Raw genomic sequence first — 144,179 nt, forward strand, 5'->3', positions numbered from 1 at the left:
TAAAGGCTAATTAACTCAAATAAATTTGTTAAAATAGGAAAGTATCCCATACTGAGCTGGTGTGAACTCCTCTTCCACCCTTTCCCACCCAGAGATTCATACCAATGTCCTGGAGTCTCTTACTACCATCATCAAATTGTAGGCATGCTTGTTCCCTTGCATCCTTGCCACTATTTCTGGTTAAGGATAGAGTTGTGACACTAAAGATTTTGTCAGAGGAGAAATGCTTCTATGATCAATCAATAAGTCAATCAAGAAACATTTATTAAGGTTCAACTATGTGTCAGTCACTGTACTAACTGCTGGGGATTCAAAATGAAGCCAAAAACATTTCCTACTCTCAAGGAACCTACAATCTAATGGGGGAGAGAATACACAAACAAATATACTCAAAGCAAGCTATATACGGCAATTAAGTGGGGTTAAGGAAAGCTTCCTATAAAAGGTGGGATTTTAATTAGAAATTAAAGGAAACTGGGGAAGTCATAGACAAGGTGGAGAAAGGAGGAGTGTTGGAGGAATGAAGGACAGTCACAGAAAATGCCTGGAACTGAGAGAGAATCTTGTTCATGGAAAAGCCAGGTGGCTAGTGGAGCCAGATGGAAGAGTAGGTGTTGGGAAGAAAGCTATTAGAAGATGCAAAAGGTAGTAGGAGGCAAGGTTATGAAGAGTTGAATACTAAACTGCATTTTATATTAGCTTCTGGAGGCAATAGGAAGCTGCTGGAATTTATTGAGTAGAGGCAGTGGGATGGTTTGACATAAACAGACCTGTGCTTTCAGAAAATCATTTAGTGATTGAATGGAGAATGGATTGGGGGAGGGAGAGATTTGAGATTGGCAGACCTATCAGCAGGACACTACAATAATCCAGACATGAGATGATGAGGCCCTGCACTAGAGTAGTGGCAATAATAGAGAATCGAAAGGGGAGTATTAGAGAAATATTACAATGATTAAATCAGCAGGCCTTAGCAACATCTTGTATATGAGGGGTGAGAGATAGTGAGGAATCCAGGATGGCTCCTAAGTTGTGAGCCTGAGGGACTGGGAGAATGGTGTTGTCCTCTATAGTAATAGGGAAGGCAAGAAGGGAAGAGGGTTTAGGAGGAAAATAATGAATTCTGGCTGGGACTTATTGAATTTAAGATGTCTAATGGATTTCCCCCCCCCCCCCCCAACCCTCTGACCTGGACTTGAAAGCTGCTAGGAGAAAGGACAATCAGAAACGTCCGTAGGTTTCTCTAATGGAAACCAAGCTACTTTGCTTTACTATGTGAGGATATGCTAGGGCATACATGATATGACCTCTTTGCTTTAAGCTTCTGAACAAATCTAGTTCAACACTGACTGAGGTTCAGAATGTCACCTTAGGTCTCTCCAGGAAACATGGACCTCATTGCCTTCTAGTACGTACCATGTGCACACAGTTTCATTTTGTTCATTTCATACCTCATGCTATATGTCGCATTTCTTTTTTAAATGTATATATGTCCATCACAAAGTGATATTTAAGAAAAAAAATGATAAAAAATTCAATGAAAAAAGATGTTTACTGAACATCCAATTTGAAATATCTGAAAGGCAGTTAGTGAGGCAAAAAAGGTAGATTTGAGTTAAGTATCATCAGAATAGAGATGCTAATTAAATCCATAGGAGCTGATGAGATCACCAAGTGAAGTAATATAGAGGAAAAAGAGAAAAGAGCATAGGAAATAATCCTGAGGGATATTTACAGGGAAAGGAGAGGACATGATCTGGGGGAAGATCCAGCAAAGGATACAGAGAAGAAAGTAGGAGAACAACCAGGAGACAGTGATGTCCCATAAACCTAGAGAGAAGAGAATATCAAGGAGGAGAAAGTGAACAGCAGTGTTGAAAGCCGCAGAGAAGTCAAGGAGAATGAGGATTGAGAAAAGGCCATTGGATATGGCAACTAAGATATCATTAGTAACTTTGGAGAGAGAAGTTTCAGTAGAATAAAATTAGCAACCTTACTATCTACAAGGCAAGAGCGGCCTATGAAATTAAGGGGAATTGCAGCCTCCTATATAGTAGAATCCTACCTGTGAACCCAGGAACCTATATGAATCACCTTTAAACAAGTTACTTAGCCATCTTACATTTCAGTTTCCTCATTTGCAGAATGAGCAAGTTGGGCTGAAGGATATGAAAGATTCCATCCAACTTTTAAGAGGTTATTTATATAAAAACAATATATTGTGAGATGTCATTTATCCTAAAGTTCATAATGCTTCTGGAAGTCATTTCATTCAAACAGTGTGCAAGGTGAGCACAGTATTGCACTGTCAGAGACTGTTTGTATTATATTATTTGATCATGATGAAAGCTAATTGTGTGATGACATTAATGCATACTCATTCTTCTGTTTTTAACCTTTTTTTTTTTTTGGCTGGGGAGGGGATTGGTGAGGAGGAACATATGAGAATATGGACTAATGATTCCATGACATATAGAACTCCAGCTTCCTGTTCCAATGCAAGCTAGCAACTGCTCTACAACTTGTCCTTTCATATGGTTGTGTGGGGGGCAGTGAAAGTTTAAGTATCTTGCCCAGAGTCACAAGCCAGCGTGTATTTGAGCTGAGCTTTGAATCTGGGTCATCCTAACTCTAAATGCAGCTCTCCGTTCATCTCTTACACCTTTCTGTCTCTCTTGGAATTAAGAAAACATCAACTAAACAAACATTTAAATGACAAGTTTCACCAAAATATCCTAAACACTAAATAACTGTCCTAATTACTAGATATTTGTTTGACACTTCATTCTTTACAAAGACCTACTCAGATGCTCGATTTGTTCCTCACACAAATACTTTATGAAGCAGATAGGATATGGATTATTCCCATTTTTAAGATGAGGAACCTGAAGCACAGTTGGTTATAGCATCCAGGTTTGCAAAGCTAACACTCCCATACATACAGAATTCAGCAATCTTTCCACTATCACATGATGCTTCCCTATACAGGTACCTAGTGTTCAATATAAGAATCCAGAATAAAAGTGCTTCTCAGTGCCATTTGTCATAGAAATGAACTTTTTTCTGAAAAGAAAAAAAGATTTAAAATCTAGCTTCTATGGTTCACATCCCGTGAACTGCCAGAGATGACTTAATGATTGACCACTTGCTTAATCTGTAGAATATATTCTAGTTTCAGTGTTTCAAGCCTACTGGTATAAATTGCTATAAAAGAAAATTTGGCCAAACTCAACATACAGCAACTTCTAATGTAGGATGTCTGTCTCTAAGATAGATGGATTTGGTTCCATTTGCAGAAATTCAACTATTTTCTAAATGTTATGTTTAGAGTCCCATTTCCATGTTGAACAGCTCCCAGGTACATTGGCAGGGGAGTCTTTTACTGCTTATGGTATTATAACCTAATTCAAAACCTTTTACCGTGAAAAATAACATACCGGAGTGTAATAGGCAAAGGCCTTGAATCTCAATTCACTAATCCATTTTGGATCCAATAGTATATTTTGCTAAGAGAGAGACATTTTCTTTCCATTTATTTCAAAATGTGTCAGAGTTTCTTACTTTTCATTATTTCTCATGCCAAGTTCAAAACAACCCTGAAACAGTTATGGAAACAGCCAATTAAGTAGCATGCTACTCAAGGTAAAATAAGCTCAGTCCCTCTAGGAAGTCAAAGTAAATGGGGGTGCGTTCACTTCATAATTTTTAACAATTTGGTGTGATTAGGTGCCACAATCACAAGCTAATACATCTGTCCTTCTAGCAAAGAACTCTGGAGTACAAAGGTAAAGAAAAATGTACTTCATTTTTAATGAAACCTCATTAGTATTTCTCATTGTTCCATTTTTCTCACCAGCATCCTGTTTCCTACCCCTCATTTCCATTATCAGTGCCCTTCAGTTGGTCCCAAATATTCCTAGATAAATTCATCTCCCATTGCTTCAATCACTTTGCTCGTCTTCTGAGGCACTTTGTAAACTATCACTTGGTCTCAACTGAGCTGTAATATAATGTTATAAATCTGATAATACTCTAAAGTTTTCATGCTATTTGCGAAAATCTACACTTTTTTTCAGTCTTCACTTGCAAAATGTGTCAGTCAGTTAGATAATTACAAAATCTGAGTTTACAGGTGATTATGAGGTCATTAAATCCCACCTGTGAACAGGAATTCCCTTCTACACCATCCTTTACAAATGATAATCCTAACCCCACTGGAAGGCCTTCAGTGATAGTGCAAGTGGGTTATGAGATGTGCTGGTCCTCCCTGCACCAGAGAATTTCACTGAGACTAAAGCTTCCTTCCCATAGGAGTTGCACAAATGGTAATATGTGCTATGTTCCTATTTCACTTTGAGAGGGAACCTCTGAAACTTCCCATTCCACTTTGGAACAGTGCTTACTGTTAGAATTTTTCTTGTTCTTCCTTACTTGAAGCCTAAATCTGCCTTTCTGAATTTTCTACCTTTTGCTCCCAGTTCTCTCCTATGGGGCCAAGTGTAACAAGTCTAATCTATCTTCCAGGAGACAGCCGTTCAAATGCTTAAAAATGGAGCCCACATCTCCCCAGGCTTCTTTTCCTGGCTAAATACCTCCAATTCATTCAATTAATCATGGTATGTCTTGATTTTTAGCTCTCTCATTATCCTAATTGCCCCTTTGCTGACACTCTTCAGCATATCAACAACTTTTCTAACCTTTTGGCCCCAGAATTGAATGGGATATTCAAAATGTGGTCTGACCAGGGCAGAACACAGCAGGAGTATCTCCTTATTCTATGAATTAGTTTTGGAATGATGTGATACTGCTAAAAATAGCTATCATTTATATAATGATTTAATGTTTGCAGAGTACTTAACAGATGTTTTTGTCATCACTGATGATTTAAAACTGCATTAAAGGAGACATCAACATTTAGTGCCATGGAAAGTGCACTAGATTTGGAAATTGAAGACCTTACTTCCTATCTGATTTTGAGCAAATCATTTAATCTTTCTGGGTCTTAGTTTCATCATCTGTAAAAATGAGAGGATTGCATTAGATGACTTCTGAGGGTCTTCTAACTGAATCAATGATCCTATGAACTTTATTAGAAGGGGGAAAAATCAGTACCTCACTAACCACTTTCACATCATCATCATTATTTAATTAAGATTAATTAAATTTAATATGAAATGCTTAAGAGCTTATGCACTTTAATTCCTGAATCTATTTTACTAATGCTTGTATATTCCCTAATAAAGTATGCAATAAAATGAATAAAGTACAGACTTGTTTGAGGCATACTGGACAATTTATAAATAATGTGTAATTATTAGCCACTTTGAATATCAGGATTCTTTCTTTAAATATTCTATATTATCTCTCACTTATATTTTGACTCTACAATGAAAGTAGAAGCTAGGGCCAAAAACCTTTGAAGGATCTCTGAGTTTTCAGGTTCTTCAGTAGGTAGGTGATGCAGTGCTAAATATGTAATCAGGGCAATCTGAGTTTAAATCTGGCCTCAGACATTTACTAGCTGTGTGACCCTAGGTAACTCACTTAACCCTGTTTGCCTCAGTTTCCTCATCTGTAAATGAACTGGAGAAGGAAATTGAAAACTACTCCAGTATCTTTGCCAAAAAAAACATTAAAGGGTTCATAAAGAGTTGTACTCAACTGAAATTAGTAAACAACAACAATGTCTATCTGTAGCTAAAAAACAAATTCCAATCTGTGGAATAATGTGAGTGGGAAAGCAGGAGGGTAGTATGAGAGGTAGAGAGAAACATGAACTAAATTCAATTCAACTTCACAAAAAAAGGTTTGTTTGTGCACTTGGGAAAATAGATGGGCTATTTACTCAGCAAGAAATTCTTGTTATAAGAACTCAAAGAAACGAGTCAGGAGGAAAAACTCAACGTATTTTATTTTATCTAACTTTAAAATAAGTAAGTTTCTTTATCTCCCCCTCTACATAAAGCATAATAGTTGCTTTTGTTCATTGCTACAGAAGAAAATGTTCCCAGTCCTCAACAATTACCATAAAAAGTAGCTTTCACAGAGAATTTCAAATAATAGTAGTCTGATACCAAGGTAGAAAGTGCAGCATTTAATAGAGATTTTGCCCAAACAAAAGTTTATTTTTTTTAAGTCACATATAATAAGATACAGTGCTTAGGTGATAGATATCTCATATGTTCAATTTTCAAAGCCAAGTGTTCCAGGAGAAGGCTTCAGGGACCTATAGATAATCATAATAATTTATTGTTATTATGTACTTGCTATGTGCCAGGCACTGTGCTATATGCTTTGGAATTACAGGTACCTAGTGTGGTCAATTTATTTAAAGTAAATAGCAAAAGAGTTGTGAAGGATAGACAGAAATGATTAAGTTGCAATATGCATCACCGGAGATCGTGCCTATATAAATGAGATAATTGATTTGTAAAGATAGTCAATGCGTGTATTTTCTAAAAGTAAAAACAAAAGCAAAAAAATCACAACATATAGCTGTACCCAGTAAAGTCAGTGTTGCAGAGCAGAAAGGACACTGTCTCTGAGATCAGAAACTCATGTTTGAAGTCTGTCTTTGCCACACAGTGACTTCAACTTTAGACAGGTCATTTTTCCTCTCTGTGCCGTGGTTTATAGCCTTTTAATCCCTGAGTTGATCATTTTCACCATTTTTAATCTGATACCTCTGTTGACAGTGTTTAATTACTACTATTGAATATTTTTACTCCAACTGCTCGTTGAGGGTATAGTGATCTGAAAAAATAGCTGGGATGGAGATGGAGAAGGAGAGGTTTCCTGAAGGAAACTAGGTGTTGTGAGTCAAAATCTGATCACATAAATCCATAATTGGCTAAATTCATGCCAAACCTGAAGTATGAGAATTTGGACCACTATCCACAACAGGCAGAGATAGAGGCAAATCTCTACAGATATACAACTGCCTTGGAGCCTGAGAGAAGACCATGAGCTGCAGTTAAACCCCTGACTGACCTCTGGCATTGGGTGGTGTGCATGACAACTGGGACCAAAGCTTGATTTATACCATATATCCTGGGATTTGTGAATGAATGGAATTTTCCAGTTCTCAGAGCAGCCTTTGATGTCACATTAAATTGGATTGAATTTATCAGATTAGCTTTTTATCTTGTTAGTATTTATGTTATCTTCAGCATCTTTCCCTGAATACCTGTTGTAGAGTGAACCTAATTCAGCCCAGGCTGGTGCTTTAGGTTTGTAAATGCAATGAAATGAGACAATCATAAGCCATCTAACAGTAAACAAAAAGGTTTTCTTAGCTGTAGCAGGGAAAAGATCATTATCAAGGATACAGCAATGATTCAGATGGGTGGCACCTCCCTAACTCAGCGTTGGCCATGCTTGCCCAAAAGATAAGCCCAAAGGAGGCAAATCTGCCTCCTTGTGCTCTGGGTTCTATACTTTCACCCCTTGCTTCAAAGCTATGTCAAAAGCACTTTGAGACATTAAGTTTTAAGGAAGGTTGCAAAATATTATAAGGAAAAATTAGCCTAGCTGACTCGGCAGAAATTGCTCCTAATAACAGCTATCATTTATATAGTATATTCAGTTTTGCAAAGCACTTAGAATATACTCTCACTTGATCTTTACAACAACACTGTGAAGTAGATGCTATTATTATTCTCATTTTGCAGATGAGGAAACTGAGGATGAGAGAGGGTAATAGACTTGACCAGGATCACACAGTTAGGAAATATTTTCTGGATTCAAACTCAGGTCTTCTGAGTCCGAATCTAATACGATCCAAGGTATGACCTACCTGCCAATCCTGTCACCTTTCTTGTACTGTACTTTGCTGGAAAAAGAGATAGGAATGCAAGGATTTATAAATCCATAGTGTATTTTAATTTCAAAGAATCTTAGGCACCATCTAGTCCAATCCTTTTATTATACATAAGAGAAAATTACTAATAATCATATTGTAGAACCTGTTTGAAAAATATATTATGTTAGAATATTACGGAATCTAGAGTAGGATAATAAGAGAAGAATGAATGGATATAGTTGAGGAAACTGTGGGAGTCAACTTTAAAATCTGATCCAACAGTTGGACTTATTTGGTTACTACATCATAAGACTGAGCTTTAAGTGACTTATTAGGATCCAGGTTTTCAGGATTGAATTCTAATCTTCCTATTGTGAACCCCCCAAAAATGAACCCCAATTTTGAAACAGAGTCAGCTCTAAGAAAGAAACAAATGAAATTGGGGTACATGTGTTCATAGTTTAATTTTCTCTCAAGGTGACTTGACATGCATTGCATGGGAGTTCAGTCCAAAACTAGCCCCCCCGCCCAAGAGGTCCAGTTCAGAACTGGCTCAAATTGGTATTTGGAGGGTACAGCTTTATATGCCCTTTAAAGAGTAAATGCTCCCAAGGGATGCCAATCAACTCTGGGAGGTGGCCCATATTAAAATGAGAGTCTTTCAGTAAATGACCCCAGTCTCTCAATCCTGTTCAAAGAGACATCAATTTCCACATCCCCTGTCTCGACAATAGGAAGGAACCAACACTCTCCCAGAGTCTAAGCAACATAATGATCAGGAATAGATTCATTTGGATTACATCCTGATGTCCTTCTGAAGAAGGGCAGAACTTAGAAAGAAAGGGGGATGGGGAAGCTCTGAGTTTCCAAGATAATGATTACTAAGAAAAATCTTTTTCATACTACTATGAGACACGTGTCCACAGAGTAAGATCATAGAGAAAATGTTAAAAAGGTATTTATTAGTGACCCCTTCACTCACAACATTACTTATACCAGGATCTTTCTAGGCAATTGAACAAGTCAGCAGGACTGGGCTGGTACAAATATAGAGGCTGATACAGAGATGGGATGTGTGGCACTTATTTTTAGCAAGGGAGAGACTTTATTTGAAAGACAAGTCTGGTCAGAGGTAATGAGCTGAGGCAGTGGTTAGAGGGGAAAAAATACACCCAAGGGGAAGAACAGCCTGGCAAATACACAAGGGGAGATGAGTAAGAGATAAAGACAATTGAAGACAAGTTCAGTGGCCTAGAGGTATCCTGGTCTAAGTAATCTCTCTGTTCTGTGAAGTTACAAAAGAACAACAACAATAATCAATAGTTTTATATCATAGCTCTGAGCAGAAAACTAGAAATAGTGTTCTGGCAAAATAACTCCTTTTTTGAGGCTTAACTCCATCTTCGATAGATGTCTCCAATTCCTTTCCTCTCCTTGTTTTCTTAATTCTCTATTGAATGGCTTCCAGACTTATCATTCAACCAAGACTGCCTTCTCTAAATTACTAGTGATTTCTTAATTGCCAAATCTAATGACTTTTTCTCAATTTGCATTCTTTTTGACTTCTCTCTAGCTTTGACAATGTCAATCACCCTCTTCTCCTTGATACACACTTTTCTCTCTAGGTTTCTAGGATACTACTCAATCCTCCTACCAGTGTGACAGCTCCTTCTTAGACTCCTAGGCTGAATTTGGTCAGCCTACTAACTAAAGCAGTCCTCTAGGGCTCTGTCTGGGGCTCTCTTCTCTTTTTTTTTTTCCCTAGACTATTTCACTTGGTGATCTAGTCATGTCCCATGGGTTCAGTTATTATCTCTATACTGATGATTCTCAGGTCTATTTATGCAGTCTTAACTTCTGTTGTAAATTCCAGACTCACATATCCAACTGATATTTTGAACTTGATAACATCTTAAATTCACTATGTCCAGAACTGAACTTATAATCTTACCCTTCATATATTTTGTTTTTTTCAAAGCTCCCTAGAACTGTCACCAAATATCAAGTCTTACAATCTTAGTGTCATCTTTGACACTTCAATCTCTTACCCCTCCCCCTGCTCCCATATCCAATTATTTACCAAGTCTTGTCATTTGCATATCTTTTGAATGTGCCCCCCTTTGGTGCAGCTCCTCATCACCTCAGGCCTAGACTATTGTAACAACTTTCTGAATGGTTCAAGCCTCTCTTCACTCGAATCCATTCTCCACTCAACTGCAAAATGATCTTTCTAAAATATAGATAGGTATAACCATTTTGCCTATATGCAAAAAAATTTTAATTGCTCCTAATTGCCCCCAGAACCAAATACAAAATCCTATTTTACTTTTAAAACTCTTCATAACCTGGCCTATTCCTTCCTTTCCTTTAATTATATAGCTTACTTGTTCCCATCTAGTCACACTGGCCTTGTTGGTCTTTGCAAAAGACAATCCATTTATAGACTAGGCATTTTCAATGGTTGCCCCATAACTTTGAATTCTCTTTCCACTTGACTTCATTTCTTCCCCTCTCTGGACTCCTTCAAGTCCCTGCGATATTCCTACCTTCTATTGAAAGTTCACGTCAATCTCCATTAATATTAGTGCCTTCCCTCCATTGATTATCTACAATTTATCCCACATATACTTTTTACAAAGTTGTCTGAATGTTGTCTTCCCCATTAACCTGCATTCCTTGAGATCAAGGATTACTTTTTTTGTCTTGTCTTTCTTTGAATCCCCAGGGTTTAGCAAAGTGTCTGCCACATTGTCAGTGCTTTATTAGGGCTTGCCAACTGACTGATCAGCTCCATTCTCAAGATTCCTGAATATTTCCAGGAACGATGTACCTTATTCCTGCTTCTCATATATAATCACACTATCAACCTCAGGAGTATGACTCTGATGAACTCATGGACCCTACCTCCCTAAATATACTCCACAGGTTCTACATTTTTGTGTCCAACATTGACTTCCTCTTCTTACTATCTTTGCTCACAATTCCTTAGGCTAAAAAGGGCTAATTTATCATTTAAAGGAATTTATTTCTATGGGTACCATCAATACTGTCAGAAGTATTGAAGGGAATTAGTTTCTGGTGATTAGAGTGATACCTGACATTCAGGGTAAATACTTTCCTGAGCAAAGAGGTGAAGGATCAAAGTTTACAGCATAAAAAAATAAATTCAGGCCTAGTCAGGACCCAAGAAATTGAAAGGTAGGAGCTAGGAAAGACTATAGTTTGGCAAGGGGTATTTATAAATTAAGAAAGTCTGGACAGAGATGTGGGTGCATGGCACCATGAATACTCAAAAAGTGTTGCAACCTATCTCTTAAAAGCTTTTTATTACTGTTACCTTTGGATGCTGAAGACAAGTTTTACTGCTGTCATGCACTACTGCTCATTCACCAAGATGACTCTTTCATTACAGCCTGAGGGAAGAGAAAGTTTTTGCTGTCACTATTGAAAATAGCTTCCCTTTGGAACTTTATTGAAATCTGAAAAGATCCAATAACATTTCATCACTTCTGAACTTTTAACAAATATTTTCTTTTATAATACCAAACTCTAAACAATAAGCATGTTGAATTTTTGGACAAGGAAAATTAGAAGTAGAACCAGTTTGACTAACCAAATGAAGATCTTGTCAAGTTTTTGGGCAATTTATGTTATAGTTTTGAAATTGCATGTGTCAGTCCACTACTTCTAATTATGTATATTAATCATAAACACTTTAAACCTTCCATAGATTTATGTTCTTATAAATACAGTAGAGGCACAGTATTTGTTCAAGACTGGCCAAATATTGTTCTTAAGAAGAGGGTTTGTTACAGGGAGAAGTTGGTAGAATTTTGCAATTGAAAGCAGAGGATTATTTTGTCCTTGACAGTTTCTTCTTCAACATTGATCTTGATAAATAATTTTGTTTGCAAATTCTATCATTGAAATTACCCTATAATATTTTTGGTAGGCAAGAAGTGAAGAGGTTTACCTTTGCTCCTTTTCCCTTTTGCCTCTTTTCAAAAGGAATTTGGCTCATTTGTTTATAATTCCCAGAAAAACCTTAAAACTTTTAGATTCTCTCTTTGAAATCTTATTCAAATGCGCTTTCCTTCCTGGCGCCAAAAGGAACCTGGCTTCAGTTTGTCTACCAGTCCCAGGAAAACCTTAAAGTTTTAGAAATGCCTTATTTCCCTTTAAAAGCCCTTTGAAAGCAAACTTCCCCTGCTTCCAGTTCCTATTCTCATTGTCTGTTCAAATCTCTCAGACATTCCAAATGGAAATTCTCACCTGGACCCTTTTCTTTATCACCTCCCCCTTCAACTGGCTTCTCATTCCATTGTTTTGCCTTCCTGGCCATTTCCCACCCTTAATCCTAGCTAGGTGCCAAAAGGTCCAGGACCCAGGAGCTCTGTTAACCCAGCTTGCTGGCCACTCCCATCCAGATCTTCCTAGGCCCTGCCTCCCGTCACTCCAAACTGCTTGGCCACTCCTAGACCCCTCCCACAGTCTTTCTCTACTTAAGACTCACCTTTCCCCCATTCTGATGCTGGGGTTTTCTCAAGCCTAGAGGCTGAGACTCCCAAGCCTGCTTGTCCTCAGGGGCATGACCTGGCCTATATGTGATTTATCTTTAATAAACTTTTTCTCTGGCTGGAAGAAGATCTAGGTTGAATTCCTTCAGGCAGATCCGCGCCACTATCTGGGGCTTTTCCCTAGCACTCCAAAACCTCCCATGATCTTGGGGTGCCTCTATGCAACTAGGAGCACCCCAAAACTCCCCACCTCTTCAGAAGGATTAGAGGAAAGTCTGACTTGGAAAGAACTTTCAATAAAATGGCAACCTTTGCTTCAATTAGTCTCATACAAATGCTACCCTATCTAGAAAGTTTTAGAAATAACTTTGGTTTAGAGAGAAGACAGACATACTTTCCAAATTTCAGCAAGTAAAAGGGGAGTCAAAGTCAATGAGACACAGAAGTACGCTGGCTTTGAAAGTAAAACAAAATGCACTGAAGTCAAGTCAGTCCTTTGAAAGAAGACAAGAAAGTGCATTGACTTCCTAATTAACAGGTTTTGCCAAGGCCTGATTTATTCAAATCAGGTGTAGAATATTGATAACAGAAAAAAGAGGAATGAAGTATTCCATTCTGAAATGTGGCTTTTTAATCTGCACAGGTGGTAGCATAAGTGAGACAAAATTGTATAATTTAAAATCAGAAGGACTTTTAAATTAATATTTATTCATTTCAAATATTTGATCTACATTCTAAGCAGAAAAGATGTGTATATATTTGTTTAAAAAAAGAATTTAAGAACTACCCTCTGTCCTCAAGTACTCTACAATCTAGTCATTTCTCTTCAAAAGTAAACTAAGACCAGGCAAATTATGGTCGTCCAGTATCATAAAGTCATTTAATTAGCAGAAGCAAATTTTTCCATTCCATCATTCACTTAATAGAAAATGTTTTTGAAATGTCTATTGTTCACAGATAACTGTGGCAGGCATATATTTAAAATAAAAAATATTTTTTTTTCTTCCACAGCAGCTATAAGGCCCTGAACTAAGATGATTGGTGACTACTAGGGAAGAGAGAAAGGAATATATATGAAATGTTATTGACTTACAACACAAAAGACTTGACAAATGGTTAGACATTGGACATGAGTAAAAAGAATATCATGATTCCAAAGTTGGAAATCTGAGTAATTACACGAATACTAACATTCTCAATAGAAATGGAAAAGTTCAGAATTATATGGGTTTGGGGAGGGTGAATTCAGTTTTGGAGGATAATGATGTGCAGTCTTAGATGTCTAGGGCATTTCCAGATCAAAGACTAACTGAGAAGATCATCTGTACTTAGCAGTGGCTTTCCAGGGGAAGGAGTAGTCGATGGTTCTAAGCTGTTTATTCATCAATGTAGAGGCAAGGAACATCTGTGTGCCTAAAATCTCAGGAACAGAGCAGAATATGGATCTAAGTTTCAAACCACTTCCCAGTCTGAAGTCTGTATAGAAATAATCAGGGCAGGAACCACAGATGAAAGGGGAGCCTGAAGTTCCATCACTCTGACCTTGTAGAATTTTCCAGCTATCTAAAAGTGACTGATTACAACAGTAGTATACTGAAATTCCAATGAGGGCAAGCCCCAAGTTATATTGCTCAGACCCAAACTAAGGTCAGGAACTTGAAAAGCACAGAGTAGGACAAAAGGGCTCTGACTTTTTTCCCAGAGAACACTTTGCTAGGGCAGATATCTTGCAGGTCCTCAGCCTGAGTTGCCACCAAGATCTTGGAATAACACAGCATTCAGTATCTGGAGAAAGCAGAAGCAAGATCCAAGAGAGTTTCACAGTTATAGTTCAAACATTCCAGCCACAAATGTTCAGTGCCTGAACCTAACATAAAGTCTGAAGTAAGGAATGTAGTCAGGAAGAACGAACAAACAAAATAAGACTTCCATCATAATGAGTTATTATAATGGTGGGGATGCTAAAAAAAATAAAAATAAAAGCAAATAAACAAAAACAGAAAAGAATAATAATGATATTTTAAAAATTACAAGCAAATTCTCAAATTAAAATATATCTTGTGCACATATTGCCCACAGGAACTCTAATACCTCTGACGTAGAATGAACAATCTAAGCACCAAATACATGCAGAATACAGCCATTGTAAGATCCCCATCTCTGTTTATAGATTCTCTCTCTTCCCCCTTGGGAATATTCATTACTTGTATCTTCTTTTTCCCCTTTCCCCCCTTTCATACCATCCCCCTTGCCCTTCTCACCCATTCTCTCATGTATTCTTTCAATTGGCATTTTGTTTTCTGTATTCAGAAATTCTGGGTGGTTTTCTCATAATATTTCTTGCATGATGATCATGGTTTTTGATGTCCCTTGTTATTTGGGGAACCTTATAATGCTTAAGCTTTCTCTATGTGTCCTCTTTCACTAATACCATGTTTTGCTTATATAAAGATCATGGTTTCTTTCAATATTTTTGCTTCTTGGTTTCTCTTCTTTCAGATTGTCCTTCACTTCCATGTAATTGGATTCCTAATAAATTGCCCTCTCTTTTGTTTCCTTGCTGAGTTTTGCCACCATGTATTTGTTTTTCTATTTTTCCAATTATATCTGTTTATAAATTCTGCTTTCATAATCCTTATTTCTTATGTCTCTTTAAAACCCTTTGGGAATACCCACAGGCTTCTCTGTCTCCTCAGTTATCAATTTCTTTTTTTTTTCTTCCAATATTTATTCTCAGATGTTTGTATACATTTAACTGATTCATAGGCCCTTTCCTTCTGTTATTACTACCTTCCCTGTTAGTTACCTACTTGTTCTAAAGGTCTTTACATGAGTTTTCTTTGATAATTTTGCTCTTTTTCCCCTTCATGTTTCCCTCTTAGTCACTTTCTGACTGCTATCCTTTTGCATTTTTCCTGGGGGATAAACCTCAGAATTGTCTCCTTCTCTTCCCACACTGGGCAATTCAAATTTTACCTGATTTTTACCTGGTAATTTCCACCACTAGTCACTTCTGGACAAATTTTCAAAAGAACTAGACCCAGCTGGATGGCAATACGAGTTTTCCTCAGATTTAGTAGAGTACCACATGGACATGTCTTGTCCAAGTTCTCTCCCTTCTTTATTTCTCTATCTGAGTTTTGTATCACACAGCCCTGCCACACCATAGTCCTAGCCAGAATAATCATCTGCTTTCTAAAATTTTTCTACCACACAGGAGTGTGGGGGCAGAATTGAGATCTTTGCAAGCTATGGGTCATCTGGATGCCAGAGCTTGGTGGATAGTGGAGGATAAGGCTCTAAATCTGTTAGAGATTAGGAATTAGGATTCTTACTTCTTTTGTCTATAGGGACAGCTGAAATTGTTTTATGTCTTGAGAATAATTATTATTTTGGAGAGGTTTGAAAGGTTGTCACAGTGTTATAACATTTCTAATCATTTATCTTATCCCTCTTAAGACTGATTTTACCTAGAAAATTCTAGTGTATGGGAATATTGCTACTCTTTGTGGTTATCCCCCATGCCTGGACTTGTTCTATTTCATCTCTGGCATCAGAGCTTCCTTCAAATCTCAACTAAAGTCTCACTGTCTAAATGAAGCCTTTCCTAGGTCTCCTTAAATTTGGGTCTTTCTCTCTGAGACTGTCCCCAATTTATCCTGTATATGTCTTCTTGTTTATTGCCATTTCCATGTTGCCTCCGAAAGTAGACTGTGAGATTCTTAGAAGAGAGACCTTCCTTCCTTTTTTCTTTTTCTTTCTTTCTTTCTTTCTTTCTTTCTTTCCTCCTTCCTTCCTTCCTTCCTTCCTTCCTTCCTTCCTTCCTTCCTTCCTTTCTTTCTTTCTTTCTTTCTTTCTTTCTTTCCTCCCTCCCTTCCCTTCTCTTTCTTTTCCTCACTCATCCTTTGTTTCTCTAGCCTTCCTTTCCTTATTCTCTTCTTCCTTTCCCTTCCCTTCCCTTTCCCATTCTTCTTTTCTTCATCCTTCCCTTCCTTTTATTTCTCTACCCTTCCATTGTCTTCCCCTTTCTTTGTATCTTTAGTGCCTAGCATGTATGTGACACATAATAGCCACCAAATAAATGCTTGTTGACATGATGTGGCTTTCTCTGAACCATCTGAAATCAACTCTTCTGAAACATAGGTTAGGCATCAGATCCTACCTCAGCTTTTCTCTTCTACAACATCGTCTATGTTAGAATGAAGACTTCACACAAAGGGTTCTGTCACTTCTCCTACTGCAACCAGGCTTCCTTGCTTCCCTACATCTTCCAGATGCAGAGAAAAAGAATGAAATGATAATGGCCCAACATTCTGAATTAATCTCAGTTATTGTTTTTCAGAACATGATATTTAGCAGATTTCCAGATGATTAAAGTTCCCATAACAGCTAATCCATCCTTCCATGCAAAGCTTGTGCTGTGACTCGAACTTTTCTTCTTCTTTCTCCTTCTGCACACTCTCATGACAATAGCCCTTCTTTTTCTCCCCCCATTTCTCCTTAACTAAATGTTCTCTGCTATTCTCCTACCTTTAGTTCTGAGTTTTGTTCATGAGACAGCTTGTTAGAGTAAATAGAATGCTGAGCTTGGAGTCAGGAAGAACTAAATTCAAGTCCTGGCAGATATTTACTAGCTGGGTGACATTGGTAAATTCACTGATTTCTCACTCTCAAGGGCTTTAGCTGTGAAGTGGGGATATTTACAACACTATCTCATAGGATTGTTGTGAAGATCTAAGTCTGTAATATGTAGAATACTTTACAAACATTAAAGCACTGTATACATGTCCTTTAATTTTGGTTCCTTTTTAAATAAATCCTCTCTACTAAAGTTCTTTTCTAATGTTTCATCATTACACAACAATGACTCTGAACTCACAAAGGATATCTACTGAATTGCAACCTGTGGAAAATCCAATAAAGCTTGAAATGTTTTAAATTTCAGCTTGGTGATAGAATATCATCTAAGGACTAACTGAGCTAAGTTGGAGAGGTTCATTGCTACATTGACTACAGTGATGGGATTTTTGGTGACTGAAGCTATTGAAGAAGATATACTGGGTTTCAGTAATCTATACCAGTCTAGAGAGTGTCCCTACAAGTAAAATAACCCATCCTTTAAGAATTCATTTGAACTATGTAGCTTGCCATTTTCATATTTCTATTATGATTCTGATCCCATCAAATCTTAGTTAAACTCTTGAGGGACAATTTGCCTTGTTTCATCTGGCTATCTACACACACACACAAACATACATACACAAGTATGTGTGTGTATGTGTGTGTGTATATACATGTGTGTATATATGTATGTATTTGTACATAAATGTATATGTGTATACACACACACATATATAATATGTATATGTGCATATGCACGTACATATTTCTTCCCTTCTTCCTCTTTCAGACTAAAGTCATCTTTATTAGATTCCTGAGACCCAAGAAAGATTTATTTTTACTAGCTTCAATTAGGTTGATTCCATATTTCTTTAGGATGGGGTGTTATACAGATAATGAAACAGAAACTCAGGAAAGTTAAATGAGTTGAGCAAGATTGTCACTACTACTAACTACTGGATCCAGAACTTAACCTCTATCTTTTGACTTCAGATTCTAACTCATTGGTCATTCCCTTTTTATCCATATAAAATACATAACATATACAAAAGTAGTCTAATAGTAATTACTATTATTTTACAGCAGTATTTTTAAGAACAAAATCTTTGAGATTACAGTTACCATGGCAACAGAATAGTGCAAAGTAAAGCTGAAGAAAAGTATGAAAATTATAAATATATGTATATGTATATATATTATATATTTAATAACAATTTTATATGTATATTTACAGACATAAAATGTAAAAGTATACACAGGTAATGTATATATAGAATGTATATTGTATAAGTGTATCATATATAGAGAGAGAAACAGAGAGACAGAGACAGAGAGAATATTTAACTAAAGTCCTGAAAACAGTATGAAATCAATGAAGTTTAAATCCAAGAAAGTTTCAAAAAAAGTCAATTTTAATGCTTTTAGAGGAAGAAAGGCATGTTTGATGTGGATATTTTTATAGTTTAATTTTTTCACTAACATTAAAATAATAGTTGTGGAAACAAAAAAAAAGAAAATGTGTCGCATTGTCAGGAATGAGGAACTTGGGAAGATCATCTCTTATATCACATGCAAAAATATAAAAATGACCTTTTTTCTGTCATTCAGGTATGGAGAAAAGAAACTCAACAAAAAAAATCAAAATATATCAAACTTAACATGTGTTAATTATTTACTTGGAACTACTGTTTAGTTTTTGTTTGTTTTCCTAGAGGAAAGGAAAATAAGATGAGAAAGAGAAACAGTGTTATATAGGTGGTAATGACAAGACAGAAACAGAAAGCGATGTATGAAAACGTTGAAAAATGGAAATCAGTACCTTGAAACTTGCAGAAAAAAATGATTCTGAAAATTGCATTATTAAGTTGTCATCTGATTTCTAAGAACTGAAGTGAACTGAAATTAGTCACTTCCTCAAGGTTAGAACCCTACATTGGTAATGTTCTCTGAGAAATGAATACCTTTCAAAAAGATGGATAGTAGACAGTTTCTCAGACTTTTCATTTTTGTATAAATTGCTAAAAATGGCATTTAACTTTGCCTTAGAAAGATGTTTATGACTATGAGCCTGAAGCCAACTCTCTTCTTAAAAGAAAACGGGACAACTGGGGTTGATACATACTCAACTTGGCATTTCTCCCAATATTCACAACCAGCTCTATTGATGAATCTATATCTGAACAAGTAACATGGATTTAGTTGAGAAAATTTAGAAATTTTCCTTATATCATCCATATAATTACTTAAAATGTTGAAATTGTTTTCCCTTTAAAACACTGTCAGGTGTTCTAGGCAGCAGGATATGTACTAAGCACGCAAAGGAAACAAAAAAGGAATTCTGGCATCAAGGAGATATCATTCTAACAGGTGAAACAAAATGTATATAAAAACATATTCATCTGGTGCATACAGAATAGATGTAAGGTTCCCTTAAAAAGGAAGGCACTATGGGGCAGGGGTCTGAAGGGATATAGAAAACGACCTTCTACAGATAATAGTCATTGAGCAGAATATTGAAGAAAGCCAAGAATTCTAAGAGGCAAAAATGAGGAAAACGAACACTCCAATAATGGCTAAAAGTTAGTGCAAATGCACAGAAATGGGAGATAAAGCATCGTATATGAGGAATATAACAAGTAGGCATTATGAACAGACTACAGAGTATATGAGTGTATAAGAAAATGTAAAAGATAAGACCAAGATATTTTAAAATAATTTTTCATTTTTTGTAATTTTTTTAAATTTTAAACTTAAATACAAAGTGAGAAAATAAAAAAATTGTCATGTAAATAGCAAACCATAAGACAGGATTAAATATAAAGCAATAAAATTCCATTTCAAGAAAACCTAGACAATAAACATTACACATTGTTTTTAAAGCTGTCCAGCTTTTATTTGCTTTCTTGTTTTGTTAGTTTTCTTTTGTTCTCCACTGCGCACTTTTTACTTTATTCTTTTCCCCTCCTTCGTCCCACCACCTTAAAGGAGGCTTTAATTAAGCATGCAAATATACACATATACATAGATATCTATAAACACACACACACACACATACACACACACACACACACACATAAATGTAAGACTGTACCATGCTTATTTCCTCCTATCATCTGTTTCTCTAAAGACAGATAGCATCTTCCTTCATAAGTCCAAGTCTTTCCATGTTTTTCAAAATCAAGCAACTCATCATTTCCTACACTATAGCAACATTCCAATCCAATCATATCCTATCAGAAAGCTTGTCTCTGAAAGTTTTTTCCCCCAATTTTCTGCATTCCTTCTATTCTTGGCTATATAGGTTTTATTTATACAAAAAATTTAATTTAAAATATTTAAAATTAATTTAAAATAATCAAAATTATCCTTTTTACACTTCAACTTTATAATATAGTTTAAGGTCTGATACTACTGATTCTACTTCCTTTGCATCTTTTTTCCCTTGTTTCTTTGAAGTTCCTGAACTTTTGTTCTTCCAAATGAACTTTGCTATTATTTTTCCTTCTAACTAGAAAAAAAAAAAAAGAATTCAACAATATGTTGAAGTTACCCTTGGTTGTAATCTCAGCTCTTTTGCGCTATGGAATATGGTTTTCCAAGACCTATCCTCCCTGAATGTAGTAGCTGCAATGTGGTAATCCTTATTGTAGCTCCATGATATTTAAATTGTTCTTTTTTTTTTCTTGGTGCTTCCAATATTTTCTCCTTACCTGAAAGCTTTGAAACTTGGCTATGATATTCCTGTATGATATTCCTGGGATATCTTTCAGTTAGTGATCAGTGGATTTTTTTCTATTTCTACTTTGCCTTCTTGTTCTAGAACTTCAGGGCAATTTTTGTGGATAATTTCTTTTAATATTGCATGAAGATTTTTTTATCATAATTTTCAGGTAGCTCAACTATTCTTACATTATTTCTCCTTGATCTGTTCTCCAGATCGGTTGTTTTTCTGATGAGATGTTTCACTTTCTCTTCTACTTTTTTTCATTCTTTGCATTTTATTTTATGATTTCTTGCTGTCTTAAAACATCATTAGTTTCCCCTTGCCCAATTCTAGTTTTCAAGGAATTCTTTTTTTTCTTTAAGTTTTTGATTCTCTATTTCCAGTTTGACTTTCTTTTCATAATTTTCTTGACTTTTTTTGGATTGCTCGTATTTTTTTCTATTTTTTTCCTTGATTTTCCTTCTTTGATTTTTTAAAGTCCTTTTAAGTTCTTCCAAGAACTCTTTTTGTGTTGGGGACCATTTGATGTTTCTCACTGAAAAAGAAGTGTATTTTTTTTAGCTCCATTATCTTCCTCTTAAGATGAATACAGATGTCTCTCCCCACAGTAACTATCTATGGTTGGGTTCTTTCTTCTTTGCTTACTCATTTTTATTTTTTTAAAATTTTGTTTTTAACAGCTGTAAGGAATAAGGAATGATACCCCACAGCTTAAGATAACCTATTGCAAGGAACAGGGTATCATGCTCCTATGATTTAAGATAACCTTTGACATCTTACAACATCAGCAAAGAATTTGTTAATAACAAGTTACATTGTTTTAATTAGCTTTCAAAACCTTGAAAGGACAAATGCAAACCCATGAGAAGAGCCCTAATCTTTTAATAGACCCCCAAAGTTCTAGAGGGCAGAACCGGTCTTAACCAGCCCTAAGTAGAACAAAAGGCACCGGCTTTTGGATGAAGAGGTATGGGGCCGGGGGGGGGGGGGGGGGGAGGCATGTTAAAGGGACTTCGGATGGGGGGATATGTAAGATTGTAACCAGGAAAGGAACAGACAAATCTGGTGCTGGAAGAGAGGAGTCGAGGCGTTCTAACAGTATAAAACTCTTTCTCACCTCAGTACTCAGCGCACTCTCACTTGGAGTTGTGCCCGCTCTTGCAGGACCGTAATAAAACAATTCTTCACTCACTCTGAGCTTATTTTTATTTTATTTTATTTTATTTTTACGAGGAGGCCTGAGTCTCAGAGTCATACAATGGAGGGGCAGTTAGCTGAGGTAGCTTGCCAGGGCTGAAGCCTCCACTTTGCTCTGGGGGTCTTCAAGGACTCATTTCTAACAATTAGGAATCGTCCCCGATATCTAAAAGACCCCCTACCCCTACCCCGGCCCCGACCCCCACCCCAGTGAGTGAATTCAGGGAAGAGCGCTGCTGCCCTTAATTCGGTGGTCCCTGATTTATTCTTTGGAACAGGTTGTGTGTCACCTGGATCCCGAGAATTTTGGTTAAGGCTGAAAGGTATAAGTGAATGATCGGAGGGGAGATATCCGTGGTGGCCAAGGAACTATGAAAGTCAAGATATCTTGAGCAAGGTAAGAGATCCTTGTTAGTTCCGAATCCTAGGTTAGGACCAGTCCTGGGAAGTAAAAGGGGACCCTCGGAGAAGAAAACCTAGAGACGGGAGGCCAGGTCTCGAAACAAAAGGTACCTAGAAAAAGGAGTAAGGAAGAAACACCCCCCCCCTCCTCAGGACGGTCCTTTAGGAAGAATGTTGAACAAATGGGGTGAAGGAAAGACAGAAGGAAAAGATAGGAGCAAAATGATTAAATACTGTTGTTTAGAATAGCCAAAGACCCCATACTGGGCAATCGGTATGGTGGCCCAAATTGGGTCTGATGAAGACTGGGTATGTCAAAATTTAAATGTTTTTGTAAATTCAAAAGTCCCCTTTAGTCAGGAAGAATTGGACTATGCTAACTCCTGGATTATTGATAGCGCCAGAATTCTGGCAGCAAGAGGAGAGTCAGACAAGAAAAAGGAATGGGACCCTTTAGAAAGCTTACCTCCACCCTATAATCCCACCCACTACTTCCTCCATCCCCTCCCACCCCTACTGATCCTGGAGAGACACCTGTTGTAGACCACCCCTCAGAAAGGCCAAGACATCCGGGACTTAAGAAAGAAATAGTTCAGTGTGTCAAGGACATAGAAAATTTCCCCTTTCCTGAGTTAACAACCAGGGCTTCCAATATGTTCCCTTTAAGAGAAATTCCCATGGGAGGTCTGGGTAGTGGGATTGGTTTGTAAGTGTTCCCCTTAGCACCACTGAGATAAGAACACTAAAAAAAATAATTAAAATCATTAATAGAAGACTCTGTGGGATTGTCTGAACAGCTTGACCAATTCTTGGGACCCAACCTGTATACTTGGGGTGAGCTCATGTCAATCCTTAATATCCTATTCATGGGAGAAGAGAGGGGCATGATCAGGAGAGCTGCTCTGCAAGGGTGGGAAAGAGGCACCCTCCAGCTCCCGGGGTGGTCCCTTCAGAAGCAAAATTCCCCAATGTAGATCCAAATTGGAACCATAACGTTCCTGGACATCGGATCCAGATGCAGGATCTCAGAGAATTGATAATAACAGTTATTAAAGAGGCAGTCCCCAAGTCCCAGAATTTAAATAAAGCATTTGCCATAGAGCAAAAGAAGGATGAATTCCCCTCAGAGTTCTTAGAAAGACTGAGGGATAATTTCAGAAAGTACTCAGGATTAAACCCTACAGACTCATTATCCGAGGGATTACTGAAGGTTAACTTTGTAGGGCATGCCTGGCCTGACATTAACAAAAGGCTTCAGAAAATTGAGGGGTGGAGTAATAAACCTTTGGAAGAATTGCTTAGGGAATCACAGAAGGTATATGTGAGAAGGGACGATGAAAAACAGAAGCAGAAAACCAAGATAATAGCCACAGTGAGAGAGGCATTAAAAAAAAGAGGGCTACCACACCAGAGAAAGGAGGTGGAATAGGAGGGGGTTTGATAGCAGAACAGAGAGAAATAGTACATGTTTGCATTGTGGGAAAAAAGGACATTTCAAGAGGGAATAACCAGAAATGAGAAGGGAAGAGAGAGTAGCTTCTCTCATGACATTCGACGAGGACTAGGACAGTGAGGGGTTCTTTCTTCTCAGGCCCAATTGAGAACCCTTTATAAACTTGAAGGATGGGGACACCAAAGAATCAGTTACACTTCTAGTTGATACTGGAGCAGAGAGGTCATCACTAGCGACCATGATACCCGGCTTAAAATTAGGTTATAAAATTTTAAAGGTGTCTGGGGTAAAAGGAGAGACTTCCCTAGTGCCAATATTTCAGGAAATCAGAATAAGATGGGAAGACAGGGAAGGGAGAGTATAAGAGGAATATCGGAGCAACCCCTGCTGACAATTAAGAAGAAATTAAGGAAGTCCCTGGGGCTGACTGGATATTGTAGATTGTGGTTTGACTCATATGGGCAATTTACAAAAGGATTGTAGAGGAAGTTGTTAAGAGGAAGAACTGGATAGATTAGATTGGACTAAAGAGGAAGTGGAGTTAGTAAACAGAGGAAAGCCCTTTCCTCCGCCCTGCCCCTTGGACAAACCCTTCCATTTGTTCGTTAAGGTAGATAAGGGGGCAGCTCTGGGAGTCTTGATTCAATCATGGGCCTGCCAGAAACAACCAATGGCCTATCTATCTAAATTACTGGACCAGGTCTCACAGGGATAGCCTGAATGTGTTCAAACTGTAGCAGCAACTGCTTTACTGGTGGAGGAAAGTCAGAAACTGACCTTCGGTGGGGCTCTAGTGGTTAGCACTCCCCACTAGGCTAGGACTATCCTCAACCAGAAGGTAGGATGCTGGCTAACAGACTCCAGGAACTTGAAATATGAGGCCATCCTATTAGAAAGGGATGATTTAATATTAACAACTAATGACAATGTTAATCCTGCTTCATTCCTGCAGAAGGGAGACGAGACTGGCAGCCAGATTGAACGTGATTGCTTAGAATTAGTGGAATTACAAACAAAGGTCAGGCCAGACTTAAGGGATATACCTTTTGAGGGAGAGAGAAAACTCTTTATCAATGGTTTCTTCCGGGTGGTAGAAGGAAAAAGGAAGAATGGGTATGCAATCATAGATCCCTCTGGATGGGTGGTGGCAGAATCAGGACCCCTACCAACTCCTGTGAACCGTCTGCTTTAAATCAAGCCTTAAAGACATTGAAAGGACAAGAAGGTACTATATATACTGATTCCAAATATGCGTATGGTATGGTTCATACTTTGGAAAAATATGAGAGGAAAGAGGACTTATTAATAGTAAAGGGAGAGAATTGATACATTCTGAATTAATTCAACAAACTTTGAAAAGTTTACTCTTACCTCTCGAAATTGCAGTGGTGCATGTATGGGGACATCAAAAAGGTTGTTCGTTTGAAGTCAGAGGGAATAGATTGATTTATCAGAAAGCCAGAGAGGCATCTGAAGAGGACAAAGGAACCCCTATAATGGCTCTGATTCCCCAACTAGGCGAACCTAAGACAGCTCTCCTATTTCACGAAAAAGAAATAAATGAAATCCAAAAGTTGGGAGCAGTAACAGACCGAGAGGGATGGTGGATATTACCAGATGGGAGAAAAATGATAAACAAGCAGATAACTCAGGAACTATTGGTGCCCTGCATGAGAGAAGTCATTGCGGTGCTCAAGCCTTAAGTGACAGTCTTCTCAGAAGATATGGGTTCATGGGGATCTGTTCTGTGGCAAACAAATTACTGCCATATGTAGTGTATGTCAAAGAATAAACAAAAAGGGCCTCCAAAAACCAATGGTAAGGGGTAGGGAAGTTAGTTTGAGACCATTCCAAAGTATCCAGATTGATTTCACTGAGATGCCTTTGGTTGGTTAACTAAAATATCTTTTAGTATTGATGGATCATTTGACAGGATGGGTGGAAGCCTACCTCTTGAACTCTGCCACAGCCTCAGCAGTCAGTAAAATAATCCTGGAACAAATAATCCCATGATTCAGATTGGTAGAAAGAATTGATTCAGACAATGGTACTCATTTCACTTCCAGGGTGTTACAAAACATCATGGAAAGCCTAGAGATGAAATGGAATTTTCACACCCCCTGGCACCCACCCTCTTCTGGGAAGATTGAAAGAATGAAACAGACTCTAAAGAGACAATTGACAAAGCTAATACTGGAAACCAAATTACCTTGGACAAAGCGTCTGCCCCTTGCAGTCTTGAGAATAAGGACAGCCCCTCGAAATGACATAGGAGTATCCCCATGTGAAATGTTATATGGCCTACTCTTTTTAGGAAAACCAGGTAATTTACCCACCTTTGAAACAAAAGATAGATTTTTGCTGGCGGTGTCATCCTCCCTTTCAGAACTAAAGAAGGGCCTTCTAGCCCAGACTCCTCCTCTTCAGTTTGCTATACATCCCTACAAACCTGGAGACTGCATCCTAGTGAGGACCTGGAAGGAGGAAAAACTGCCCCCTAACTGGGAGGGAACTTACCTGGTTCTACTAACTACTGAGACTGCTGTGCTGACTGCTGAAAAGGGCTGGACTCATTATACCGTGGAGAATCCGGAGAATTGGACGTCTAAAATGGGCCCTGAATATATATATATATATATATATACACACACACACACACACACACACATATACACATATATATACACATATATATGTATATATATGTATATATATATACACATATATACACACATAATGGTGGAGGGGAGTGGACTTCATATGAAACTTGTTCTTTTTATTTTAGGGGGAAACTTACTCTGTCAGGGGGTCTTAGGGAGATTAACCTTAGCTAATCCTAACACTGTAGGCCAAGGTGAGGGATTATATAAAAATGATGATGCTATGTTTGCAAGGGGAGGATATCCAGTTAAAATGTGTATATGTGTTCCTCGATCCTCCACACCCCAGACTATCCAAATTGATGCCTGCCAAATAATAGTATGTGGTGATATCGAGACCCAAAGAAGGTACAGTAGAATGGATACGTACTTATGCCCTGACATAAGATGGGATGGATTCTCTTACGGCGCATCTTGTCAGGCATGGGATAATGTGTGGTGGAACACCGACCCTGGGATTGGACTAACTCCAGACACACAGTAGAATGGAAAATAAAGAATTCCATAAGTATCATAAAGGGAGAAATTAGAAATGACTGTCAGGACTGTCAATGTAACCTGGTGTTCATCACCTTTAAAACTACGGGTGTGGACATTGTACTATCAGGGACCTATGGAATTTAAATAGCAACGAAGGGATATCCCACTGGCAGGTTCAGAATAAGCATCAAAGAATCTACCCTAGAGCCTATTATAACCACTCAGGAAAGCACAGGTTTAACACCCACACCCTCTTTAGAAATCATTGAAAGTCCTACTCTCCCACTGGTTAAAGTAATTTAAGTTAAAGACTTAAGAAAAACCTTGGAAATACAAACAGGATAGGGAGAAGCCAATGCCTGGGTGGATTGGGTTAGGTATACTGTGAAAAGCTTAAATAAAGAAAACTGCTATGCTTGTGCAGAAGGGAGGCCTGAGCTCTTAAACCTTAAGAACAGATCGGAGGACTTCAAATATATGCTGGAGCTATTTCAGGATCGACAAATAAGAGAAAACTGCAGTACGTTTTCCCATCTGTTCCCACGAATCTCAAAAACATTGCCCAAATTAATCCCTACTAAAATAACCGGGAAGTTTCCTACTTGTATCTGAAGACAGGTGAGTGAACCTCCTGGACAAGACTTGGGGAATGCAACATGTTCTGAGGTTTTGATGGAGACTAAAGGTATTAGCAGTTTCTCTGACATGATTATGCCTAGAGCATATCTCTGGTGGTGGTGTGGGGGAAAGAAATTCAAACAAAAGCTCCCTAATAATTGGTTTGGAACCTGTGCCCTAGTCCAGTTAGCCATACCTTTCACTCTGGCATTTCTTCATGAATCCGAATCGGTTACAGGAGTGAGAAGTAAAAGAGCATTTCCATTAGGATCCTTTGATTAAACTATTTAACTAGATGAAATCAGAGTCCCTAGAGGGGTACCCAATGAATTTAAAGCTAGGAATCAGATTGTTACTGTATTTGAATCCCTTTTCTGGTGGGTTATGATTAATAAGAATGATGACTGGATAAATTATATTTACTATACCCAACAAAGGTTTATTAACTATACTAGAAATGCAGTAGAAGGAATAGCAGAGCAACTAGATGCCACCAGTCAAATGAGTTGGGAAAACAGAATGGCACTAGATATGATACTAGCCAAGGAGGGTGGGGTTTGCCAGATGGTAGGAGGGTCTTACTGTACATTCATACCAAACAACACTGCTCCCGATGGGTCAATCACCCAAGCCTTACAAGGATTAAAGAAATTATCCCAAAATTGGCCCAAAATGTAAGGGTTGAGAATCCCATCACTAACTGACTGGTGAGATGGTTTGGAAAATGGAAAGGGGTAGCAATGTATCTAATAACCTCTCTGCTTGTAATTATAGTGATTATGACCATTGTGGGGTGCTGTTTAATTCCTTGTATGAGGGGACTAATTCAAAGATTAATAGAAACTGCATTAACCAAGGGATCACCAGAAGAAGATTTATAGGTCACAGGGCCAGGGAATGTAAGGATTATGATAGAAAAGACTGAGATAACTAGTAGGGATCAAAAATGTGAACTCATGCTAAAGAAGTTTGAAAAAGACCAAAAGGAAGTGTGGGAGTATGATTTTTGTAAAGAAAAAGAGATGGGATTGCAAGGAATGGGGTATCATGCCCCCACAGTTTAAAATAACCTATTGCAAGGAGAGAGTATCATGCTCCTGCAATTTAAATAATTTTACAACGTCAGCAAAGAATTTGTTAATAACAAGTTACTTGTTTTAACAAGCTTGCAAAACCTTGAAAGGGCAAATGCAAACCTATGAGAAGGGCCCTAATCTTTTAATGGACCCCCAAAGTTCTAGAGGGCAGAACCAATCTTAACCAGCCCTAAGCAGAACAAAGGGCATGGGGTTTTGGGTGATGAGGTATGGGGCAGGGCATGTCAAGGGGACATGGGATAGGTGAACATGTAAGATTGTAACTCTGAAAGGAACGGACCAATCCGGGCCTGGAAGGGAGGAGTCGAGGCGTTCTAACAGCATAAAACTCTTTCTTGCCTCTGCATTCAGCGCACTGTCACTTGGAATTGTGTCAGCTCTTGCAAGAATGCAATAGAATGACTCTTCACTCACTCCGAGCTTAGTTTCATCTTTTTGTTTGTTTGTTTGGTTGGGTTTTTTTTTTTGTTTTTTTTGTTTTTTTACGGGGAGGCCTAACCTCTGAGAGTCAGAGTGATACAGTGGAGGGGCAATTGGCTGTGGCAGCTTGCCAGGGCTTAAGCCTCCACTCTGCTCTGGGGGTCTTCAAGGACTCCTTTCTAACACAACTATTAGTGAAAGTTTTAGTGCCAAGGTATGGGGAATGATGTCCCAAGTCTTAGGTCCTTTTTACTGTTATTTTCTGATGTCTATCTCAGGGCCCTCCTGTTCACTTATAAGCCACAGCTAGAGTCCCCAGTCATATTGTCCCACAAATAATCTTACTCCTTATGGTCCCTCTGGTGGCTGCTAACTACAGCTGCCCTCTCTTTCCTGGAACTAAAACCAGGGGTTCTGCTCTCCTGCAAGTGCCCAGAGTCAGCAGGGTCCTGGCCCTCACTACTACACTCACCAGGTGTGTGCTAGCTCCTTCTCCTTGAAGACACAGCCTAGGATGCCTCTGGTCAACATTGCAGACCCTGAAGAAATAAAGAAAGTCAAAAGACAATCTTTGCCTTCAAGGAGTTCACAATCTAAGGGGGAGATAACATGCAAATAACTATGTTTAAAGGAGCTAAACACAGCACAAATGGGAAATAATCAACAGAGGAAAGGCACTAGAATTTTGAGGGATTAGGCAGCAGCTGCAGCAGCAGGAAAGAGTTGTGAAATTTTATCTGGGAATTGAAGAAAGTCAGGGAATCCAGGAAATTAGAAGGGAGGCATATGTGAGAGGTGTTGCAAAGATAAAATCAACAGACTTTGGCAACAAACTGGATAGAGGAAATGAAAGGGAGTGAGAAGTTAAAGATGTAAGCCTGGAGTACTGGGAGGATGGTGGTACCCTCAGCAATAATAGGGAAATTAGTAAATTGGGAGGGTTTCTGAGGAAATATAAAGAGTTCACTTTTGAACATGGTGAATTTGTTGAAGATGACTTGGGCAATGAGAGCCTGATGATCAGCAGAAAGGTAAGGACTAGAAAAAGTCATTTTGAGCATCATTAGCATAGAGATGATCATTGAATCAGTGAGAGGTGTTGAGGTTGCCAAAATAAATAGTATAGAGGGAGAAGAGGGCCCAGGACAGATCCTGTGGGACACTGCATTTAGTAGGCTTGACCTGGATGAAGGTCCAGGAAAGGAGAATGAGAAGGAGTGATCAGAGAAGTATGAGGATAGCCAAGAAAGATTAATGTTCTGAAAACCTAGAGAGAAGAGAGTATCAAGAAGAAGTTAATTGATAGTGTCAAAAGCTTCAAAGAGGTCAAGAAAGATGAAGATTGAAAAGTGACCATTAGATTTGGCATCTGAAAGATCATCGGTAACTTTGAAGAGAACAGGTTTTTTTTGTTTTTTGGGGTTTTTTTTTTGCTAAAAGATGAGGTCAACAGCAAAACTGTAAGTAAGATGACAGAGGAGGGGAAGCTGAGGCACCTATTATAGATAGACTTTGCCTGGAGTTTAGATACTAAAGTCAGGGAATATATGGCATGATTGTTAACACAGTTGAATGGATGAAGTATGGGGTATTTTATGATGGTGTGACTTTGGGCATACGTAAAAGCATCAGAGGAGCAGCTAGTAGATGGAGAAATTGAACATAAGCAAGAGAATACAGATAATAAAAGAGTCCATCTGTTGGAGAAGATAGGCTGAATGGGATCACTTTTATATGTGGTCCATTGATAGCTTTAGCAAGAGGTACAACTTTATCACATGAGATGGAATGGAAGAAATATGGCACAAGGCATTTAGGTGATGTGAAATGAGGAGGAGGGGAGAAGAGGGAGCTTTTGACAAATGGCTTCAATTTTTTCAGAAAATTATCAGCTGATAGTAGTGTGTGGCGGGTACATAGGGAGCCATGTGATGTTTGAGGAAAGAAAAAAAAATGATTCAAATGCCAAACCAACCCTAGAAACAGGGGGATATTGAAGTTTATTGAGTAGTGATCAGAGCTACAGTAGAGGAAAATGTGTCAAAAATTACTAGAAATATGGAGAGACAGGAGGTATGGAGATAAAATCGAATGCTATTTTAACAGTCCAGGTGAGAGGTCACAAGGACTTCAACTAGATTGGTAGCTAAAGCGAAAGTGTAAAATAACAGTTTGTAACCTTGAATGAATTGGAAGGTGGCATTTGTATAATTCTTTAAGATTTGCAAAGTACTTTATGAATATTATCTCATTTAATTTTCAAAACAATCCTGAAAGATAGACACTATTATTATCTCCATTTTACAGATGAGGAAAACAAGGGAGACAGAAGTTAAATGACTCACATAGCTCATAAGTGTCTGAAACAGGTCCACTTGACTGTAGGTTCAGGGATCTATCCACCATGGCACTTAAATGTTTCTGAAGCATATTTTAGTACTTCAAAGACCAATAGTGTGTGAGTGTGTTTGATTCCTTAGTGAGCAAATTGCAATCCCTTTGTAGCTTGATACATGGTAGCCCAAATAATTCAGCACTCTAAAGCCAACCTGATACTGTGCAGCTGTGAAGCAATGAGAACACTGCCTGTTAGACAAGTTTACAATTTTTTACTGGACCTGCACTATTATCCTAATTCATTAAATAATAATACTCAAAGAAACACACCCAGATAAGAATTGGGTGAAGACCTGGACAAAAAAAAAGTAAAAGACAAAGAAAATGATAAGTCTGAGTGTGATTACTAAAGCTGAATGACAGTAAATACTGACAGCTTTTATTTATCTCTTCCTTCCTTTCTTTTTCTTTCTTTTTTCTTTCATTCTTTCTTTTTTTCTTTCTTTCTCTCTTTCTCTCTTTATATGGAGGTGGGTAGGAGAATCCAAATCTGTGTAGGGGAATCTCAGTGAGAAAATTTATTATCTCTATGCATATTTGCAACTGTCTTCAACTTCCTTTAGTCTTAGAGAGTTGCCTGGGGCATTAAGATATTCAGTGGTTTAGCTAAGGTCACACAACCAGCATAGGTTGGAGATAATGACTTGAACCCAGGTTTTCTTGATTCCATATTTCTAAGCACTGTACCATGTTGCTCTCACTTGATAAAGATCTATAGAGATAAAAAAAAGAAAAAAGGGGGTGAAAACAATTTGAAATAATTGAAAATAGCTGTGCCTAATACATACCATATTAATTGAATTGACTCAATAGAAACAGTGGCATGGACCATACATTAATCCTTTATTGGGTAAGAACCTGAGGCTTCTTCTTCTAATTGACTAGTTATCTCTCACAACTTCCATTCAAAAAAAATTTCTTGGCTGGCTGTTTTCATTCTTCTCCAGGGTTCATTTCTGATTTTCTGAACTGCTTCAACATGGATACTTTCTTTTCTTCCTTTCCACTTTTCAGCTTTCCTTTATGTGGGTCAAGGGACTTGAGTTCATAGTTAGGTGCCTTCTTACTATCTCTTAATTAATTTATTTCTAACCTCCTGTTAGTTATTTTTGTTCTTCCATTTCCAGGATAATTGTCTTCTTTGCAGAGAAACAAAATAAAATTTCAGCAGGTCTGTCTTCTTTGTGCTATTAGTTATTGGCATTCCATGCACCCATAGCAAAAGTCTTCTCCCTCCTTTGTTCCTCTGTTTTTCTCCCAACAGTGCTAAATAATTCATTTTTGTATGTTAGTTCATTCTTAATATTATTTTTATAGTATCTAGCCTAGATAGAATAGTATCTATTCTATTCATTCTCTGTTACTTTGCCTTGTTCCCATCTTCTGTATTCCCTTTTTACATTGAAGTAGACTGGTGACATCCCTGTGTGTTCATATTAGCTTCTTCAGACAAATTCAATATTTCCTCCTCATTTAAATTGTTTCACTCCTTTGAGACTCAGCACCAATAGTAGGTGTGAGATCATGAATAAGTTGTTTTATTTCTCTGTTCCTTGTTTTTCTTAGGTATAAGATGAGCAACATACATTACCAACATTTAACTCACAAGAAACTTGTGAGGCAAATGCTCTACAAATCATGAAACACTATCTATATAATACTTAGCCTGCATACCTTCAAATTAGTATCTTTGGCTAACATGGGGAAGTGACTTATAACATGCCAAGGTGACTATCTATTACATTATAAACTCTTGGAGTATTGTTGAAGGGCCAAATGTGCGCTGATTTCATCATTTCCTAGAAAGGTATCCAAAGACAGTAATATTGAATCTCATACTTATGTCTGTTAACACAAAAATGATCCAGCCCTATTTAGGTAAGATCCAAGCAATGGACATATTTTTTTAAGCATACAGCTGTAATGCACAGCTGTACAGGTTGAAATGTCTACAGTCCCTATCCTTCTAGCTCTATCTAAAATCCAATAAGAAACTGTAAAGAAAATATTAACGTTTAGTTCACCTCTTAGCTAGCCCATTCACCAGCCATTTTAGATTTTCTCCAGTGAATGGCCAGCCTTATAAGCACATTTCTTATGCTCTGCTGAAAACTCTGCGGAATACATGGAAAATTGGCTTTTTGAAACTATTTTTTTCTGTTTCTCCTTAGAAATTCTAAATGGTTTCTTATTTTTTGTGACCTTATTTAGGTCCTGATCCTATCACTTTTCCAGCAACCTCCCAGTCTGTAGAAAGTAGATCATTAATCACCTTAGCAGGAGGTCTCCCCCATGTCATCAATGATTCATATGGGCCATATCTCTAAGAGACCAGTGTGTCCAACCACACTGTATCATTTGGCAGCAAAGGTCCCATTTTGCACTCTAATCTAGCTTGTCTGCTTCCTCTAAAAAGAAAGGAATTAGAGAAGATTTTCATGGTAGTTGTAACTAGAACCAGGATCAGAGCTTTGCCCTCTCCCTGATATAATTTAGGGCAATTGTAGGCAGGTATCCATGACCTGCATCCTTCAGAAGCTACTGAAAGCACTAATTGTCACTGAGAATAATGGTAACTGGACTAGATAGGCAGTGTGAGGGGAATATAGAATCACCAGAGCTACTATCAAATGATCTGCTTTTTCTTGGCCTGACTTGTCCCTTTATTTTCTGTGACACTAGACAAGTCTGTTCATATCCTGGGGTCAGAGTCCCTCTGCTCTGAAACCTGATAGCTCCTGCTAGCTGGGAAAGAAAAGCGAGGAGTAATTTCAAGTTTCAAACACAAAGTATTGGGATAATGGTGATGTTATTGATATTGATGGAGAAACTGTAAAGGAAAGCATATTGGAAGGAAAGAGGAAATTTCCTGAGAAACTTATTCTTAAACTACCCCAAGTCTATTACATTATACCTCACTAGCATCGGTTCCATCAAAAATTTGCCAAAAAATAGTATATCCACTTACATTAAAATGCTTTCCTTAACACCACAGAATACTATTAGACTTTGGGTGACCAGAAAATAGTTTTTAATTGCATATATGTACCCTATGGGTGCCTATCTTTACTTCTCTGTTAAACACCTCAGTCTTGTTTTAAAAAATATATTTCCCAGTCCTCACCAAGAATTCTCAGAAGAGAACCCCATACTTCACTCCCTCAAATAGTTACTACTGTCTAATATTGTCCAGAAAGCCACTTGAACATGGAACATACAGTAAAGTGTTGCGCTTCTTATAGTTCCCATCACCACTTTTTGCCTATCTGAATAAAGGAAACTGCATGATCCCAAGGGGGCATTTATCCATTCCTTTGACAGTTTTAAGATTTTTCTTAATCATTAAATCTGTTAGCAATTGGTACAAAAACTTAAGTGTGTGTACTCATATTATACCTTTAACTTCTAATTGACAACTTTCCAGAATTTTCAAGTTTTGTGTATCTATGGCTGTAATTTCCCTAATAGCTTTTGACCACTAGAATGCATCTAACCTTTTGCCCATTAGCCCAGTCGCAACTCAGTTGAATTTGATAGGGTTTTTTTGTTTTTTTGTTTCAATTGTCTTTTGACTTTGTAAGTGGTTATTGATTTAGTTAAACTTAGTTTCTTGTTCTCCATTTTCTGTTCAATGCCAGTTTCTATTGATGCTTCCCCACTCAGTCTTTTCCTAATGTCAGAAGACTGATCCCAACAAGCCTTAGGTCAATTATTTAAAATGCCACTATGCTCACTTCTATATCATAATAGTGTTATAACTTACCTTCATTCTACTCTACCAGGTACCATCATATCCAAGAATCATTCCCATTTCTCTCTATTCCATCTTGGCAAACACATGTGCTAACACACACACACACACACACACACACACACACACACACACACACACGGACATCCTGGGAGGGGTCACTCAGGAAATGATCTACAACCTGACTCCACTCAAAATCCAAAATATTGACTTTTTCTTAAGTTAAACAATATTGTTTAAGGCAGATCTGGCTACTTGGTGAATAACCATTTTACAAAAATGAATATTTTTTCCCTACAAAAATAAATTGTAACATTGCTATAACTTGGTTTTAGGGATCTTTATCTTACAGGTTGGAGGTAAGGTCCTCTTAAGAGCTCAATAATTTCAACTCTATGAACATGGTTTCCAGGCTGAAGTCTGAATCAATTCTATTAGTCAAATATAGGGTTTCAAGGTACATGTTCAATTGATTTAAGTACAGTTTAAAGACTGACATGCATTGAACACACAGAATGAGAGAAGTATACGTGTACCCACTCTGTCCTATTGCCACCTAGGTCATAATTCCAATTTTTGTTGGATTTAAGAATACACACAGATGATAGCAGGAAGAAAGTAATTGTAAACAGAATTGAAGACTGATTAGGAATGGCTAAAAGTAGTAGGTCTGGATAAAGGATTTAATTTTATGAAGAAAGACAAAGGGAACCTTTTAAAAATAAATGTTTTCTTAGATAAACAAACTAACAACTTTTGAAACCACCAAACAATGAACAAGTTCCTTAGGCAGCGATATCTCAATACTTAATGAAACCAACCATTCTAGCTTTTTTTTTTCCATCTAGATGCCCTCCTACTTTCTTTTTTGTGGAAAGGCCCTAATTCAATCAGACTGCCCCACTTCTCTAGACTCTAGAGCATTGATCTACACTAGAGTGAATAGTGTTATGATGAATTTCCTTGTTTGACTGGTTGATTAATTGCATTTTATAAAAACACAATCATTAGAAATTTTCTGTATTTTTCTTTCAATTTTATTTTCAGTTCCAGCTTCTTCCCTTATCTCCTCCCCTACCCCACCTATTGAGAAGTCAAGAAATATGGTACCCATTATGCATATGAAGTCATGCATAACGTATTTTTGCCTTAGCCATGTTCTAACAAAAAAAAAAACCAGGAAAACAAAGAAAAGGGGGAAAATTCCTCTCTCTGCACTCTGAGGCCATCATTTCAGTAACTGGAGGTATATCAAGAGCTCATTGGAATTTTGATGAATCATTGTACTATTGACAAGATGTCCTAAGTCTTCCATAGATGATTATCTTTAAAATGTCTCAGTTACTGTATAGATTGTTCTCCAGAATTTTGTTATTATTTTTCAAGCCCCATAAAGTAATTCTGTAGTAGTTTGATTAATATGGAACTGAATAGCTAAAATAATTTAGGCAGTATTATGTTTTTTATTATATTAACTTGGTCTACCCATGAATACTTAATATTTCTCCAATTATTTAGATTTGTTTTAATTTGCGTGGAAGAGCATTTTGTAATTTTGTTCATATAATTCCTGTGTGTGTCTAGGCAAGTAGACTCTCAAATATTGTATACTATTTGCAGTTATTTTAAATGGAATTTCTCTTTCTTCCTCTTCCTGCTGGGTTTTGTTAAAAATAAATAGAAATGCTGATATTTTTGTGGGTTTATTTTACATCCTGCAAATTTGTTGAAGTTGTTCATTTTTTCAACTAGTTGTTTTACTTAATTTTCTAGGATTTTCTATGTATTCCATCATATCATCTGTTAAAAAAGTAATCGTTTTACTTCCCCAATGTCTGTATTTATTCCTTCAGCTACTTTTTCTTGTCTCACTCTTTTAGCTAGCATTTCTATCTTTTCTTCAACTCTGCTCTTATTGGGAAGGCTTCTAGTTTATCCCCATTACAAATAACATTTTCTCTGGTTTTAGGTACATGCTTCCAAGTCACTTTGGCTCTCTGGTTGGCCAATAATAGGTCCCAGTCCAAGCATCACTTGGTCATTGTTTGGGTTTTGATGACTCAGAGTGAGTGTGTATAGCAATTGTTTCTGCTCTGGCCAGAAATCCTGAGGGTCTTCCCCTCCCTGTTTGATTTTTTTTTTTTGTTTGAGCAGGCAAACTAGGCCACCTTTTGTCTCACTTTTTGCCTAGACATAAATCACTGAATGAGTGTTGCCACAGACAAACTGAGATCTAGGAAAGACCTTAGCCCAGAAAGGGCCAAGGTCTCACAGTGCATTGAGGTCATCTCCAGTCATCCTGACCTATGTCTTGCCACTGGACTCAGATGACCCTGGAGGAGAGAGTGAGGTTGATGACTTTGCACAGCTCTGCCTCACTTAAATCTAATTTACTTGCAAGTCAAGACATTACCCTCCTGATGTCATTGGTCCTCTTCAAGAACAAAGGACAAACAATAATATTATCCTTTCTAAGAAAAGTTTGATTTAATTCTATATTTTCTAGTATTCTTAATTGAGAATGGATATTTTATTTTGTTAAAAGCTTTCTCTGCATCTATTGAAATAATTATATATTTTTTCTTGTTGATATTACAATTTTCCTAATTTCCTAAATTCATCTATAGTTTTTTTCTGTGTTTTTACTCTCCTGATTTAGGTATCAAAACCATATTTGTTTCATAGGAGGAATTTGGTAGGATTCCTTTACCTACTTTGTTGAAGAGTTTGAATAATATTGGAATTAATTGTTCTTTAAGTATTTGATAGAATCTGCTTATAAATCATTCCATTCTTTTTTTCCTCTTCGATTGCTCATTTATATTTTATTTCTCAGATAGGTTAAGTATTCCATTTCCTCTTCTATTAACCTGGATAGTATGTATTTTGTAAATATCCATCCATTTCATTTAGATTGTCAATTTTGTTGCCATATAGTCGGGCAAAATATCTCCAAATAATTGCTTTGATTTCATCCTCATTGCTTATGAGTTTGGCCTTTTCATTTTGATACTGGAAATTCAGTTTGCTTCTTTATTTTTAAAACTAAAATTAGCAATTATTTACCTCTTTATGGTTTTCTTTTTCATTAAAAGAGTATCAAGTTTTATTTATTAGTTCAATGCAAATTTTAATTTCAATTTCGCTAATTTTGCCTTTAATTTTCAGGATTTATATTTTCCGTTTGGGTGTTTTTGATTTGTTCTTCTTTTAGCTTTTTTTTTTAGTTGCATGCCCAATTCATTGATCTGCTCTTTCTCTCTTTTACTGACATGTCTAGAGACAGAAATTTTTGCCTAAGAACTACTTTTACTGCATCCTATAAATTTTGGTATGTTGCCCCGTCACTGTCCTTATTTTTAATGAAATTATTGATTATTTCTATGATTTGTTCTTTGAGTTACTCATTCTTTAGGATTAGATTAGTTTCTAATTATTTCTAATTTATGTTCCAAAGGCCCTTTATTGAATATAATTATTATATCAAATGTTGAATTTAAAATTTTTGCTTTTTTGCATTTGTTTGCAAGTTTTTTTTTTTCTTCAATATGTAGTCAATAATTCTGTGAAGGTGCCATATACAGCTGAGAAAAATGTATACTGATTTGTATTCCCATTCCACATTCTCCAGAAGTCTGTCATATCTAACTTTTCTAAAATTCTATTTGTCTCCTTAACTTATTGATTTTATGATTAGACATCTTTGTCTGAGGGGATAAAATAGGATTGCCCCCTAGTATAGTTTTATGGTCTATTTCTCCCTTAAACTCAGTTAACTATTCCTTCACGAATTGGGATGCTATGTTATTTAGTGCATGTATATGTTCAGCATTGATATTAATTTGTCTATTGTAACTTAAAGCAAAATGTAGTTTCCCTGACTTTCTGTTTTAATCAGTCTCTTTTTGCTTTTGTTTTGTCTGAGATCATTTTACTCTTGATTTTTTTTTAACTTTAGCTGAAGTATTCTGCTCCAGTCCCTTATTTTAACTGAGTGTATCTTTCTATTTCAAATGGATCTCTTGTAAACAACATATTGTTGAATTCTGGTTTCTCTTCAGTTTCCTATTGGCTACCATTTTATGAATAAATTAATTCCATTCGGATTCACAGTTATGATTGATAACTATTTATTTCCTTCCATTCTATTCTCTTCTATTTTATCCTTCTCTTTTTGGTTTTTTTTTTATGCTGTCTCTTCCTCAAAAGTTTGTTTTGCTTCTTACCATGGCCTCCCTTAATCTACTCTCCTTCTTCCTCCCATTTCTCTTATCCCCTTACCTTCCTTTGAATCAATACATAGATAAATACATATGTATATATGTGTGTGCACACACACATATGTACACATACATACACACATATATATTCTTTCTTTTTTGGATCAATACAAAGAAATTAAGGTTCAAATGTTACTGCTTCACCCCCCATTTTTGCTTCCATTATAAAATATCTGCTTTTGTACCTCTTTTACGTGAAATCATTTCCCCCATTCATCCTCTCCTTTCCCCTTTCTCATCTTCCATTTTGTTTTGTGAGCCTTCCATTTTGCTTTTGAGATCATTCCAACAGCTCACACCTATGCCCTCTAAGTAGACTTCTTCTAATAGCTTCAAAATGATAAAGTTGTTGAGGGTTACATGTATCATCTTCCTATATGGGGATGTAAATAGTTCAAACTTATCAAATTCATCATAATTTCTCAATCAAGTTTGCCCGTTTATGCCTTTCTCTTGTCTTGTGTTTGAATGTCAAATTCTCTATTCAGCTCTGGTCTTTTCATCAGGAGTACTTGAAAATCTCCTTTTTAATTAAATGTCAATTTTCCCACCCTTAGTATTATATTTAGGGTTATTCTGTTTGTTTTTGTTTTTGTTTTCTGGGCAGGTTATTCATGGTTGCAATCCTGGCTCCTGTGTTTTCCAGAATATCATTTTCCTGAACTTCTTTAACATGGAGGCTGTTAGGAGAAGGAGAAGAAGAAATAACTTACATGATGCTTACTATATGACAGGAGTTGTGCTAAGTCCTAGGGATATAAAGTCAAAAGCATGGCACTTGTCATTAAGGAGCTTACATTTTTTACTGGAGGAGATAACATGTCCTCCATTGATTATCTTTTCTCCCTCATTTGCCACAAATCTTCTTTTTGAACCCATGATCTCCTACTCTGCCAGATACTAGTTGTCCCCAGTAGTTCCTACTCTCTCCCCCAGTGAGGCTGAATGAGTGAACTTTTAAAGTGTTAAACATCTACACTACATGCAGTATAAAATTCCATCTCTCTTCCTATGCCATCTGTTCTCACCCATAAACATTTATGTCCACTCCAATTTCTGCCTCTTTTCCTGTCTCCTTATGAACATTTAAAAATTAATCTTTTACTTGTCTTTCTGGTAAGATTCTGCTGTTGTCCTTGACTGCTGGATTTGTTCATATCTCCTTCTTTTCTGTTGTTTTGCGTGTTTGGGAAGTAAATAATCTTTTTAGTTCTGGTTTTCTTTCTAAAAAATATTTCATATTTCTCTTTATAATTTAATATTCCACTTCTCTCTTTTTGTTTTTGCTTCTCTTCCTTTAGATTTATCTTTACTTCTGTAAATTTGCACTACTAATCTATTGTTCCTTTTGTTTCTTTGGTGAGACTTGCCTTTACAGATTGCCATTTACAGCTTTCTTATTCTTTCCATTATTTTTGCTGTTTTTTTATTTTATTTGTATTTTTTTTTACTTTTTTAAAATTTAATTGTTGTTTTGCTATTTAGACCATAAATTGTGCTGTTATGATTCTCATTCCTCTTTTGAACCATTTAGGAATAGCATGTTGTGGTTCCATTTCTCCTTACATTCCATAGGTTCTTCTGTCTCATCAAGTTCTGGATCAATTTCCTTTGTTTTACAGTATTTATTTATATTTTCCTGAACTTGTTTATTAGATCTAGAGACTATATTTTCTCCTGTTGTTAATGTTTTCCCTATGGATTTATCTGCTTATATTCAAGATCTTTGACTTTTCTCCTCCCTGAGATCTTTGGTAATTTCCGTTTCCTGACTTTCCACCATTCTTCATTTTCTAATTCTGTCTTCTTTGATGGCGTTTTCTGTGAGAGCTGGATTTCAAGTATCTCAGAATCCTCAGACACTGAGCAATTCATGTTTCACCAGCATAAATGCCCCATAGGACATTTGGATATTCAGAACTGGCCCTAATGAACTGAACTGAATACTGAGCTCTTCTCAGGCTTAGTGCAGTGCTTCCCAGCACTCTAAACACATAATCTTTTGTCCTAGCTCCTCCATTCAACAGTTCTTTGGTCTGGCATCAGCAATCTGGAGAACTACATTGCAATTTTCAGAATAGGTGTTGAAGCATGCAATCTGACTTTTCTTCTCTTTTACTGTTTTGCTAATATGTTTTGAGAAATATAAGTTTCCCTGCTTTAACTGTATTCTATTTTTTCACATGGTATTATTATTTTTATTTTACCACTGAAGCAAATGAAGCTTAGAGAGGTTATATAGCATCCCTATGGTCATACAGCTAGAAATTGTCTGAGGGAATATTTGAACTCAGTCACTTGATTGCTTGTGGATTGTTTTGACTTAGGAGTTGTTGAGTATATTTTTATTTAGAAGAATTGTTTATCTCAACCCTTAAGCTTTGAGTGGTCCATTTAACCAGATGTGGAAACACAATTTGGACCTGTTGTCTAAATATTAGAAGGAAGGAAATATGCATTTATTAAGTGTCTCCTATGTGCCTGGCACTGTGCTACATGTTTCACAAACATCTCATTTTATCCTCATAACAACACTAGGAGGTAGATATTATTATTTTCAACTTAGAGTTGAAGAAACCTAAACTGATCTCAGTTGGGTGACTTGCCCAGAGTCACAAAGTTGGAAGTGTCTGACAGAATGACCAGGTTGAGAACTTCCAGTTAAAACACAAAACAAAACAAACAAACAAACAAAACCACAAACTACCTTGATGATATTACATAATCTGTTTCCTCTGGCTCAAGGCCCTACTGAGTTTCCTATGAACCCAAGGTCATTTAAATTCAGTTTTCACCTCGCTAACAGACCGAATAGGAACCACATGTTGAATTAACAAAATATTTAATCAGGGCAAAATTGAAAACTTGAGTAATAGAATGACTAATTTCAAGACATTGCTGAATAAATATGCTTTTGCCCTTGTTCCCACCAGAATATTCTGGGGAAACAACATCTCTGAGATCAACACCTCTGAAGTCGTAATGGAAGGAAGTGAATATAGTTCAATATTTGGTGGAGTCAGATCAACGGTTGGCCAGCTTCACCCCTATAATGTGTGGATCTCCTCAGTGTCCACTGGTCTTAATTCCTTTAAATAAATAAATGCTTTTAGTCTCTGTCTTTCCCCTCATGGGATCTCAGGAACATATCAAACTACTAGAGTCTTGGCCTTAACCACTTGAGACTTCAAATGATAGTTTTTCTACTTATTCCCCGAGTCCTTCTCATTATGCAGTCACTCAGTCCAAGAGAAATTGATGGGAAATAGAATGCTGGGAACTTCTTCCAAATAACATTTATTCTCTTTGCTCTTGAAAAATTCAGTCGTTCCTGAGACTTGGACCCATGGGAAATGCGACCATCTTCCTATTGGATGTACTCTGCTACATGTCATGGGCATGAAAAACAAAAACTGTCAGTGGAAGAGAAAAGAAATGAAAATTCATAAAACATTTGAAACTTTGGATATGTTACCAGAAGATTTTTTTTTCAGGGTAAAGGAAGATTAAAAAAAAAAACAGAATTAAAGTATAAACTACAAATAGTCAGTGGGAATCTTTAGCTTTGCTTGAACAAATCAACATCAATTCAATTCCATAATCATTTTCTCCTTGAAATTTCCTTATTTGCCTATTTCTTTAGCATAGGTTGCTAATTACCTAAATTAGGATATAAAGTTTTAGAAATATGTTAACTAGAATAATCCTTCCTCAGACATACAAGTCAAAATATAAAGAAACTAGTCAACTATTCTTTAAATGTGTCCATCTGGAGGGAAAAAAAATTGGAAAATAGTTTCAAAAATACTTTTCTTGTACTAAAAGTAATTGATATTCATAATGTGTACTTTTTCTCAAAACCAATTTTCCAAATGGGTTTCAGGATTGAATAAGATCATTCTCAGTTTCAGATAAGCTTTAAATAAAAGCAAAGTTAAAACAATGAAAAATTTTGTTACAAAGCTTACACTTGACTTTGAAAAAATTATTTTACTCCCACATGCTTAAAAAGAAATCTCAAATTACATAGTTATCACATTACCTATTAATTGTAAGCAACTTCATATTCTCCTTTGTTCTTAATTTATAACTCCAAGATACAGGGTTATTAGCAAATAAAATGAAATAAAATAACAACAATAATATTGCATATATACCTTACCCCTCACCAGTGGTGTAATATACTAAATATATGAGGATGACAGCAGATACCTAGAGCTAACCAGGGCATGAACAAAAACTGTTTTCCATTCATAGGATGATAGATTAATAATTATAAGGACCTCTGAAACCACCCAGTTTAACTGCATCACTTCATAGAAATAATGACTATTATTATCAGTATTAATTATTCACTTAGCAAGTTGCCTGGCACATTGTAAGCACTGTATAAATGTTAGCTATAATGATAGATGGAGAAAATGAAGTTAAGTGATTTGCCTAATGACTTGTATGATGTCATTTAGGTAGTAAATGTCCTAGGTGGAATATGACACCAAATCGTCTTACCTTAGAGTTAGTGTTCCTTCTACTGTGCTACCTAATTCTAGACTACTATCTCAATTACTCTAGACTACTATCTCAAAAAACATGTAGCTGTTTCTGTAGAGACCAGTTAATCAAATATGTATTCCACAGAATCATTCCTAGAAGGGAAAACAAAACAAAACAAAACAAACAAACAAACCAAAACAAATTATACCCCACTGAGGGAAAGAGTGCTTTTAAATATTTTCACATTTTTATAGTATGAGGACTATTGGCTATCACTTTGTCTTTGTGACAGTGCCTGCCCAGGTAGGTAAAAATGAAAATACTCCTCATGATAATATACTCACACACATAAACAAGAGAAATCCAGAAATTTGCAAATCTCAATTTGCCCAAGAAATCTGTATAAATCATAGGAAAAATAATATTTAGAGATCATTGAACCCAATCCCTTCATTTTACAGAGGAGAAAACTGAAGCCCAGAAGTCTTAAATGACCCCAAATATCAAATTGATATTAAATAACTGAAGCAGGAACCAAACTTTAGTCCTCTACCTGTAGACCCAGTATTATTTAAGCTACAATCCTGAAAGGCGCATTAGAATATTCAAAACATTAAAGTATATTCAATCCATTAATAAGCATATGGTAATTGAAGTAACTCTTGACTTGGAGGGAGAAAACAAACACAAAAATAAACAAAATACCACAACTAGGTAATTTTATTTGGAGTGAGAAAACAAACAAAGAAAAAATAAATAAACAACATTGGTAATAACCTCCTCAGTATTTTCTAGCAGAATGACTTTAAACTAATCCTTTAGTTTATCTGAATCTCATTTTTCTGACTTGTAAAATAAGGATTAAAAATACATGCTCTATCCAACTTACTGGGTTGCTGTGAGGATCAAATTAAATAATCATATAATAAAAGACTTTATAATCTTTCCTCAAACCCTGTTCCTTTTTCTGACTTCACTCAAAAAGTTAGGGGTACTGTCATTCACCTAGTTCTCCATTTTCAAACTGTTGGCATTATTTTTTTCATTATTATCTTCTTTTCACTTTATATCAAATTAGTTTCCAAATACTATTAATGCTATTTAAGCAATAAATATATATCTTTGTCATGAGTCCTTAGAGAAATGATTATTAATAAATAACCCATAATTTATGGAGATCCAGAGTTTTCCCCTTCTTCTAAAGTTCTGATTTCAAAAAGTTCAGTCTTTTGAAGAACATTATTGATAATGAGATTGGACTAACTTCCTTGTTTAAGACTCCACCCTCATGGAATAGCCTTTATGTTCTTTTCAGGCTTGGGTGGGGCATTTTTCTTTGAATAGATGACCCAAGGCTGGGGATGGTCTGGTTTATATAGAGATAGCTTCTCTGTCTGAGGGTGACATGATGTCACTCTCAGCTGCTCATTTTAATATAGTCTACCTTCCATTGTGTTAACCAATCAGAGTTGGCAGCTTCTCTTTTACCAAAAGAATGCCCTGAGCCTGGCCCCATGATTGTCTTTGGTCTAAGAGAGAAAGTCAAATGACCATCCTTTATTAATAAGGTACTGGCCTTATTGATAAAATTATTAAATTATCCAGTAACTATGTCTCTCAAACCTTGTTAATTGCCACAGTCCCCCCTTTCTGTTTGTCTATTTCTGTTGCCACTGCTCCCCTAGTTTAAAACTGCTTTACTGACTATATGGATTATTGTAATAGCCTACCCTTGAACCAAACAAAAAAAAATCTTTTAAACATCTCTAATATCTAAATTCCTTATATATTGAATTACAGAACCTCAGATGAAATCAGTGACACCTTCTATAATATTAAGGAATCATAAACCTAGTCATATGATTCTTCCCCAAAATCTTAGTGACTCTCCATTGCTTCATTTTATTAATGAAATCCATTCTCCTTTGCATGGTATCAAAGGTCCTTCAAAATCTGCTACCTGTCAGCTTTTCCAATTTTATTTCAACCAATTGCTTCCTTGTTAATTAGTTAATTTGGACTACTTCTCATCTGCTATATACTCTCTACATTTTCCCAGCACTAAACCTTTATTCATATTTTTTTTCCTATGCTTGGAAAGTTTTCCCCTAATATCTATTTTCTGAATGTCCCCTAAAGTATAATTCAAATGCTACCTCATGACTTTTTCTTTTATTGCACTTTTATTGCTTTTCTTTTATACATTAGCATGTGCTATTTTGAATGAAAATTTTTGTGCATCATAGCCACCACTAGATTGTTAAGTTCCAGGTTTTTTCTAAAATTTGCATGTCTTCTGGTGTCTAGCACAGAGTTTTGTATCCTGGACATTGTTATTAGATGTGAATTAAGAATGTATTGGTTTAAACAGTAATTAAGGTCTGTTCCAAAGGAAATTTCTTCAATGCTGTGTTGTTCATGGAAATGTGTTTGCAATTAAAACTACAATAAAATATGGAATAATAATAGTTATGATGTTCTTGTTCCTTATTCAACTGGAAATTTATAATTCCACAGTTGTCTAGCCCAGATTTCAGCATCTTCTCAATAAGAACTCCAGAAAACTAGAGTGACCTGATCAATATTATTGGAGTTTTAACAAATGTCTGCTAATATCAGACTCATTTCTGTCTATGGTGTTTATTTTGATCTATTCATCTAGTAATTCTATCTAAAAACAACATGAAGTTAATTTGGTATGACATATAGTAAAGGTTTTGTTTTTTTATGGTTTTTTTTTTTTCAGGAAAATACACAAGTAGAAGAAGAGTGAAGCATTTTAAGGGGAGCTGTGTTTCCCTTTAATGGGTACTAAAATGTAATACATACAAGGAGGTAATCAGTCTGAGCAAAATCATTAGTAGAAAGTACAATTCTAGGCAATAGGTACAAGGAGCAGCCTCATTTCCAAGGAGAATGAGCAATACAAATAGGATGGCCACTGGCCTTATAAGATAAGGTCTTTTGCCGTACACCTCCCCATGTACCCTTCTATCTAACAACACTGGTCTCCTTTTTGTTTCTTAAACAAGATACTCCATCTACTAACTCAGTGCATTTTTCCCTTACTGCCCCCCAAGCATGGAATGCTCTCTTTCCTCATCTAGACACCTTGACTTCTCTGGCTTCCTTCAGGTCCCAATTAAATTTCCACTTTCTCCAGGAAACCTTTCTCAATCCCTATAGTGCCATTTCTCTATTGAGTATTCCCAATTTATAGTTATTTCCATGCTTTCTCCACCAATTAGACTGTGAACTCCTCAAGAATAAGGACTGTCTTTTACATTTCCTAGTATCCTTCGAACTTAGTACAATTCCTGGCACACAATTGATGTTTAATAAATGTTTATTGACTGTCTGCCTAACTGGAAGGAACCCTCATGTGTTTTGAATGAGAGAATATATTCAGATTTGGGCATTAGGAATATCTCTTTGACAGCTGATTAGAGGATGGATTACAGTCAGGCAGGGGGAGACGAGGCAGGGAGACCAGCAAGCAGGGTATTTTAATAGTACAGGCATGAAGTGAGGAAATCCTGAACCAGGGTTGTTGTAGTAAAGGAAGAGGATATACAAGACTTTCAATGATGCCCTGTGAACCAAAGAGTGACCTCCAGGAATGTCTTTCTGGACCCAGGCCAAAGGAGATTGTCATGCAGCAGGCAGACATGCCACCTCTGGGAAGGAACTTGATCCTATGAGCCTTTTCTTCTGCCCTACCCCCACTGGAGGTGATCTAGGAAAGACTAAGCCCATGAGGTGTTGAGGGATATATCAGTATGTTTATTCTTGTGGTACTTTTGAAATAAATATCCCTTTGTAAAAGCTAATTGAATTTAAGAGATGTATCACAGTAAGGAGCTATAGACAATATGAGAATACAAGTGCCATCATATGTGATGTAGGGGTTGGGAACTTTTTTCATGACCATACGGAAATCTGAGTAGGTAAGATTTTTGTAAGGAAGCAGAATATATTGAAAATGATTTTCATAATGAATACACAAATAATTTTCATAGGAGTGTGGACTAGATGACTTTCTAAGCACCTTTCCAAATAGAAGATAATATGATTCTATGACACTCAAGCCAACTCTATTGAGGTGCACTTTGTTTTCTTTTTAAAGCTGGACTGATTTGCATTTGAAAAGGATGAATTAAAAGCACTATTGAGCTATTCATGGCTAGCACAGGTGTTCTTCATAATTCCTTTGCATGGTGTCTGGATTTGGCTTACAGTAAATCACTTACAGCTCTGTTATACACCGCCCTAATCCCCTTTGGAGCAAAGGATGATAATCTTACTAGATTGTGGCCAACCATGTTGTCTTTTTTATGATCCATTTAGCTGGGCATTAAGGGATGGGATGAATACTACCATTAGGAACAATTAGCATTGAATGTCAAATCTGTAGAAAACAAAGAATGTATATTGATACTGTCTTCCAATGGCGTAAGCTTTACAGCTCTCCAGTCACTTTCATGGCCATTATCTCACTTGATACTTACCTATGAAGGAGGGCAGGTATTATCACTCCCGTTTCTTAACTAATGCTCAGTTGCCTAAGGTCACAGAATTACTCTAATGCTCTTTCTGCTGAGCCACGTTGTTCCTTATTTTGTGTATTAACAAGAACAACAATTTCATTTAGCTATGATAATTGACTAGAATTTCACAGCGCTTCTAGTTTCTCTACCAAAGAGTCTATCTACATGGTCTATATACTCTTTATAGCCACAATCCCAAAAATATTTTTCTAAGCAATTTTTTTGTATTTCATATTTCTTCTTGAGAATAGCTGGGGAGAGGGGAAGGGATGAAGGAAAATATCCAAGGGGAGGAGGGAAAGGGGATTCAATACAGAGGCATAGTGAATAATCTAAATCTCTAAATTGTCATCCCCAGGCATCAGGCAGCATTGAAGTTGATATATGATGATAAGAAGTTTTGCAGAGTACGTTTTGGTTAGCTAGTCCTCCCCATTAGCAGGGGAAGCTGTGCTGTATAGCCTAAAGTCCCCAAGGAGGGGAAGATTTTGAAGATGTTGAGTCATGTCCATTTCCCTATCATTGTTTTTGTAATCTCTTTTCCATTGAGTTGAACAGAAGCTCTATTATAGGAGTAATAATAGTAATAATATCAAACATGAGGTTACTTCCTACACCACTCACTCATGGCCAATTATTTTTATGTGTTTTTTTTTTCTGAAAGCCATACAGAGAGGTAGGATGGTTTATATTCATTTCTAGAAGATGAAAGGAGGTTCCAAAATGGATTTAAATAACTATACATTTAATTCAGGTAAGTTCTGGTTATTATCAAAATAGTACAAACATTTGTAACTCTTAGTTATTGAAATCTACAAGTCACAAAATCACTTGAAAACACTTGAAAAGGTAGAAATATTTGGTTTTCTCTCAGCCTATGGTCACAACATAACTCTGAAAGGGATTATGAAGTATTGATTGTCATAAAGTCCCGTGTTCATCTGTGTTTGATAAAGTATTTATTATTAATAAATTTTCTGAATGGTTAGCTAACACGAAAACATATGGTAGAAGTTCTTATAAATGTATATACTATATGAAACAGTGTATGAGAATATGAAAAGCAGAGTGGTGTAGTGACCAGAGCACAGATCTTCAAATCAGAAAGACATGAATTCAAACATTGCCCCTGACACATGTTGTCCTGCTTTTGTGTCCCTGGGCAGTCACTTAAATACTGAAAGTTCTGGGTGATCTTCCAAGCCTATCAGTAGCAGCTCAGGTGCAGGTAAGCAATTGTAAAAGGAGTTTTATACCAAAAAAAATCACACACACTCCCTTCTAAGCTGCACATATGTTTATTTAATTTCTCTAAAATGAAATGTATAGGCTATCTGTTTCAGTATTTTTATTAAATTTATTGAATTATTGATGTGAAAAGTTTTCTTTATAATTCTGTTTTGCAACTTGAATTTTAATAGAATTATGAGTGTTAAACTTTTATCATGATTTTCTATAACATCAAGTATTTCTAGTTATTGTCATTTGAGCAGAAAATATCTGCCTTCTGTCACTATTACCACTAATTACCCTGCTACACTGATAGGGCCTTGAAGCATTTCAGAAAATAATGATTTGTTCTTTTAATAGAAAATAGAACTAGTTATTAGGTATTGATTTTTATGTTTTTAATTATAAATTAGTGGTAAATAGTCACCTGTGTTCTTAATGACCAACTTTTTTTTTATCCACATAATACAGGAGAAATATATTATATGCATATGCTTTCATTAATAACTTCTAAAGAAAAATACAAGAAATGAAGCATAACTATGTAATGAACAGGGATCTTTGTAAATAGGTTTTGTTTATATAAAAATGAATTATCACATGCTCAACTTGTTTCATTTCACATAATGATTCAAATAATGATTCATTGTAGAAGGATTTTGTATCCAATTAGTTTGCTAATGAAAAAATGCCAGTTGTTAAAGACTGAAACTCCTGCATAATTATCTGATAAAAAGTACAGAAAGATATAAACTAATAGAAAACAATCTTTTCTGAGAATTATAAATGGCATTAGAAAAAAAGATACATATACCTATAAATACATTTGTACATTTATTCATTTATTTGTTTGTTTGCTTTTTTATTTACATAAGAATCATGAGTTTTTTTCAGGTTAGCTTCCTTTTACTGTGGGTAGTGGTAGGTAATATAATATAGTAGAATGATCAGAGGATTAAGTTATAAAAGAGGTGAGTTCAAAGCTTGTCTCTGCTACTAAATGATAAGGACAATACTTTCTGAACCTTAGTTTGCTGTTCTAAAATATGGGAACATTACCAGTAGCAATACATCTCTGATTTGGTTGTAGAGAAGAACATGGTATGTATATGAGCATTTTAAAATTATACTAGGAAAAATTAGGTATTTCCTCCAGCCCCAATTACTAACTATTCTTCCTCTTGCTGCACTACCCCAGACCTGTATTATCACAGTCTTACAGTGACATCCTAATTAGCCTTTTATCAGGTGAGTATAGAGTCTGGCCCTTCTTTTAGCTGATCAGGATCCCCTAGAATTGATAATGGTCATGAACATCCAGGTGTAAAGGTGAGACATCTATTTAGTGGGAAATCTCCAGAGCCCATAGGCCCAGCTGTGGCTTATATTGTTGTATTTATGATTCTTTATGTTGTCATCGTATTGATATTGGGAGCCAAGAAGCTAGAGAAATATAAGGAAATATGAGGAAATATCTGGAACTGGTGAAGAGATGTAAGGTGGCTAGGACTTGTGGTCAGGAAGATGTGGGTTTAAACACTTTCAAACAGTTACCAGCTGTGTAATATGAGGAAAGTCACTTAAACACCCTGTCCCTCAGTTTCCTCATCTGTAAAATCAATGATTGAATTTAGGGACAGCTAAAATTCTTTTCAACTATGACACAATGATCTATCTAGAAAATTGAATTTTCACTTGACACTTATTTACTAGCTGTGTGACCCTGGGCAAGTCACTTAACCCCAATTGCCTCACCAAAAAAAAAAAAAGAAAAGAAAAGAAGAGAAAAGAAAAGAAAATTGACTGTCTTTTGATGAGATGGCTTTTGTTTGCTTCTATTTGTTATGTTGTGGTTAGAATGTGTTAACTGCAAATTAGGGGCAGCTCAGTAGATTACATTTATTATTTTACAAGAGGACAAGAGATAGGGATCGGATCTGTGATTTGATTGGTACAGGGAATTTCCAAAGAGTAAAACTCTTTCCTTCCATGTTTTTAACATAGGAAAAACAAACAAACAGCTAAAGGAGCAGATTTTTTTAAATAAAATTATTTCATTGAATTAAAGATTCTTTCTTTTATAATAATGATTAAACATTAGATTATTAAAAGTGAGGGAGCTAATACAATAATAGTATAGTAATGCTACATTTTAGATTATTGCTAGTGTTCTACTGTGAGAAAAATCAAAACCAACTTTACCTAAAATATTAATGAAATCATTTGTGCTATGTGATTATGCCAGAAGTAATCAGAATATATCAGTGTACAGATATAGTTTTCTCCATTTTGAAAATGTAAGGGTCAGATGATAGCAGGTAAAAGTGAATCATGAATGTAATTATGGGTAAATGCTTGTTGAAATTAAATCCTCCTTCCCTCTTCAAGTACCATTAGAAATGCAATGGATGCCTTGAAATTCACTTCTAGTCATGAATCTCTAACTTGTTTGAGAGAACTGAACCATTAAACTGATCCCAAAACACCTCTGGGGGGAAGGTAAATTTTTCATCGATGTGTACATTTTAAGGCTTCCTTGACTACAAAGGATCCTTATGTGCTAGAGTGAGGAGTTTGGACTTCATCCTATAGAAAGCTATTACCAGCAATTCTATTGGGAAATAATATGATAAGCTTGATACGTAGCACAGTTAATATGCCTACCAAGTTCATAGTGGTTGGAATTAAAAGGTTGGGGCAAGTAGACCTGCTAGGAGGCAACTAAAATAATCCAGCGGTGGAATGATACAGGAACTCACCAGGATGATAGCAGAGAAAGCTATGACCAAAGGATCACACACGTAGAACTGAGAAGGGAACCTAGTCCAAACCCTCACTGTACAGATGAGGAAGTGAAGCCTATAGAGGTGAAGTGACTTGTTCAAGGTGACGATAGAATTAAGTAGTAAAGCCGGACTTCAAACTCAGGGTATTTGATTCCAAATTCTGCATGATTTCCTGCAAGGGTTATGCTGGTGAATGCTTAACAACCGGCTTTCTCCCCTCAAAAATGTATACAATACACTCTTAAGCTTAATCTGCATTATTCACATTTTATCCATCACTTTCTTAAATCTAAACAATCAACCAAATAATAAGCCTTGATTTGTAGCTTGTGGAGTTCTAAGATGTAAATACTAACACTGAACATGTAACCAACAGATCTTGTGAGTTTTTACAGCTGGCTCCAGAACATTCCCGAATGCCTGCCCCACACTGCTGCCATAAACAATGGACAAATATAATGAAATAGTGGAAGTTCACATGAACAACTGCCTAGTGTATAATTAAATGTAAGAGGTTAAATAGTAGGAATTAGAATAAAATATATATTATATATGTATATGTATTTATGTATATGTGTGTATATATGTATATGTGTGTGTATATCTATATGTGTGTGTATATATAATATACATATACATATATATATATATATATATATAGCCTGAATGTCCAAAAGACTGATATGTGCCACTGACAGAAATGGGAAAACAAAAAAGGTAATTTGACAGGAAGATGGTGTTTTGGGATGGCCTATGATGTAGATGATATTAAAATAGGCCATAAAAAGATTCAGGATTACAGCTTAGGTGAGTTGTAGAGGTTAGTGACCCCATTTAGGAATAGAAGTGACAACCAAACTTATAGGACTGTTTTTGAGTAGGGATGTGTGTCTATACACACATGTATATACAAACATATATGTATATATAGCATATGTGCTTATATAATCTATTAAATGAATATGCATTATATATCATATTTTTTTACAAACTATATATGTCCATCATAAAAAATAGGTTCTACTGTCTTTATACACCCAAGATTGCAAAATAGACATGGATAAAATACTTTAATGGAAATGTACATCCCTCCTTCTAATTCAATAATTTCTTCCAGAACAATTTTCTAGCAATAAGGCTTCCAGTTATATTTTCAGATACTTCTTATCCTATTCTAAAAATATACATATATCTTTATAATCTATATCCATAGCTTTATCCATGTATATGTATATCTATAGCTATATATTTATATTTATCTCTAAATGTATTGCTGGTGGACAATTTAATGGTGAGAAAGAATGCAAGAATTAAATTGGAATATACATATACAACCACAATAGGTCTTATCTTCTTATTTGTTTGCTTATTTTAATCTGACCTGTGATTTTATCACATTTAGGAATTTCTAATGAGTTCATTCCTGTTGAGGGAGATCTACATATTTTTTATAATTTATAGTCTGGGAGAATAATCTGAAGGCACTAAGAAGTTAATTCACTTGCCCAGGGGCACATAGCCAGTACATGTTGTTGCCAAAACTGGAACTGTGTTCTTGTTTCCTAAGCCAGTTCTCTGTCCTCTAAATCATGCTGCTTCTGGCGCTAGCTTTCCTCCTCTTTGAAGGTTTTATGCTCTAAATTAGTTACTGCCCAGCATTGTTTAGAAAAGGTATTCACTCCCATACATAGTTATCTCCAAATTACAATTATGCTAACTTATCTCCTGCCCACCCATCACCACCTGTCTTGTGAACAGGATAATCTCTGTCCTAGAAAACTTAAAAAAGTAGGTTATATTGAATTTACATTAGTATACCAGAAGGGCCACTTTAAAAGAATTGATTAGCTAATTCAGGCAAACAGTTGGCTTGGCTTTCTCCCTTCCTCCCCCAGTGAATCAGCCATTTTGAATACAGTTCTGAATATAATTTGAAGATTGTCAGGCAAAGGCATAGTGTCTATTTTTATTAAGAATCAAATCATTTCTTGTATGTGTGTTTTAAGTATTTTTATCCCGTTATAAAGTATGACATTTATAATCAGTGGCTTGCTACTTACATACATTTTACAAGTCACTATCTTTTTTTTTCTTCAAAAGAAGGCTTATAATTTTTCTGTAACAGATTCTATACTTCTAGCATTTTTCACAAAATCCTAAAAATTTAAATCTTGGTGGAGATTGAGAAGTAATGTAGTCTAACACCTTCATTCTATAGATATGGAAAATAAGATACAGAGGAGTTAAGTGAATTTTTCAATCTCCCAAAGCTAAATAATGGCAAAGCTTGGAAAAGAGCCCACTTCTCTGAACCCACATGTCTCCCAGCACCCACACAGTGTTGTTGCTTACATCATAACATACTTCATCTCTTGAAAAATTCCCAAAGCTTAGTAAATTGTATTGCATGCTATCCTAAGTGAAGGAGGGAAATTATCCAAAAAGCCAAGAGTGAAAGACTGCTATATTTCTTATTTGTTGTTCCTGGAAGAACATCTTTCCCAATCAAGATTGAAGTAATATTTCCACATTTGACAGGATGTGGTTCACTTCTGTCATGAGTGTACTTGTTTGTGATTTTGGATGTAGAGCTAGATAGTTTTGATTTGTTTTATTATTAACACCAAAGAGAGAATAATATCACGTGTGACATTGTATGGAATAAATACAAGGAGTGTTCTTTCTATCCAAAGGAAGTATAGCTAAGATTTGGATCAGAAGCTTGAATAAATTGGGAATATAACCAATATTAAACAGGTTAACTTTTGGATAGTTTATTCTTTTAAGAAGGAAGCCTAAGACATCAGTTAGCATGATTTCAGAAAAGCATCTGTCCATAAGAGAGGTGTAAGTTTTATCTTGTCGAGTATTTTTACCCAGCAAGGAACTTTAAAGTAATTACGCCCCAGGGATATAGGAAATGAATTCTCCTTCTGTCTTCCATGATCAAGGTGCAATAAAAAGTTTCCTGTAGTGTTTGGAGGGGTTTTAAATAGAAACATGTTCTTGAATTTATATCATGTTAGGGAAGCTCAATGAAGCTGAAGCTAGAAACTACCATAATAAACCCAGAGTCTCACATTTGTGCTATCACTTCTGTTCTCAAATAGCAACAATGAACACATTCCCTGCATGAAATAAACTTTTTGTTAAGTAAAACAAACTTTTTTTTCCTGATTCTGTATCTACAGGACAATCCATCTCTTCCATGGAAATGTTGATAATTAGCTCTAGAAAAGCTGAGCATAGTAAATCACTTAATTTTTCATATATAGTATTTGTGATACTGGAGTAATTAAATGGATTTTTTCCTACAAAGTGTAATATTTGCAGATCCACCTATGAATAATTTCACATTTAAAATCTATATATGAATTATGTTTAGCATTTGCTTATTTCCAAGTCAATGATAATTTATAATGCTAACATATGATTCTGAAGACTTTATAACTCATGTCTTCTTTATGCATAAATGTTGAGTACTCTGACATTGGCAGAGGAAAGCATCTACTGTAATGCTTTAAACTGGTCAGTCATTATTGTGGTTGTGTGTGGTTTGTCCTTTGTTCTGGAAGAGGTATCATGACATTAGGAAGATGATGTCATATCTTGCAATTGAATTTGATTTGAGTGAGAGAGAGCTGTGCAAAGTCACCAGCCTCACTTTCTCCTTCAGAGCCATCTGGATCCTTGGAGACCTTGGTTTTTTATTTTTTTTTTAAGTTAATTTATTTTGAGTTATCAACAATCACTTCCATAAGCTTTTGAGTTTTAAATTTTTCTCCCCTTCCCTCTTTACCTCCCTCTCCAAGATGGCAAGCAATCTGATATAGGCTATACATACACATTCCTATTAAACATATTTTCATATTAGTGATGTTGTAAGGAAGAATTAGAACCAATAGGAGGAACCACCAGAAAGAGGAAACAAAACACAACAGAAGAAAAAAAATAGCAAATAGTATGCTTCAATCTGCATTCAAACTCCATAGTTCTTTCTTTGGATGTGGATAGCATTTTCCATCATGAGGCCTTTGGAGATGTCTTAGATCCTTGTATTGCTTAGAAGGGTTAAGTCTATCAATATTAGTTACTGCACAACGTGGCTGTTACTGTGTACAACATTCTCCTGGTTCTGCTTACTTCACTCAGAATCAGACCAGACAAGTCTTTCCAGGTTTTTCTGAAGTCAGCCTGTTCATCATTTCTTATAGCACAATAGTACTCTATTACATTCACATACCACAACTTGTTCAGCCATTCCCTAACTGATGGGCATCTTCTCAATTTCTAATTCTTTGCCACTACAAAAAGGGCTGCTATAAATATTTTTGTACATGAGGGTTCTTTTCCTATTTGTGTGATCTCTTTGGGATATAGCTGTAGAAGTGTTGTTGCTGGGTCAAAGGGTATGCACATTTGTATAGCCCTTTGGGCATAATTCCAAATTGCTCTCTAAAATGGTTGGATCATTTCATAACTTCACCAACAATGCATTAGTGTTCCAATTTTCCCACATCGTCTCCAACATTTATCATTTTCCTGTTTTGTCATGTTGGCCAATCTGATAGGTGTGATGTGGTACCTCAGAGTTGTTTTGATTTGCACTTCTCTAATCAATAGTGATTTAGAGCATTTTCTCATATGACTATAGATGGCTTTAAATTCTTCATCTGAGAACTTTCTGTTCATATCCTTTGACCATTTATCAATTGGAGAATGACTTGTATTCTTATAAATTTAGCTTAATTCTCTACATATTTTAGAAATGAGGCCCTTATCAGAGAGACTGCAAAAATTCTTTCCCAGTTTTCTACTTTCCTTCTAATCTTGGTTGCATTGGCTTTGTTTGTGCAAAAACTTTTCAATTTAATGTAATCAAAGTTATCCATTTTGCTTTTCATAATGTTCTCTATCGCCTGTTTGGTCATGAATTCTTCTGTTTTTCATAAATCTGATAGGTAAACTATTCCTTGCTCTCCCAGTTTGCTTTTATATCAGCCTTTACATCTAAATCATGAACCCATTTTGACTTTATTTTGGTATATGGTGTGAGATTTTGATCTATGCCTAGTTTTTTCCATACTCTTTTCCAGTTTTCTCAGCAGTTTTGATCAAAGAGTGAGTTCTTATCCAGACCTTGGCTTTTTAAACTAAGGTCTTTCAGATTTCTCACTTTGACCCAGGCAATGCGCATTCAGTGATTAGGGTTGTTTAAGAAGTGAGTAAAGGTGGCCCCTTCAATCCCCCCCCCCAAAAAAAAATGTCAAACTGAGAAGGAAAGACCCTCAGGGTTGCTGGCCAAAAGAAAAACACTATTTACATTCACTCTGAGCCATCAGGGCCCAAAAAATAACCATTAAATGGTGCTTGGGCAGGGACTTATTATTTCCAAACAACGAGAGCCAGAGAGCACTCTTTCACAAATTTGCTAATATCTATGGTAAAAAGTAGAATCAGGCATTCAAGCATATGAGAGAGAAAAATCCCAGCTGCTCAGTGCAATTTACAGCTCTGGACTGCAGGCTTTGATTCCATTGATCAATTCAGAAACAGCTGCCTTACATTCTAACTGCTTCTCTGATTACTGCTTGTCTACTGGTCCTTACCACTTTTGGGCAAATCCTCTTCTCTACTGAAACATAACATTTACAAGCTCTTTTGAGGAAACTAGGTAGTATAGTGGATAGAGCCCTAGACCTGAAATCAGGAACATTTGAGTTCAAATGCAGCTGCAGTCATTTACTAGCTATACGACTCTGGGTAAGTCACTTAACCTCTTCTACATCAGTTTCCTCATCTCTAAAAGGGGGATAATAATAGCATCTATCTTACAAGTGTGTTGTGAGCATCAAATGAAATAATATTCATAAGTTCTTAGCACAGTGCTTGGAATATTGTATATACATATTTATAATAATTATTATTATTTTATAATAATAATAACAACAATAGTTGGTTTTTCAATTTTCCATCACCTTTAAAATGGTATTTAGAAAGTGTTAGATCTTAATGTAAATAGCAGTTCTCTTTAAGAAAGAAAATTGCAAAGCTCATCAAACTGGCTATTTCTGGGCTGAACAAAGCAGTTCATCCAGTTACTCACATGACTGATGTATCATCCGATCAGAAAGAGTTCAAAGAAACAAGTTCAAGGTGAATCTTTAAACCTACACACCAAGATACCAATGCAGTCAGAGAGCCTCCTGTTTTTTGCTTCTCAATGTAAAGATGGCAGCAATAAACTCTTATGAGAAGCTTCCCCTCTTTCCACAACTAGGAGGTGCCCAAAAGCAAGAGTTGTCATTGAACCTCTTACAGTAAATTCTTTTACCAGCAAAACAGGAATCAGTCAACTGAAGCCTTCTCAAAGCAAACTACTTCCAGCATTCATAGCCCCAACAGAGCAAGTTTTTGCCTTCTTCCAATACACACTCTCTCTCTGTGTCTCTCTCTCTCTTTCTCTCTCCCCCCACCCCATGTCCTCAGTTCCCACTCCCTTCTTCTATTCTTCTCCTGAGGTTCTTATGCCAGCTTTTTCCCTCAGGTTCCTATACCCAGTTCCTCTGCCTGGTCTCCATTCTTTCAATAGCTTAACTGATAGCCTGACAATTCTTCAGTAATTTATTTTTCACTTAATAAGTCACATCTACCCAAATTTCCTCTTTAAGATTAATTGAGGGCAACTTGGTAGTGCAGTAGATAAAGTGCCAGGCCTGGAGTCAGGAAGACTCATTTTCTTGAGTTCAAATCTGGCCTTAGACACTTACCAGCTGTGTGACCCTGGGCAAGTCATTTAACCCTGTTTGCCTCAGGTCCTCATCTGTAAAATGAGCTGAAGAAGGAAAAGGCAAACCACTCCAGTATCTTTGACAAGATAACCCCAAATAGGGTCATGGAGAGTTATACATGAATGAACAACAATAACAATGTTATTTCTCCTTTTTTTAAAATCAGTATATCATTTTGCATTTTTTTTTGTTCTATCCTCTTTGGTCATAAAATAAATATTTGCAAGTGCACTGAGGTACCATGGTGCTCTGTGGCACTGAAGATTTCAATGTCTCTTCAGTATCCTTACAAACTATTTCTTTTCAGTTATGCTTTTTACAATTTTCAATAAATAAAATATCTTTCTCTGTGTCTTTAAAAAAAATGTGCCGAATAAATGTGGCATCATTCTCCATCATTCACAAAATATTTTTAGTTTTTATATTTTACTAGAGTTAATCTTTCCAAATTCATTCAAATTCTGCCTGAAATCTTGATCTCTATATCTCTCTGTGTGTATTTAAACAAAACTCTTTTCCTACTCCTTTTAGATATAAAAATATTTAATCTATAAATGGGGCAATATCTTAAATCACTTGATACTGTATTTTGCTACACAAAAACATTTTTGACCTTTTCTTCATTAAACTATTCCATATGAAAAGGGTCTTAAATGAACATTATACCTTATATCACCATTAAGTATCAGTATATAATATTTTAGTGTAGGTTCATGATTTTATTTGCTGTGTCAACTCCTTGAGTTTAAACAAAAGAAAAAAATAAATAAAACCATGGGTTGTAGTAAAAGTTCTTTTAGTTTCCTTCCAACTATGAAATTGCGATTCTGAATTTTGACTTAAATTTGATGATTTGAGAGTTTTGTTGAATCCACACCTCATAATTGTTTTCAGTTTAATTTCTAACAACTATATAAATATTTAACACCATTCAAGAATTATTTTTGCAATTTTGTTTACACATGGGCAAACTAAAAATAATCTAATATTATTTAGATTATTGGATTAACCAACCCACATAAATAGCTCTTTCTTAATTCTGTTCTCTCAACAACTGTAAATCCAACAAATCCAAACCTAAACCTCAAATTTTTTCCACAGGATTAATTTCTTTCAGTCTGATTTAATGAAAAGATGTCACTCTAATCTTTTTAATTTTCCTGAATTATTAAGAAAACCACTTAAATTTTGCCAACGTATCTTTTCCTATTCATCATTTTTTTTATACATGAAAATGGGTTTTGTGTCCAAAAGGATTTGTGAACAAAATGTTAATAAAGATGTGTTTATGCAAAATTAGATGTCAGTTTGGAAGAAAGGCCATGGAATGCCCTAAGAATCTATGGTTGCAACTTTAATATTTAACATTTTTATTAATAATTTGGATGAAGACATAAGTGACATGATTATCAAATTTTCAAATAACACAAATTCAAGGGAGATAGCTAACACACTGGAAAACAATCAGGATCCCAGAAGATCTGAACAGATCAGAACATTGGCTAAATCTAATAAAATAAAATCTAATGGGGATAAATGTGAAACCCTACAGATGTGTTCACAAAAATCAACATCTCAACTATTAAATGAAGAAAATTTTATTAGATAGACATCAATCTAAAAAGTTTCTGAAGGTTTTAGTTGTCTATAAAAATAATGTAAGATAACATGGGATAAGACAGACAAAATCATGTATGTGATCTTGGGCTTCATGCATTGAGAGAGATAACTTCCAAGTGATAGTCCCACCATAGGCCATTCTAGTTAGACCATATCAGGATAGCATTTCGCCACGTTTTAGAAAAGACGTGGATAAGCAAGATATTACCTAGACGAGGGTAGCTGGATGGTAAAGGATTTTGAGTTCATGCTATGGGAGGGAGGATCAGTTGAAGAAATTGGGCAAGTTCAGTCTAGAGAAGATTTATGAGAGTTATGATCACTGTTTTCAAATAATTGAAATGGCTATCAACACAGGCTTATTCTATTTGGCTTCAGGATGGGAGTTCTGGTTAGAATTTGCAAAAGAACAAATATAAGCTTAATGTAAAGAAAACTTCCTTACTTAACAGAGCTAATCAAAATTGCAGTGAGCTGCCCCAGAAGATTTACGCTTAATGGGAGATCTCTTCTCTGAAGGTGGGATGACTACTTATTGAGAACATTGTAGAGAACATTCTTTTTCATTCTGTGGATAGAATAAATGGCCTCTGGGCTCCCTCCCAACTCTTAAATGTTTGGATTACGTGATTTTATAATCAGTACTGAAACTCAGTATTTAACTCTGGACAGTGTTAAGGACAATGATAGGAGAGAAGTAAGTAGAGAGTTGCTCCAATCAAGTAATCATATTGCAGTAATTTCTGAGTTAGGATCTTTAAAATACTTTTGTTCTTATTCGAGGTTTTTAATGCTTAATAAATATATTTGATAGAAAAATTTGAAATTATTATAATTGGCATTTCAGACACCACAGACCTAAAAATTGACTGTGAGTAAATTTTAAGGCAAAAAAATACTTGAAGATTAATTAGATTTCTCAAAGGTTCAGATAATCACAGGTTACTTTTAATAAATATATAGGAGGAATGTATATTAAAACATCTATATACATAGAATTTCTTCAATATTGACTCTCTCTATAATATTTGTTTTATTTTGTGGTTCTAAAAGAATAGAACAATGAAGATACTTGGAAAGAAAATAGAAATACTTATTAATTGTAATTTATTGCATACATGTTGTACTATCCTCTTATCAAATCTACTGTAAGTTCTCTATTTTGCTTGTATTGATGTTGGAGAAAGAAGGAGCAAACCAACTATTTCTTATTTTACTAGAATTTAAGTAAAAAAAACTAAGAAGAAAACATGATTTGGTGATCTTAGAGGCTTTTCTTTGAGGAATTGTTTACAATCAGTTAAATTTGTATTTGTTTTTATTAGGCAATTAATATGTTTCCTGCATGATATTTTCTGACACAGATGTTTGGGAAAGGGTACAGATTATTCATAGACATATGTTCCCGGGGGCTCACAATAACTAAAGAGAATACTAATATGAAAAATTTTGGTGTGATGTATCCCTTTGATAATTATCTTTAGGAACCAGTCCAAAAGAGAGGACACTGGAATTCCTTTTGAGAGGTGTTTTGACTTCTGAGGAGGTTTTAAGAAACATTCGATAATTTTCCCTACTTGAAGAGCTATATTTTTAAATGATTTGTTTCTATTTTGTGTTAATTAAAACAAACATATTGCCTGCAGGGTATCTGTACTAGTTTGGATCTCAACAAGCTAATGGAGCTCATCTTCTCTAAGGGAAAATTAGGAAAAATGAGACACTTCTTTTTATGAGTCTCAGAACCACAAATAATAACATTTGGTCCAATTTACTGAGGGCACTCAGTAGTATAGTTAAAAGTCTTCAGAGTTTTTGATGCAGGAAACATTTCTACATGGTAAGTACAAAGAATTATGGACTGAGATTCCATATTACTTGCATACTAAAATAAGCTTCTAAGAGAGATGAACTGGAATGGGGCAGGTGTTGGCTGGATTTTCCATATAAAATAACTTTCATGAAAAGTTTATCTTTTGCTCCAGCCTTTAAAAAAAGAATGCATCTTAAGGTGAAAAAGATGGTCCTAACACATGGAATAGCAACAATAATAACCTCAGTGATAATAACGTACACTTATACAGGACTTTGTATTTAATATGGTACATCTTTCACAACAATGCTGTGAGACATGTAGTGAAAATATTATTGTCTCTATTTTAGAGTTGAGCAAACTGAGGTTCAAAGAGGTCCAGTGGCTTCTCACAGACCATAGAGCTATAAATGGTGGAACCATGACTTAAACCCAGGTCTTCTGACTCCAAATCTGATGTCTTTCAATTTCTTCTTTTTCATATGAAGAAGTCCATAACCAAATATTGACACATATAATTATATAGCTTACACATTCATTGCTCTGGTTTTGCTTTGTTTTGGTGTAGTGGGGAATCCTCCATGTGGAAACTCCATTCACCAATACAGAGCATTATGAGACTAGTAATCTATAGTTAGTATTTATAATTATTTAATTTTTCACTCAATAGTGACTATCCACATCCAAAATAATGTACTTTTCAGCATATACTAAAAATAAAAATCAATTCTATATTGCAGAAAACCTAAGTATTCATGGAATGTCTCTACTGATCATTTTAACATTAAATCTTATACCAAAGGAATGTCTTGTATTTCTCTTACATCTTAATACTTTCAGGTAAGAATGCATGGTTAACATCACATAGATAATTTTATTATATTCAAAACTTGCACTGTTTTTCTTTTACTAACATGTTTACTTTCTTTTAGGATAGATAACCTTTAAATTTTCTAATTTTCTACTAAGATAACCTCTGACTTCAAGATTCATGCTCTAATCAACTTTGGCTCTTATATCCATCCTCTCCTCTCTGTTCAAGTTGACCCCACACTAGTTCAGTCTTTCATTATGACTTTCCTATTCTACGGCAGTAACTTCATAACAGATATTCTATTTTCTACCTTTTTCTTTTCTGATATAGGGGTTTTTAACTTTAAGTGTATGTCATGAGCCCCTTTGTCAGTCTAGTATAACCAATGAACACCTGTTCATAATGTACTTAAATATATAAAATAAAACACATGGTATTAAAAGGAAAATCATTTGTATATGTGTATGTGTATGTGTGTATACACACACATATATGTATATTCATACATGCATATACTATAGGTTCAAAACCTCTGCTGCACTCTCACAGCAGTACTTTGCTCAATTTATTCTCAGTTCTTAGAATGTTCTTCCACTTTTCCTTTACTACCTATATAATTCTTATCCATCATTTAAAGCCAAAATGAAATGTCATCTTTTTAAGGAAATTCTTCCTAATTATCCTAGCTGATGATGATATGTAGGCCCCAGAACTCAACTAGTAAATTCTTAACATGTTTATGAACTTATGAATTAAGCATTACTTTATGTAATTCTATAGTTATGTTTGACATTTACATGCCCCATGAGGGTAGAAATAATTTCTTAATGAAATTTTTATTTTTCCTCTAGTTCCTAGGACAGTCCATGTTTATTAAATTTTGGATGAATCAAATTGAATTCAGCTGAAAAGGAAATAATATTAAAATATTCCCATTTTTCAAATCAAGAAAAGTCTGTGACATGCTATGGTCAAACCAAAGTTTCAGCTGACAAACTTGGTAAATATTTGCAAATGCATCTTCTTCACCCAAAGGAAATTATACATCTACACAGATGTATGAATTTTCCATTGTATCATACAATGTTGTCCCTTTAATATTTCATAGTTTTAAATTGAGAGGATTATACCAATCTTCTATGCCTATTTAATACATTAATAATTCACATTTCTATAGCAATTTAAATTTTAAAAAATTATATGTGATTGTGTCTACACATACAGGTTTTTATGTGTATGTAGTTGCATTTCCTTTAATATATATGAGATACTTATCCATTGTCTAGTGAGTGGACACACAACAGGAGGAACTTAATTATATCAGTCTTGACAATATTGTTATACATGAACTAGAAAGCAAAAAGAAATGAAAATAAAAGAGGCTATGTTTAAATGAAAGGGTGGTCTACATCCTTAGAAACTTGAAGAGGTAGAAAAAGAAGTTGGCAATTTTGGTTTTATCATGTTAAAGACAATTAACACCTTCATTTCATGGGACACTTGGCCATACTCTCTTTTTTGGTGGTCTCAATACCCACAATGGTTTAGCTACTCATCTTTGTACTGATCACTTCTAGATATAAATATCTCTGTAGTCTCTCACTTGAGCTCTGATTAGTCATCACCAACTGACTATTAGATATTTCAAACAGTATGTTCTACAGTATCTCCAAAACTAAACTAATTTTTCACTCTGAAAATCTACCGCTCTTTTGAACTTTCTTATTTCTTTCAAGGACACTACTATCTTTCCATTCACTTAGATTTTGAAGTTGAGTCATCTTTAACTTCCTCATCCCACATATCCAATTAGTTATTCTACATTATAAATTCTACCTCCACATTTTTATATTTATCCTATTTGCTCCATTCACACAGGCACTACTTCAGGTTGCCATCCATACTTAAGACCTGAGTTCAAGTGTGGCCTAGGATACTTTCTACCTGTGTGACCCTGGAGGAGTAACTTAACTCTATCTGACTCTATCCACAACTGGTTGTTGTCCTCTGTTCTCAAAGAGGACCAAAATGACATCACTATTCTAGAGTCAAGTTAAAGTGTGTCTAGTTGTGGCTTATCAGATCAATATGAGCTCAGAATGTTCTATAGATAGGGCACAAGTAGTCCATGTAAATCTTTGGGGTGGATTCTCTAAATTTGTGCATCTCACATTTCTTTTGAGTTACTTCAATTCTGCTTTGCTCAAAGGGTACAGCACCTTCTCTGATGAGGGCATGCCTTGCTGAGGGGTCCTGTGCCAGTGTCTCCCACATCACACAATCAATTCCAAAGTTCTTAAGAGAGACCTTGAGAGTATCCTCGTATCGCTTTTTCTGACTACTGTGTGAATGCTTGCCCTGTGTAAGTTCTCCGTAATATAATCTTTTTGGCAAGCATATGTTTTGCATTTGAACAACGTGGCCAGTTCATAGGGTTTGTGCTTTCTGCAGCAAAGTTTGAACGCTTGACACTTTATTTTGTGACTTAACCTATGTCTGACTCTGTATCCACACCTGATGTATATAGGGACAAATAGTAGTATCTACCTCCCAGTGGTTTTTGTGAAGATTAAATGAGATGATATTTATAAAACACTTAGCATAGTGGTTGGCATATAGTAGGCACTTAATAAATGCATGCTGACTGCCTTCATCACCTCTTTTGCAGATTTTTACAACAATTTGTCTACTCCAAGTCTCTCTACTATCCATTTATTTTCCATACAACTGGAAAAGTGGTTTTTCTAAAGTATGAGTCTGATTATTTTATTTTCCTCTGTTCATAAACTCCAGTAGCTTAGAAACTATACTATACTATAACGTCTATCATTAGAGAGATGAATAACAAATAATTGAGGTGCGCAAATCATGTAGAGAGAGTGAGGGATGACTGCTAAATAGGATGACTGCTAAATAATTCCCATATTTTGTTAGGATCCATATAATATCAAGAGATTCTGAGAGAAATCCCCAATGTTTTAGTGTATCCTCTGGGAATGATGAAGGACAAAGCCAAGGTATGACTAGACAGGACAAAAAGAATTAATATATTTCATTCTATAGTGTTGGGGAAAGAACCTATATTCTTGAAGTTACAGATCCATAGAAGTATGGCAGTCCAAGTTGTTGAAATAGGTTGGACATTGCTGAATTTCAATCTTAATAGAGATCTGTGGTAATTTTAGCTTTGTTACTGAAAAAAATTTAAATTTGTTTATTCGGCAGCATGCTCAGACAAATAGAGAATAGCGTTTTAGTATGTGATATGAAATTAATATTATGCATATATAAATATATATGTATTTTCACTCATTTGATTAGGTGATTAAAAAAACAGTTCAGTCAATATAAGGCAACAAATAGCTTTGCTGATCTCTGACTGCTTGCAGTCTTGGTATGATATGATTTTGAAATATTTCATCTTTTAGAGATACCTTTTCAGAAGAAGCAAAACCACGTTTCTTTAATGGAGCCTGAAAGAGAACTTTGTTTTTATCCTCTATAGAGGCAGGCTATTTCAATAAAGCATATCCCTCTTCATGGTGATTAAAAAACAAAAACAAAAACAAAAAACAACCACAGGTATTTCTTTCCTATGTTGATTTTTTTTTTTCATTCACAAATTCTGCAATCATTCTACAAAGGCTATTATCTTTGAATAGGCTTGATATAGATTGTCATTAAAGAATAAAAATGAACCTTATTGTATACATCCCAAGTGATGCTTTATGTGCCACATTATCCTATTATTCCAAATAAAATCTGAATGTACCTTAGTTCTGGAACACATGCACAGAGACATTGAAGACACTGCATTTAAAATAAGCACTTAAGGAAGTAACAAATGGGCATTTTTTAAAACCAGTTTTCCTAAGCAGTCACCTCATAAAAAAGGATTGTGTTTAAAAAAAGGTGAGCACTGAGGGCAGAGCCAAGATGGCAGAGTAAAAGCAGTGACTTGCTTGAGCTCTCCATCAAGTGCCTCCAAATACCTGTAAAAAAGGGCTCTAAAAAAAATTCTAAAGCAGAAGAACCCACAAAAAGACAGAGTGAAACAAATTTCCAGCCTAAGACAATTTGAATGGTAGATTGGAAAGGTCTGTTGCACTGGGTTGGGAGAGGAGCACAATTCAGTGTGGGCCACGCAGGCAAAGAAGGGGCTTCGACTAACCTGGAGCAGGCCTTAGGGGCCTGAATCACTGGCAGCTGTGGCGGTTTCCAAACTTCTCAACCCACAAACATCAAAGACAACTTAGAAGGTCAGTAGGAAAGGTCTGTCAGACTTTGGGGAGAGAGAAGCTCAGTCTAGACCCAGTCCCGGCACAGCCCTGGGGCAGTGGCTGTTTCCGGAGATCTCAGTTCACAGACTGAGGGGGAATTGAGTGGCTGATCAGAGGGGGATTGCAGGGATCTCTTTGCTGGGAGGCAGGATTCTCTTGTTTTGCCTATGCATTGATCTGGGTCACAGTTCTGGGTGGAGATCCTGGGGCAAGGAGGTGTGCTGGCGTAGTGGAGCTTGTGGCAGTGGTGGAGAGAGAAGTGTCTTCACAGCTCCAAGGCAGAAAACAGTGCTTGTGGTCACTCATAGACCACAGGAGAGGCCAGGAAAGTAGTAAATACCTCACCTTTAATCATACCAACTTGAAGAACTGAAAATTTATAGGTCCCTAGAAGTATCTCTGAAAACAGCTACACAAAAACCCTGAAGCTTGGAACAGTACATTCTCCACACTGGAAGTAGACCCCTAGAGTTTAATAGTCAAGTAATTGGCTGGGAACATGAGCAAACAGCACAAAAAAAAAAGTCAGACTATAGAATCTCACTTTGGTGACAAAGAAGATCAAAACATACAACCAGAAGAAGACAGCAAAGTCAAAGCTCCTACATCCAAAGCCTCCAAGAAAAAATATGAGTTGGTCTCAGGCCATGGAAGAACTCACAAAGGATTTTGAGAAGCAGATAAGAGAAGTAGAGGAAAAAAAGGTGAGGACTTTGAGACAAACACCAAGTAGAACAGGGTTCTGTTTCTTGTTAGGCATACAAAAAGGAAAAATAAAGACATAAAATTATTATTTATTTTATTCTCTTGGTTTAATTTTATTAATATTTATTTTTCTTATATAATTGTTTTTCACTGTCATGTGCTCCAGAGAAAAGGGTGATGACAGAAACAGAAGAAGAGACAGTGACTAGACTATATCCTTCTACCTCTCATTACTATTATTTCACTGTGGTCTGAAAAGGGTATATTTAATATTTATTTTTTCTGCGTTTAGTTGTGAAGTTTTATGCCATAATACCTAATCAATTTTTATGAAGGTGTCATGTGCAGCTAAGAAAAAGGTACAATCTTTCAACTCCCCTTCAGTTTTATCCAGAGGACTATTATGTCTAGCTTTTCTAAGATTCTATTCATCTCCTTGACTTTTTTCTTGTATGTTTTATGGTTAGATTTAGTGACCTCTGAGAAGGGAAAGTTAAGGTTCCCCACTAGTATAATTTTACTATCTATTTCCTCCTGTAATTCATTTAACTATTCCTTTAAGAATTTGGATTCTATGTCATTTGATGAGCGTGTGTGTATGTATTAGTATTGATATTATTTCATTGTTTATGGTTCCTTTTAGCAAGATGTAGTTTCCCTGTTTATCGCTATTAATTAGTTCTATTTTTGCTTTTTCTTTATCTGAGATCATAATTGCTACCTTTGCTTTTTTTTTAATTAAGCTGAAACATAATAAATTCTGTTCTAGTCCTTTATTTTAACTCTGCATATGTTGCAATTGTGTTTCTTATAAGCAACATATTGTTGAATTCTGGTTGCTAATCCACTCTGCTATCCACTTCTGTTTTATTGGTGAGTTTAAACCATTCACATTCACAGTTATGATAGATTATTGAGTATTCCCTTCATTCTGTTTTATTCTGTTTCTGTCTCCTCCCACCCCACCCTCAAGTGTCTTTCTTCTAAAATCTGTTTTGCATCTGATCATCAACTTCTTTTATCTGCCATTCCTTTTGCCACCCTTCCCTTTTTTTTTTTACCCATTTCCCCTCCTATCACCCTGAGAGGTGAGATAGATTTATATTACCAATTGAGTCTATCTATCTATCTATCTATCTATCTGACTTTCTATCTATCATTTATCTATCTATCTCCATATACCTCTTTGAAACAATTTAGATGGAAGTGATGTTCAAACATTGCCTGTCCTCCCCCACTATTTTCCCTCCACTTTAAAAACTCTTCCATGCACACTTCTTTTATGTGAGATAATTTTCATCATTCTTCCTGTTCCTTCCCCTTCTTCCAACACATCCCTCTTTCTTGTCAATTAATTTTTTGGTCCATCACACCAACATAATTGACTCATTCCTCTGCCCTTTTTCTATGTAGGATCCTTCTAACTGCCCAAATAAGGACTAAGATATTGGGAGATGTATGTGTCATCATCCCCTATAAAAAGGTAAACTGTTTAAGATTATTGAGTCCTTTATGATTTCTCTTTCATGTTTACCTTTTTATGATGTTCTTGAATCTTATATTTGAAGGTCAATTTTTTCTCTTCTGCTCTGGTCTTTTCATCAACAATGCTTGAAATTCCTTTATTTTGTTAAATATTAATTTCCCCTACCCCAAAGGATTATACTTAGTTTTGCTGGGTAGGTTATTCTTGGTTGTGATCCCAGCTCTTTTGCCCCCCGAAATACTATATTTCAACATGGCAGCTGTGAAATCTTGCATTATCCTAACTGTGGCTCCATGGTATTTGAATGGTTTCTTTCTGGTTGCTTGAAGTACTTTCTCTTTGACATGGGAACTCTGGAATTTGGCTATAATATTCCTGGGAGTTTTTATTTAGGACTCTCTTTTAGGTGATGATTGGTGGATTCTTTCAATTTGTATTTTGTTCTCTGGTTCTAGGCTATTGTACCAGTTGCCCTTGCTGATTTCTTGAAATATGGTGTCTAGGCTCTTTATTTGATCATTGCTTTCATGAGGTCCAATAATTCTTAAGTTATTTCTCCTTGATCCATTTTCAAAGTCAGTTTTTTGTTTTTGTTTTTTGTTTTTGTTTTTATTTTGTTTTGTTTTGTTTTGGTAAGGCAATTGGGGTTAAGTGACTTGCCCAGAGTCACACAGCTAGTGAGTGTTATGTGTCTGAGGCCAAATTTGAACTCAGGTCCTCCTGACTCCAGGGTCAGTGCTGTATTCACTGCAACACCCAGCTGATCCATGATAAGTTTTTTTTAATGAAATATTTCACATTTTCTTTTTTTTATTTTTTGCTTTATTTCTTAATGTCTCATAGAGTCATTAGATTTCACTTTTCCAATTCTAATTTTTAATGATTAATTTTCTTCAATGAACTTTTGGGCCTCTTTTTCCATTTGGCCAATTCTCCACCCCTGCATCAGAGATCTCTCTTTTCAACCTCCCAAGTTGTCTTAGGCTGGAAAAATAACTCTGGCATTTGATTGGTTTTGCCACTCCAAAAATTGATTTGAGGAACTATTTTTAAAGTTGTTTTTAGGAGAATGCTGGGAGAGCTCAGCAAAATGCTTTCTCTATTCTGCCATCTTAGCTCCAAGGATGAACATTTTGTCAGCTGGTCATTCCCTTCACATCCCAGTGACTCCGAACTTCTATAGATCCTCAACCAAATGCCACTGCACATTCCCCACACTCAATTCGTCATTCTCATCTCCTAACCCTAAATCCTCCCACCCCAAAATTTTACACTAGCTTTACTCAGCCCTCATACCATGCCCTCTGGAATTCCTGTTCCATAGGCAACAAATTTCCCTTCTTAAATCTATTCTCTTACTCCTTCCATCTGTTAACTCTTATTGAAACTTGGTTTTCCCTGATGACAGCCTCCCTGGCCACCTTTTGCAATACTGGTGAACCTTCACTCATTCTCCTTGGCTCAGTGGTTTAGGCAGAGAGTTGGAATGAATGCCTCTTGCTCCTCTTTGCCATTTCCAGGTTTTCTCCCTTCCTTCTTCATTCAATAATCTCTTTTCCTTTGAGATTTATGGTACTCATATCTACCATCCAATCAGAATCCTGGCAGCTGTTGTCTACAGACCCACCAGGTCACTCCCCTTTCTTCCTCAATGAGTTTGACACATGGCTTACAATTTTTCTCTCCTCCCCAATTCCTGACCTCATACTAGGGGACATTAATCTAAATATTGATTCTCCCTCAAAAAACCTAAGCACTCAGTTCTTCAATCTATTCACTTTGAATGAGCTACTACTCCATCCCACCTCAGCGCTCACACACACAGGCACACACACACACACACACACACACACACACAATGGTCATACCTTTGTGATACCATCAGTCACAAATGGGTCTCCTCCATTTTCAAGAATCCTGAAATCCCCTTATCCAACTCCAATCTATTATCCTGTCACCTTCACCTTTGCCTTTCCTTACATAACCGTACTCTTCATCCTCTCTATGACCCCCCAATCCCTTGATAACTCAATTTTCTCCCAGGATATCACTCTATACTTTCCACCCTCTGCTCTTCCCCCATCTGGATTCCTTGGTGAACCAGTTCAACTGTACACTGCTCCCTTCTCTTGAACCCTGAGCCTCCTTATCATATCACTGGTCATGCTCAGTGAAGCCTCAGTCTTGCATTATGCCCACCATTTGTCACCTTTGTGCCTACACCTATCCTGTTGAATAAAGGTGGAGAAAAATCATACAACTGTTCTGACTAGGTCCACTACAAATTACCTTACATAACCTCAACTAAGCACTCCCTGCAGCTAGGCAATCATACAGTAGCTCCCTTTTCAATTCACTGTCCCAGTCTACATAGTGATTATTCCAAACCTTTTTATCCCTCTTCAAACTTTGCATGCTCCCCTACTCCCACTCCCTCAGCTAAGTACCTTGCCTCATGTTTTACAGAAAAAAATTGAAAATCTATATGTACAAAAATATTTATAGCATCACTTTTTTGTGGTGGTGAAGAATTAGAAATTGGGGGGATGTTTATCAGTTGCAGAATAGGAACAAGTTGTGGTACATGATTGTGATTGTGGTACTTCACTATATTGCTATAAAAATGATGATCGGGATGCTTTTAGAAAAACCTGGAAAGACTTACATAAATTGATGCAAAGTGAGGTGAGAAGAGGCAGGAGAACATTGTACATAGTAATAGCAGTATTGTATGATGATCAACTGTGAATGACTTAGCTGTTCTCAGCAATACAAAGATCTAAAACAATTACGAAGTATTTACTTATAATGAAAAATGCTATTTACCTGCCGAAAAAGAATTGATGGAATCTGAATGCAGATCAATACATACTATTTTTACTTTATTTTTTGTATCCTTTCACCCCATGACTAATATGGAAATGTTTCACATGACTGTACATGTATTGCCTATATTGCCTGCCTTCTTATTTCGTTTCATTCATTTCTCTTTGTTGCCTGCAAGCACACCTTTCCCCATCTAAAAACAAACAAATAAGTGAGTGAATGAACAAAAATAAATAAAATAAATAAATAATACAACAGCAAGAAACAAAACAAAAATCCTCAAGTGACCCTACCATTTCCTCTTGCTATTTCCCTCTAGCTTTCCTACCAGGAACAACCAGATTCCTAGAAATATCAGCGTCTGGCATATAGTCAACTAACCTTACTTCCTCTCCATTCATTCAGTTCTCAAATATTTGTAACATGGCTTCATATCTTATACCTCAACTGAAATTGTTTTCTCTAAATTGAGCATTGATAGTTTAAATGCTAACTGATAGTGTTTTCCTGATACTCCATCTTGTCCTTTCAGCAGCATTTGACAGTTTTGTTGACTCTGTTCTTCTCTTTTTTTTTTAACATTTCTCTCTCTTTGATCATTTTTACCTGTCTGACATCTCCTTCTCAGTATCCTTTGCCTGACAATCATTCACATTGCACTCTATTACTGTGAAAAATAATATTAAGAAGAAGGAAAAAAGTATTAATAGGTTTTATATAGCACTTTTAAGTTTTTTTTGTTTTTTGTTTTGTTTTGTTTTTGTTTTTGTTTTTTGATTAGGCAATTGGGGTTAAGTGACTTGCCCAGGGTCACACAGCTAGTAAGTGTTAAGTGACTGAGGATGGATTTGAGTAACTCAGGTCCTCCTGACTCCAAGGCCAGAGCTCTATCCACTGTGCCACCTAGCTGCCCCTAGCACATTAAGTTTTTCAAAGCACTTTAAAAATATTACCTAATTTTATCCTGACAACAACCCTGTGATGTAGGTACTATTATTACCCCCACTTTATTGTTGAGTAAACGGAAATAGAGGTTAAGGGATGTCCTGGGTCACATAGTTCAAAATTGAACTTACTATCTTTCCCATAAAGCCAACTCCTAATTCTGAACTTCTCTGTTTGTTTCAAGTGTACCATTCTTCAAATCACTCAGGTTCCCTATCTCAGAGCAATTCCCAACTCCTCATTCTCTTTTACTCCATGTATCCATTAATTGTTCAGTCTTGTCAACTTTACCTGCACATCATTTCACATATTGCTCCCATTCTCTCTTTCAAAGAACAGCCACCCTAAGTCAGATCCTCATCATCTCTCATCTGGAATGTTGCAATAACCTCTTAATTGCCCTTCCTGTCTTAATTCTCTACCTTTTCTAATCCATTTTCTCTCTCTCTCTCTCTCCATATATGTGTGTGTGTGTGTGTGTGTGTATGTATGTATGTGTGTGTGTATATGTATCTGCCAAAGCCAAAGCAATATTCTTTAAGATTGAGTGCCTAAGTCATTCCCCTTTTCAATAAATTACAGTAACATTCTACTGTCTCTAGGTTTTCCTTCAAAAGTCAACTTGACCATCACATTCTACTTGATGCCATTCCTGATCCTCTTAAAATTTTCTCCAGCTGTCCCCCACACATACACTGCTCTCCCCCCTCATCTTTCTTCCTAGTATCCCTTGATTCCTTCAAGTAGCAATCAAATTTCATCTTCTAAGGGAAGCCTTTCCCACTCACACTTTAATTCTTATAAATATATATATATTTTTTATTTTTAGGCAATTGGGTTTAAGTGACTTGCCCAGGGTCACACACCTAGCAAGTGTCAAGTGTTTAGTTTGAGGCCAGATTTGAACTCAGGTCCTCCTGACTTCAGGACCAGTGCCCTCTCCACTGCGCCACCTAGTTGCCCCTCACACTTTAATTCTAATGGCTTACATCTGGTCATTATTTCCAATTCATCCCATTTATAACTTGTTTGAACATAGTTGTTTGTAGCTTCTTGAACACAGGGACTGTCTTTTACCTTTCGTTGTATTCCCAGTGCTTAGCACAGTTCCTGGCACACAGCAGGTGCTTAATGTCTATTGACTGACTGGTTTATTCCATCCCCAAATTACCTTGTATTTATTTTATGTATTTATTATATATGTTTTTATACATACATTTTATCTCTTCCTATGAAATGTAACTATCTTGAAGGAAAGGACTATTCAGTTTGTCTTTTTATCCTTAGTGCCTGTGGGTGATAAATGCTTATTGATGACTGATTACCTATAATACAAAGTATGGATTAAAGGGTTAAGACAGGAAAGACAAAAAAAGATCTGCTAAGAATCCCTTAAAATGAAGCTAAGAAGCTTTCATACAAACAAAATTGACATAATTAAAATAAGAGGGGAAGCAATTGGTTGGGGAAAAATTAGTATTTTTTATCTCTGATAATGGTCTGACATTCAAGATATAAATTAAATTAATACAAATGTATTATAAAAGTCATGTCCTAAAGAATAGGTAATCAAAACAGACGGACAAAAAAGTTCATAAAAGAGTTGCAAACTATTAAAAACCATATTAAATGATTGGTTGAAATAGCCACTGCCCCGTGAAAAAGACGTCAAAATAACTGAAGTTTTATTTCACACCAAAGCAAATTGGCAAAGCCAATAAGAGATGAGAATATTTGGCGTTGGAGGGGTCATTTTAAAATAGTCAACTGAAACTTTGTTAGTGGTTCGTAGGATTGGTCCCACTCTTCTGGAAATGAATTTGCAATTATTCCAAGAAAGTACCCATGCTTTTTAACTCAGTGATCCTATTGCTATAATATGCCCCAAGGAAGCCAATAATTAAACAACAGTCACATGTATAATGAAAATATTATAGCATTATTTTTTATTGTATTTAAGAATTAGAAACAAAGCTATTGATTGATAAATGTCCAAAGAAACTGTGGTACAACAGTGCAATGGAATATTGCTGTGGCTTAAGGACTTTTGAACATGATGACTACATAGAAACATGGGAAGATACTATGAACCAATTAACTGTAAAGTAATCAGAATCTGGAAAACAATATACACAATTTCTATAGCAATATGAAGAGATAGAAAAAAACCAAATCAACCAAAATTGAATGCTGTAAGATTATAATGACCAAATTTTGCCTTAAGAAGTAATATTAATTTCCTTTCATTCTTTGCAGAAGTTGGGAACCATGAGTGCAAAACACTGAATATAATATTGTAGTTGGTTTACATTTTGGTTATTTTTTTCTGAATAGTTTTCCCTTTGACACCTTATTTGTTATTATTGAGGATAGCTATCTCAGAATAGGATAGGCTAGTTATATACTGGGAAATGTAGGTGAAAATTAAAAAAAAACAATTTTAAAAAGCAAATAAACTAAAGCAGCAATTATGATATTATAAGTGGGTTGCATTGAAATTATGGGAGTATTTATTAAATCATTTGACTATAATAGATGAGAGCAATGAAATAATTAAATATAATCACAAAAATGTGGAACAATGAAGTCAGAAATAGAATCAGATTTAGGGAGATGATAATCTTGGTTTTGGACATGTAGAATTTAAAGTACCAGATTGCAAAATACTAACAATCTTGTGAAAGAATGCTCCAAATCACAACTATAACCACTACTATGCCACCCCTAACAACAGCAACAACAACAATAGCAACACGACAATTCAAAACAGCTCTGGAATTTTAACCTTACATCAAATTGACAAAGATGATGAAAGATTAAAAAAAAAATTCATTTAGAATACTTATATAGAAATAGACATACCTTTTGTTCCTGTAGTCTGATTTTACAGTCACTGGATTCATGAACACAAGACACCTAATTTATTACCCTTAGGTAGGCCTTGCCTTAAAATATATGAATATTTAAATAAAAAGATCAGAGACATCATAGTATAACAGATAAGAATAGCACACTGGTAGTCAAAGGCCTGATTTCTAGTCCTATTTCTGCTACTTGCTATAATTTTGGACAAGTTATCCATTTTTCAGCCTGTTTCATCTCAGTATTAATGAAACAAATACCCATCTTGCCTGACTAAATAGGTGGCTGCAAGCAACAATCAGAATATATGTTTGTGGAAATCTTTTAAAAACTATTAAACACTAATATTGAAATTGTGGTCATTGAAAATCTTATCTAAATTCCTCTGCTAGTTGAGTGCTTGTCCTCTTGCTTTGAACTCTCCAAACTAGGAAAAAAAAAAATAACAGCATTATAGATGCCCATCACCATAACATTTTAAAAACTATTAAATGTCTCTCCAGGCCCTTTTTTGTAGGAAAATAGGTCTAATTTGTAGGATCAGAGATTTACAACTGAACAACACCTCAGAAGCTTTCTATTCCAATCCCTTTCATTTTACAGCTGAGGAGATGGAGGAATAACTGAGGTTGAGTGACTTGCCCAAGATGGCACAAGTAGTGACATCTGAATTAGGATTTAAATACTCTAGAAGTAGCGTTCTTTCCACTCTAGCATGCCTTGACATCTTCCTGAGAGGCAATGTCAACTAGTGTCTTAATTGTTGTTGTAGAATCAATAAGCATGATATTCAAGTGCTATCTCTATGCCTCAGTTTATGTAAAATTGAGCATTGCCAGTAGTATTTACAGGGCAGAGTTGTTGTCAGGCTCCTGTGGTACAATTCCTGCAAAGCACTTTGCAAACATTTACCAGGTGCTATATAAATGTCATTCATTTACATGAATTTTTAAAGAAAAATGGGAATAACTACAGAGCAATTTACATATTGAGAGGGGAAGGGGGAAAAAATGCCATAATTATCGTGTAGAGAGTGACCAGCTAATTGTAATAATGGATGCAAGGTAACCAAGGGCAACTGTGAACTTAAATATAAGAGCACTAATTTCGTGTCAAAAGTGACTAGGGATTTATAATGAACTCAGTGGGACTGCAGACCTTTAGGGACCAGATTATCTTTCCACGATATTTGATATTTCTTTGAGCATTGTCATGTTTCAGGCTTCACAAGTGAAGAAAGTTATAAAGAGATAAAGTTTTATTCTAATTATCCCTGAGTACTTCTTACAAGTTTTCACCTTGAAAGCAAACTTGATAGATGACAACCTTTTGGGGGGCATTTCTTATAACAATAGTAAATTGTTCCTGTCTCACTTCAAATAGGCCCATCCAATTTTCAAAATTGCTCCCGTATAAAAAGCAATTTACTGGGTTCTTACTAAAATCATTGTCATAATAGTATTTTAGAATTTAAAAGTGAAAACATGAATTTTAAAACCAAAAATTACTTACTATTTGAAACTTTTGTGGTGCTCCCTATCATCAAGTATTGACTATTTAATGATATTAAAGTAGCATTAATGATTTTATAAAACAAAGTCACATTCCCATAATGGAAAAGGAGTCAAGTACATGAAATTCTTAAGTTTTAGTGCCTCTTCCAGAGGACACTTTTATGTGTATGAAATTCATAACCCCAAGTAGAACTTACTTATTTACATATTTCATTTTACTTCCAACTCATAATTTTGTGTATGTCAGGTTTTCATTTCTTACATGAGTAAGTCTCCTAAGTGACCTTTCCTCACTAACTGGGGTTGGCATCTCTGCTTTACACTCGCTTGAGATATTAAGTCCACAAATACCTTGCATAAATCCCTTTAATAAAACCACATTAGGCAGACATGGGCCGAACTAAGTCTGGTTTGTCTGTGCTTGCACTTAAAACCACTCCAAAGGGAATGCAAAAGCCAGTGCATATGGCTCAAGAGCAGTAAGCTACTGAGTTTGCATGTAAATTAGAATGCACAGGCAGTATAGCCATCTGTCCACAAAGTGCTTCCTGATTTGCTTGTCAAAAATGTTACAGGCTTAGTTTGAGCAGGCAACACCAGGGGGAAAGCAAAGCGAGACCGCTGCCTCTTCTCTGTAACTGAACAAGGCAACATTCTCGAACAGGAGTTGGGATGTGTCTCACCTAATCTTAGAATCCTCAAATGGTTGCTCAGCAGTCTACCCATCTATCACTGACATGGCTGAATCCCTGAATGTTTAGCATGCATGAGTAATAACTAATCCTTTATCTACATTCCAGATGAGATTTCTTGCCATTTTATAGTTCATGAACAGCTTCAATGAAAAAAGTAAACAGGCCTCGGGTGCAATTGACTTTAGATGACAGTAATAAAACAAGAACACAGCACACTGGATATGGTTTTTAAATAAAGATCTGTAAAGGATGTCTCATTTCTGCATCATGGATTTAGATCACTTAAAACTTCAGTAATATGTCACTTAGGCTATGTATCTGATTGCTTACAGCACTTTAAAAGAGGAGGGGGAAAGTGGAAATGGAAAATTTGCTGTCATAGCCCCCACCACTTTTTTTTTCTGCTTGTTTTACATAAAACTGAATGGTTTCAGTATAAAACCAACCAGTTCAGTTAGGATGTTTTTCTCTAATCCATTATCTTGCTAAAATATTTCAGGCGAGAATAAATGGCTTTCTAATTATGTGAATAATTAGGAATTGTTAAAATCTGCCTTGCTAAGTAGCGGCTTTCCTATCAATAGAGGAATTTAAGCAAAAGCAGTATAGTCACTTGTCAGGGATGTTACAGACAGCATTTATTCATTAGTGAGGTTAGGCTAGATACCACAATAACACTAGGTGAAATTTATCTTTTTGTAGCATCTATTCTTTGTTTCTTCTGGGTACAATCAGAATAAGACCAAAGTTACTCCTTTACCCAAATAATACTTCAAATGCTTCCCCACCCTCACTTATGTCTTTTCTGTTCCAGGTTAAACATCTCAGTATCTTAAACCAATAATCCTAAAGCAGGCCTTCGACCTGCCTCACCGCACTGTTTGACCTCCTCTGAACAGCAGATAGAGCACTGGGCCTGGAGTCAGGAAAACCTGAGTTCAAATCTAGCCTCAGATACATACTAGTTGTGTGACCCCAAAGAAGTCACAACCTTTGCTTACCTCAGTTTCATCAATTGTAAAATGCGGATAATAATAGCATCTACATTCCAGTTTTCTGAGCAGGTTCAAGCTTTATAAGATTCTTAACACAATGCTGGCACTAACACAATGGCCTGACTAACTTATTCCATCTTACCAATGTCCATAAAATTTGGCAATATAAGAATCCAGAATTAGTAGGAATAGGACTGAATATAACATAACTCTTATCCCTGGTGCTCTGGACATTTATGCTTCAATACTGTTATAGATATGCAAATGTATTATTGAGGGTGTTCCACCACTAAAGATCATGGTTCAGATGACAAAGCTTTTGTGTACTGTGTGAATCTTGTCAATGCTTCCTTCCTAACCATCCACATGGAAATTTTTCTCACTACCTCTCACTATGCCCATTGTTAGAAGGTTGAGCACATAGGCTGTACAAGTTGAGCCTCCAGAACAAGTGGAGGGTTGTCATGATGAACTTATAGGAGGACATGGTCATGACTTTCAGAGGATAGACATAACTTACATAGGATGGGCAGACATGCATGGGCCATGACCTGTATCACTAGAGGGAAAAATTACATTAAGGAAGTGACTGAGCTATTTCTGCTAGAGTACATACAACAAATATCCTTTAGGGCACATGTGCACAGACCTCTTAGTTCTGAAAGTGAACCATAACCATGTAGCAACAGATCACTTCACATAGTATGTATAGGTCCAGTGCCGGAGGAATCAGAGGATTTTCACAATGGAAATGGTTCAATGAAGAATGTATTTTTCAGTGTAGTTTTCATGCTAAGATTCATTCTAAGCAAGGTAAAGATTTTGAGAACAAGTTAAAGAAACATTTTCTACTTTTACGTGTATGGAATCAGCACGAATCAAGAAGTTTCAACTATACCACTTCATCCTGAAGAGACCCACAGGGAGACTGTTTTCATCAAAGCTGGTTTAACATGCTTGTAATTTTGCAATCTAAACAGGTCTTAGTGGAGTCAGCATAGGCATTGACTATGGTAGTCCTCTAGTGACAACCTATGCTTCCATCTATACCTATTGATGTTAGAATTGTGTCATACTGCTTCTTTCTTGGAATCTCTGAATATGGAGAAGATACAGACTCTTAGAGTCAATTTGTCACATACCAGAGAGCACAAGTAAATGAGGTTTGCTATCTTAGCTATGGCCTTAGAACAGAAGAATATGGGGAGGAATCATTACCAATAAAATGCATGACTTCATTGTCAAGAACTTTATTTGGTGGATCAAGTCCTGTGTGGTACCCAAGGAAAATCTGGTATTCAGTGTACTGGGTGGAGAGCCTTCAGCAATTTGCCCTTATAAAAAAAATAGCACCAAAAATGACTTTTGAGGTTGCAAAGATAATGTTCCATAGCTTCCTATTGCTCATAGAGATGTGAATAGGGATGTTGCCTGTCATTATGACAAGTGGCACCTTCACTGCAATTTATCACCTTAGAGAGTTACCTAGAGTGTGAAGAATTCAAGTGACATGCCTAGGGTTACACAGCCAGTACATTTCAAAGGAGTGACTTGAATCCAATTGTTCCTGGCTTTGAAACCAACTCTCTACCCACTAAGCCATGTTGCCTAACTACCACTGTTCACCATCTTTCCTAGTGAATGGATGGACAAGAACAAAGGATAGAAGAAGAATCAGACCCCAAGAAGGAGCCATCTACCTGTCATCAAAGGATAGTCCATATTAAGTAATATTCTATATGGTGAACCTCCAGGTTAAATGCCAGATGGAAAGGAAAGCATGAGGTTGGTATTCATAACCCATTGAGGGTTGGGGAATCTTGCCATGAAAGCCCTAGTCATTCCACAAATTCAGAATCGAAACTTCAGATGAATTGGGTCACAGAGGGTGAGAAGGATGATAGTGTTGAATTGATAATAGATAGCTGGTTATTCACAAAGGCCAGGATGATGTAGAACACCATGGGAAGCAGTGGGGCTGGATGAGCACACTGCTTACAAACTCATATGCTCTGTGCAATCTTCAGACAAGGATAGCATCTAGAGACTGGCTGCCATCCTAAAAAGAGCATTGGATTTGATGTCAGGAAACCATGGGGTTCATGTTTTGCCTTAGACACTTAACTAATTCTATGTCTTTGGACAAATTATTTAATTTTCTATGCCTCAGTTTCTCCATCTGTGAAATGGGGATAATAATGAAACCTTCCTCACAGGGTTATTGTGAGGATCAAATGAAATAAGACGTGAAAACTACTTAACTAACTACATAAATTTTAACTGTTCTTTGATAAAAGCATAGTGCTTTGCAAAACACGAAATATTATTTGAAATGTCAGTAGTTAGGATTGCTATTATTTATTATTGTGTGTATGTGATGCTTGCTTGTGCCTATGACTCTAATATGTGGTATTACATATCATGTACTTGTGATTCTTCATCAATAATAGATTCAGACCTTGAAAATGCTTTCTTGCTTTGCTAGCCCTACTTCTCCATTTTACAGTTGAGGAAAGTGAGGCCTAGGAAGATCAAATGACTTGCCCAAAGTTAAGTAGTTAATAAGGAGCAGAACTGAGTTTTGAAACCATATCCTGACTATAAGTTCAGTGTTTGTTCCACTAGATCATGCAGCTAATAGAGAGTTCTGCTTCCAGGAGTCAAGATGGCAGAGTAAGAAGTAAGTCACTCTCACTCTCCTTTATTGACCTCTGAAAGCCCAGATAATATCGCCCCAGGAAAAACCCTGGAACAGCTAAACCAGTGGAAAGACAGGGTGCAGCAATTAGATAGCCCAGGAAACTTGGGGGATTAATGTGAAAGGCCCTTCTCACTCTGGGGGAAGGGAAGCAGTACAGAACGGGAGGCGTCCCAGCAAGCCAGCAGAAAGCCCCACCTCAGCATACCAAGGGGAGATCCTGAACCCCAGAGTGGTGGAGCAGGCAATACCAGCACCAGGACCAGCAAGTACAAGCAGGGAAACCAGTGGAAATTGGCTTGGAAAACCACCACGTGCTCCAGCAGCCAACTCTCCCAGTCCCTCGGCAAAACTCTGGGAAGCACAATTCCAACAGGGAAAGCTGGAGAAACATCCTGCAGCAGCGAAACATCCATGTGCAAGGCCCAGGTGACCAGGAGCCAAAGAAAGGAGTAAAAGGCCCAGGTGAGCAGGCATCCTCCAGTGGCCAGAATCCCCACCTCTACCACTAGAACTCCAGTGTTACTGATTCCAGCCCAACAACAGGTAAGCTGACAGAACACTACAGGCTCCACCTGCCAGTATCTGAGGCCCCAACATATAAAGCCAGTGACCAGGCCCCAGGCTCCCAGCACAAGAAGTTTGGCCCAGTGCCTTCTGCTCCCCAGCAGGAGAGCTCATTTTTTTTAAGGTCAGAAAATAAGCAAACACCATGAGCAAAAAGAAACATACAATGACCATAGATTCTTATTATGGGGACAGGGAAGATCAAGGCAGAAATTCAATAGAGTACAACATTGTCAACCAACTCACACCTGAAACCTCAAAAGGGAATATGCACTGGTCTGAAGCCCAAAAAGCCTTCTTGGAAGAGCTCAAGAAGAATTTTAAAAGTCAAATAAGAGAGGTAGAAGAAAAATTGGGAAAAGAAATGAGAGGTACACGAGAGAGAGTCAAAAACTTGGAAAAGGAAGGACAAAAAATAACTGTAGAAAACAAGTGCTTAAAAAAATATAATTGGCCGAATGGAGAAAAAAAAGTACACTGAAGAAAACAAATCCCTAAAAAAATACAATTGGCCAACTGGAAAAAAGTACACTGAAGCAGAATGGGCCAAACAGAAAGGGAGGCACAAAAACTCACTCACTGAGGAGAACTCCTTAAAAAGTAAAATGAGCCAAATGGAAAAGGAGGTACAAAATCTAATAGAAGAAAACAATTTGTGAAAAATTAGAATTGGGCAAGTGGAAACTAATTACTCTGAGAGAGTTAGAATCAGCTGAACAGAAACAAAAGAACAAAAAAAAAAAGATGAAAACATAAAATACTTCATTGGTAAAACAATTTACCTGGAAAATAGATCCATGACAGATGATTTAAAAATTATTGGTCTACATGAAAACCACAATGAAAAAAAGAGTCTGGACAGCATCTTTCAGGAAATCATCAAGGAAAACTGCCCTGAGGTCCTAGAATCAGAGAGTCAAATAGCCATAGAGAAAATCCACCAATCACCTCCTGAAAGAGATCCCAAATTGAAAATGCCAAGGAATACACTAACCAAATTCCAAAATTACTAGGTCAAAGAGAAAATACTGCAAGCAGCCAGAATGAAATAATTTAAATATTATGGAACCATAGTCAGGATTATGCAGGACCTTAAAGCTTCTACATTAAAAGATCATAGGGTGTGGAATATGATATTCCATAAGGCAAAGGAGCTTGGATTACAACCAAGGACCACCTACCCAGTGAAAATGAACATAATATTTTAGGAAAGGAAATAGACACTCAATGAATTGGGGACTTCCAAACCTTCCTGATAAAAAGACCAGAGCTCAACAGAAAATATGATCCTCAAATACAAGACTCAAAAGAGATATAAAAAGGTAAACAGGATGGGGGGGAAAAAACAACATGTTATTAATAAGAGCAAACTGTTTATATTCCTACATTAGAATTGAGCAAGTGGAAGCTAATGACATGTTTGGACAGCACCTTTCAGGAAATCATCAAGGGAAGATGACACTTGTAACTCTTGAGAACTCTATTGTTATTACACCATTTTAGAGGGGTATACATAAACAGAAGGAGTGGGATTAAGTTGACTTTGATGTAATGATAAAAAAATCTAATTAAGTGGGTTAAATGGATCCAAGTAAGTAGATTAATCAGATCTAATTAAGGGTTTGTACTGGGAGAAAAGAAAAGGAGGAGGCAGACAAGGGTAAATTACATTACAGGAGAAGGCACAAAAACCTAATACAGTAGAGGGAAAGAAGGAAGGGAGATGAGCATTGTTTGAACCTTACTCTCATCAGATTTGGCTCAAGGAGGGAATAACATGATCAGTTAGGTATAGAAATCTAACTTGCCCTATAGGCAGTAGGAGGGAAAAGGGGAAAGAAAAGGGAGGGGAGATAGAAGGGAGGTAAGTAGTAGTAAGGGTAAAGGAGGAGAAAAGGGAGGGGAGATAGAAGGGAGGTAAGTAGTAGTAAGGGTAAAGGAGGAGAAAAGGGAGGGGGCTAATAGAAGGGAGAGCAAAGTGAGGAAGGCAGTGGTCAAAAGCAAAAATATAGTGAGGAGGGAAAGGGAGAATGGAGAAAGAGAAGCATAAACAGGTGGAAAATAGGATAGAGAGAAAGACACAGATAGTAATCATAACTGTGAATATGAATTGAATGAACTCTCCCATAAAACAGAAGTGGATATTACAATGGATTAAAAACCATAATCCTACAATATGTTGTTTATAGGAAACACATTTGAAACAGAGGGACACACACAGGGTAAAGGTAAAAGGCTGGAGTAGAATATACTGTGCTTCAGCTGAAGTAAAAAAAAAGCCGGGATGGCAATCCTGATGTCAGACAAAGCAAAAGCAAAAATAGATCTTATCAAAAGAGATAAGGAAGGAAACTACATCCTGCTAAAAGGCACCATAGACAATGAAGTAATATCATTACTAAACATATACGCACCAAGTGGTATAGCATCCAAATTCTTAGAAGAGAAGTTCAGAGAATTACAGGAAGAAATAGATAGGAAAACTATACCAGTGGGGACCTAAACCTCCCCCTCTCTGAACTAGATAAATGTAACCACAAAATAAACAAGAAAGAAGTTAAGGAGGTGAATAGAACATTAGAAAAGTGAGGTATGATAGACCTCAGGAGAAAACTGAATGGGGATAGAAAGGAATATACTTTTTTCTCAGTGGCACATGGCACATACACAAAAATTGACCATGTACTAGGGCATAAAAACCTCACAATCCAATGCAGAAAAGCAGAAATATTAAATGCAACCTTTTCAGATCATGATCAGATCATGATAAAAATTATATGTAATAAAGTGCCACGGAAAGATAGACTAAAAAATAATTGGGAACCAAACAATCTAGTCCTGAAGAATGAATGGGTCAAACAAGAAATCATAGAAACAATCAATAACTTCATTCAAGAGAATGACAATAATGAGACAACAGATCAAAACTTATGGATTGAAGCTAAAGCAGTTCTTAGGGGAAGTTTTGTCTCTCTAAATGGTTACATAAATAAAATAGAGAAAGAGGAGATCAATGAATTTGGCATGCAACTAAAAAAAAACTAGAAAAAGAACAAATTAAAAACCCTCAATTAAATACCAAATTAGAAATACTGAAAACCAAAGGAGAGATTAATAAAATTGAAATAAAGAAAACTATTGAACTAATAAATAAAACTAAGAGCTAGTTTTATGAAAAAAAACAATAAAATAGATAAATCTTTGGTTAATTTAATTTTAAAAAAAGAAAGAAGAAAACCAAATTACCAGTATCAAAAATGAAAAGAGTGAATCCACCACCAAGGAAGAGGAAATTAAAACAATAATTAGGAACTATTTTGCCCAACTGTATGCCAATAGATTTGACAATCTTAGTGAAATGGATGAATATTTACAAAATATAAATTGCCCAGATTAACAGAAGAGGAAGTAAAGTACTTAAATAACCCCATCTCAGAAAAAGAAATTGAATGAGCCATTGATGAACTCCTTAGGAAATAATCTCCAGGGCCAGATGGATTTACATGTGAATTCTATTAAGCATTTAAAGAACAATTAATTCCAATACTATATAGACTATTTGAGAAAATAGGTGAAGAAGGAGTCTTGCCAAATTCTTTTTATGATATAAATATGGTGCTGATACCTAAATCAGGAAAAGTCAAAACTGAGAAAGAAAATTATAGACCAATTTTTCTAATGAATATAGATGCAAAAATTTTAAATAAAATATTAGCAAATAGATCACAGCAACTTATCACAAGAATAATACACTATGACCTGGTGGGATTTATACCAGTAATGCAGGGCTAGTTCAATATTAAGAAAACTATCAGCATAATTGACCATATCAACACTGAAACTAACAGAAACCATTTCTCAATAGATGCAGAAAAAGTTTTTTGACAAAATACAACACCCATTCCTTTTAAAAACACTAGAGAGCATAGGAATAAATAGAGTGTTCCTCAAAATAATAAGTACCATCTACCTAAAACCTTCAGCAAGCATCATATGTAGTGGGGACAAGCTAGAAGCATTTCCAATAAGATCGGGAGTGAAACAAGGAAGTCCATTATCACCACTGTTGTTCAATATGGTACTGGAAACATTAGCTTCAGCAATAAGAGAAGAAAAAGAAATTGATGGAATTAGAATAGGCAAAGAAGAAACATAGCTATCATTCTGTGATGCTGTACTTAGAGAACCCTGGAGAATCAAGTAAAAAAAAAAAAACTACTTGAAATTATCATGCAACTAATATCCAATGCACCTTTTATGTAATTATACCGTATGATATATAATATGTATCTGCATGTGACCTATCTGGTAATTTGCATTTCAGCATTGTGTGTACTATGGTGTACTTTTCTGCAGTGAAGTGAGATTCATGTCTTAACTGTTGGTCTTTTTTAGATACAGAACTGCAGCTTGAGGTGTTTTTAATTCTCTGGATTCACCTGTGCTTTGAGGATTGTCTCTACAATTGTATCAAATGGCATTGACTAATACAGCAACAGTTTTGACTAGCCCTGGCCCAGCATTAATTATAAGACTGTTCTGACGTCATGATATTGAACTGAAACATGCAACTCACAGAGAAGTCATCTGATCCCTCTACATCCTCATATCATCAGCCTATGCAAGTATTGTTGGCAGCTGAGGCAGAAGGCAAAGTAAGAAGTCTGGGCACAATAAGTTTAAAAAAAATAGTACAAGTAATTAGGAGAAATACAAATTATGTGAGTGGAAAATGATTTTTTTTTTTACACAGATTTTATAATGTTAACCAGAGTAGCTTGGGGAGGTAGGTACTGAAAACAAGGAAAATAGAAGGCATTCCTATTCTTGAACTTTCTCCTCGTGGTAAATGTACTATATTCTGTCATGACCCTTTTCAGTTCCCATTAACCTACATGGTTAGGGCATTTTGCCTTATGTCCATTTAAATCCTGCTTCTTCTGTAGTCCGCAATGGGGAGAACAGTTGATTTCCACACACTTTCTAATAAGTTTACTTGGACAATGAATTACTCTTATTCATCTTTGTTGCAGGTAAAAATTCGTTTTGTTAATTTTACTTGATTGCACATGTATAATCTATGTCTGCTTGCTGTGTCAGGGAGTGTTGGGGAGGGGTGGAAAGTAGGAAAAGATAGAACTTGGAACTCAGAACTTTAAATTAAAATGTTAAAAAATTGAAAAAAAATATCATTTTGTCTAATCTTCTGAATTTCTCACTTTCTATGCTCGTATTTCTACATCCTCTGCATAAAATCAGGGAAACTGCATTGAATGGGATCCCAAGACTCATCTAGAAAAAGCATTAGTCCCCTTTCCCAACATTTCTCAGAAAGTTCCCCCAGTGATTACCTCTCCTGAGAGGAAAGTGTTTATTTGTTTAGAGGAGAATAGAATACTGGATTTGGGCTTTAGGAAGACCTGAGTTTGAATTCTGTTTTAGGCATTTCTTACTTCTGTAACCCTGGGCAAGTCATTTAATCTCCATCAGCTTCAGCTTTACATTTTTAAAACAGGAATAATAATAGTACCTACTTTATAGGGTGTTGTGAGGATCAAGTAAGATAATTTATTTACAATGCTTTGGAAACCTTAAAGCATGGCATTAATGCCATCTAGCTATTATTAAACAACAAAACAGCTAGTGAGTGACTTAATTTCAGTGTTCTGATTAAGAAAAAAATAAAAGGAGGGGATATAGTTGCCTGGGGTGATGAAATACCATTTCAGAGCCAAGATAATGGATTTTGAGCCTGACACTCAAATACCCAAGTTACTAACAATTCAGAGAACTCCCAATACTAATTCCAGGCCATAATTGATGACAAGTGATACTTCTAGTTTTTTTTTTTTAATTAAAACATTTCTTGTCAGCATTAACCACTGCAGTATTTTGAAATATCTATATCATTTTTTAGTCAAGCAAATAATAACTGCATTAACTGACTAAAATTGTCAGTAACTTCAAACCCATTTCTATATATTGAATGTTAAGAACTTGTCATGCTCAATTAGAATTAATTTTAGTAATGATAGATTTACTTTTTACAATATTTTATTTATAGTCTCTTTTTATTCATGAGTGGGATTTTTGAAGCATGACTTAGCTCTTTATAAATAATAGGTGATTGATATAGGAACTGGTTCTGTGATTTAATTAGTGTAGGGAATTCCCTAGTGAGGAAACTTACTTTACCAATTCAAGTTGGCACCTTCTTTGTAATTTGTAGTCTTAGACATTGTTTAGACGTTGTAAAGTTAGGTGAGTTGCCCAGGGTCAAATAGCCAGCAAAACGTTTCAGAGGCAGAACTTGAAGTTACATCTTTGTGGTTCTGAGGCTGGTTCTGTATCCATTATAACATAATAATAATGATAATAAATAACAATATCAATAATGTAAAGCGGTTCTCTGTTCCCCTTCTCTCCCCATTTTCACTGCAATTATATAGTTTTTGTATTACTACTCTTGAAATAAGTAAATAATCTTGCAGTGCTCTTTTCATAGGTTATTCTTCTTAGCCAGCAATAGTATATCACTTCTACATTAACTTAAAAAGTCATAATGCAGCTTAATGTATTTCATCGAAGTCTATTGGGATTTTACTACATCTAGTGAAAAACAAAATAAAGTAAAACAAACTAGTTCATTGCATCTTACAACCTGGATGTAGTGACAGTAGAACTGATAATTATAGTGACGTTTATGTATTACGTTAATATTTGCCAAATATATACATGGGCTCATTTGATCCTCACACAAACCTGTGTATTAAATGCTACAGTTACTAAAGCTCCATTTTACAGACAGAAAATAAGGTTGAGGGAAGTTAAGTGACTTAAACAGGGCCATGCAACTTGTAGCTAAGTGTCTGAAGTGTGGTTCCATTCTAGGTTTTCCTAACTCCAAAATCAGAACAGACTATGTCGGCTGTCTTACAGGTCATCAGGATGATAAAATAACATTCTGGCTGACGACATTTTTTAATTTTCAACTAGATCTTCTGGCATCATTTGCATAAAATTTTTGAAAGATTCAGAATGAAATATTGGATTGAATACTGGAAGGGGGGAAAAACTCAAAAATCTAAACCACTATGCCCACAAAGCACACACACACAAGCAAGTATACGTGTATACATATATGCATATATACATGTATGTATATGCAGAGGTATAGACACACATATATCTATATATCTATACATATGTACATTTACACACATATAAATATATGTATATACATTTTGTACTATTAATTACAAAAGTCTTTTGTAAGAGTATGATTTTACATCTTTTAACTAGACTAATTCTAATTCCCCAATCTAATAAAAAATGAATCACTTGAATGCCCATCCAATTAACAGTTTAATGACCTTGGGTCAGTATCACTGCTGGGTTTCATTGTTTTCCCCAAAATGGGTTCAAATTGAGAAAAGCATAGATTCCCCTGGTGGGTTTAGTAACTTTAATTTAAACTAACTTATGCATAGGCGAAAATAGGTCTCTCAGTGAATTCTGAAAAAGCAAAGTTTCTTTTCTTCAAAACACTTACTATTTGGCCCCTAATTATTTCCTATCTACTGCTTGCAGTATTTGTATATAATGAGGCACCTGTGATCACTTTGTTTGATCTCCCTAAATGGAATCAGTTCTACTGTGTCAGCTCCACTAATATCCCCACTTCACTGTCTTAAGGTCTTGTCTTGTTTTTCCCATCAGTAGGAACATTATCTAAAATACTTCTTTGATATCATATAAAGATAGATGAAATCTACTTTGTACCATTCACTAACTTGCTGTGAATTCCAAGTAGTCACCAGTAAAAGGCAAAGTGTTCATTGGGATTGTTCCCTTCTTCCTGTGACAGCTTATGCAATCAAGGCTTTCAATGTTACGGTAAAGAGAGAGAGAGGTTACATAGTTACTTCCACATATAGCATTTGTTTAAAATTAAAAATATATTAATTAGATTTTACATCCCATATATGGCATTTTTTTTTTATTTTAGGGTTGTTGCCCTCCCTTATTTTTTTTCTTGGAGGGGGAGTGGTATTGTGGATTTTTGGTTTTGTTAATGTTATTCTAGTCTGTAGAACAGTGGTAGGGAACCTGTGGCCTCTAGGCTACATGAGGCCTTCTAGGTCCTTGGGTGTGGCCTTTTGACTAAACCAAGTTTTACAAAACAAATGCTTTTATTAAAGGGATTTGTTCTGTGAAGTTTGGGTTCAGTCAAAGGGTCACACTTGAGGATGCAGAGGGCCACATATGGCCTCGAAGGAGCAGGTTCCCCATCCCTGCTCTAGAAGATTTCCTGGTAGATTTCTACCTGGAACTCCAGATGGGGAAACTCCCTTCGCGAGATCAGGAACTTACATAATTTAAAATCTAAGAATTAGATTTAAAACTCTAAGAGAGTTGTTGAAGGCACTGAAAGCTTAAATTACTTGCCCATGACCATACGTCATGTGTCAGAGGCAGACAGAGGGGAAAAAAAAAATTTAAAAAAAAGTCCCTGCCTTCAATGATCTTGCACTCGATTGAGAAAAATAAAACATGCAGAGAGATAAATATTATATGAACTTCAGAGAAAGGGTGAGATTTGACTTGATGGTAGCCAATCTATTCTATAATATAATAAAGTGCTTTATTGTGGGGCTTTTGCTATTTTTTAAAACTGTGAAACACAAATTGAATTGAAAATTATTCCTCTTTGAAGCCTCACTTTCATGCCCTTAGGGTTTAATGTAGCCTACTCAGATATATTTAGTGTGTGACTAGGTAAATTATTAAGGAAAATGTCAGTTCTTCTTTTAAAAACAATTTACAGTGTCCTCATCACTAAAATGAGGCATTTATTTCCTGTTTCTTTTCAGGAACTTCAAGTATTTTGTTTTTCCTTGAAAAAGAAATTGTTGTGAGAAGAAATATCCTATTTTCAAAGATGTTGTAGATACATGCAAACAGAATGTTATTTTGACAGCCTATTAAAGAGGGAAAAATTCTTATTAAAGTTTAGAAATGATGATAAAATGAATTATAAATTTTCTTTATCTAAAAGAAACCTTCAGTTATATACTCAGAACTTTATAAGTTTTGTTTTCTTTGGGGAGTGAGGGTCTATTTGTCCTTCAAGTAATTGTGAATCTTAATTTTTATATTAATTTTGTATATAAAGCACTTAGATTGGCTTCTCTGGAGAACTTTTGCAGCTGTATGATTGATTGATTTTATAGCAGTTTTCTCCAGAGAAATCCAATGCGTTATTCAATTCTAAAACCTTAAAGGCTTATGCTTAACTAGAAAATTCCATTAAAAGAAAAATTATTTAAAGACTTATTTGATAATGTAGTCTGTTCATTTAAAAAAAAATTCTAAGAAAGTACAATGGATCAGAATAGAGAATGTCTCAACTTCAAATCAATTCAATGTTGAATAGAAAAAAAAAGTAATAGCGGATGCAAAGAGCATACATTGATTTTACTTTTGCCTAAAACAATTTACAATTTTGGCCACATCTCTTTAATTTCCTACTTAACTTTCCTAATATTTGTAAATAGAAGGAATCTTACTTAAGAAATAGACTATTCAGTAGCTAACTCTCTCTTGTGTAAATTTCATAAAGCCTGTAGAAAAGATCATTTTAATATGAAGGCTATATATCCAAGAATACACCAGTTACAATCTCATTTAAAGAGTATAGAATCGGAAGTCTGGAACCCTGGGAAACAATCTTAAATCTACCAGTAACTAGCTATGTCTTCTCGGTCAGTCCACATTGCCTCTCTGTGGAAGGTAAAATACTTATGAAGCACTTGCTGTATAGTTTCTTCTTGCTCCAAGATTGTATGAGAATAAAGAAATAAGAACTCAAATTTAACAGTCTTATAGAAAAAAAAGGCATGATTTTTCCCTTACATGAATATGTATTCCCTTCTCCTCCTATAAATCAAATTATATTGTAAATATGGCAGGCAACCTAAAAAAAAGCAGAATATTCCTATGAATGTCTATATAGATGACCAAGCCTAAATTATGTCACTTTGATTTGCATATGAACAAATCCACAATTACCTCATCTTTAAAAACAAATTCTGCTCCTTTAAAATTTCCTTATTTTAAAAAATCAGCGTGATTATTTTAAGTCATTCTTGAATGTTAACATTTATAATTCAGTTTAGAATATAAATTCTCTATTAATTAAATTTTAAATATTCTCAAAATCTTTTTTTTTATTTTAATCATAGTGGATATTCACAATGATTGGTAGTTACACACATACACAAATCTGTACAGATTTAAGCTTCCAAAATGCTGTTATTTAAAGGTTAATAAAGCTTCTATTTCAGAGAGTGATGTCAGCCTTTCATAATTCATTCAGTATTTTCTTTACTCTACATTTTTTTTTGGCAATTTTACTTTAAAGTTCTCTGTGACATTATTGTCTATCCTTGTCAACATTAGCATATCTTTTGTTCCTTAGATACTGAAGGAAGTTGGGAGAGAGAAATACTATCTATTAAAAGGCTTAATTATTCTTCCCAACTCCAGAGCTGGTAAGTGATGTAAACACAGCCATAGAGAAACATTCAGATTGAGACATTTCCTTTGTATCAATTTTGGTAATGCTATTCATTCACTGCCCAACTTCCCTATCACTGCCCAAAGTGCTTCTATTTGCTAAATGCCCAGTTTTAAAATCTTGAACTTAATTTGTAAACTTGTCATTTGTCAACTTCCACAATAACTCAAAGTTGCAATACTGCATGAATTTGAACTTTGACATGTCTATAGTAATTATTATAGCTGACACCTACATCACTTTATACCTGGATTGCTGGTCACACACTGCACCACTAAGCTTCCATAATTAAATTTTATCTTCTTTGTAAATGTCATGATAACACCAAGAATCTATAAAGAGTCCTGGTTGCCCTTCATGTGCAGCCACTGGCAGAGTTAAAAGTTATATGAGATTATTAAGTGACAAGCAAAGAATACTTGCCTGAGTCTTCCAATGATGGAAATAAAAATTACTCCTGTAGTATAGGCTTTGATTACTACATGCTCTGATTTGGGTCCAGGAGAGCCAATTTATATTCAATTGCAGGGGCTAGGGACTCATATAAGGTTTAATGATAAACCTGACACCTATACCCTCAGAAATCTGGACCACGAACTTTTGCAAGAGGTGAAGGCTTCCATTAGAATATAAGACCTATGGGAGGATAGCTAAATTAAAAAATCAAGTAGAAAGGTTGAGTGAACAGAGGCAAATAAGATCAAAAGAAGGTTTGGGGGAAGAGATGAAATGATTTGTTCATAGGCAAATATCATGTAAACTTTGCTTTGGTCTTTAAGTCAGAAAGTCACAAGGTTATGTGCATTATTAAACTACCCCACCCCACTATCCCTCATGTTTGATGGAACACATTTACTACTTGAATAGGCTCCATTCCTTATATGAAAATATTTAGGGTTGCATTTGGAACTTGATCTCTGCATTGTGGAGCCATATCCATCTCTTTAATTCTACTTCATTCCGTTCCCCTTCCATAAAATGTCAATTTCTCTCTGTCAGACCAACTTCAATTTTCTTTTCCAAGAATCAGCTCCTCTGAGGTTTGCATAGCTTTCCTTTCAAATCACTTTACGCTCCATGTTTCTTTGACTGTGTCAAAAAGGGACTCCTGTGGTTGGCTAAGCAAACAAGCTGATCATACTTCTGGGGGCTTAATGTAACAGTAGTTCAGGAGTCCAATAACTAAACAGTCAAGGTTGGGGTAATTCCAGGCTTAGGAGCACTTTGGAGACCCTTGTACATATATAGAAGGAAACAAAGGGCAGGGAGAATGAGGCTGGTGGGAATACTGTACTCTCCTTTAGTATTGACTAGGTGATGATCTTATTAACTTAGAAATTTCAGCAGAACTGAAGTTCCCATTTTCATCACTAGAAGGGTCTTTAAAACATCACTGGCTGGCTGATGGCCTCTTCATCAGAAATTAAGAGACACACTGAGAACAAAGTAGGCACACCAAACAAAGGGATGTTGAAAACTTGCCAATGATACCAACTCTTCAAGGTCAGAAGAAAATTATATACAACTAAGTGAAAATTCCTGATTCCACAAAGGGAGAAAATGTTTTCCAGTACTCAAGATCTACAAATTCACCTCTTGGTCACACATTTTCTATGCATTACTCTACATGGTCTCTACAATATTGTAGAGATTATCTTTGTGCGCACTCTCTTCATAGATGCTATATTTATGAGTGTGCCCCAGCTTTTCAAAAAGGTTATTTATAACTAGATTCCCCCATATCCTAATAAGTAAATATCCTTTCTAAAAACTAATAAGTCTGGCTAATAATCAATGGAAGCACACTAGTGGGAGATCATGATCAGAAGAATCAGAAAACTTGAACTCCTCAGTCTGATCATTGGAACACTGAAGGGAGAAGTACTTAACTCCCCAGTTAAGGCCCAAGTAGGTGATTGGGAGATCCATTTCTAGCCTCAGAAGGGGTGCTATAATAAAATCCATGAATTCTATTTTATATCCCACAGTGCCTTATATAACATCATGAAAACAGTAATCCCTTAACAATTGCTTCATGAAATACTAAAGTTCATATAACTTTACTTAAAAAAAGACATACTTTCCCCACTATTTTCTTCTTCACTGTAGTTTTTAAAGTTGATCTTTCTCCTTTGACTAAGCCAAACTTTCCACATATAACCTTGGTATCTTTGCCTCTAGACTTCTCCTGCATACTGCTCCCATTAGGTCCCCACTTTCTCTGTTATCTTCAATCTCTCTCTCTTTTTTTACTGGTTCCTTCCCTGCTGTCTACAAACATGCCCATATCCCCCCAACCTTTAAAACTTTCATGAGGTATTATCATTCCTATTAGCTTTTCCTGGTCTTTCTCCTTTTAGTGGCTAACTTCCTTGAAAAAGTTGTCTCTATAAAATACTTCCACTTCCTCTCTTCTAAACTTTTTGCAATCTGGTGTCTAACTGAAACTGCTCCATTTAAATTTACTGTTCTTCTCTTAATTAATAAATTTAATAACACTTTCTCATTCCTTATTTTTGATGAACTCTTTGCAACATTTGACACTATCGCATTTTTCATATGAAAATTTCTCCATTCTAGGTTATCATGAAAGTAGTCTCTCCTGTTTCTCTTTCTAACTATTTGACCACTCCTTAATATCTTCTGATGCTTCTTTATCCTTGCCATTCCCATTGTACTATAGTCATCCAGTCTCACATTATCTCTTGCCTAGGATTATAGTTGTATTAATGGAGAACAGGGGATATATTTGAAAGACACTGTCAAGGAAGCAACACGGTTTGTCAATGGTTTGTTTATGTGGGATTAGTGATAATGAGGAGTATAGTATTACAACAAAGTTATGAGTCTTAGTAACTTGGAGAAAAGTAATGCCCTCAACAGGAACAGGAAATTTCAGAAGGAGGGAGAGTTTTGGGATTTTTCTGGAGGGGGCTTGGGGGAGACTGGAGAAATATGTTCTGAGTTGCACACGTGGAGTTTGTTTAAATTTTATTTTATTTAAATTAACAAGTATTAATTTTCTCTCCTTCTATTCCCTACCTTTAAAAAATAAAAAATAAAAACACAAAACACAATGCCCTTTCATCAACTATGCCTAATCAAGCCAAACAACATGTTGACTTTGAGATGACTATAGCACATCCTGTTCAAAATGTCTAAGAAGAAGTAGGTGATGTGTAACTGTAGCTCAGTGGAAAGACTAGAGCTAGCTAGCTGTATACAGTTAGATTTGGAGTTTATCTGCACAAAGATGATGGAACCATGAGAGCGATGAGTAAGAAAGTACAATGAAAAATGGGAAGAGGGGCTAGGATTGAGCCATGGGGGATGATGCAGTGGGAATGGCAAGGGTAAAGAATTATTCAATTCGAGTCTTGTAATTATCCTGCTAGGAAATCACTACACAAGTTATTATTCTTATTTTGCAAATAAGAAAACTAAAATATAGATATGACATGTAACTTGAACTTGGTCACTGCTGATAAGTATCAAAGGAGAACTTTAAACTCAAGTCCTTCTAACTCCAAGTTCAGGGATCCTTCCATTTACTATGATTTTTTCCATCTGAATTCAGTTTTATAAAATAATTTCAAACTTATCTTTTGAATCTCAGTATTCAAAAGTTATATTATAATATGTATGGTGTGAATGTATATATATATGTATGTTTGTGTTTTATGTGTGTATATACACACATACACCACACACATATATACACATACATACATATGTATGTATATATGCGTATATATGTATGCATGTGTGTGTATATATATATATGTATGTGTACATTTATATAGCATAGTATAATGTCATGGTAAATCTTTGTTTAAAATAATATTTGGTTTGGAATATGCTTTGGTTGTCAATCAACTGGAATTTATTATGCATTTTCTATCTTCCAGGCACCATGTTAAGAGCAAGAAGTATAAAGAAAGGTACAAATAGTACCTGACTTGAAGGAAAATAATTCTGATGGGAGAGAGAAATTTAAATAACTAGATACATGTGATATATGCAGAGCAGATATAGGGTAATCTTTGAACGAAAGACAGTTGCCATTGATGAAGACCAGGAAAGAACTCTTACTTCAGCTGAGTCTTAAGGAAAAAAAAAAAAGATAAGGAATTCAAGAGGTAGAAGTGAGGAACAGAGAATCTCTAGCTTGTGAGACATCCAATGCAAAGGCACAAAGATGGGGGAAAGAGTGTCATGCTGGAGAAACTACTAATGGGCTAGTATAGCTAGATTTGGGTGTGTTGAGGAGAAAAACTTGTGAAAACATTGAATATGTATGCAGGAGAATGATTAGGCCTTATATGCCAAATAGTGGAATTTATATTAAATAATGGGGGTAAGAAGAAGCCACTAAAGCTCACTGAAGAACAGAGTGATATCATCAGATCCATGCTTTAGAAAAATAACTTAGGCAGCTTAGGGTAGTATGAGGGGAGATACTTAGAGCATCAGACCAACTGGAAGACTAGTGCTTGGTAGGCTGATATAGTCTTAGCCAATACCCCTTTTGGAAACAGGAGAGTGAAGTAGTAATAGAACAGCCATGGCTACACAGGATCTTGCTTGAACCTCCTACCACATCCACAAGTTGTAAAATAAGACTTTCCTGATTCCTGGTCAAATATTTGCTTATCCATGCCACATAAGGGCCAGCTGTTTTATGTTAGATTCATTTGCATCTATATTATACAATGATTTGGGCAATTAAGTCCAGAGTCATGACTACATATATTTATAGTATTAGAATTTGCATTCAGATTAAGACATAGTAGCCCCAGTATTAGCGTTACTATGGGATATTCTCCCCTTTCTTCCTTAAGTCAGTTCATGTTTAAAATGTAAAAAATAAAAATAACCAAAAAATCTAGCATGACATAATTAGAATACATCTATGACTATAGACTCAGAGGTGTATAAATTGCACAAAGTTATTATCTTGTAATAATCAGGTCCTCTTATTAATAAGACAAATTATTTCTATCATTTTCTCTTATCTGGTTAGATAAGTTGAAGACTTAAACTTCAATACAAGTTCTAAGTATTTTCCTCTTAAGGTAAATATGAAGTCTTTCTCTCTTTCCATCCCTAATAGTTTGACACAATGCACACTTTTCATCTTTAACAGAGTGAGTGGAGGCAAGGTAGATTGGAACATTCCCTATAGAGCCAAATTGTTTATAAACAGTTCCATGGGAAGGCCTCCAATAAAATCACCCTCTTACAGTTGCATAAGTTTGACTTTGTTAAACAAACATTATTATGTAAATTATTCATGAACAATCTCATTTATGCCTGGTAAATTCAACTAATAGATAGATGTATATTTGCTTGTTGGCCCAATTTTCTGCCACATTTCCACACCTTTCAGGTTGCTATGTTAAGGCAAACACAGCATTGTGGGAATACTCTGAAGCCTTGACCAACCTTACCCTGTCAGCTTTGCACCAAGTCTGAGATGCAGTAGGATTATGCCAAAGTTGCTATGGATACAGTACTGACAATATGAAACTTGTCAAACATGACAAACTGCAATAGACCTTAAATAATATACGTAGACGAGACAATCAGACAACCCGTTTAAGAATAGGAGAGAAAGTAAACTATCCTTTGCTATCTGAAAAAAGATTATTTTTTTACATTTTTAACATTTTATTTAAAGTTTTGGTTTCCAAATTCTAATCCTCCCTGCTCCCTGAGAGAGCAAGCAATCAGATATAGGTTATACATGTGCACTTGTGCAAAACATTTCCCTATTAGTCATTTTGTACAAGAAGACTTGAATAAAAGAAAAAATGAAAGAAAGTGAAGAATAACATTCTTCAGTCTGTAGTCAATCAATATCAGTTTTTTCTCTGGAGGTGAATAGTATGCTTCATTATTAGTCCTTTGCGATTGTCTTGGATCATTGTATCGCTGAGAATAACTTGCATCATTCACAGTTCTTCTTCGAACAATATTGCAGTTACTGTGTACAATGTTCTGGTTCTGTTCACTTCACTTTACATCAGTTCATGTAAGTCTTTCTAGGCTTTTCTGATATCTGCCAACTCATCATGTCTTATACCACAACTCATTTAGCCATTTCCCAATTGATGGTTATCCTTTGATTTCCAATGCTTAGCCATCATAAAAAGAGCTGTTATAAATATTTTTATACAAGTGAGTCTTTTTCCATTTTTTGGGATGTCTTTGGGATATAGATATAGCAGTGGTATTGCTGGATCAAAGGGCATACACAGTTTTATAACCCTTTAGGCATAGTTCCAAATTGTTCTCCCCAATAGTTAGATCAGCTCACAAATCTACCAACAGTGCATTAGTGTCACAGTTTTTCCACATCCCTTCCAACATCCAATATTTTCCTTTTTTGTCATATTAGCCACTCTGATAAGTATAAGGAGGTTTTAACTTGCATTTGTCTACTCAAGTGATTTAGAACAGTTTTTTTTTCATATGACTATAGAGAGCTTTGATTTCTTGTCTGAAAACTGCCTGTTCATATCCCTTGACCATTTATCAATTGGGGAATGACTGTATACTTATAAATTTGACTCAGTTGTCTATATATTTGATAAATGAGACCTTATTCAGAGATACTTGTAGCAAAAATTCCCCCCCCCCAAGTTTTCTGCTTTCCTTATAATTTTGGTTGTATTTCTTTAGTTTGTGCAAAAACTTTTTAATTTTACATAATCAAAATTATCTATTTTACATTTTGTAAAGCTTTCTATATCTTCTTTGGTTCTAAATTCTTCCCATATCCATAAATCTGACAGATAATCTATTCCATGCTCTCTTAATTTGATTATAGTATCACCCATTATGTGTAAATCATGCAACTATTTTGACCTTATCTTGGTATGGAGTGTGATATGTTGGTTTATACCTGGTTTATGCCATACGGTTTTCCAGTTCTTCCAACAGCTTTTGTGAAATGAATTTTTTGTTCCAAAAGCCTAAATTCTTGGGTTTATCATATAATTGATTGCTATGGTCATGTAATATAACGTAATTTGTACCTAATCTATTCCACTGATCCACCACTCTATTTCTTAGCCAGTAACAGATTGTTTTGCTAATTAGCATTTTATAATACAATTTGAGATCTGGTATGGCTAGACCATCTATTTTCACATTTATTTTTCATTGATTCCTTGATGTCCTTGAGCTTTTGTTGTTTCAAATGAATTTTTTTTCTAGCTCTGTAAAATATGTTTGATAGTTTGATTGGTATGGCACTGAATAAACAGATTAATTGAGATAGAATTGTTATTTTTATTATATTGGATTGGCCTACCTATGAGCAATTAATATTTTCCCAATTGTTTAGATTTCACTCTATTTGTGTGAAAAGTGTTTTATAGTTGTGTTCATATAGTTCCTGGGTGTGTCTTAACAGGTAGACTCCCAAGTATTTTACATTGTCTACAGTTATTTTAAATGGAATTTCTCTTTCTATCTGTTGCTGCTGGGCTTTGATGGCAATATATAGAAATGCTGATGATTTATGTGAGTTTATTTTATATCCTGCAACCTTGATAAAGTTAATTATTTGCAGCATTTTTTTTAGTTGATTCTCTAGGATTCTCTAAGTCTACCATCGTATCATCTGCAAAGAGTGATAGTTTTATTTCCTCCTTGCTTAGTCTAATTTCTTTATTTTTTTCTTCTCTTATTGTTATAGTTAAGATTTCTAGTACAACATTAAATAATAGAGGTGATAATGGGCATTCTTTCTTCACCCCTGATTGTATTGGGAGGACTTCTAACTTATTCAAATTACAGATAATGCTTGCTGATGATTTTGGATAAATATTACTTATCATTTTAAGCAAAGCTCCATTGATTCCTTTGCTCTCTAGTGTTTTTAATAGGAATGGGTGCTTTATTTTCTCACAGGCCTTTTCAGTATGTATTGAGATAATCATATAATTTGTGTGGGTTTTATTATTGATATGGTCAATTTTGATGATAATTTTCCTAATATTGAACCAGCTCTGTGTTCCTGGTATAAATCCCATCTGATCAGAATGTATAATTCTTGTGTTATAATATTGCAATATCTTTCCTAGTAATTTATTTAATTTTTTTGCATCAATATTCATTAGGGAAATTGGTCTATATTTTTTTTCTTTGTTGGGGAGCTTTCTAGTTTGGACATCAGCACCATATTTGTGTCATAAAAGTAATTTGATAGGATATTTTCTTTGCATATTTTCTCAAATAGTTTATATTATATTTGGATTAATTGTTCTTTCAACATTTGGTAGAATTCACTTGTGAATACACCTGGTCCTGGAGATTTTTTCTTAGGAAGTTCATTGATGGTTTGTTCAATTTTGTCTTCTAAGATTCATTTATTTAAGTATTTTATTTCTTCTTCTGTTAATCTGGATAATTTATATTTTTGTAGATATTCATCCATTTTATTTAGATTGTCAAATTTATTGGCATATAATTGACCAAAATAGCTCCAAACACTTGTCTTAATTTCCTCTACTTTGGTAGTGAATTCACCCCTTTCATTTTTAATATTAGTAATTTAGTTTCTTCTTTCCTTTTTTTAATCAAATTAGTCAATAGTTTATCTATTTTGTTGTTTTTTTTTTATAAAACTAGCTTCTAGTTTTATTTATTAGTCCAACTGTTTTCTTACTTCAAATTTTATTAACCTTTCCTTTGATTTTTAGGATTTCTAATTTGGTGTTTAACTGTGGATTTTTTTTTCTAGTTTTTTTTTTTTTACTTGCACACCCAATTCATTGATCTGCTTTTTCTCTATTTTATTGATTTAAGCAATTATAGATATAACTTTCCCCCTATGTACTGCTTTGGCTACACCTCATAAATTTTGGTTGTTGTCTCATTGTCATTTTCTTTAATGAAATTATGAATTATATCTGTGATTTCTTCTTTGACCTACTTGGTTTTTAGAATTAGATTATTTAATTTCCAATTAATTTATAATCTTCTTTCAATTGTCCATTATGGAATGTAGTTTTTATTGCATTATGATCTGAAAAAGATATGTTTACTATTTCTAATTTTCTGCATGTGAAGTTTCTATGTCCTAATATATGGTCAATTTTGGTGTAACTGCCATGTACTTCTGAGAAATATATATATATATATATATGTATATATATATATATATTTCTATCCCCATTCATTTTTCTCAAGATATCTATCATGTCTAATTTTTCCAGAATTTTATTCACCTCCTTAATGTCTTTCTTGTTTATTTGTTGGTTAGAATTATCTAATTTTGAGAGGGGAAAGTTGAGGTCCCCCACTAGTATAGTTTTATTATGTATTTCCTCCTGTAACTCATTCAACTTCTTTAAAAATTTATATGCTACACAGTTTTGTGAATATCTTTTTAGAATTGATATGACTTCATTGTCTATGGTACCTTTCAGCAAGATATAGTTTCCTTCTTTATGCTTTTTAATTAGATTTATTTTTGCTTTGTCTGTGCTCATGATTGCTATCCCTGCTTCCTTTGCTTCAGCTGAAGCAGAATAGATTATACTTTAGCCCCTTACCATTACCCTGTGTGTATCTCTCTGCTTCAAATGTGTTTCTTGTAAACAACATATTGTAGGATTCAGGTTTTCAATCCATTCTGCTATCTGCTTCCATTTTATGGGTGAGTTCATCTCATTTATATTTGCAGTTATGATAACTAACTGTGTATTTCTCTCCATGCAATTTTTCTCTTGTTTATCCCCCTCTCTCTCGCAGCTCCAAACCTTTTCCTTCTCCAAGTATTTCACCTCTGATCATCACCTTACCCAATATACCCTCCCTTTTATCAGTTCCCACTCTCCCTTCTAGTGTCTCCATCCCTTTTTACTTCCCAAGCTTTTATAGGTTAAGACAGATTACTGTATCCAACTGAATGTATATATTACCTCTTTGAGACAATTTTGATGAGTGTAAGGTTTAAGCTTTGCCCACCACCCATCCTCCATCTTCCCCTCCATTATAATAGCTCGTTCATGCCTCTTTTATATGGGATAATTTACCCCCACTCAATTGCCACTTACTTTTTCTTCCAGTGGAATTTTCTTTCTCACCCCTTTATTTTATTTTTGGGGGGTATCATCATATCAAAGTCATCTTATATCCACACCTTCTGTCTACATATACTCCTTCTAATTGATTTTTAGTAATAAAATTAAGAGTTACAAATATTATCTTGCCATATAGAAATATAAACATTTTAAACTGATTGAATTTCTTATGTTTTCTCTTTCTTGTTTCTTTTTTATCTTTTTATGTTTCCCTTGAGTCTTATATTTGGAGGTCAAATGTTTTTATTTGGCTCTGGTCTTTTAATTAGAAATGCTTGAAAGTCCTCTATTTCATTAAATGTTCATTATTTTCCCCCTGAAAGCTTATGTTCAGTTTTGCTGGATGGGTGATTCTTAATTATACTTCTAACTCCTTTGCCTTCTGGTATATCGTATCTTAAGTCCTCCAGTTCTTTAATGTGGAAGCTGTGTAATCTTGCCTGTAGCTCCACAATATATAAATTATTTCTTTTTGGCTGTGTACAATACTTTTTCCTTGACCTTGAAGGTCTGAAATTTGGCTATGATGTTCCTGGGAGTTTTCATTTTGGGATGTTTTTCAAGTGGTGATCAAGGAATTCTTTCAATTTCTATTTTGCCCTGTGGTTCTAGGATATCAGGCCAATTTTCTTTGATAATTTCTTGAAAGATGTTGTCCAGGCTGCTGCTGCTGCTTCTTCTGACTTTCAGGTAATCCAATAATTTTTATATTCTCTCTCGTGGTTCTATTTTCCAGGTCAGTTGTTTTTCCAATGAAAAATTTCACATTATCTTCTATTTTTTATAACTTTTTTGATTTTATTTTATCTTATCTTGATGTCTCATGGAGTCATTAGTTTCTACTTATTCAATTCTATTTTTAAGGAATTATTTTCTTCAGTGAGCTTTTGCACTTTTTTTTTTTTAATTTGGCCAATTCTATCCTTTAGGGAGTTATTTTCTTCAGTAAATTTTTGTGTATCTTTCCCATGCTATTAATTATTTTTTTCATGATTCTCTTGCAATACTCTCATTCTCCCCCGCCCCCAATTTTTCTTCTCCTTCCCTTATTTGTTTTTTAAAATCCATTTTAAGCTCTTCCAGGAATTTTTTTTGGGCCTGAAGCCAAATTACGTTTTTTCTTTGAGGATTCACACGTAGGCATTTTGACATTATTGTCCTCTTCTAAATTTATCCCTTGATCCTCCCTATCATTAAAGTAACTTTCTATAGTCAAGCTCTTTTTAAATTTTTTTTTGCTCATTTTTTTTTCTGCTTTTTTGTTACTTGTTTTTATGTTAGAGTTGAGCTCTGGTCATTCATTGTCCCAAGCTTTGTGTGCTGGGGCTCTGGGTCTTGCTGCTAGCTTTCACTGGGCTTCAGGGCTTAGCTGCTTATTTCCTCTAGGAGGGGGCAGGCTTCCCTTCTGGTTTATACTGGGGGGTAGGGTCTCTCTGTTGGTCTCCCCTTGGGTTTGGGTTCAACTACTGACCTGCTTCAGGGGTGGGGCCTTGCAGCTGGGCTGCTATGGAAACAGGGCCTCTCTACCAAGCACTAGAGGAGAAATTTTGTTGCTGGTCTGACTCAGAGTGGGGTCCCTGCTTCTGGGTTGCTATGGAAATAAGGTCTGTCTGCTGGTAGGCCCCAAGGGCAGGGTCTTACTGTTGGCCAGCCCCAGGGTGGGGCTTCACTACTGGTCAGCTATGGGGTCAAGAACTCACTGGTGGCTTGTGCTGAGGTGGGGCCTTGCTGTGCTACACAGATGGCTCAGTTGCCCTAGGGGGCTGCTGGTTTGCAGGAGAGCAGGGCATCTCTGGTGGATTGCCCCAGGCTTGGAGCCCCTGCTGTGAGACTGGCTGCTGCTGCTGCTGCTGCTGCTGCTGTTCTTGGACCTCAGTCCCCTCCCCTCCCAGTGAGAATGACCTTTCCTGTGGTGCTGGTAAGCTGCTTCCCTGCTCCTAGACCAATTCTGAGGCTGTTCTCTAGCTATTTGGATGGTAATTTGGAAGGGCTTCAGAGGGTTCATTCCTCTGCCATCTTGGCACTGGATGTGAAAAGGGATTATTAAATAATTACTTTCCCTGCATGTTTATATATTAATCACAATTTCAGTATCAACACATTTGTACGTTATAATTGGGATTGTTGTAAACAGTTCTAGGGTCCAGATGACACACTTCCTTTGTAATGATCAAGAAGTACTTTGTGATCTAGGTCAAGTAATAACTTTGCTCTCCCATCTGTAAGCTAAGGATCTTTTTTTTTTTTTAAGTCATCCTAAAGTTTTGGATGAAAAATGTTATGTAAATGCAAAATACTATGCTTAGATTAGACAGTTTAGAGCCTAATCTCATACTCAGTGACTCACATTTATTCCTTTCACATTTCCTTTTTGGCTGTCTGCTGGGAGCATTGTTGTTGAGTTTTCATAAACATACTTATACTTGATTATCTACATCTTCATAGATAATTTGAATACAGCTTTAATAGTTACCTTTTCTAATGCTAAATGAAAATATTTGCATATATTTCTGAAAGCATAATAATATAGACAGAACAGACTAAGAAAATACTTCTTATTTTAAAAAAACTTTATTGACATTTATGTTACTAGGCCTCGGGATTTCCAATAACTGTTAAAGATGTTTCTAATTTATACACTTTATTTAGAAATTAACTGATGATGAAACTCAATCAGAGACAGATAAATACTGAGGGTGAAAGAGCATCACAAAATTTACATTGAGTTCAGATCCTCAGCACTTTACTGGATCATGGGAGACATAGTTCAAAGCCAATATTTACTTTATGCTACCAAATTGTTTAAAAAGCACAGTTGTCATAGGAATGTACATCTACTTTATATACAATGACAACTAGATTTCTTTTTAACTACTGACAAATTTTTAGGCAATTCTAACTTTTCTAAAATTGTTAATAACATTAAATAATTATCAGTACAACACTAGGTGTTGACTTTATGGTTGCAAATATGTATAAGTTTCTATGCAAATATTTGCAAGCTTGCATTAAGCCAGTGTTCCCCTTCTATAGCCTCCCCAAAGAAAACTTGTTTTTTTGCTTATTTGTTTTTGGTGTATTCCAGACTCCTACCCTCACTGCAGTTCACTTGATCTGTAAGTAGGGCCCAGGGACTGAAGTTTTGCTTTTAGAGTACTGTGTTGGTAGGTACAGTCCTCTGGACTGCTACCAGCTTTTCTGTGTCATGAAGTTTCAACCTTTATCATGACCCCAGAGCATTAAAGAGCCATAACATCCTCCTTCTTAGATCCATTTTTCTTTCATTTCAATACCCTACCACCACTTCCTGAAGGCATAGGTCCCGCTTTATGGAACATCTACACCCAGATAAAAGCTCCTCTGCATCATTGACTCCCTCAATAAAATTTACTGTAGACCAGAGGTATTCTTAATCATAGCTCTGTAGCTCAATTACCCTTCATTGTAACTTCTTCTTCTACTATTCTTTACCAGATATCTGTCTTTCCATTTCTTCTCCTTTCTCTGCATTTGTATGCCCAAACAGGCCGTTTCCCACTTCAGAGTTTGTTTGATATGATGACCCATTCAGCAAGTATTTATTAAGTGCCTCTTTTTGGCAGGCACTGCGCTAGGTGCTGAGAATATAAAGATTCAGAATGAAACATCCCTTTCTCTGAAGGAGCTTATATTCAATTGAGAGAGACAGAATGTACTTATATAAATATAGATAGAATATAAATAAAATATATTCAAGGTAATTAGGGATGAAAAGAACACAGATAAATGACTTTTGTCAAGTTTACCTGACAGATTTTCTCTTGTTTGGTGTGTATGCTTAGCAACTTTATGAGAAGGGAAAAAAAAATCCTGGATTACCATATCTTAATTTGTAAAAACTATGCAATTATGACTGAAACTAGACATCATGTAATGAGTAGCACATAAGTAACTAGAATATGTCTGACTTAGCTAGTATGTAGTTGATAAAAATAGGCTCTTCAAAAGCTTTGAAAATTTAAAGAGTACATCTAAAAACTTCAAAGATTATATAGTACACCATTTAAAAGCAGTTCATATTAAATCTGATTTTTGGAAAGGGTTGTGAACGTTATAATCCTCCAAGCCTACTTATCCTATTTAACTCTTAATTTTTCAGTTTTTGGTCTTAAAACTTACTAAACATTTGTTTAAAGTAAATGCTTGTGAAGTATTAAATGCCCGTGAGTTTAAATTGATGAGGGCTAAAATAATAAACAGTCCTTTTCCTTTCCGATTTTTGTCTCTATTATAATTTAGTTCATGGATTTATTATCAGAAAATTATTATACAATTTATTTGTAAATGTATGTAGAGTAAAACTTAATTAGTAATTTAAATTACATCAAAGTAGAACATTTTTAATTTCAATTACAATTAATGGCAGCAATTAATTCAGACTTATTAGTCACAAGCTTATTTCTGATTCCAGATGCTGACATTTTCAAACAAACTGGGAAATAGTTGGTGAATTTATGTCATAAACAACATAATCAGAGGCTTTATGTCAGCTATTTATTCATTACAAAGATGTTAAGATGTTTCCATCTGGTTTACTTTGGCAGTAATGAGGGGCCTACAAATAATAATACCGTCAAATCAGCAATAGAATAATATTAGAAATCTTCCATTATTTTTCAAGTAGAGACCAAGCTGAATAAATCCCCATAGTGATTAAATGAATTTGTACTATTAGCATGGGAAGTGAAGAGATATTCAAATTTGTTATCTTGTATATGCATTAAATATGAACCATAAATCATTTTGAATCAATGGTTCCCATTAAGTATGATACAGAAGTTTGTTTATCCCCAACAAGCCATTTGTTTCAAATATTTAAAAATTGGTATTTAAAAAAATATAACCAATGTAAGGATATTTCTAATATTCAAATAATTCTTCATTTTCAATTTCTTTGTGCAAATGAATAAAAATGTAGTTTTGATCATCTGTGCTTTTCTCTTTTTTTGGAACTTTTGATTTTTCATTTGCAAATACGAACAGTTTTTATATATTTCAAGCAGAACCTGAAACATTTCAAAGCTATGTCTACATTAGTCATTATTTGTTCATTGTTCCCATAAATAATTCTCACTCTTTCCATAGCCCCAACCTTTCCTTTGAATTTCTTGTAGTGTCCTATAATAAGACAATTCTACATCGTGGATTTTTTAATGCCTTTCATTTTATTTGTCTATTCAAAGACATGTTTTTAAATTAGTTATTCAATAGTAATAGTCATTTTTATTTTTAACTTATGGAATAAAACAAGCATTTTCATAACAGTACCATAAAGAGGATTATACATGAAACTGCAAATCCACTATTCACATCTTGCTATTCCTTTCAAATATACAAAAAATTATCATGTAATTTTTTTCTTCCCTCCCTCTGCCCTAGAAATACCATCATTAATTTTTTATTTTTATTTTTTAATTAAAAAAATTTTTGATTTTTAATTTTCATAAGAAAACAATTGGGCAAGTGTACATGATATCCTATGAAAAGACATTTTGAAACATTAATGAAGAAAACCTTATCTATTATGGGCCCTGTTTGTTTCTCTAGGTATTATCATGAAAGAAAAATTAATAAATAAAACATTTTGAATTGCCCAAATATGCTTTATGGCAGTGAGGAGACATTGTTTTATACAGAGTTCTCAGCTTTGCAATTCCCTACTTATTTTGTCCTGTCAGTGGTTCATATCCATATTATTCAGGGTTCTTATTTTTGATGGTAGATTCCTAGAGTTGGTTGATGAGAGAAATGTCTTTAAGTCATTTTGGAATTCCATATCCATTGGTGCCATTTTTGTGGATTTTGATTTATTGTTTTATTTTCAGAAAAAATATTTTGTGAAACTTAAAGCACTGTATGCATATTATTATTATATTAATAAATGTTATAAATTTATAACCTCTTCCTTACATTAACACAATGAATAATATTAAAAGAGTTAATCCTTTTAACTTAATAAAATTCAAGCCAAGGATATGTAGTGATAGAATTTTCAATTCCTAAATGCTATATTACATATGGATATGCAAAAAAATCATATTATAACTTTGTTTTAAAAACATGTATCTTTAAGGGTATTTGACCTCACATAATACAAATGTAATTATCACGTGATGAAGTATCTCGTACTTAGTTATCTGTTTGTATTTTATGCCTCTACCTAACTGTAAATTATATGAAGGCAGGGCCTATTTCTTATATCATCTGTTTCTTCTCAAAAGACTAATACAGTCCTCTACACATAATAATGCTTTAAAAATGCAAATTGAATGAATAAATGAATTAATATGCCTTTTAAATACAACTTTGTGGTTTAGATATGCTACCACCTGGTGTCAGAAGTGTGTGGAACCTATTGAACCTTACTGTTAAGGTCTAAATTATTGCTATCAAATAGAGATTAAAAATTTAAGTGATTAATTTAGGTCCAGATTTGAATTCAGGAAGATCGGTCTTCCTTACTTCTGAGCCAAAACTTTATCCACTGTGCCATCTTTGACAATTTAAAAAAAATACTTTTTTTTTTCCCATGTCTTTCTTGAATCCTATTGTTATTATCATTGTTTACCCCAATTATAATCTTATTTACAGAACATGATATGATCAAAGATACTAACAGTTTAATTCATGTTGAATCTTAGAATAACATATACAATGATAAAACAAATTGGATTTCTATATTTTATCAGGGAGAAAAGCAGTTAGGCATGCTTGTAAGCACTCAATCAATTCTGTCTTTCTGTCTTTCACCATACTGTGTGTGTGTGTGTTTGTATGTGTTTCAGTATGTCTGCATGTGTGTACATGTCAGGGGTAGAGGAGACTGGGCTAGAAAGATGGTAGGACTTCTGGGTTATAGATGTTAAGGAATGAAGATGGCCCCTGTTTACAGAGAAGCAGTCTTGCTCTTCACATGGGGATGAGCCAAGACATGGAGAAATAGAAAATACTGTTGAGCAGCAGTGTGAAATAATAGATAGTATGTAGCACCTGTGCCATCAGGAAAGAAGGCAAAAAAGAGACATTGATGTGGCTTCTCCAATCAAGTCAATGGCAGCAATCCTAAAGGTAAGGACTTGCTCAGTTGATTACTATTATTATACTGGAAAATTCTGGAAAGTAAAGATAAATAAACTTGCTTATATACTGTTTACTAAGGACTTTACTAAGAAGTATATAAATATTCTGTTCTCTTTAATATTATCTGAAATACAACTGTTTTCTACCAACTGTTTGCATTTTGATATTTCCCAGGAAACTGAAGACCTTTAGGAGAGATCTAGTATTGAGCCAAATTTAGGTATTGCCAGGGCCTGAACTCTAGGAGAGTACTGAACTATTATTAATACTGGTAAGACTTCAAAGATAAAATTTAGCCTGTGTGATCCCTGGTTTATTGTTCTGAGCCATTGGTAATAATATAGGATCAAAACTTTCCCAGGATTTTTATTTACCTCTCTTGGGTTAAATCTAGTTTCATGAAGGATTCTGAATTAGTATTTTGAGTTTGAATCCTTGTCCTGTGACTTACATTCTCTGTAAACTTGGTTTAATCACTTAACTCTTATTGCCCTCCATTTCCTTATCTATAATCTGAGGGAGGGATTCAGGTGCCTCAACTTTTAAAGGGATGACTTTAGCTGAATGATCTCCAAGATTCCTTGAAGACATTTAGTGTTCAATAAGTTAATAAGCCGATATAAACTGTTGCCAGTGAATTTATAAAAGGCAACTGAAGCAATTCAGAAAACTAATAGAATTAAAATAATTCAATTCAGTCAGGATATCCATTAAATTTCATTACAATAATGATTATCTAATTGATATATATATTTTTTTTTTCTTTCAGCCAAAGATGAGGTTTATTAGAACATCCATCATATTGGACAGACTCTTAAAGAGTCTGAACATTAGTAAACTATTGATTTATTGGCTAGATTATAAGAATCTGAGCAGTGGCTAGATTATAAGAATCTAAGCATCTTAATGGAGACAAGATGGACCTTATAAACAGAAAGCCTGTGGGAGGGATCTAGGAGTGGCCAAGTAGTTTGGGGTGATGGGAAGAGGAGCCTAAGGAGATCTGGATGGGAGTGGCCAGCAAAGTGGGGTGAACAGAACTCCCGGGACCTGGATAATGGAGCCTAGCTAAGATTAAGTGTGGGAAATGGCCAGGGGCCGGGGGAGGTAAGACAATGGAGGGGAGATTGGGTGCAGCCACAATGAAAGGCCAGTTGATGGGATTATAGCCACAGGCAAATGCCAGAGATTTGATCAAGTGGGGAAGTTCAGGGTTTTTCCTTTCTGGGGCCCAGATCCCAACCCCATCATTCCCCCGTCAAACAAATGGGACCCAAATTCTTTTGGTGAGGGGTGAAGGTCTCGGCTTCTGAAACTGCTTCCTGCTGGCAAGGGGCATAGAGCTGTCCCTGCCTCGAGGGAGTCCCAAAGAGGAGGTTGACTAGAACGGAGTTCAGGCTGCATCCAGGGAACAATATGGGGACATTGACTGGTACTCACTGTTTGCCACCAACTGTAGGTGAATGGCCCATAGTCTGGAAGACACAAATTTGACAAAAAAACTGCAGGGCCCAGATATAAAGCAGGGACTCGATTTAGGGCCCAACTTTGAGAGGATAAAACTTCCTTAGCTCTGTTTCAATTCAGATAATTCAGTTTTCCCACCATGCAGTATCAAATCCACCTCATAGCAAGACTCAGGAATAGCCAGGTGGGTAACATTCCCTTTCAAAGAAACATAATGGGGAAATTGAGCCAGGAGGATCCCATCTTATACTGAGGCTAAAATTGTCCTCTCAGCTTTTCCCAATGCTGACTTCCCACCAGTATCTCCTTCTCTGAGTAGCTTGTGGCATTTCTCTCAGATGGTGGATTATTGATTATCGATGGATTATGACCTAGCAGATAACTCAAAATAAAATCCTGTGAGCTTTTATCTCAAACTGATGGGGTGCTTGGGTGCTTGTGCTTGTACTTGGACCCCAATTTCTCCCTAGTCTCAGAAACACTGTCTCTGACAACCACTCCCCAGCCCAAGGACACTGTGCCTACCAGTTATTCATGTGTGGGCCCCAGCACAATCCTTATCTCTCTGCCTGGTGCAGCTACACAAAGCTGGGTGAGAGAGTGCTGGGCTGCTTATGCCCCAGCCCTCAGATCATGTCTCCGGAAGCCTCCCAATTCCTTAGTAAGTTCCTGTCTTGTGAGAAAGCTTTCCCTTGTTGCAGAGCATTCTCTCATCAAGACAGAGGGAGAGGGGTACCTTGCCCAGCCCAAGGAGTTTTGTTCTTGGCCAGCCCAAGGACTCTTCCTCCTTCCAGACTCCCAAGATCTATACCTCTGTCATCTCCCTCCCTGTCCGGTATACTCCCTGTACTTTCTCATCCATAGCTCCCAAAGACACCTGCACCTTTGGATTACCTCATCAGTGTCCCTGGCATTCCTTTCCCCTGCCCTTTTCCATATAAACCCTAGCTCCATCCTCAGTCTCTTGCAGGTTCCTTAAGAATCCTTGCCTGCTGAAAAGCGTTAACGATAAATCTTTGCCACCTTGACTTAAAGAATGCTTGAGTCTGTGAATTCATTCCAGATGACCCATCCTGTACTCTGGTCTTTGAGGGGTCTCAACCTCTCAGACTACAACAAAACAGCAAGATTTACTAAGCATAGCTTAGGAAAAATTTTTCCAAGATTTACATCTCAAACTTAAATTTATCCTAATGTAAAAAGGCAATCATTAGAGATTTCTATACACTTGCAAATTCTCAGCAAGCCATACGTAACCCAAACAAGCTTTTTGGCTAGTTTACACATTAAAACAATAACCAACAATAGCTAAATTATTTTAGCAGTAACCAAATTATGAAAAGTTGCTTGACATAACTGGTATAGAAAGTTCACCAGTTTGAAACTTGAAACAAACCCATTACCAGTCAGGTGACTTCAGTTTTGTTAAATGCACTTCCAAATTACTTTACACAGATAATCAACATCGTATCACTAACAGTTAAAACTATAAATTTAAAAGAGCATGCTTACCCAAGTTCAGAGGCCAGCTTCTTTACCTTGAGCAGGATGTGCTGAACCTGGGTGATGCTTCAAGGCAAGGGTTGCCCCAGAGCCCAAGGCCATTGCCAGTGGGGCCCATGCTGTAGCTGCTGCCCCTCCCCACATCCTTCCTTTTCCCCAGGTTGGGGAGGGCAAAATCAAAAGTGAGGGGTAAAGGGTGAAGCTCTCTTCTCCTATGAGAGTGAAGGGAGTGGGAGAAAAGAGTGACCAGGGTTGTAAAGAGGAGTTCTAAACTCCTTAATGATCAATCACAAAACCTCCAAAATCTGCCAAGATATTTTTTCAGAGATGTAGAGGGAAGGGAGTAAGTAAGCCTCAGGGAACCAAAAAGCAACTGCAGTTTTTCCCCAATTCTCTAGCACTGAGAGAACTGACAGAATTGGGCATGTACTTCCAGACAGGGCATCCATCCTTGTCTTCTATGCTTCAGAAGGTGTACCCAGGTCCATGGCCTCAAACCCTGCAGTGGACTGAGAGCCTGAGAGTGTCAGGCCGAGTGAGAGACAGCCTCCTAACTGTCTACCAGAAAAGCACCTCTAAGCCTTGGTGCTTGGAAAGTGACCCCAACTGCAGAGCAAGAAAGGGAGGGAGAGGAGGCTTATATACCTTCCAGTTTTGGCTGGAGAAGAACATGGGGTTAGGCACCTGTATGGACCACCAAAATGATGCAGTTTAGGGGTTCAGGGGTGCTGGGACCCTAAAATCACACATGCGGGTCCAGCCCAAAAGAATATGACCCAAACCTTCTTTCAGCCAAAGACAAGGTTTATTAGAACATCCATCATATTGGGCAGACTCTTAAGGACTCTGAACATTAGTAAGCTATTGACTTATTGGCTAGATTATAAGAATCTAAGCAGTGGCTAGATTATAAGAATCTAAGCCTATATATTTTTTAAAATCACTGTATCGGATCTCTATCTTCATTTGAGTCTCTTAAAGTTATGGGCACACCACTGCAACATAAAAACTGACATTTCATAAAACCTCACTCTCTACTTCTTAGCTCACTGTCGTAGGAGCATTTACTATGTGCTTGTTGACTTGTTACTAGTCATACATCTATCTTGATATGATTAATGCTACTTTTAGCCTGCCTTTCATTACTGTTGACATGCTGAAGCCCATTTACACTCCCCAGCCATGTTTATAATGTCTTTTTCTGGATCGTAAAACCAAAGATATAGAACTGGAAAGGACCTTTGATGTCACCTTGTCCATTCCTACTTGTTATTTAGCCTATGAGGAAACAGAGTCAGAGAGGCTAAGCAGCTTGTTCAAGGCTACCTTGGTAGCAAACAGCAGACTCTGCATTTGACACAATATTTTATGGCTACAAGGTCAGAACTTCTTCCCTGGCCTACTAGGGAGTCGTTCAGTGACTCATAATCTTGACTCTTACGAGATAGTGTAATTACAACAATCAGAGCCATGTAGTATCAAAAGGAGGGTAGTTTTTAAAACAAAGGGAGAAGAATAAAAACAAAAAAAAATCATGTCTTCTTGATTCAGGGAAAAACTTGTTGAAATTATTGCACAATTTTAAAAAATGTAAGTCAGCTTGATATTTTCTTCCTTTTGAACTCTGTATATAGCATATTGTCTAGCCATAATGTCTATTATAGGTAAAGGTACTAATAGACCATCTCAGTGAGATATCCTTCCTAAGTTAAATCATTACATCAGAAATAAGTGTTTTTCATCTTCTTGATTCTTTCTGGATAGATTTGAAAGACAAATCTTTTGATTGCTTAAAGATATCAGTTAATATATTTTGTAGTGTTCCAAAGCTTCATGTAACTAAGCACAATGTCATCTGCAAAGAGCAGCATCTTGAAAACCTTTCTCTTCCATTTGGAATTTGAGCTGGACGTCCCCCGTATCAATTGCAAACATTTTTATGCCCCATTTTGTACTAAAAATGAGAAATATCCCCATTGTTAAATCTTTCTCTATTTTAAATTGTGTTTGGGAAAATGTTGATGGAAAAGAGACAAAGGAAAAGCCTTTTTTTGTAGTCAACAAAAATAAGCACAGTGAGATCTTGAATTTCTTGTATCTTTTGGTCAATTTCATTACTCAAAAGATGTAGAATTCTATGGAACATCATTTGTTAGGTTGAGTGATACTGTTGGAGGAAAACTAACTTTGGAGTCAGAGGATCATTGGTGATTGATTTATAGCTGAAAGGGATCTTGGAAGCTTTCAAAATTAACCTTCTCATATAACAAATGAGGTTACTGAGGCAGAGAGAGGTTAAATGATTTGCTCAAAGTTATACAGCCATTATATGTTAGAGCAGGACTTAAAACCAGGTATTGTTGACACCTCACTGCATCTCAAGGTATGTATTGATTATTCCAAAAAGTTTTTTGTAGAGTTGAGCAAGAAGTCATGAGTCAATAGTTATTGAAGTCCTTTTGATCACAACATATATAACTCATTTTTTTCCAGTTAGCACTTTCCTGTCATTGAGATGACTTGAGAATCAATCCCTCAAAGTTTTATCAGATCAAGCATGTATAGACTCTTGTGTGTAAAGATGATCTTCATCTGTTCTTCTAATCTTTAGTCCTATTTCTGTTTTCTCTCACAACATATTGAAGACTTTGATGTTAGAACCAAATATTGTGGTTCTAATATCACTGCAAATCTTTTCTTAAGGAATCTTTAAGTATTTTTTCCATTTTTGTCAATTTATTGACCTCTTTGATGTTTCGTCCTTCAATATCTTTGAGATAATATGACTTAAGTACATCTTAATTTGAACTTTTACATACCAGTTTTCCTTCTCCTACTCTGTTTTTTTTTTTAGATAGTAGAGTTTAAAAGCTTAGTGGTCAGATTTGGCTATTAAGTTTATTTTGTAAATTGTTGTGTTTTTATTTTTCCATCTAGTTGCTATATCTCTTTAACATTAAGGAGATTAAATGTTTTCTGGTTAAGACAGCTTTTAACTTTACGTTTATTGCTTTCCAGCATTTAAAATTCTATGAAAACAGAGATGTTCTTGGTACCCTTCTCAGTTTTTCCATTTTGGCATTCATATCTTATTTATAGAGAGCATATCACATCTACTTTAATTGTATTCATATCTTCTTTTTTTCTAAGTTGTTATTGATTTGGATCTGTGTTCTAACAAATTAATGGTCTGACAGTACACAGACTCCAGATATGGAAATCATTTCCATTATGAGAAGAAGCATTGTTTTGTGGATTTAAAGCTTACCTTGGAACCCCAAAGACCTGAGTTTAAGTTCAGTCTCTGAAACACACTAGGTATGTGACCTTGGGTAAGGCATGACAATTCTCAGTCTTAGCACTTAAGTTGCAGAGAAGGTGTTAGGAAGTTTCTTCATCCAAAAGTTCCCTAGGCTAATGAAATCACAGGGCCACTCACTGTCTTCCAGCTCTTTACTTTCATATCAATAACCAGTCTTTTCCCGGTTATTATCTTTTGTCTATGTGTTTCTCCAATTGTAACCCTCAGGTGGATGGGGGCCATTATGGAAGTTTTTCTTTGTTTGTTTGTTTTGCCTGGAAATTACATAACTTTAGGTGAAAGTAGTTATTTAATTGATTTTTAATGATATTGATAAGCATTTATGCAGTACTTTAAGGTTTATACAGTACTTTACATATTTGAATTAATTATTCAAACAACTCTATTAAGTATTTGTTGTTATTATCCCCATTTTTTAGATAAGGAAACTGGCTGAGAGAAAAATTAAATGACTTGCCCAGGACCATATAACTAGTAGGTCTGAGTACATATTTGAACTCAAGTCCTGATTCCAAGTTTGAGATGGAAGATTACACCATGCATGCTGGAGATTACACCACATATGGTAGTGATGATGTTCAGAGTTCCTCACCTTGTCAAACCTTTCAAGTGATGAATATTTCTGCTTCTCTTCCCTCTCCCCAATCTGATGCCAAATTAAAAACAATTTATATATAATATATATTTCAATTAATGAACAATTAATATACCACCATCCCTCTTCCCCAATTTAAAATAAAAACAAAACTTTCATAAAAATATTTGGGGTCAAGCAAGATGATTTCCCACATTGGTCATATTGAAAAGTGTATTTCTCATTCTGCACCTTATATCTGTACCTTTCTGTCAGAATGAGAGTAACATAGATGATCATCAGTCCTCTGAAATCATGGTTGGTCATTTTCATTCTTTTTTCTAAAGAGGGATTACCTTATGGTTGTCTTTCTTCAATGCATTTCACACTTATCTCTGTCATAATAACATTATCTTCTCTTGAATAGAACAGAAGGTATATCTTGCTCTCAAGATCATAAATCATTCCTACATATTTTATATAGGTAACTCACATTCATATGATGCATTATGATTTCCTTTTCCTCTATGAGTTAAGTAGAATGAATACTATTATTTTCATTTTCACATAAGGAACCCAAATGTTGACAAAGTGTATTGATTTGCCATGGATACATAGATAATAAATAGAAAGACCAGTACTGAAGTTCATCTTTTGACCCTCAAGATTTGTGCTTTTTAGAGTATGCCACATGATTTTGCATCTTATGAGAGGCTTAAATGACTTCATTCAAAAAAATGAAACAAAAATAAAATTTTTATTGTTCAGTCTAGTGTGACAGAATAAAATTACTTTAAGTACTAACTATTATAAATCAAAAGTACTTTTAGGAATCACATGAAAACGCTACTACAAGCTTGATGTATCAAGTGCAATCACATAGCATGAATAACAGCTTCCCAACATTTTCTCCTATCTTTACTGAAATTTTCTCCAGTCTTTTTTCTTAATTGAGTTTTTCATTTGTTGAGAGGGAGAAATTTTTTCATGGATATAGCATTATGCAAATGGAATTGTATTGAATCAAACATTTAAAGTTAATTAGGATAGGACAATCATTCAAAGTAATTATTTACTATTGCTTGATACAGTTTGAGGATGTAATTACATTAACACCATGAAATGCATTTCTGTCAGTTGACTAGTTTTTCTATTTCCTTACAAAGCAGAGTAATATGTAAAGAAGACATAAATAATTTATGATTATTGAATCCACTACATTAAAGTTAAATAACACTTGGTTTCATGATGATGATAAGGATTTTTAGCAATTTCAACACTTTAAATATTAGTTTGATTAGTATTTGACAATTCAGAAGTACTTATATGGATATATTTCTATAAATTTTATTTTTTTCAATCAGATATAGCTTGAAATATCAAAATTATTATCTGTTAGGAATATAAGGTAAGAACATCATTAAAACTGAAGGTATCACAATAAAAGAAAGATATTTTCCACTCCTTTGCCTCTTATCTGTTGTTCATTTAACATAGACTTGGGGAAGCTATACTGAGTACAGAATATAGCATCCAATTAAAGAGATATGGCATTTGGAATTCAATTCAATTAAAATTGTTAAGCAACTACTACTACAAAGTACTGTGTCAGGCCCTGGGGGCATTCAATACTCAAATAAACCCTTAATCTCTTTGAATCAAGAGTTCCCCCGCAAGGTGCAGACCTACTTACTCTTACAGAGTTTTTGCAAAAGTTTGCTTCTAGGTATCCAGCCAAAGTGGTGGAGGCCTTCTTTGCTTTCTTCTGACATCAGGGTAGCAGTGAAGGTTTCTGGCTGAAAACCTGCACTGAGGGGGAAATCACTTCTGCTCTTAGTAGCTCATTCAACTTTATATAATTCTAATTGTTGAGTAATTTTCCTTAAATAGAGCCTAAATTTGGCTTTTGTATCTTCCATACATTATTACTATTTCTTCTCTATGAGGCCACTGAGAACAAGTGAAAATTTCCTTCCACATATCAGTCCTTCAAATGCTTAAACAGAGTTACTATGTTAGTACAAGTCTTCCCTTTTCTAGGCTAAGAATTATATAGTTCCTTCAAAAATCTTCATATGGTATGAACTTGAACAATTATTGTTGCTATTTTCTGGATACTTTTAAACTTATGAATGACCTTTCTAAAATACAGTGTTTAATAGTGATTATAGTACTCTAGTGGTCTTTATGTGACAAATACAATGGGACCACCCCCTTCTTTGTCCTAGACCATACCTAGCTTAATGTAGATTAATATTACATTAGTTATTGGGGCAGCTAGGTGGTGCAGTAAATGGAGCTCTGGCCTTGGGGTCAGGAGGACCTGAGTTCAAATTCAACCTTAGACACTTAACACTTAATAGCTGTGTGACCCTGGGCACGTCACTTAACCCCGACTGCCTCACCAGAAGCCAAAATACAAAAAACATTACATTAGCCATCTTGATTGCCTTATTACACTATTAATTTGTAGTGGTAGTAAAGTCAAAACCAAGAACTTTTTGACTAGTGATTTTGTCATCCAGTGAATTAGCCATCCATCTTTGTTTTGTGTCAAATAAAAACTTCATCACAATACTATCTATGCCTTTATCCATATTGTTGATAAAAATATTAAACATCATAGAACCAAGCACCAGTACCTTGAGATTCTCCATTAAAGACCTCTTTCCAAGTTGACATTAAAAGATTAATGAATACTTATGGGGGAATCATTCTAGCAGTTCCAAATTCACCTATTTTTTCCCTATCATCTAGCACATTTCTCTTGATCCTTTGCCCAAGAATGTATTAACAGCAAAAGAACCACAATAGGTTTCATGAAAGAGGTTGTACTGGAGGAAGTTTACATTGCTTTGAAGAAAGCTGATGTGGCAAAAGTTTAGTAGGCATTTCCTAGTTATTATTCCTGCTTATATCCCATTAATTTTAGAATTATTTGAATAATCCATAATTTTTCTCAACCCTCCCTTGCATGATGTTTTATAGGTGACTGTTTCACTTTTTTTCATGGTCAATGATGAATAATTTTTAACAAATTGAATGTCCTGAATAAGTAACAATATCTAACTCTACAGATTAATGTCAATCTAACCATTAAAATTCAATGAGGATAATTTGTATATGTGGGTATATACATACAATATGTAAGTGAATGCCAAAGTAGGTAAGTGAATCATATAGCAGGCTTTTTCAATTCTTGCGACCTCTTTTCACATTTCAGGAGTGTTTGTTGGAGTTGTGTGGCCTGAGGACATGCGCAGCGCAAAGTTTGCATCCTTTGTGTTCAGAACCAAGGCTGCCATGAAGTTGCAAGCACTGCCACAAATACCTTAGATTCGTTACTCATTTGATTTTTAATTAAGTTTTGGTTGTCGCAATTTTAGAAACCTTTTACTGTTGCCAAATTTTTCGTGACCTCATATGGAGTCATGACCCACAATTTAAGAAACACTGGATAGGAGTAGTTTTTGACACATAATGGGTACTCAATAAATGTTTATTAAATTTGGTAATACACACATTGTAAAGTTCTTACTATCTGCAAAAAAATCATTAAATCACAGAGGTAGAAGGGACCTCAGATGACATTAATTCATACCTGAAATTCACCTCTATGCCAAATGTAACATGGACTGTATATGAAGCCTTTTACTTAAGGAGAATGTACAACACCCCTGGTAACTCATTAATTTCTTTAAAAGTGTTAGCAAGTGTTTCCTTTCATTGAGCCTATATTTATATGCCTGAAATTTTAAACTGTTATTCCTATTGCTTCTCTTTGGAGTCAGGTAGAACAAGTCTATTCCCTTTTCTATACGGCAACTTTGAACAAATTTTGAGGCATATATAATGTTTCTTTAAGTCTTCTTTTTTTTTTCTTACAGATAAACACCCTGTATTCCCAGTTTCTTTCCACTAGTCTTCACATGGTATGATATCACTGTTCTTCACCATCATGATCACCACAGAGGAACTACTTTCAAATGCTAACTCTGACACTTATCATCCATAAGATCTATCACTTTTCCCTTTTTCTTGCTACTAAGCCAACTCAATTGCTCTTCTGGTCATATAGCTCCTTTGATTATTAACATATTGCTGTCTACTCTCATGACCACACATATCTCAATTTCCCTTTCAGTGGCTATCAACTTTAATCCTTTGGAAATTGGTATCTTTTAATTTAAAATCGTGAAGAATCCTAAAAATATAACTTTAAAAATGTGGACTTTTATTTTAGAGATGTTTGGAATATTATAAAATTTTCCATACCCCTCTGTTATTAGCTCATTGTCCATCTTCATTGTCTGTCCAAGATTGGTGATCTTTAGTCTTCTATGGTCTGTCCATCCAAATACATTTCAGTGTCTCAAAAATACGTTTTCCTCATATACTGAGAGATATAACATAAAGATCACTAGAATATCTGTATGAAAATGCATGCATGTGGATATGTGTGTGGATGTGTAGAATTTGTAATTGTCAAAAAATGTAAATTTTGATTAAGAGGGATAAAAAACAAATTGCAACCTTAATCTGCTGGATCATCTCTTCAGAGCTATATTGAGTATCAAATGTCACAATTTATGAGAGATAGTAAAAGGCAATTTAGAAGAAAGTGAGAAAGAGGTGAGTAATTGATGAGGAACAAGTGAACATTTAAACTCAAGTGGAAAAAAATGGAACATCACTGTTTTCAAGTAACTGAAAATATTTACAATGAAATTCAGTTCGATTTAATAAATATTTTTAGCATCTACTCTTTTTAAGTCCTTGATGGGCACTGAAGATAAAGTAGATATTTGAGTAGCCATGTATGTTAATCCAAAAGGGAAAGTTGAATCAAATGGTTATGTTGTTGATGATTTGAATCTATCAGGATTTAACCAGTTCTATGACATTACAATTCTACTTGTCCATACAATAGCCATATAAACTATACTACCTTGCTGGCCACTCCCCAAGCCTGCCCTCTCAGCTGGAAGTTACTAGGCATGGTTGCAACCTAAGCCTAAGCATTCACTATATCATATCAGCACGGAATGCAAGCCTTGCCAGGTTTGTTTTCACTAGATGCTTTCCTAGCTTCCAGAGAAAGGTTTCTAAGAATGTTAATCTGAAAGGTGAAGTGAAAATGAGCTATCATTAATGGAACCAAAAATCTGAGGAAGCCTGGCTCTATGGCATTTTATAATGAGCCCTTTTCATCCTTCTTTGTATTATTTTGTTTTGCTTCTTAAAATTGTCTGTCTCCTCTGCCTGTAAAAGAATATTCTTCACTTACAGATCTCTTTGTATCTATTTTTGTTGGAATAAAATGATTCAGAAGTGATTTTTTGAATGAATTGATTAGTCAAACAGAAAGAGTATTTTATGATACTTATCAACATGGTAAGAAATTCCCTGGATTGGGTGCAAATCTAACTTCTCTTCTGAGGTCACACCCAAGTCAAAGGAGAAGAGAATGTATTGTAAGGTAGATGGTATAGGGTCATAGTTTTCAGGTTAGTATATTAAATATAATAAAGCTGCCCAACCATAGCAAGAGTGACGTTATAAGACAGCTGAGCTCTTGTCACTAGAAGTGTCAATGAGAATCTTGACATAAATGAGTGTGTTGTAGAAGGGATTTCTGCTTCAAGTGAAGTATTGCTCTAGGTAACTTCTAAGACTTATTCCAACTCTAAGATTTTATGTCTCTTATCTAGTTAGAGCATTACATGGTAAAAGGGAAAACATGCCATGACAGAAAGCTATAAAAGTAACCCAGTTTGGATACTTTACCTGGATATAATAGAATTTACTCACTCATGTACACAAAAATCAAGAGAGGACAAAAGCTTTTTACAGCTATTGCTAGGACATGGAGGATATCATAGATAAAAGAGAAAATTTTAAATACAAAGATGAAAAATGCATTAATAAAATAGTGAAAGAATTAGAAGAGAAACAAAGAGGTGGGGAATACATGCATTAAATCTGATAAAAGTATGATGCAAAAAAATTAAGGATATTAACATAGGTAGCACTAAGAACTTTTTCCCAATAGATGAGCTACCAATGATATGATAATTTTCAAAGAAATTATAACATGTGCCATTATTAAAAAATAAAATCTCTTCAAAATCAGTGAGTGAGGAAATAAAATTTGAAAGAGGTCTGAAGTACACCAGATATCTTCTATATTGGAAAATATAACCAAAAATTAGACATATCAATGTTGGAAGGGCTGTGGTAAAACAAACCATCTAATAAATTATGGCATAGTGATGTCTGATCATTCCAAATATCTGGAAAATTTTTGGAATTATGGGAGAAATTCTACATGTAGTATTTTTAGTCCACCAGTCCCACTATTTGATATATGTTCCAAGGGAATCAATGACAAAAACAAAGGGCCAAACTGTATTCAAATAGTCATGACAACTTTCTTTGTAATAACAAAGTGCAAAAAAAAAAAGGGAAAATTTGATGACTGGAGGATTGAAAAACTTCGAGTAAATGAGTGTAATGGAATTTTATTTTTTGGGAAGAAAAGGCAAATATAAGAAATTCACAGACACATAAGAAGATTTGTTTAAAGTGATGTCAAGCAAAATAACCAATAGAAATTAAATCACAAACAAACAAACTAACAAACCTCAATTTGTAAAACAGTATAGAAGGCAATATTTCTAAAAGAAGGTCAAACTCAGTAACTGAAAAAACAATGGAGTTCTGGGGAGCAAGTTGTGCATATCGGAGATTGAGGGTGAGAAAGTAAGGTAGGATAGAGAATAGATTTTATACTTATATGTTTATTTATCTCTATCAGTATGATCTCAATCTACTTATCTATGTACATTGAAAAAGGATAGTCATTGTAGGAAATAAGTTTCTTTGTTCTATGGGAAATTTCAACATAGAGGATGGGATTCTAAATGAAAAGGCATTAAGAAAAGATGTCTTTTTTTGGAATAGAAATAGAATTTTGGAATAGTTTAATGAAATTCATCTACCTCAGTTAAAACAATCACGCACAATATAAACAGTGCATGAAAAAATGCAAAATGTGGTCTCTCAAATGAAGCATTATGAGGAGTGTGCCTTTTCAGCAGGAAGCTGCTTTGAAGGTGATAAACAGAACATACCTCAACATTCCATAACAGTGTTCCATTTTTCAATGTAGCTACAAAATGAATTTACACACAGAAACAGTACAGTTTGAAATTTATGAAAAAGAAACACTTATTTTTTAGTCGTGAAAAATGTGTGTAAGTTATATTAAAAACATCATGTACCAAGTTAAGGAAATGATTAAATTCTATTATTTTTAAAGCTCATGTAAGTCAGATATACCCTTCTGGTTACTATGGGGCAGGAGATATGCAAAACAAAGAGAAGGTAACTTTTCTCAACTAGATAAGAACAGTCTATTTGAGAAAATTGAACACACAGGTGAAATAATTATAAATGAACATAATAAACTCCAGCAATTTAGTTTTCATTCAATTACTAAGAATGAATGACTGATGAATATTATCTATGAAACATACATTATAATTTAGTGCTCATTTAAAAGTAATTATTGTCATGTTTTAATGTAAAATAAGTTCGTATGTTCATCTTAACTATCCAAACAAGGAAAAAAAATTATTGTTATGTCACAAAAGCAGTTGCTAGTTTCTTCTTCATATTGCTAGCAGGTAAGACACCACAGAATGATCTAATCAGAGCTGGATTTTTTTTTAAAGAAATTGCTTTCCAGGTTTTAATCCACATGGAAACTAGAAAGCAAACATTATACCTCTGTGAATATTTGAAAAATGGCTTTATTAACAAAATTTCATGTTCAACAGAGAAATAAACATCCTTACAAATCTGAACCATGATTGCATATTTACCCATCATTAGCTATAATCCTCTTCAGATGATGATGATAAATGAACTAGGGAACAAACTCCCCAAGCAATATATACTTAATGATTACAAGCAACCAAAATATTAAAAGGAAAAGGAAAAAAGTGATCTCTTGCCTTGGGGTGAGAATTTACATTTATAGATTCACAGATTCTGAGATTTGGTAGAGAGAGTCCTCAGAGAGGATTGGGTTCATCCTGTATATAAACAGGAATCCCATCTGTATTCAGCACCCCGAAACATGACCATAAGGTTGTACATGGAGGCATATGGTGATGCAGGACCTTTTCAATCTACTTTATTCTGATTTTGAAGTTATAATCATTAGAAGGGCAGGAGTCAGGAAAATCCATCTTCATGAGTTCAAGTTGAGCCTCAGACACTTACTCACAGTGTGACTCTGGGCAAGTCACTTAACCTATTTATCTCAGTTTCATCATAAGTAAAATGAGCGGGGGAAGGAAATGGCAAACCACTCCAGTATCTCTGTCAAGCAAACCCCAAAAGGGGTTATGAAGAGCTTCACATAACTGAAAACAACTAAACAACAATAATCATTAGGGAGGTTTATTTTTTGCTTTTCAAAAAGGCCTTCCTTTCATTCCTCTTTTATGTATCCCTTTCCCTATTCTTTTATGCATCCCTCTTTCTGACCCCTTAATTTTATTTTTTTTAAATCATCCCATTATAATCATATCACACCCATGCTCTCTATCTATGTATACTTCTTCTAACTACCCTGTTAAAGTTCTTAGGAGTTGCAATTATCATCTTCCCATGTAAGAATGCAGACAGTTTAACCCTATTGATTCCTTTATGAGTTCTCTTTTTTTTTCTATTTTTTTCTATTTTATTTATTTATTTATTTGAGCTTCTTGTGAGTCTTGTATTTGAAAATCTAATGTTCTATTCCAGTCTGGCCTTCTCATCAGGAATGCTATAAAGTCTTCTAGTTTATTAAATATCCATTTCTCCCCAGACAAATTATGCTTAGATTTTCTAGTTAGGTTATTCTTGGTTGTAATCCTAGCTCTTTTGTCTTCCAGAATATCATATTCCATACTGTCCAATAATTTAATGTGAAAGAGTATAAGAGAAGGGAATGGGGGACTGATAGAAAGGAGAGTGGATTAAGGGAAGTAGTGGTCAGAAGCAAAACACATTTTTGAAATGGGATAGGGTTAAAAGAGAAAAAAGAGAAGTATATACGGGAAAAAATAGGGTGGAAGAAAATACACAGTTAATAATCATAACTGTGAATGTGAATAGTATGAATTCACTCATAAACAGAAGTGGGTAACAGAGTAGATTAAAGACCAATAACCAACAATATATTTTTACAAGAAATGTTTGAATCTTACTTTCATTGGAATTGTCTCAAAGAGAAAATAACATAAAGTCTCAGTTGGGTTTAGAAGCCTATCTTACCCTTACAGTGAAGTAAGATGGGAAGAGTATAAGAGCTGTAGAAGTTTTTATAAGTATTATAATAATTGTATTCATTAAAGAGTGATACTGGAACATCTCTGAATTACCATAAAAGTAGTAATTACTATAGTAATAGAAATATGATACTAGCAATTAGTTGATATAATAAAAATATTATAATTTTAATCTATATTTGTGGTCATATTATAATAGTGGGATAATAGCCTCTTAAAGGGTGAATTAGACAAAGATGATAACTCAAAGATGTAATATAAAAAGTTTCCTAATTAAACAAAGTGATAAATTTTGAGAAAGCAATAGGATTAGATTATTTTCTCTAATAATTACATATATGTACACACACACACACACATATATATATGACTAGCTTCAAAATGTATCTAGCATGGTGATTTAGGCATTATATTTAAGTAATAATTTCTCACAAAGATTTTATGTATAAAATTGATAGATAATAGTAATAAAAATTGAAATTGTTTCCCCATTTTAAAGTGTCTGATAATTCCAAAAGACAGAAAAGTTCATTTTACAAGTTAGACCTTCCTAAATTTTTTTAAAGATTTTTGTATTGGTTACAGCATTTAGGTAGAGATAAAAACAGCAAGTAATATATAAAAACTGAACTTCTCTAAGGTTTCAAGTTTGGAGTGTGAAATTTAAAAAATGTACTAAACTATATTAAGTCTTCTTAGTGGCAGATTTTAATCTGGGAGTTTCTACAAATGATTTCAATTAAAAAAAAAACAAAAAAGGAAAAACAAATACAAGAACAAAAACAAACAAACAAAAAAAAACAATAGAGCCCCTTTCAGAGATGCCCTGAGAATGAAGCCTAGTGTCCAAGACACACGGGGACCAGATGACTACATGAGATGTCTAGGACTCAATGGACATTGGGAGTAGGTTGCTAGGATACAAGGAAACTTTATGTTAGTTAATATCGATGACAATTATTGTACTGCTTTGGCCTTTTGTTTCATGATGTGTATGTCTACATTTAAGTTATCTTGATTACCTTTGTGATACATAATTCTCCCTTCTCAAAATTAATCCATTGAGAGCTCTCTAAGTAGTTTGATCTGTAACCTGATTTATGTAATTCTGATTATCAGTATATGCAAAACCTTATAGATTTGACTTTTAGATAAGTGATCCACGAAGAGAGTAGCTTGCCCTCTGTTTTATAAATCAACAGGGGGAATATTGAGGGAATTGAGGGGATTGGAAGCAAGGGGTTAATTTTGGGTTTTGAGTGAACCACACTGACTCCATCTTGTGACACACTTCTGGAGATATCTTAGTTGGCTTTCTAATCAATTATGGGCCTAGTTCAAATTCTGACTTGTGAGAAAATTTAATTCAGTTGTGGGAATTGGGTGAAAACTTTATTGCACTATTTGAATCTATCCTGTGTGGCTGAGAAAATGGACCTGTTCTACCTGCTGTTCAGAGACACTTAACCAAGGACTAAGGTTACGCTGACCAGAAACACAGTCAAATCCAAACATTGATGTAAGAAGTTTTCTCACAGTTTTACATCTCAAGCAATTCATGTGACTTATCTGAAAACAGGCCCTGTTACTGGTCAATCAGTTATTGTTTCCATGTTCTCTTGATTGTTTATAGATATTTGAGGAGTTGTACACCTACTTTTCTGAATTCAGGGAATTTTACCTGTTCACTCTCCCCCTTCCAACTTGGAAAGCCCCTAATCTTTCTTCCAATTAGAAATTAGATTACTTGATATTATATTATTTCTTTGTAATTAATTGGACTTAGACTTTTGGTATATAAAAGTCTATTTCCCCTTATATTCTGGGTCCAGGCCTAAGTCAGGATGATCTGGTCCTAGTTTTTTGGAAAATATTCTTAGATCAAACCTTTGTTTTCCTCAGTTATTTGGTCTTTCACCCTCATGTCACCATAGTAACTTTCTCTGGTCACATTCTTTTTTTGTTGTCATTTACTCATTTTGACTTTTAACTGCATGTTAAAGTTGAGGTCTTCATCCCAGGTGAAGCAGGCCCTTTCTCACGCTTCACGCTTTTCTTGCTGCTGTTTCACAGCTAGCTCTGGGGGTTTGTAGTTTTTTGTTGCTTCCAGGGTGGTATGATCTAAGAAGATGTGTAATCATTGCTCTCCTAGCCTGTACTCTGGTCTTTACACAGGAAGGAACTTTTTTACCCTGGTAACTACCAGGGCTAGAACTCTTCCTGCCCCTGGGACTGTGACTATATTCTCCCCTCTCCTACAGCCACAACTGTTACCATACACACTCTTCCCCACCCTGAAACCATAGTCAAGCCCCTGTTCCCCTGAAACCATAAATGCAATCACTCTGGCCCTGGTCCTATAAACTAGAACTGGGTATAGGCAATGCAAGAGGGTACTAAACCTAGTGCCAATAAAGGATCCCCTAGTATCTCCTTCAGACCAGGTGTACAACACCCCCCTCCCTGACATGCACCCCCATCCTGGTGCTGAGAGCTGTGAAGCTGCTGCTGCTGTTAGTTAATGCATGTGCCTCCAAGGCCTACTGTTGGCCCCACTGCACAGGTTGGGTTGCCCCCTCCAGGCCTGACCACTACTCCTTGAAAAATGTATTTTCTCCACACCCAGAGAAAGATCTATGGAGTCAGAATGCAGATGGAAGCATACTATTTGCTCTCCTTTTCCTTTTTTGTTTTGCTTTATTGCTTTATTCTTGTGCTTCCTCCCATTAGTTCTAATTGTTCTTTATGTCATGACTAATGGGAAAATATGCTTAACATAAATGTATATGTAGAGACCATATTGGATTGTACACCATCCTGGGGGAGGAGAAGAAGTGGAAGGGGGAGAAAATTTAAAACTCAAAATCTTATGAAAGTGAATGTTGAAAACTAAAACTAAATTAATGAATGAAAAAAAAAAAGAAAAATGTATTTTCCTGCAAATCTCCTAGATTGCCTTGGGCTATCCTTTTATTAGTTATGCTACTCCAAAATTCTATTTGAGGCATTATTTAAGAGTTGTTCGGAAGGAAATTTGGGAGAGCTTAGCTGAGTGTTTCTTTGCCATATTGGCTTGGCCTCCTTTATATCTCTTTAATATCTGATTTAATACAAGGGAGCCATATTCTCCGATCTGCTTCTGCCTTTAATTCTATTTTATAGGTTTTTTTTTGAAATGTATTAATAAATTTGACCATATGTAGATATGTAATTGCAATGGAAGGAGTATTTTAATAAACAAATAACACCTTAGTATTATTATGGAAATTGTACTGATTTTGCAGCCCTTCAGGCCTATGGACCCCATTTTGAGTGCTGCTGATCTATGTATTGTGTTGTTGCTATTGTGTAAATTATTCTTCTGATTCCTCTTATTCCATTTTTCATCAATTTATAAAAGTAAAAATCATTTATTTTTCAATATTGATGTTACGGTATAAATTATTCTGGTTTTGCTTACTTCACTCAGAATCATTTTATTTAAACCTTCCCATGTCTTCTTGAAATCATCTGCTTCCTCATTTTTTTTTTTTGTGAGGCAGTCGGGGTTAAGTGACTTGCCCAAGGTCACACAGCTAGTACGTGTCAAGTGTTTAGTCTGAGGCTGGATTTGAACTCAGGTCCTCCTGATTTCAGAGCCGGTGCTCTATCCACTGTGCCACCTAGCTGCCCCTGCTTCCTCATTTCTTAAAGCACAAGGTGATTCCATCATATTCATGTACCGTAATTTATTTAGCCATTTGTCAATTGATGGGCATGTCCTTAATTTCTGTTTTTTGATACCACAAAAAATAGCTGCTATAAACATTTTTATACATATAGGACATTTTCCTCTTTTTTATCTCTTTAGAGCATAGGTTTAGCAAGGGTATAGCAGAAGAGCATCTCTGTTAAGTAACTTTTGTGTGTAATTCTAAATTGCTATCCAGAGTAACTGTGCCTGTTCATAGATCTACCTATAATGCATCAATGTTTCTGTTTGCAATGGCCAACATTTGTCATTTTGATTTTTTGTCATTTTTGCCACTTTAATAGATACGACGTTATAACAGAGAATCATTACTATAAACAATTAGTTCATGCAACAGAATTGGAATAAAGGACATACTTTAAATCTCTTGATTCTTGGTAAAGATGAATTAAATTATCAAAAATGCTTTAATTTTTTTTTTAGAAAATTATAATATAGAGATAAAATAGCACAACAATTTCTTTCCCACCCCATTCCATGTCATAAAAATGGTAAGTTACTTTATGGCTGTAATTCGTGCTATGTCATTCTCTTTAAATTAAATGCTTTCTCTTTCATTCTGACAACTAATTTTTTCCATTTTAAAAACCTATTTTAATTTAATTTTGAATTCAAATATAAAATAAAAAGTTAACCCTTTTTATTTAAAAATGTTTTCACATCCTTTTCTTGTGATTTTATTGCATATTCCCAATTAAATGCCATGAATATCATGGCTGAGTTTTATATTCCTTTTTCAGTCTTTCATAGCTCTCAACAAAATGTTGGTCTATACCCAGGTATGACTACATACTGTATTGGGATGACTGTAGAAAGATGAGAAGATGAGGAAAAAGCAGATTTGTCAGAGATCTATCACAACTAAAATAGACTAAAATAGATCTTCCATTTCCTGCCTTTCTCCTCCAAAATCTTCTAAGCCTCAAGCATCTTCTCTCTGGATGCTCTAAGTTCAGGCTTGTACCAAGTATAAGAAGATTAATGTTACATAGCAAATGTGCTATGTTGCCTTCTACTTAAGCATATTTCTAGACCCTTATGCAAAAACTTTGGATTTTGTGGGCAGGAGACACTGTTGCACAAAGCTCTTAATACGCAGTAGCAAACATTGTAAACTCTACTCAAAGTTTCCTACTCTGTAAGCCTGGCTCACCTTCCAGTGCTCCCCACCTTGGAGAATGAATGAGCAAGGTAGATACACTGAACTCACATTAAGTTTATCAATTAACGGAGTGTCTATTCTCCACCACTTTTTATAAAACAGTGAAGAGTTCGGGCTTCTTAACAGACTCCCTTAGTTGAGTTCAAATTTCACTTCTCAGATCATAGCTTTTTCTCCATTTGTCTTCTTAGTGGTGTAGCTCTCCCCTCTCTTTCAACATATCCCCTGCAGTTTAATACACTATGAATCTTATCGAGTGCATAACTATGTTTTACTGAACCAGCATCACATGGCCTAAGTTTTATGTTGTAAAATTTAGAGATAAAGACATGCAATACTTCAATCACAGCAGAGATTTAAGACACTAATAAAACCCTTTCAGTTGTTCTTTCTGTTTAATGCCCTTTAACCCATGAAGTCCCATATATATACCATACCTTGAGATCATTGCCTACTTTTGCTGATTCCTACTTCCACCCTCATATCTAGGCTGAATTCTCTTTCTTTCTCTTAGTATCAGAAAGAGGTAGAGCCCTTTTCTTCCAGAGTTCTAGTTGTACAACCACCATCCCATAGCATCTCAGGTTTGAAAGGAATCTCAGAAGTTATCTAGTCATTCTTGCCTTTACCTGAGACAAGAATCTTCAACATCCAACTATTATTCTGGTTCTGAATTTCAAGAAAAAAAAACTAGAAACACATCCAATTTTTATGTATAGACAGTATGGTATGTTGCATAGCACACAAACGTCTTGTGAAAAATTCATTAAAAAAATTGAGGGGAACATATAGTTTCTGCTTTTTAACTCCCCTTGGACACCAATATTGTTACGGCTATGGGAAATGAAGTTGCATTTGCATCCTCTCTCTAAGCAATCAGCTTTATCTTCATTTTAAACTGATTTGAAGTATCCCCAGGCAGGTAGTTAATGACTATGTAGTTTTAGATTAAGATCAACCTATAAATATATCAGTTATGAGAAAATTAGATAAGGATCAAAATGGGAATTAATAGAACTCCTTTTGTATCAAAGCTGTGATGATCAATTCTTTAGTCAATCATTTTATTTTGGTCAATATGATGTCACTCATCATTTCTGAGCAGGAGCCTGATCTAAGAATAGTATATAAATCTCTTGAAAATAGTCACTTAGTCTCCCCTTTGAGGACCTTCAGAGATGGAGATCTCACAGTTGTGAATGCTGAGGAAGACTCAGGTTCAATTCTGGCCTCACACATTAACTAGCAGTATGATGCTGAACAAGTCACTTAACCTCTGTTTGCCTCTGTTTCCACAGTTGTACAATGGGGATAATAATAGCACTTAACTCCCAAGGTTATTGTGAGAATTAGACGCTATTATAAAGTACTTGGCACAACACCTGACACATAGTGAGTGCTGAATTTTTTTTTCTATTTCCCATTTTACTTCTTAGTTTGTCTACATTAGTTTGATTTGTGTAAAAGCTTTTTTTTTAATTTCATGTAATCAAAATTATCCATTTTCACTTTGTATGATCTGCTCTACCTCTTCTATGGTCCTAAACTCTTCCCTTTCCCATGTATCCGGCAGGTAAATTTTCCCATGCTCCCAGAATTACTTATGAGATCACCTTTTATGTCTAAATCATGTGCACAGGGAAAGCCAGATGGTACAGTGAATAGTGCCAGGCTTGGCATGAGTTCAAATCTAGCCTGACATTTGTATGATTCTGGATAAGCCACTTATGCCTGTTAGCCTCAGTTTCTCATCTATAAAATGAGTTAGAAAAGGAAATAACACTTCAGTATCCTTGCCAAGAAAACTCCTAATACAGTCACAGAGAGTCAGTACAACTTGAAAACAACTGAACAACAACATATACATACAGTTTTCACTTTATGTAAATTTGCATTATGACAATTCAATTTTATGTAAAGATTTCTGAAAGAAATCACAACACCCAACATGGCTGGCCCTAGCCCCCACGTGCTTCTCATCTTGCTTTACTTTTTTTGTTCCTGTCTCCCAAATGTCTTTGAACCACATGTTGACCCCCTCACTCCATAGGCACATAACCCCCTTCCTTACTTCTTTCCCCACATCTAAGTGCATTTTACCTTGAGGTCTATGGAATTGTCTTCTTATGTAAAGCAAGAACTGTTTGTAGCCATTTTGACATTATCTTGGTATGCTGTATGAAAGATTGGTGTTTACCTAGTTTCTGCCAAACTCTTTTCCAGTTTTCCCATCAATTTTTGTCAGGCAGTGAGTTTTTACATCAAATACTTGAATCTTAGGGTTTTTCAAACACTAGATTAGCATTGTCATTCATTACAGTGTATAGTGCACCTAATCTATTCTACCAATCCACTCTATTTCTGAGCCAGCACCAGATTGTTTTGATGATTATAAATTTGTAATAGAATTGAAATGTGTTACTACTTGGCTGCCTTTCTTTCTTTCTTTTTTTTTTCATTGATTCCCTTGATAATTTTGAACTTTTGTTCTTCCAGATGAATTTTGTTATAATTTTTTTCTAGCTCCATAAAATAATTCTTTGTTTATTTGATTGGAATGGCACTGAATAAGTAAATTAATGTAGAAATGTCATTTTGATTATATTGGCTAGGCCTACCCATGAGCAAATTAATATTTCTACAGTTTAGATCTATTTTTATTTATGTGAAAAGTGTTTTGTAATTGTGTTCATATAGTCCCTGGATTTGTCTTAGCAAGTATATTCCAAATTATTTTATATTGTCAGCAGTTGTTTTGAGTGGAATCTTTCTATCTTTTCCTGCTCATTTTTGTTGGTAGTATATTGAAAAACTGATGATTTTTGTGGGTTTATTTTATAGTCTGCAACTTTGCTAAAGTTGTTATTTGTTTCAATTAGTTTTTTTTAGTTCATTCTCTAGTTTTCTCTAAGTATACCAACATATCATCAGTAAAGTTTGATAGTTTTGTTTCCTAATTGCCTATTTGTATTTCTTCAATTTATTTATCAACATAATTAGCTTTTCTAGGACAATATTAAATAATGGTGGTGATATTGGACATCCTTACTACACCATTGATCTTATTTGGAAGGCTTCAAGTTTATACCCATTAAAGATAATGTTTGTTCTTGGTTTTAGAGAGGATATTTAGCATTTTAAAAAGATTCACTTTATTCCATTGCTTTCTAGTGTTTTTAATAGGAATGGGTATTGTATTTTGTCATAGGCTTTACCTACATATATTGATATATTTACACGGTCAATTTGGCTATAATATTCCTGGGAGTTTTTATTCTGAGGTCTCTTTCAGGAGGGCATTGGCAGATTTTGTTTTTCAATGGCTATTTTACCCTTTGGATCTAAGATATCAAAGCAGCTTTCTTTTATAATTTCTTGAAATATGACATTCAGGATCTACTTTTGCTCATTGCTTTCTGATAGTACAGTATTTTTAAATTATCTCTCCTTGCTCTCTTTCCCAGGTCAGTTATTTTTCTGATGAAATATTTTACCTGGAGTTGAGGAAGCAGTGTCCCAAGTTTCAGGCTCTGAGCTGAGAACTTCCAAAGCTGCAGGTTCTGACACCATCACAGTGGTCTCCGAAGCCCACCACTGGTGCTGCTGCTGCGTGCTTTCTGGATTGACACCCATCCCTGTGTCACAGGCCTCTCCTGCCAACCTATTAATTTGCGTTAGGCTGGAAAAATATGTCCCCCTGGCCTTCTGCTGGTTCTGCCTTTCCAAAATTTATCTGAAGCATTATTTTGGAGGAGACATTGGCAGGGGTAGCGTCAGCTGGTTTGCTGCCTCTACTCTGTCATCTTGGCTCTGCCTCCCAGGGGGGGAGAAATTAAGGACTTGATAAGGAAACTCTAAGTAACTTACAAGGAGCAACTCACTTGTGAATTGGTCTTCAATTATAATTTTTTTTCTCTAAGAATGACCATGGAATAGGTTCTTTTATTTTTCCTCTTCCCATTACTGCTGATTTGTCTACTTTTGGAGATGCTTTACTTGTAATATTTGATGTTGTGGGAGAAAGCAAACCCAACCATACTTCTAAAAATGTCATCTTTCCAAATCCTCCCAAATGTACCCTCTCAAAAACAAAAACAGAAAGCCTCTATGTAGCACAGATAGACCAGACAATTTCAGTGCCTTAGAGATCTATCCCTTATATTAATATGACACTTTGGCTGGCATGTATCCCACAGTTGCTAAGTAGGATGTTTTTCATTCAACAAATGACTGCTGAGTACAAAGCATTGTATATGAAGAAAGAAGGAGATTTGGATCTAGTATGGAAGATAAGACAGGTACAAAAGCAGGTAATATAATGTGACAATTGAACTTTTGATGATATAGCACACATAGTACCATGAGATTTCAAAGGAGACATGATGACATCTAGCTGGAACACTCAGGGAGCAGAGAATTCATCAATGGATTAATAACCATTTATTAAGATATTACTATCTACCTGATATTATGTTAACCATGGGAGATTTTTTGTTGGACTCAACCAGTGATTTTACTTGCCAGTGGCAATGCAAAAACAAAAATGAGACAGCCCTTTCCTATAGTGTAATTATATTCTACTAGGGGATATATATTTTTACAAATAAATAAATACAGGATATAGGAATTAAATCTGTAATTTCTCTTTTTTATGTATCCTAAGTTCTTAAATTTATCTATTTTTAGTTTTCAACATTCACTTCCTGAAGATTTTGAGTTCAGATTTTCTCCCCATCTCAACCCTCCCCCACCCCAAGATGGCTAAGGTCAGACCTATAGTTTATTAACGTCAATTTGGCATCTTTGTCTGGAGGATACCTTGGAGAGCAGTGACTGGAAAAAAAGGAGAATTAAGAGCCCATTGAAATGTCCAAACAAGAAGGGATAATGGCTTAAATGGGGATGGTTGTAGTGCCAGTGGAGAAAAGGGAATGGTTGCAAGACTTGGGAGAGATATAGACAGACAGAGATAGAAATAGAATCAGAGATAGAAGAGACAGAAAAATACTGAGAGAAAATAATGAAAAAAGAAAAGACTGCAGGACAGAACCTTGGGATATACTCAAGGAGAAGGAGCATAACCTCAATGATTATTCTGCAGAACTAGAGAAGAATCCAGCAGATACAAAGAGAATCACATCCCAGCTGGGTTACAAAAACCCATGGTGAAGTGCTCATCTAGAGGAAAGGAGTGATCAACAATGTCAATCATTGTTATGAGATCAAGAAGGATGAGAAAAGGTCACAGCATTTATCAATAAGAATAGTGTGTATGACCTTGGAGAAAAGTTTCATTTGAGCTAAACCTTAAAGGGAGGTAGGATTTTAACAGGGGAATTAATTATATATACAAGGAAGAAAGTAAGGGGAGAAGCACTAAAATTGAAAAAGTATGCCATATTCAGGAAAAGGTAAACAATGGAATAATAATAAAAAAATAAAAAAAAATTTATATATCACTTTAAGGTTTGCAAAGCATTTTACATATATTATCCCATTTTATCCTTACAACGACCTTTGGGAGTAGATGCTATTATTATCCTATTTTATAGATGAGGAAACAGAAGTAGAAAGAAGTTAAGTGATTTTTCTAGGCTAACAAAACTAGTAAGTGTCCAAGGCCAGATTTGAACCCAGATCTTTCTGATTCCAGGTCCAGAGCTCTCTGCCTCTAGGCTTCCTTGGTTTCTTTCAAGTCCCTGCTAAACCCCCATCTTAAGCATGAAGCCTTTCCTCCTTTTTCCTTAATTTCAGTGCCTTCCTTTACTGATTATTTCACATTTATCCTGTATATAGCTTGTTTATACATAATTGTTAGACATGTGGACTTTCTCATTAGATCCAGAGTTCCTTTAGAGCAGACACTATTCTGAAGACTTAGCAAAGTGCCTGGAACATAGCTTCTTTTAATGTTTGAAAAGCCTTTTATGTAAATTTATCATGCTTACACTTCACCACAGCTGTGGAAAGTAAATAGTACTGGTATTTGTATTAAAATTTTACAAAAAAGGAAAATGAAGCTAGAGAGTTTGAATACTGCATCCTTGATCACACTGCTGATAATAAATGTCAATCTTGAGAATCCAAGTTCAGCATGTTCTCCACTAAGCTACCATGCCTTTGTGGTTTGACTAAAACATGGTATGTGAAGGGGAATAGTAGAAGGTAAAATAAGAGAGTTAAGAATGATATATACAAATGTGTGACCTGCAGAATAGTTTAGCAGAAATAAAAAGGTCAAGAAGAGAAACAAATTTGTAAATAATGTTAATTCATTTTTGGTCACGAATGAATGAATGAATGAGAACTTCCATACCAATCCCTGAGGATACAAACACAAAAACAAAAATAGTCCCTACTGCCAAGGAGCTTACAGTCAGATGGGTAGACAATACACATAGGAAGGGGAAGGCCAGGAAATGCAGTTTTATTTTGAAAATATACAGGAATGTTGATTTAGGCCTTAGGGAAGACAATTGAAAACTCTATCCAGGAGGGAAAAAAAATCATACTTCTTGGTTCCAGAAATGGAGGGAAAGGGGTTTGATAGAAATAAGGTTGGTTGCCCAGGCAAGCTATGGCAGAGGTGGCCAGGGAGTAGGTTATGAACTGAAAAGTGTGATAGATGAGGCTTTACTGAAATAGTAGTCTTGAAGAGGCAATCACTCAGCAGGAGATCATGGCCTCATGTTCTTCAAGGGCAGGGGTCTTAAAATTCCTTGTGTTATGGACCCCTTTGGCAGTCTAGTGGGGCCTCTGGACCACTTCTCAGAAAGGAAACAGCAATTAAATATTGTTGCATATGATCCTTGTAACAACCCAAGTAAGTAGGTGTTATTTTATCTCTATTTAGAGTTGAGGAAACCAAAGCAGACAGATGTTAAATAACTTGCTCAAAGTCACATAGTAAATGTCTGATGCCAGATTTGAACTCAGGCCTTCCTGATTCCAGGCACAGGGCTCTATTGCCTTTGCTATCTAGTGACCTCTAGAGTATCTTGCCTGCTATGAGCAACAGTTGCCTAAATGAAGTTTATGTATGAGGTGAGGGAGAGTTGGGAGCATGGTGACAAGGCCTTTTCTAAAATAGTGGTCAGGGAAAGGCAGTTGTGTGAAAATTCCCCTAGGACATGAGGTCTGCCCTAGGTGCCAGATTTAGAGGTGGCATAAAAATATGCCCAACAAATAGTTCTACATCAGATAGATATGGCAATTAGAAGACAGATTTGGAATGGATATTTATATTTACAAAGAGCTAGAAATTTATATCATACATAGTAATAGACAAAGTAATGACTATGAATGGGAGCACAAAGTAGAGGGTTTGGAGGTAGAAGATGTAAAACAGAGTTTTGTGGATAACATTGCACTTAAGAACAGATGGAGGAAAAGAAGCCTCCAAAAATGTTCAAAATAGTGTAATCATTGAAAGGTCATAGAAGCAAAGGACTAAAATGGGGCTATTGAGCTCCATAATTAGATAATCGGGATGAACAATTCAAAGCTCCATGATTGAAAGCTCATGGTTAACCTGGGAGAGATTGTTTAGAATGTGTCACTAGAGACATGTTGGCAATATGGCTGCAGGGTCAATGGGTGTTGAAGAAGTGGGCATAGGAAGTAAAAATTGGCTCTAGAGAAAGTGATGAAATGATAGTTTTAAGGATAAGGAAAGATAAAGGGAAAGTTTTTTGTTTGTTTCATTTTGCTTTTTCCTATAATGGGACACCCTTGCATGTTTTTATGCAAATGTAGGAGAAAAGGACAGATAGAAGATTCAATGACAGTGGTATAATTCAGGTCAAACGTGGGGGGAAAAGACCAGACTGTTAAAGAATCTGCATTTTCTTTCCAAGGATGACAATATTATAATCATACCATAGTAAAGCTCCAAAGCATTGCAGTTAGATTTTATTGTTTTCATTTGCTGTAGTCTAGGATAACCACTCAAACTGTACTTATTTGGAGGCCTGGAGAAGTTTTTTGTCCATTTATCAAAAAATCTACAATTCTACCTAATATAGTCCAGTTATTGTGCTATATCTTGGGAAGCCAAGTCAAAAAGAAAGTAGTCTCAGGGGGCAGAGCCAAGATGGCGGAGTGAAAGCAGTGACTTGCTTGAGCTCTCCCCCAAACCCCTCCAAATACTTATTAAAATGGCTCTAAACAAATTCTAAAGCATCAGAACCCACAAAAAGACAGAGTGAAACAAATTTCCAGCCCAAGAAAACCTGGATGGTTGATCAGAAAGGTATATTGCGCCAGGCTAGGAGAGGAGCGCAGTTCGGCGTGGGCACGCAGGCCACAGTGAACCTGGAGCAGGCCTCAGAGGACTGAATCACAGGCAGCTGTGGCAATTTCCAGACCTCTCAACCCACAAACACCAAAGACAACTTACAAGGTCAGTGGGAAATGTCTGTTTGTGTGGTGAGAGAGAAGCTGGGTCTCAGCCCCAGGCTGCTTCCTGAGCTTCCAGCCCACAGACTGAGGGAGAATCAGTGGCTGATCAGAGGATGATTGCAAGGATCTCTTTGCCGATGCTGAGGTAGGAATCTCTTGCTTTGCCTGTGCTTGCATCTGGGTCACAGTTCTGAGGGGTTGTCCTGGGGCAAGGAGGAGTGCGGAGGTGCACTGGCATGGTGGAGCTTGTAGTGGAGGTGGAGAGAAAACACCTCGCCCCTTCTCATACCACTTTGGAAGAACTGAAAATTTACAGGTCCCTAGAAGTAGCTCTGAAAACAACTGTACAAATCCCCGAAGCTTAGGACAGTACATTCTCCATATTGGAAGCAGACTTTTACCTTAACAGAGAGTTTAAAACTCAGGTAATTGGCGGGATCATGAGCAAACCTCGCAAGAAGTGTCAGACCATAGAATCTTTTTTTGGTAACAAAGATCAAAACATAGAACCAGAAGAAGACAACAAAATCAAAGCTCCTGCATCCAAAGCCTCTAAGAAAAATATGAATCAGTCCCAGGCCTTGGAAGAGCTCAAAAAGGATTTTGAAAAGCAAGTAAGAGAAGTAGAGGAAAAACTGGGAAGAGAAATGAGAGCGATGCAAGAAAATCATGAAAAACAAGTCAATAGCTTGCTAAAGGAGACCCCAAAAAAATACTGAAGAAATAACACCTTAAAAATTAGTCTAACCCAAATGGCAAAAGAGATCCAAAAAGTGAATGAGGAGAAGAATGCCTTAAAAAGCAAAATTGACCAAATGGAAAAGGAAGTCCAAAAGCTTACTGAAGAGAATACTTCCTTAAAAATTAGAAGAGAGCAATTGGAAGTTAGTGACTTTATGAGAAATCAAGATGCTGTAAAACACATACAAAAGAAGAAAAATTAAAAAAGAATGTGAAATATCTCATTGGAAAAACAACTTACCTGGAAAATAGATCCAGAAGAGATAACTTAAAAATTATTGGACTATCTGAAAGCCATGATCAAAAAAAGAGCCTAGACATCATCTTTCAAGAAATGATCAAGGAAAACTCTCCTGATATTTTAGAACCAGAGGGCAAAATAGAAATTGAAAGAATCCACCAATCTCCTCCTGTGAGAGATCCCCAAAGGAAAACTCCTAGAAATATTGTAGCCAAATTCCAGAGTTCCCAGGTCAAGGAGAAAATATTACAAGCAGCCAGAAAGAAACAATTCAAGTACTGTGGAAACACAATCAGGATAACACAAGATTTAGCAGCTTCTACATTAAGGGACTGGAGGGCGTGGAATATAATATTCTGGAGGGCAAAGGAGATAGGATTACAACTAAAAATCACTTACCCAGCAAAACTGAGTATAATCCTTCAGGGGAAACAATGGTCATTCAGTGAAATAGAGGACTTTCAGGCATTCTTGATGAAAAGACCAGAGCTAAATAGAAAATTTGACTTTCAAATATAAGCCTCAAGTGCAACATGAAGAGGTAAACAGGAAAGAGAAATTATAAGAGATTTATTAAGGTTAAACTGTTTACATTCCTGAATGGAAAGATGCTATTTATAACTCCTGAGACCTTTGTCAGTATTGGGGTAATTAGAGGGGAAAAATTATATGTATGTATGTATAGATATGGATATAGATATACATATACATATACAAATAGATATAGGGCACAGGGTGAGTTGAAGATGAACGGGTCATATCTGGAGAATAAAATTGAGGGGTGAGAGAGGATTATACTGGGAGAAGGAGAAAGATAGAGGTAGAGTGGAGTAAATTATCTCACAAAAAAAAGACAGAAAAGAAAAGGCTTTTACAGTGGAGGGGAAATGGGAAGGTTAGAGGGAATGAGTGAATCTTATTCTCATAAGATATGGCTTAAGGAGGGAATAACATACACACTCAATTGGGTATGGAAATCTGTCTTACCCTACAGGAAAATAGGGGGACAAAGGGACAAGAGAGCAGGGGGATGATAGGAGGGCAGATTGGGAAAGGGGGTAATCAGAAGCAAATACTTCTGAGGAGGGACAGGGTCAAAAGAAAGAATAGAATAAATGGGGGGTGGGATAGGATTAAGGGAAATAGAGTCAGTTTTTCACAACATGACTACTATGGAAGTGTTTTGAATAACTGCACATATATAATTTACATTTAGTTGCTTGTTTTTTTAATGAGGGTGGGTGGGGAGGGAGGAAGGGAGAAAATTTTGAATCCAAAGTTTTAAAAACACATGTTTAAAAAAAATGTTTTCACATGCAACTGGGAAATAAAAAATACAGGAAATGGGGTACAGAAATCTATCCTGCCCTACAGGAAAATAGAAGGGGAAGGGGATAAGAAAAGAGGGGGAGAGATAAAAGGGAGGGCATACTAGGGGAAGGGATATTCAGAATGCATACCATCTTGGGGTGGGGGGAGGGGTGAGATGGGGTGAAAATTTGGAACTCAAAATCTTGTGGAAGTGAATGTTGAAAACTAAAAATAAATAAATTAAAAAGGAAAAAAAGAGAAAGTAGGCTCTGCTCTTAAAGAACAAAATGATCATAGAAATTGGAGGAAAACAACATATTTAGAAAAGTAAGTCCTGTATGTATATTTATACACATATACATTCATACACATATAAACACATAAATATGTGTGTACATATATATATTAATTTTTGATGAGGTAGGAGCATTGAACAGACACTAACAGCTACACAAAACATGAATAAATATTTGTATTGTAAGGGTGAATTAATTAATTAATTATGTTGTTTGTGCCTAATTCTCAAAGAGGGCCATGACATCATAAAGGTGATGCCATGACTAGCAAATGAATTGGATTTAAGTGAGGGAGGGCTGCACAGAGTCACCAGTCTCACTTTCTACTCTGGAGCCATCTGAGTCCAGTGATAAGATATAAATCAGGACTATTGGACGTGGCTCCCAATTAATTATGTACCAATAAATTAAGCTATCAGATTCATGATTAATAGAGATACAGCTAAAGCTTAAAAATACATGGACCACAATAGAGGCTTTCTTTCTCAGCTCTTGAGTTGCTGTTCAAACATTGCATTATACCCACAATACAGTGAAACACAAAAAAAAATAGGATGGACTGTGTGTGAAATATTTTACAGAAGCAAAGAAAGGGAAAGATGAAAAAGAACTATAAAATCAAAACATAGGTTGTTATATGTGTTCATTTAATTATTCTTTTTTTTTTTAGCTAGGACTTTTTCTTTTACTGTTTTGTAATTGAACCAAATATAAATAGAGCATATAGCACTAAAGTTTTCTAATTGTGCAAGAGTAATCTTAATAAGAGAGGTATGCTTCATAAAGTTGTTTCTTTATAAAGTTGCTAATGCATTGCAGTAGAAATAATTAGTAAATTTACTATCACTGAGAAAGTGACAATATTTTCATGAAGAATTATTGCTACAGAACAGAGCCCTGAGCAGCATTAAAATATTTAATGTTGCTTAAAAAATATTAAGACTGGAAAAAAAAACCCAACACATTTGAATGGGTAAGGTCAATGTTCTTTTTCCTATCATTGACCCTAGCAATGAAGATGTGTAAAAACAACAGAAAAACAAAAACAAAAACAACAACCAAAACACTGGAAGTAGTACAGTATCATTTTGAATGAGCAACTGAGCAAATGATCCTATAAGTACAAAGGAAATCAAATAAGTTGGTATTCATATTTATCTCTTGTCAGATGACCCTATAAATTATTA

This window comes from Vombatus ursinus, unplaced genomic scaffold, assembly GCF_900497805.2.
Source record: "Vombatus ursinus unplaced genomic scaffold, bare-nosed wombat genome assembly UNPS02014791.1, whole genome shotgun sequence".
Lineage (NCBI taxonomy): Eukaryota > Metazoa > Chordata > Mammalia > Diprotodontia > Vombatidae > Vombatus > Vombatus ursinus.